The 144,179-nt window shown below is 36.9% G+C and overlaps 4 protein-coding genes, 2 long non-coding RNA genes, 1 other non-coding gene and 1 pseudogene across 25 annotated transcripts; 7 read left to right on the forward strand and 1 right to left on the reverse strand.

Annotated features, from left to right (window-relative positions):
• Nucleotides 1–46,128: 46,128 nt before the first annotated feature.
• LOC113311471 lies at nt 46,129–48,583 on the reverse strand (annotated as a pseudogene).
• A 2,288-nt stretch (nt 48,584–50,871) lies between these two features.
• On the forward strand, nt 50,872–58,136 carry LOC113309568. Of its 10 annotated transcripts, none has more exons than XR_003340668.1 (5): nt 50,872–53,360; nt 53,662–53,849; nt 54,213–56,448; nt 56,855–56,968; nt 57,524–58,136. XR_003340668.1 is itself a non-coding variant. In XM_026558010.1 (3 exons), the coding sequence occupies exon 2, from the start codon at nt 55,159–55,161 to the stop codon at nt 56,422–56,424; it is 1,266 nt and encodes a 421-aa protein (XP_026413795.1). In that variant the 5' UTR covers nt 50,872–53,849; nt 54,213–55,158; the 3' UTR covers nt 56,425–56,448; nt 57,524–58,136. The 10 variants fall into 10 exon arrangements, 1 of the variants encoding a protein (XP_026413795.1); XR_003340669.1 differs by having other exon boundaries at nt 53,716–53,849; XR_003340667.1 differs by having other exon boundaries at nt 50,872–52,506; nt 52,700–53,849.
• Nucleotides 58,137–59,322: 1,186 nt separating this feature from the next.
• LOC113308645 lies at nt 59,323–61,708 on the forward strand. The gene is made up of 2 exons (XM_026557108.1): nt 59,323–60,766; nt 61,343–61,708. Exon 1 carries the CDS (start codon nt 59,485–59,487, stop codon nt 60,733–60,735), a length of 1,251 nt encoding a protein of 416 aa, XP_026412893.1. The 5' UTR covers nt 59,323–59,484; the 3' UTR covers nt 60,736–60,766; nt 61,343–61,708.
• Nucleotides 61,709–87,864: 26,156 nt separating this feature from the next.
• LOC113314193 lies at nt 87,865–90,443 on the forward strand. Its single transcript, XR_003342321.1, has 3 exons — nt 87,865–88,094; nt 88,740–88,840; nt 89,894–90,443. It is a non-coding gene; the product is annotated as an uncharacterized LOC113314193 (long non-coding RNA).
• A 66-nt stretch (nt 90,444–90,509) lies between these two features.
• TRNAR-UCG lies at nt 90,510–90,580 on the forward strand. Its single transcript has one exon. It is a non-coding gene; the product is annotated as a tRNA-Arg (tRNA).
• An 8,876-nt stretch (nt 90,581–99,456) lies between these two features.
• Nucleotides 99,457–102,866, forward strand: LOC113308575. Of its 6 annotated transcripts, none has more exons than XM_026557040.1 (3): nt 99,457–101,239; nt 101,328–101,486; nt 101,615–102,866. In XM_026557040.1, the coding sequence occupies exon 1, from the start codon at nt 99,566–99,568 to the stop codon at nt 100,787–100,789; it is 1,224 nt and encodes a 407-aa protein (XP_026412825.1). In that variant the 5' UTR covers nt 99,457–99,565; the 3' UTR covers nt 100,790–101,239; nt 101,328–101,486; nt 101,615–102,866. The 6 variants fall into 6 exon arrangements, with proteins under 6 accessions (XP_026412825.1, XP_026412824.1, XP_026412827.1 ...); XM_026557039.1 differs by having other exon boundaries at nt 99,457–100,822; XM_026557042.1 differs by having other exon boundaries at nt 99,457–100,822; nt 101,334–101,486.
• Nucleotides 102,867–103,516: 650 nt separating this feature from the next.
• Nucleotides 103,517–105,960, forward strand: LOC113309006. The gene is made up of 2 exons (XM_026557441.1): nt 103,517–104,973; nt 105,637–105,960. The coding sequence occupies exon 1, from the start codon at nt 103,690–103,692 to the stop codon at nt 104,935–104,937; it is 1,248 nt and encodes a 415-aa protein (XP_026413226.1). The 5' UTR covers nt 103,517–103,689; the 3' UTR covers nt 104,938–104,973; nt 105,637–105,960.
• Nucleotides 105,961–120,729: 14,769 nt separating this feature from the next.
• Nucleotides 120,730–124,370, forward strand: LOC113310583. Of its 5 annotated transcripts, none has more exons than XR_003341246.1 (6): nt 120,730–120,978; nt 121,413–121,664; nt 122,327–122,940; nt 123,028–123,196; nt 123,444–123,562; nt 123,656–124,370. It is a non-coding gene; the product is annotated as an uncharacterized LOC113310583 (long non-coding RNA). The 5 variants fall into 5 exon arrangements; XR_003341247.1 differs by having other exon boundaries at nt 122,327–122,872; XR_003341245.1 differs by having other exon boundaries at nt 122,327–122,476; nt 122,579–123,196.
• The last annotated feature ends 19,809 nt before the right edge of the window (nt 124,371–144,179 follow it).

The raw sequence follows: 144,179 nt of genomic DNA on the forward strand, positions 1-144,179 counted from the left end.
AATCTTCAACAAAATTGAAGAAAATAAACGAGAAAAACCCTAGATTCGGTGAAACCATTACAAAAATCAACTGAAACCATCACAAAATCAACTGAAAAACCAGATCTAACCAAAAAAATTGTGAAAACAAGAAGAAAAATATGTTGATACTCAATCAACAACAAAGAAGAAGAAGAAGAAGAAATTTGCTGGTATTCAACCAACAACAACGAAGAGAAAAGAGGTATTGCTTCTAATACAATGAAATACAAATCCAATATATGTAATGTTTTTACTTCTATTTTTTTCATTTCTTATACCAATTTCTTTATATGATCCTACAGTAGATATCAGTAGGTACTGCTAAAAACATTGATATGTACTGCTTAATCCTTCTACTGCATTTTGTTGTGATATGTATTGTATGTATGTTATGTATGATTCTACAGTACATATCAACATGTACTGCTAAATACCCTAGTTTAGATTTGATATGTACTGTTGAAAGAAATTTGTTCTCCAGTTAGTACATGTCAACATGTATTGATGGATAAATATGATAAATACATGTTATTTTTATGTTATATATCAATATGCACTGGGTAAACCCCTTTTATTGGTATGTACTAGTTAAACCCCTAGTACTTATTGACATGTACAGATGGAAATTTGTGTTTTCTGATGTATAAATACGAACAATACATATTGACAGTATCTTCTTTATGTACATAACATAGTGCATGATGTTCAGATAAAAGATGGAGATAATGTAGTGCAAGATATTCCATTATAGCCAAATCAGCCTGTGGGTATCAAAACACTGTCTCATTTCCTATCAATATGTACTATGGAAAACCCTTACATGCCAATATGTACTGTAAAAAACCAATTTCACTTTATGCTTGAATAAGAATCAGTACATATTGACATGTGCAAATGGAAAATTGTGTTTTCTGATGTTTGAATACCAACATTACATATTGACAATATCTTCATTATGTAGATAATGTAGTGCATGATGTTCAAGTGAAAGATGGAGATAATGTAGTACAGGATGTTCCATTATAGCCGAATCATCCGGTGGGTATCAAAACACTGTCTCATTTCCTATCAATATGTAATATGGAAAACCTAGTACATGCCAATATGTACTGTAAAAACCAATTGAGTATAAAACCCATATTTATGTTTGAATATGACAAACTGAGTTTAAAGTTTGAGTATAAAATCTGTATGAATCAAAAATTGAGTTTAAAGTCAAGCCAACGAGGGATGAAGTCTGGTAACAGTAACTTGCTTGTAGGTTTGAGAAACTACAGTTCTCCTTATTCATTTAATATAATATTTACAAACTTTTTTCTTAGGTATAATGTTGCGGCATTTCTCCATAGGATTTTTGAGACATAGCTCACTTATTATTTTTCTGATATACATTTTTGTTCTTTTGAAGTGAAAGACGGGTTCTATCTCTCCAACATTTTCGGTCCTTGCTATTTCAGGAAGTTCGAGTGCGGTTCGCAGGATCACTCCAGATGAGTATGAGTTGCTTAATGTAAGGAAGCATGTAAAGCATAGCTCTATCCTTTATTTAGCAGCAGAATGTGGTGCACTACTTCTTGGAGACTTGGTACTCTGTTTTCTGGAAAAGCAAGTCCAAGCTTTTTACATAGATGCCCATGTACTTAATGCACAGAGATGGAGACACGATGTTCGTGGATGTTGTTGTAGATTTCTTGTGCATTATGATCATGACCAGTTTGTAATGGTTTATGATCAATATTCTTCTCAACGAAAAATGTCGACTTATGTACTGACTATTTACCTAGTAGACATAGATATGTATTGTAGACATAGATATGTACTGGAGCATTTTGTTTTGCTGGAAAAAGTTGCAAGTAATACAATTAGTATAAAACCTTAAATATAGGCAGTACATATTTGCATGTGCTATAAAACCTTGCAGAACTTAAACTCATAACTTATTTTATTACAAAAGGGTCTGCAGAAAAAAATTATTGTGCTTCGGTTCTTCTTATAGTACTGCTACATACTAATTGTATGAACTTAATATAAAAATACTCTACTGGCGGTACATATCTTCATGTAGTATAAAATCTGGCTAATAACATAACTTAGCCAATTTTAGTATTGATATGTGTCGGGTGGTGACCCAGGTATAGACACTTCAAATCGATGATATAATCCTCCGCATTTTCTCATCCTTGATGCCTGCAAGAAACCGGGATAAGGAGTCCTTTGCCCGTATAATCATGCAGTAAATATTGATATGTACTGGGTGAAACCCTAGTACATGTCGATATGTACCGAGTATATAAGACTCTTCAAGTTGATTTCTACAGTCTCTTTCTCTCATCCTTGATGCCTGCAAGTCCTCTAACCTCAATGACTTTTCTGCTGCATTGCCATTGGCCATAGCTGCAACTATTATTTCTTATTTGAATTTGAGCTTTTTCTCAGACCCCGTACTTAAAACCTGGTATACATAAGAAAATTTTGTAAGAAACATATATAACTTAGCGAAATTTAGTACATATTGAGCAAGAACCGAGTACATATCGATACGTACTAAGCGAAAACGCAGTACATATCAATATATACCGAGTAAAAACAAAGTACATATGTATATATACTGAGTATTATACTCTTCAGTTTTATGAGTATCATACTCACAAAATTTAGTATCATACTCACAAAATTTAGTATGATACTCAGTATATGACATAACAAAGTACATATGTATATATACTGAGTATCATACCCTTCAGTTTAAATGCGCGCATTTGTCAGTCTTAGAGAAACTTTTGAATCTTTTAGAGGGAGAGAGTACTACCTTGGGCCTTGGCTTCCATTCCTGATTTTCCTTTCTCTTCTACAGCTGTATTATCCTATAGATGATCTCAATATAAGTTTCAAAATAAACAGAAGTTTCAAAATCAAAATAGAAAATCGGAACCCGATAAATTTCTGCGGAGATCAAACACAGTGTGTATGCACATGTAGTGAAGATAACAAGTACTGAAAACCTAGTATATACTGATACGTACTATGTGAATACCTAGTACATATTGATATGTACTGTGTGAAAACCTAGTAGATGTCATAGTACCAATACAAATGTACTGCAAAAAAATTAGAATTGAAAATTTACAAACCCCAATACATATGTGTTCCAAACAAGAATTGTTATTAGAATGCTTCAGGAGATGTTTCTATCACATGCCCACTATGCCGGCAGCAACAATAAAAACTATTTATTCTCATTTTTATTAAAAATTATATAATGTTCATTAATTGTCCCACAACACGATACATCATTCTTCACCTGAAAATGGTGGTAAAGGTATTTCTGCTCTTATAAACACATACTATAAGGGTTTATCCAATACATATTTATAAGTATTGCATCAATATGTACTTAATGAAAACCTAGTACATACTAGTAAAAACCTAGTACTTATCAGAAATACTAGTAGTACATATTGATATGTAATAGTGAAAAGCTAGTACATATTCATATGTAAGGAGTGAAAACCTAGTACATACATATACGGTTGGAAACTTAGCAGATATCACACATTTGATAACGAAGAAACCCAATTACTACTAATATCCCTTATACATTTGATTTTTCGCAGTACATATCAATATAAAGTAATTGGGCCAGAGAAATCTTAATCAAACAAAAAACCTGCTTGCTGACACAGTGAAACTAAAGAATGGGAATCAGACCTGATATGGCTGGAGTTAAGATCCCATTTCTAATAACATGATACAAAAGGAGACGTGCCCAAGTCTCCGTAGACCACTCCAAGACTCTGAAATGCTAGTTTCCATACCACTAGTAATGAAAATTTCTTCACAAACATAAAAATAACAACACATCAACACTCAATCCAAGTACCTAACTCCCAATTCTCAATCTACAACTAGTCTGCATTTTAATCTATTGATCAAAATACAAGGACACTGTAATACCAACTCCGGATCAATCAAAATTTGGTTTAGTTAGACAAGTAACTGGATTTAAAGTGTCCATAAATGATCAATTAGAAATATACAGAGGTTAATAAAGAACAACAATAAGAAAATAAGGGGATGGGTGGGGGTACAAATGAGATCTTTATTTCTGTACATGTTCTTGAGATTTCCAGTTTATTCTTTCATTCGGGTTACCCTAAAACATTAAATCCTAATATTATCTATCTACTAATTAATCTAAAGTCTAAAACCTATCCTAATTATTATTCTACAAGATATGCATGAAAAACACCGAAAAATCAAAAGCTACCCCAACTCAGTACACAAAGAAGAATCAAAGTTAAAACTAGTGAACCCTAAAACTCCACTGAAAGATTAAATATATTCAAATTTCAAAATAAAAACCTAAAAATGAAATTATCTAATCAGTCTTATAAGCAAGTATTATATCCTCACCAACATATTTACATTCATCTCCGATTATGAATTTCATTTGTTAACTAAGAATGAAACTAAAAAATATTAATAAATTAATTAAAACCAAAAATAGATAAAATTAATTAAAAAAAAATTGAAAACCAAACTAACCGAAACAGAAAGTACAGTAACCATCAATTTAATGATGCATAGACAAGCTTCGTCTTCCAACATTAAACATCGAAATCCAGATGAATAGGAGGAATAAAATTTTTAGAAAAGCCCAAAAATGATGCATCTATATCTTTTTTCTTGTTTTCTTTGACTGATTCATTATCGAATCTTCTTTATCTTCACTATCACTTTCTTCTTCTCTTCTTTCCTCCATTACAAAGATTCACTCGAGAGAAAAAAAATAAAATTCTCCGCCAAAACTTAGATCTAGAAGTAGAAACTGGGAAAATGGAATTTTGGGCATTTTGGGAATTTCGAAAATACACCTTCGATGATCTGCACGTGCTCTGGACTTGGGAATAAATTTTCTGGTCCAAAAACATGTTTTTGGACCAGCGAATAATTTTTCTCTGGAGATGTACTACACAGTAACCGGTTCTCCTAATATTGGATTAACCAGTAATTCCTAGTATCCCAACGGGTAGGTTACGGGCGGATCGTTCCATTACCCGCTATAGCTGGATCCGTTGATGGATAAAAATTGAAAATTAACCGACCTTAATCTTTAGGTTAACATGATAAATCAGATATAAGATCGTCAAACTACAAAAGTGACAAGAACCATTTGGCCGAGTTAATTTTCTTGATCATGTTGATTCCGTATCAATATTGGGTGTCTGTAGACAAAAACTACAATCAGAGAATAACGAAGGTTGTAGTTGTAAGAAATTTTACAACTACACTCCACTATAACTGATTTAATCTCTAGGTGATCATCGTGAATTCTTGTTTTATTAATTAAAAATTAGGAATGTTTACAAGAATGATTCAAGTATTACAACAATTCTACTTGAAACCTAAGCTCACTTTCTTTCTCTTCTTATTTCTTTTCCAAGACTTGTCCAGAATCTGCTCAGATACAATGACTCTCTCCTTTATATAGGATTTTACATAGTGGATGACAGCTAAGAATCCCATTATTTTTGGGATCACTATGTCATATATTCGCTCGTATACAATCGCTCATCTTCGCATAGCATACTTCTTCGCATGATTCTTCACACTTTATTCGTGACTTTGCTGACATCATCTGGTGCGTCATCTCAACTTTGTTGTGTGCGACGCCCTTCGCTCAGGTTGTATTCTTCACTTCGCGTAATTATTAATGTGTGCGATATTTAACTCCTACATTTGCCTCTTCTCATGTTGCTTATTCTTCAGAATGAGCGATATGAGAAATTCTCCTCTTGAAAATCGCACATGCCTATCTTTTTCCATTATAATTTGTCGACAGTTATCCGGGTTTCAAGTTCCTCTCTACACGTGTCGATTTTCTTCCCTTTTACCGGCTTGAACCGTCTTCAACCGGTTACTTCTTTTCATCTATTTAAGGGTCTTTTCACAATAATCTCTTCCTTGTTCATCATTTATCTTCTCTCTCTTCATCTTTTATTACCCATTTCCGCTGATGTCATTGATTTCTTCTGCTATTGTTCTTCCACCATGAACTCTGAATCAAAGTTTGTTTCCTTTATTCATGATGACTATTGATTTTAACCATTCTTAATTTTTTTTGTTTTTTGTGATCTAATTCCCATACTTTCGCAGGAAAAACTCTTCCATTAGCGCTCTTCGAATCATGCAAAAACCCAAGTCTTCTTCAAGTGAAAATAAGGAATCGCAGAAGAAGAAACCGATCATTGATAATGAATCTCAAAATAAGGAATCTCACAAGAGGAAGGCTTCGCATAATAAAGAAGTAAGGAATACCCACTTATCTTAAAACAATATTGTTTCCTCTATTACTTATCTACTTTATTTTCGCAGGCTTCCGACGCTGAGATGGTTGATAGTAAGAAGCAGAAAGTTAAAAAGTCTCGCAAACCCATACCACTCTCTTAAAATCTTTCTATTCTAGATTTAGCGCTACAGATGTGTTGTTCCTGTATCCACAGTTCAACCTTCGGATACTAGTCCTCCTATCGCTCCGATAATAAGTCAAACTCTTGAAAAAGGTGTTTCTGTCACCCATATATCTCCCCAGGTTTCTGAGAAGAATGTTCCTGCTACTCCTTCACCAACAAATCCTCTTATGGATGAGAATGCCTATGTTACTTATGACGAACTTAAAGAGTCTCATGTGAATAAGGAGTTTTCTCTTAGCCAAGTAATAAAAATCACTCCTCCTGTTGCCTCTGCGACTTCGTCGCATGCAAATCAAGTTTTTTCTTCACCCATTAACTCTAGCCCTCAACCGGACTTTTCTCAAAAGAAATCCCCCATTCCAACAGATTTTACCACTTCTTCTTCTGTTTCCTTACTAAATTCTTTTCCTTTGAATAAAAAAGCTTTGGATAGTGTAAAACTTGCTGCTCAAACTTTATCTGATGTCATCAAATCTGCCCAATCTTTAACTGATGATCCTTGCAAGCTTCGCTCCTGTTCTGCTTTAAGCAAGCTTCTATGTGAATTTCCCGTTGATAAAGCTTCAAGGGATGAGGTCCTTTCTCAAATTGACCCGAGTTTCCATGTTGCTCTAGATGTTCTGGTAATTATCCTTCACACCTTAACTTTATCTTCTTTAATAATACTTCCAAGTCATACTAACCTCATCTTTTCCCTTTTAGGATTCTCATCGTCATGTGATGCTTGCTGAAAAGCATTTTGAATCTAGCTGTTCTCAGTTGGAACTTTCGCAGAAAAATGTTTCTTTGGAGAAGGAAATACAAAGGCTGAGAGGAGAACTCCAAATTTCAAATTTTGAGGCTGAAAATCTTCGCAGTGAAAATCAAAAACTTAGAGATATTTTTTGTTATATTTGAGTCAATATTCCTTCGCATACGTTCATTTTTTGTAAATTTCTTTATGCATTTGTTAAGATTTAAACCGGAAGCGAACAAATGAGAGATACGATTTTCAATTCCTCACTGAAGATACTCAAGCGAATAACGTGAAGTTGCAGTCTCAACTAAACCAATTAGATAATTAATATTCATATTCGCTTGATCAGATTAACAATCTTTCTCATGAAAATAACCAACTCACTCAGAAAATTGAGTTTTTTAGTGATCAAGTATCTTATTTTTCTAAATTGTCATGCGATGCTGACTTGCTTCATCAAACTTTATCAGAAGAAAACCATACTCTTTATAGGGAGAAACTATCTTTTTCGAAGAAAGAAGCAATGTTTTCACATCAGTATTCAATTCTTCATGAAATAAATGAAAACCAAGCACGAACTCTTCGCGTACTGAAGGAACAGTACGAGACTTCGCTTAAAGATTTAAGCTCCCGAAATGAAAAATTAATTCAGAATAACATAAATCTTTCTGTGAAGAAAAATCAGCTTCAAGAAAAATACATTCACTTGAAGAATTCTTGCGATGTTCTTAAGAAAAAGAACAAATCTCTTTCTTCTGAAGAAAAGAAAATTGGATCTCGCTTCAGTGGTTCAGTTGGTGATGGATTTGATAAAGCTATGGAAAGTATGAAGGAAAATACCCTTGCCTTTTGTAAATTCTTCCAAGGTAGTCAGCTAGAGTTGACTGCTTTATTATGATTTCTTAGCATTTTTTCGCACAATATTAATTCTTTATTTCTATTTATGGTTATTTATTATTCTTTGTAGATTCTGAAAAATCGCACCAGTCTGTTGTTGGTCAATTGAATTCTGAATTATCCAAGTTTCGCAAAGAATATGCAAATCTGGAATTATCTCGTGGGAACCTTGAGCTCTCTCTCTCTCTGCGTCTCGAAGCAGAGCACGAAGAAGATTTGCATTTCAGAAGAATTTCCTAGAGATAAATGCTAGAAATCTCGAAAGAGTAGCTATTCTCAAAGGCCACTCTAGTGCCCAATCTGTTATTGATGGAATTCTCTTAAGCAACTCTCTTCCAGCAGTAAAACTCCCTGTATGCAATGTGAGTGCGGATGAAGAATATCCTAAGCCAGATAGTGATTTGACTTTTTAAGCGATGATGAAAAAGAACAAGATGATGAAGAAATTTAGCAAGAAGAGCTTGGAAAATCTGCTAATGAAGCCGGTACTGAGATTGAAAATCTTGGATCCAGTGCTAAAGTCTGAAATGTATTCTGAATAAGATGCTACTGTTAAGCATTCTTGATTTCCTTTCTTTATTTCAACATATTTTGAGCCTTCGCATATTTGTTTGTTGCAAGGAAGATAATACATTGTTGTTTTAATTCCCATACTTGCCTCTTATTATGTTCCTTGTAAGAAACAATCGTGCGAATTTATCAGTGGTTTGTTTAATTTACTTAAGAGGTCTTATTTTTCCTTCCTATGTAAAGGTCTTATCTTGCCTCATTTTTGTGCGACGAAATCGCAGGAAGTCTTTGTATTTTAGTACATCGACCCATTAATCTCGTCTTATCTTTTTCGCTTGTATTATTTCCTCTTCAGGTTTGTCGCATAAATATCACAAGTCTTAATACTCTCATGAGTAAAAGCCTTATGATATTTACGTCTTTTGACACAATTCAGCTCCCTAATGAAGGGTGTCGTCCTTATCTTCCGCTCTGATTGCCCCTTCAAGGAAGCTTACCTCTATCGGGTTAAGATTATGACTCTTCCCATACGGCTTTTCAACAATCAGTTGATTTAGCAATCTCGCATACACGACCTATAGCGTTTATGGCAGCAAGATCGCACCCTAAGTGGGGTATCTTCGGACCGAGTGCATCATAGTCAGGACTTGTCAAGAGTGGCAAGGTACGCTCCAGACATCCCGGGCACTCTTGACTCAACCGTGTACCTCGGCGCCCTGATCGAGTTTCTGCAGTCCTTGGGAGAGCCTTTTTCACGTTAGGCTCTCAATCTAAGATTACTATCTTAGACTGAAAATTTAAGGTATCTCTCGCAGATGGGCATTATCGTTTAATTCTCACCCCAAATCTCCACAACTCAAGTTCCGGGGTATGTGTAGCATTCCCTTGAGTCATGCCTTTTAGGTCTTTCCGATTATGATGTGCGATAGGTCTTACTATATTGCCTCTTACATATGAGCGAACTAGGGTGCACGTCACATTCGGATTCCTAGCCAATCTGATAATAAATATCATTTTCTAGTAGCCTTTATGAAGGTCTTACTTTTGTTTTATAGAATTTATTAATTTCCAAACGAAATATTCGCATTACAATTATTCGAAATATTAACTTTTTATCTATGCGAATTGATTCGCAAATGACTATGGATGATACTTTTTCAAGAATTGCCTATTCCAAGGGCGATCTAATTTACGACCTATATTTCGTCCTTCAAGATCCATTAATTCATAGGCTCCCTCTCCAACTATTCTTTTTATTATATAAGGTCCATCCCAGCTTTTCTCCAATTTTCCATCTTTTCCTTTTTGATATACTGGAATTTCGCGTAGCACTAATTCGCCTGGTTGGAATTCTCTTATTTTGACCCGCTTGTTATATTCTCGAGCTAGTCTTTTTTGATAATTTTCCATGTGATGCAAAGCGACTTCTCTTACTTCCTCCAAATCATCCAACTTTGTTATAATCAATTCCATACTTAAATTCTTTTCCCAAGCTTCTCTCTTTGTGGTAGGGATGATCACTTCTGTTGGTAGCACTGCCTCTACTCCATATATCAGACAGAAGGGCGACATTCCGGTTGCTTATATTCTTGTAGTTCTGTAATCCCATACTACATTATGTACTTGTTCGCACCATCCTTTGTTGTGCCCTTCTAACTTTTTCTTAAGGTTGTTTGCGATTGTTTTGTTTGTAGCTTCTACTTGTCCATTACTCTGAGGATAGAAAGGAGTATATTTGCCACTTTGAATTTTGAACGCATTGAGCATCATTGTTATATTCTCGCCTTCAAACTGCTTCCCATTATCAGACACCAATTGTGCAGGAATGCCAAATCGGCATATAATATTTTCAAAAATGAATGTGAATATGTCTTTATCGCGTATATATTGAACTGCTTTTACTTCTGCCCATTTAGTGAAATAATCTGTTGCGACAATTAGGAATCTTTTTTGTCCCGTTCCTGGTATAAATGGTCCAACAATATCTATTCCCCATTTTCCGAAGGGCCACACATTTGTTGATGTATTAAGCATAGCCCCAAGTGCATGTATCTTCTTTCCATGACGTTGACATTCTTCGCATCTCCTGGAAACTTGTTTTGCATCTTCATGCATATATGGACAGTAATAGCCCTGTATTTTTGCTCTGTATCTGAGTGATGTTCCTCCACTATGGTTGCCAGCATCGCCATAGTGTAATGCCTTTAGAATTTCGATTCCTTCCTTTCGCGTAAGCCATCTGAGCGAAGGTCCAAGGAATGACCTTCTATAAAGAACACCATCCCTTAATTCATAATTTGTCGCACGACTTTTTAATTTGTGTGCTTTTAACCTTTTCTTCGGTAATTCCCCTTTCTCTAAATAAGAGTGTAATTAGTTCTCCAATATTTCTCGTCGCTCACATTTTCTTCTTATGTATCGTGTATTATCATCACATCTGTTTGCACTTCTTCACCCTTTTCTATAGATGGCAATAATAGTGTTTGTATTTTTATATCCCTTGCAACCGGATCTACTAACATTGATGGTATGAACGCCAATGCATCTGCGTGTCTATTATCTTTTCTCCTTATATGTCTCCAACTTATTTTTGGAATTTTCATTGGTAAATCCATAACCAATCTCCTATACTTTTGCAAAACTGATTCATTAGTACTATATGTGCCTTCTATCTGACGAATTACTAGATGAGAATCACTAGTTATTCGCGCATCCTCAATCTTCATTTCAATTGCTAATTTTAGTGCGTGAACGACTGCTTCATATTCAGTTTCATTATTTGTGGATGCGAAGTCCAATCTGAATGAGTAAGCCATTCTCGCTCCTGTTGGTGTGAAATGAATACAATACCAATCCATTTCCTTCTCCATTGGAGGATCCATCCACTAAAATCTCCCATCTGTTTGGATTTCGCTCAGTCAATAAATCATTAGGATTTCCATGTTCTTCATCCACCTCCATCATTTCTTCTACATATTCATCTTCTTCTATTGAAAATTCTGCAAGAAACTCTGCGATAACTTGAGTTTTTGGTGAAGATAAAATTTCATAACCAATCTCATAGTAACCAATCTCATAGTTTCCTAATTGTGCATTCCACCTCTCTATTCTTTCTGACCTCTTCGAATTCTTCATTGCATTTTCAATTGGTACTCTTGTTAATACTTTAATTTTGTGAGCTTAAAAATAGATGTGAAGCTTGAATGATGCATATACCAGTGCGAGAATCAGCTTTTCGATTTTTGAATAATTTTTTTTCTGCGGAGGTATATGTTTTGCTTATGTAATATATCGGTTTTTCTACACCTTCCTCTGATCGTAACAGTACTGCACTTAATGCATGAGATGTTGATGCTAGATACAATAACAGTTCTTCTCCCTGCTTCTGCTTTTGCATAATGGATAAGTTTACCAAATAATCTTTTATGCTTTGTCGCACTCCATTTTCCATTCAAATTTGGTTCCCTTCTTTAATATATTGAAAAAGTGTTTGCATTTGTCCGAAGATCTTGCAATGAATCTTCCCAATGATGCTATCAATCCATTTAACTTTTGAACATCTTTGAATGCCGCAGGTGGTGGCATATCTCTAATCGCCTGTACCTTCTCTAGATCAACTTGTATTCCCTCCTTGAATATAATATAGCCTAATAATTTTCCTGATGATACACCAATTATACATTTTTCTGGGTTTACTTTAATATTGAATGTTCGCATCTGTTCAAATATTACTCGCAAATCATCTACATGATCTTTCGCCTCTTTGGTTTTAATTAGCATATCATCTACATAGACTTCCAATGTTTTATGTATCCATTTTTCGAATACTTTATGCACCATTCTTTGATAAGTCGCACCGGCATTCTTCAACTCAAATGGCATTTTCGTGTAACAATATAAACCTCCTGGTGTGAAGAAAGCGGTGCGTTCTTGATCTTCTTCTGCCAAAGGAATTTGATTATAGCCTTTATACCCATCTAACATTGTGACTCTATCATTCCCTGATGCGGATTCCACCATTTGAGGTATATCGGGTAAAGGGAAGCTGTCTTAAGGGAACGCTTTGTTTAAATCTGTAAAATCTATGCAAATCCTAATTCCTTTGTTCTTTTTAGGTACCACCACCATATTTACTATCCATTCTGGATATTTTTCCTCCTTTATAATTCCTGCATCTAACATCTTTTGTAGTTCTGCTTCCATTTTAGGATGATAATCAGTTTCAATTTTCCTTATTCTTTGCTTGAACGGCTTTACATTATTCTTGATGTCTAATTTATGACATGCGACAGACGGATCTATTCCAGGCATTTCTTTCATACTCCATGCGAAAATATCATTATATTCTCACAGAATGCTTATTGTTTTTTCCTCTTCTTCTTTATCCATTTTAGTTCCAATTCTTAATATTTTTGGTTCCTCTTTAGTTCCTATATTTATATTTTTTGTTGGTTCTGCTGCGGTAAAATTCGCTTTTGGTTCTCCTATAGGTGTTGTTCCTTAATTTCTTTACTTCGTCCACCTTCCTCCGCTGGTTCTTCGCCTGGTATTCCTTTTCCTTCTTTCGCTCTTATCATGTATATTCGAAACTCTTCCTCTTTCCTTTGTTCTTTGGATTTTCTCCATCGATCCTTTCGTTTTTTGGCTCGTCCTTCATAATTTCGCACATCTATTTGATTACAAGTATTCACAGCCTTAATGTATCCTTTGATTTCACCTATATCGCTTGGAATTGGAAACCTGATGCATTGATGTAACGTTGACGTTGCCGCCTTTAATCCATGCACCCATGGTCTTCCCAACAACATGTTGTATGGTGACTCAATGTCAATCACACATAGTGTTATCTTTGTTTCAACCTCTCCCAGTAATATTCGCGTCACAATTTCTCCCTTTGGCTTTGTAACTGCTCTATTGAATCCATGAACATTATAGGCTGCAGGTGTCATTTCTGCATCTTTATATATCATTGCTTTGAATGTGCGATAAAATAATATATCAACTGCACTTCCTGTATCTATCAATGTCTTATCATTCGCCCATCCTTCAAATGTCCTCTGGTTTGCAATAATGTTTTCTCGCTCGACTGTGACCGTAATTACCAATGGATCTGCTCGCTGTAAGTTTTCCTCTGAAATTTCATCTGTCGCAAAGGAAATCTTCACCTTTTCCCAATCTTGTAATGTTAATTCTTTCTCTACCTTTTCCACCTTCTTGCCTTCGTAATTTTTTTTATGAATTCTCCCGGTTATCGTCGCTTGAAAATCTGCCTCAGAAATTGATACTTTAGTTATGCTACTACACTGTATATCTCTGCCTCTTTCTTGAATTAGTTTGACTCTTGTTGTCTTCATGGATCCCTTATGAATTTCAGATCTATTAACAGGAATTAACATCCAAAGCTGTTTTCTAGCGCCAAAAATGTAGTTGTAAGAAATCTGACAACTACACTCCACTATAACTGATTTAATCTCTAGGTTATCATCATGAATTCTTGTTTTATTAATAAAAGATTCAGAATGTTTACAAGAATGATTTAAGTATCACAACTTTGTTGTGTGCGACGCCCTTCGCTCAGGTTGTATTCTTCACTTCGCGTAATTATTAACGTGTGCGATATTTAACTCCTACAAAGGTTGACATCCGTTCTTACCTATCATAGAAACGAAAGCATTCATCAAGCTTCCTACAAATTGCTACATACCCGGTCCTTCCGAAGCCAGTAGTTAATTAAAAAAGAGCCGACGATGATCTAAGCAAAACATAAATTGATGCAAGTTACTTTGCAATATTAAGTTGGAACTAGCATAAAGACAAAGAAAATGATCATTAACCTGGTTAATATGAGAAGCCACACAAGGAAGAACTAACAACGCTGATTCACCCTGTAGGAGTTAAATATCGCACATATTAGTAATCAAGCGAAGTAAAGAATATAACTTACGCGAACAACATCGCACACAAAAAATTTGAGATTACGCACCAGATGATGTCAGCAAAGTCACGAGTAAAGTGTGAAGAACTGTGCGAGGAGGTACGCTATGGGAATATGAGCGATTGTATATGAGCGAATGTGTCGCATAGTGATCCCGAAAATAATGGGTTTCTTAGCTGTCATCCACTATGTAAAATTCTATATAAAGGGGAGAGGTCATTGTTTCTAGGAGAATTCTAAGGTAAGTCTTGATCAAGAAATAAAGAGAGAGAGAGAGAGAACGTAAATGTAGGTTTCAAGCAGAATTGTTGTAATACTTGAATCTATTTTGTAAACATTCCCAATCTTCAATTAATAAAACAAGAATTCATAATGATCACCTAGAGATTGAATCGGTTATAGTGGAGTGTAGTTGTAAGATTTTTTACAACTACATTTTTGGCGCTAGAAAACAGCTCTGGATGATAATTCCTGATAGTATATCATAGATTTTAAGGAAAAAAGTGAGATCTAAAAATTTAGAAATGGTAAGGATCGAGTCTATTTTTGAACAAATAATGGCAACTAGAAGAAGTAACAAACTTGTTGAACGAAGACGAATTACAAATCTTGAGTAACAAGAGGAAAGAATGGAAGAACATCAAAGAACAAAAATTCCAATTGGATCACAGCGAGAACAAGGACAGAATAATGATATAGATTATGATAGAGTGAATGTCCATACTGCGATGACGAATTCCAAAGAGGAAGGACAGAGAATTGGGAACGAAGAACCAGTTACATCGAGTGAAGGAAATATGACGATTGCAGAGTTTAGGAAAAGATTACTAATTTAAAGAAAGAGAGAAGAAGAAGGGCGTGCGAATCTAATCCGTCAAAATGATGATTTACGAGAAGAGAATCTTAGACTACAAGAAAAAAGGTCGAGTGATACACGTTCAAAGTCAATATCAAGTAGAAGTTCCTCCAGACAAAGTCAATCTAATCGATGAAATGATATGCGAAGGAAGCATATGGAAGTCATTGGAGAAAACTTGCAAGAAAATGAAAATTTGGAAGATCAAAGGGAAAGGAGACGTATAGTTGACTTAGCAACTAATCGGTATGAACATCCTCGGGAACTTCTTCATCGTGCACATATTAATTTTGAAAGGGAAGAAGAAGATCCAAGGCAAGGACAAATGATATTACATGACAGAGAAGTATGAAGAGAAGAATGTGAGAGCGAACGAGAGACTGCACGTACAAGAGATAGACAGAGAAGAAGGGAAGAATTAGAAGAGAGAGAATTACAAAGCGGATTGCGTCATATTGATAATAGGGTAAGGGGACGCAAGCGTCATCGCATAGATGATATAGATCAAGGTCGAGCTATACCACAAGAAAGATAAATATCAAGACATCGATATGATCACACATGCAATAAAGAAAGACATGATAGAGTACAAATTGAAGCAAATAATGGAAGGCGTAGGAGAAGAAGAGAAGCAATCATGAGAATAGATTGAGACAAGCAAGATTAAAAAGACCCATGCGAGAGGATTTAGATCAATCATTAAGCGAAGAAATTCTTAAGGAGATGGCAGAATTAAGAGAAATGATGACTACAAAACAAAATGATGGAAGAAGACAATTAGAGGAAGCAATGGAGGAAGCTCCATTTACAAAATAAACTCAAAGAGCACCGATACCAACCAAGTGCAGTTTACCGACATTTACAAGTATATTTGATGGAAGTGCATGTGCGATACAACATGTGAAAGCTTATGCAAGATCTTTATTGCAGTGGGAAAATTATGATGCAGTAATGTGCAAGTATTTTGCTGCAAGTTTAGCAGGGGAAGCTTTGAAGTGGTTTTAAGGAGTACATGTAGAATCCATTGGTTCGTTTCATCACTTACAAAATTTCTTTTTGGGGCAATACATAAGTAATAATGTATCAAGACTAGGGATTGAGACTGCATTTGGACTTCGCAGAAGAACAAATGAAAGTTTGCGTCATCTAACGACATGTTGGAGAACAATGTGTAGTGAAATAGGAAGACGGGTGGATGAGAGACATCTTATTCTCGCATTCATTAATGCTCTCTTTGCAACAGACCTATTATATACCCAAATCTTCAGAGTAAAGGATACAATCACAATGTCGGAACTGCTCGAATTTCAAGAAGAATACATAGCACTTGAGGAAAAGCAAAGAGATATGGAATCTTACCCAGTTGCAATATCTGATTCGAAAGGTGGAAATACAAGTTTACTTCCGAGGCTCACAAATGTTGTTGCGAGTACATCGCAGGGTAATCAAGGAAGGAATAATGCGGACATGGAACAAAAATTAGTGGCTATGGGTAGTGCAGATCAAGCAGAGTTTGATAAAGAGTACAGAGACAAACAACTTCAAAATCGTGGAGGTACTGACACATTTCAACCAGGAAGTTCTGCTGGACAGCAAACATATTATAACAAGAAAGCTGGAAGAATAGTGTGGGAACAGATAAATTTGCCGAAGTTGAACACTACAGTGGATAAAGTATGGGAAGTTGCTCTCCTAATGGATGATATTCCAGAACCACATAATGTAGGCGAAGAGCCACAACCAGGAAGGAGGAGTAAAGAATTTTGTGTTTATCATAGATTCCATGGTCACACAACACGCAAATGTAGAAATGTGAGGAAGATTATATTGCGAATGATTGAGCAAGGAAAGTTGGACCATTTTTTACTAAAACAGCCAAGGAATTTACCACCATTACCACCTCCACCTCAAGGAAATACATATGCAAAGGAGAAGGACAGAAATACATTTGTTATTGAAGTGGGTGCGAAAGAAAAGAATTTATATTGTAACTCGATCATACACTCGTTCAAAAACATAGAAGATTTTCATGATAATGTCTTAAGTCGAGCATATGTAAGAGATGCTGAAGGAAGGGAAATTCTTAACCTGGCAAAAATATCACCCTTGAAAGAATGGCAAAAGCAGAAAATCTCGTTCATTGCATATGAAACACCAGGAGGAGGAGAATCACATGAATGTCCATTAGTGGTGCGATTAGGAATTAATCCGAAGCCATTGGAAGAAGATGAGGAAGAAAATGAGAAAAATACTTGGGCGATGAATAGAATACTTATAGATACTGGAAGTTCTGTAGATATTCTGTTTTATCATACATATAAAACCATGGGTGGAAGAGATGATGAGTTAGTCACTTCAACATACAAAATTTATGGATTTAATGGTTCTGCAAATAAACCAAAGGGAAAAATGACTATGCGAATTTTTTTACAAAATTTACCAACAGATATCACATTCTGGGTAGTGGATGTCGAATCGCCTTAGAATGCTCTCATTGGAAGACCTTGGCTGCATAGTATATTAGCTGTTGCATCAACATTTCATCAATACATTAAGTTTCCTTTACCTCAGGGTGTTGGCATTATAAGAAGAGATACAATTGAAAGTAAAAATTGCCAAGAAATTGATATTGACAAATGCGAAGAAAGAGAATTCAAACGACGGAATTGGAAAACATATGCAGTGGATAGTCAAAGAGTAGAGAGACTAATGGTTGATGTGGTGTATGAAGTTTGGAACAAGTATGTGAAGTGTTGCAATAGATTCTTCTGCGAATAAAGAATGCTAATCAAGATTAACAAAATTGCTATGGGAAGAAAAAGCGTAGAAGCAAGATATCCAAAATTGAAGGGTACAATGACTTTCGTACATAGCCAATTGAATGGTTACGCGAATGAATATTCTGGAAAACATATGCGAACTTAAGAAGATTCAAGAAATGCAGAAGACAAATGATTTTATGCACTAAAATAGTGGATCTGATTTTCTTTGTGCAGGATGATTCGATAAAAGCATTTATGTACTAAGGAGTAACATAGGCATTCTCATCTGTAAGATGGATTGTTGAAAATTTCAATTTCTAATAAGAAAACAAAAAGATAAATCTTTATAATAAGACCTTTATAAAAGGCTACAGAAAATGATATTTATTATCAGATCGGCTAGGAATCCGAATGTGGCGTGCACCCTAGTTCGCTCATATGCAAGAGGCAATATAGTAAGACCTATCGCACGTCATAATCGGAAATACCTATAAGGCATGACTCAAGGGAAGGCTACACCGACCCCGGAACATGAGTTGTGGAGATTTGGGGTGAGAATTAAACGATAATGCCCATCCGGGAGAGATACCTTAAAATTTCAGTCTAAGAAATCTTAGATTGAGAGCCTAAGGTGAGAAAGGATCTCCCAAAGAGTGCAGAAACTCGATCTGCAGGGCGCCGAGGTACACGGTTGTGTCAATAGTGCCCGAGACGTCTGGAGCGTACCTTGCCACTCTTGACAAGTCCTGACTATGATGCACTCGGTCCGAAGATACCCCACTTAGGGTGCGATCTTGCTGCCATAAACCCTATAGGTAGTGTGTGCGAGATTGCGAAATCAACTGGTTGTTGAAAAAACGGATGGGAAGATCCATAATCTTAACCCGATAGAGGTAAGCTTCCTTGAAGGGGAAATCATAGGGAAAGATAAGGACGGCACCCTCCATTAGGGAGCTGAATTGTGTCAAAAGACGTAAATATCATAAGGCTTTTACTCATGGGAGTATTAAGACTTGTGATATTTATGCGACAAACCTGAAGAGGAAATAATACAAGCGAAAAAGATAAGACGAGATCAATGGGTCGATGTACTAAAATACAAAGACTTCCTGCGATTTCGTCGCACATAAACATAGGCAACATAAGACCTTTACATAAGAAGGAAAAAATAAGACCTCATAGATAATACAAGAAAATAAATTATTCATAATGTTTAAAATATGCTCGCACCAAGATAAGTTCATGATAAAGGATAGCAATCATATTTGGTCTATCAAGATCTGCCAAATAACAAGAGGCAAGAATGGGAATGCAAAAGAAGTGTCATTTGCCCCATTTTGATAGTCTTATATGCATATGAAGAAGTCATAAATATGAAGCGAAGAAAAGAAGAATCATATTAAAAAGATAACTGAATTTACAAGAATTATCACAACAAGAAGAAGCAATCAATTTCATTTCACTCAGTCTCCGAATCACTAATTTCTTCTTCAGAATCTTCTTCTCCGTCAGTAACTTGGATATCAGGAATGGGTACATTTTCAGGAATCGCTGGAAAGTTGTATTTCGACAAAGGAATACCATTCTCAAGACAAACTCTTTTAACAAAAGCCTCACGAGAACGATTAGCATCGTTACTATTGTTTTGGACTAAATTAAACCAATTTTCCATCAATTGCTGATACTTTGAGTTACGAGCAGATGATTCTTCTTCTTTAGCGGCCAAACGAGTTTCTAGCTCTGCAACTCTCTTTTGATATTCATTCTCTTTCTCTGCGAAGCATCAACAAAAGAGTTAAGATAACAAACAATTATTCCTAAAGAATATGAATGAAGATCAAAGAACAACAAATGACCTTCATAATTGGAAATAATGTCTGCGACCAGTGTAGAATGTTCAGTGTGAAGGATAACATTTACACCTAGATTATTTCTAGCATCTTTCAGAACTCTAGAAGCCCAGTTATACTCAGCTTCACTTTCTATAAGGAGTTGAGATCGAATTAAATTTCTTTCCTCAATAAGAATGTCCCTCTCACGATAACCTAAATCACGTTCTATCATAACCTCAATAAGGCGGATTCTTGAAATTTTTCTAGTGTTTTCTCACCCTTAAGAGTGATCTCATCTTTTTCAATAATAAGTTTGTTCTTCTTAGCCTCCAATACTTGAATTGCTTCTTTCTCCTCATAAAAACGTCGTTTAAAATTATTGGCAGTGGATAATGCACTTTTATGGCGTTCTCTAAGAGTAGTATATTTTAATCTTAACTCTTCTAAGCTGAGGTTTTCAAATCCACGAGTAGGATAATTATTTAAAGAGGATTTGAGATGCTCTAAAAGAATTCCAGCATCGGGAAGATTAGCCGCTTCATCTGAAAGGTCATACAACTCTGCGAAGATAATTAAGTAAGAAGTGCGAACGATCGCATAAAAGAAAAGGGGTACGAAAATATAAGTTGCATACCAATGAGTTCCTTGTTTCTTTCTCGAGTTCGGAGAACTAATTGAGAATTAGTTAAATTCTCATTTCTAAGTTTCGTATTCTCGCCTGTAAGACTCGCATTCGCATCCGAAAGAATAGATTTCTCATGTTTCAGTGTGGTATTCTCATCTTGCAACTTGCGAAGCTTTTTTTCATTGTCTAAGGAAATCGCATAAGATATGCGAGCACTCTGTGAAATGTAAAAGAAGCATTATAAGAAAAAGAAGAAATAATAAGGAAAATATAAAAGACAAATGTTGCAGAATATTACCAAGCCATTCATCGCAAATTGAAAATCTGGGTTTATCGCAGAGGCAGCTCCACGAAGAGATCGATCTCCCCAATCTGAAGCAGTACAGATCCTTGAGATCATCTTGAAGGCACGATCCGTTTCATCATCCTCGAGAACAACAAAAGCATCTCCAGAAAAAAGATCAGATAACTTCTTCCGATACGAATCGATTGATACCTCTTCTTCAGAAACAAAAGTATCTCGATCTGAAGATTCCGAACTTGAGGAAGAATCATATCTCGCACGCTTCTTAGAGACATCATTTTTTAATGAAGTTTTCTTGGGTCCAGATTTTGACGTGGGTTTCTTAGGAGTGCTCTTGCCTAGAGTTTTGCCTAAAGTTTTGTCATTCACCTACGCAAATAATCAAGATAAGAAACAGAGGCAACAATATTGTTAAAATTAGAAAATGTGTTTCTTACTTCCTTATTCTGCGAAGCTGATACCTTGCGCGAAATATTGACCTTTTTGGCATCCTGCATAAAAAAATAATAATAATAAGAGAAGGAAAGTTACGAGAATTTACAACTTGGATCAAGAGGATCACATACCGCTACTTTCTTTTCCTCGTTTGCGAGTAATTTAAATTCCCAAGGTTGGTAAAGAGGGAAATCTTCGGGTAGAGGATTGTCAGAACCATCCGCAGGTTTACCAGATACAAAAGACCCTTCTAAGATGACAGGGCAATTGAGCCAACTAGAATCATTGGATCTGCGAGCAGCGCGATTAGAATTTGAATTCCAATCAACATCTCGCATAATTTTCTCATCTTCAGCGATACCATCCACTCTCCTTATGCGAATAGCCCATTTAGTCACGTTACTTTTCATAACAGTGACGTAGTAGTTCTTAAAGAAATTTTCGAGAGTATACTCATCAGGATCTATAATTTTATCACGATGACCTTCTTTTCGCACTTCATCAGGATAAGAATTTCCAAGACCAGCTGCGCGACGAGCATACTCTAATGGTATCCTAATAACATCACCACTCAATTGAAATATTCCTCGTGCGAATCTTTCGTCGACAAGAATTCTATAGAAGAGAGGAATCTCAGGGTTATATAATGGAATTGGTAAAATTGAAGTTGACCTAATGCAATGATGATTTTTTGATTATTCCATTGATCAGATTTGATTAGATCAAGGTTAAGTTTAGATGCGAAGTTATATGAAGGAGGAAGAGAGAGTTCGTAACCCCTCTGGCTGAAGTCAGTTTTTAATATGTTAAATTCAATCTCCATCTTTTTACCAGCAGGATTCATTGAATGGGAATGAAGAGTATAAAATTGCAGAGAAGGTGAAGAAGAATGAAAGAAATAAAAGGGAGAAAGGTAGAAGAGAACATATAGGAAAAAGCGACCCATTTTTCAAGATTTATTCTCATTAATGAGAAGAAATGAACGGATAAAAACGTACAGTTAAAAAGGACGTACGTGTCGAAAGATGAGTGGTTAAAAGGACACACGTACATGAGGAGAGCTTAAGATAGGAAAAATTGTTGGCAAAGTAAAATGAAAAAAGATAAGCATGTGCGAATTACAAGAGGAGAATTTCTCGTATCGCTCACTCTGAAGAATAAGCAATATGAGAAGAGGCAAATGTAGGAGTTAAATATCGCACACGTTAGTAATCAAGCGAAGTAAAGAATATAACTTACGCGAAAAACATCGCACACAACAAAGTTGAGATGACGCACCAGATGATGTCAGCAAAGTCACGAGTAAAGTGTGAAGAGATGTGCGAGGAGGTACGCTATGCGAATATGAGCGATTGTATATGAGCGAACGTGTCGCATAGTGATCCCGAAAATAATGGTTTCTTTGTTGTCATCCACTATGTAAAATTCTATATAAAGGGGAGAGGTCATTGTTTCTACGAGAATTCTAAGGTAATTCTTGATCAAGAAATAGAGAGAGAGAGAGAAAGTAAATCTTGGTTTCAAGTAGAATTGTTGTAATACTTGAATCTATTTTGTAAATATTCCCAATCTTCAATTAATAAAACAAGAATTCATAATGATTACCTAGAGATTGAATCAGTTATAGTGGAGTGTAGTTGTAAGATTTCTTACAACTACACACCCAAAACACCAGGGAGCTGTTCTACAACTGCTACCATGACCAGCAGGGTTTTATACAGAAAGATAGAGATACTACTTCAATACTCATGACTTATGAGACAGTATATCTCTTATGAGATGAGAACCAGAATGAAAACTACAGGCATGATGCAGGAACAGCAGGACAAACAAAATCGCTGATCTTCTATAACAAAAACAAAGAAACGAAATCGCCAATCTGCCACCCAACACATTTTCCATCAAGTACACCCAATTAGATACACCTGAATATTTAGTATACATGAATTGACATAGATGGCAATTTAAACTCCTTGTGATGCCCATTCTAGTTTCAGTCAACATTACTATTTTGTGCTCAGAGAAAAGGAATGCCCTTTCTGACCTAACTAGCTTACATGCTATTATATTTAAAATTTCCTCCCTTTTAACAGGAAAGAATCATGAAACTGTTTTGGTGGATAAACCATAATGATCTTCGGATAAACTTAGTAGTATTTTCAGTAATTGATCAAAACAAGAAACTGATTTTCATTACACACTAAAAGCAAGACAGACCTGTATTTATACAAGACCTGACTAAGACAAGAGATGTTAGAACAGGACAGGCTGTAGACAACTCACACTCAGCCAATGAGAGACATTTATCACACAAGCAGACACACGTGAGAACACTGTAAAACTCTCAGTACTATTAGCTCCTCTCAAGCTGGAGGTTGCTACTAGAGATTACCTTCAGCTTTTCTCTGAGTGTAGAAAACCTTGGTCCTGCCAGTCCCTTGGTGAGAATATCAACAATTTGATCCCAAGTTGAAATGTATGTGACCTGAATATTTTTGTCCTGGACAAGTTCTCTGACAAAATGATAATCAATGGCCAGGTGTTTCATTTTACTATGAAATACTGGATTAGATGACAGAGAAACCGCACTTTGATTGTCACAAGAAATCAATGGTGGAGCAGGAAGCAAGAGATGAAGATCTTTGAGTAGCTGACAAACCCAAACAATTTCAGCTGTGGTATTGGCTAGAGACCTGTATTCTGATTCAGTGGAACTTCTTGAAACACCACCTTGTCTTTTGCTAGACCATGAAATTGGATTGGGACCAAAAAATATACAAAAGCCTCCTGTAGATCTTCTTGTATCAATTGATCCTGCCCAGTCAGCATCACTAAAGCCATGTAGTGTAAGAAGACCTTTGGAAAACAGCATACCATAATCTAGGGTGCCTTTGATGTATCTTAGAATTCTCTTGGATGCAATAAAGTGTTGATCAGTGGGAGCTTGCATATAAAGACATACCTGATTCACAGCAAAACCAATTTCAGGCCTTGTCCAAGTAAGATATTGTAGAGCACCCACTAATGATCTGTATTCACTTGGGTTTGCTAATGGAGTACCAGCTGAAGCAGTGAGTGAAGTAGAGAGGGAGACTAGTGTACCACAGGGTTTAGCACCAGTCATATTGAATTTCTCCAATAAGTCCAAGGCATACTTAGATTGATTAAGAAAAAGGTTGTCTGAATTTCTTTTCACCTGAAGATCAAGAAAATAATGAAGAGAGCCCAAGTCTTTGATGGGAAAGTATTTCTTAAGGTGATTGATAAACTGAGAAATATACTCAGTTGAATTCCCAGTGATAATAATGTCATCTACATAGACCAGAATAACTGTAATCCTTGAGCCAAACTTTTGAACAAATAAGGAAGCATCTGCTAAGGAGGGTTTGAAGTCATGGGTGATAAGAATTTGTAGCAATTTATCATACCAAGCTCTGGGAGCTTTCTTCAGGCCATATATTGATTTATGAAGTTTACATACATAATGAGGCTTGGTTTGATCAACAAAGCCTGGAGGTTGTTGCATATAGACATCTTCAGCTAAATCCCCATGTAAGGCATTACTAACATCTAATTGTTTCATTTCCCAGTTGAAGTGAACTGCCAATGAAATGATTAGTCTAATAGTTGTTGGTTTGGCTACAGGACTAAAGGTTTCTGTGTAGTCATCTCCTTCTTGTTGATGAAACCCTTTTGCCACCAGTCTAGATTTACATTTATCTAAAGAACCATCAGCCTTATATTTGATTCTAAACACCCACTTACAGCCTACAACATTATAAGATGGATCTGGTGCAACAAGTGTATATGTGCCTGCATCCTTAAGAGCTGTATGTTCTTCTTCCATAGAATGTTTCCATTGAGGTATTCTAATTGCCTTAGAATAAAAAGTAGGTGTGGGTGGTGGAATAGCAGAAGTAAGATTGGCTGATAGAAAATACTTTGTATTAAATATTTTGGGTTCAAAAATACCTATTTTACCCCTTGTTACCATGGAGTGCGAATTAGCCAGTGAAGGAATACCATAAGCTGAAGTATGTTCAGAAATTGTTGTAGTGGAAGCATCAGATGACTTAACAATTTTTTAATGATCAGTAGATAAAGTATCAATAAGCTGGCGAGGTTGATGTTGCAGGTGTTGGTGCAGAAATCTTGACAGATGGAGCTGTAGAAGCAATATCAGTTGGTGCTGAAGAATTTGCAATGCCAGGAAGTAATGTATCTGAATATCTCAATGGGAAGAAAGTCTCATTAAATACTACATGTCTGGAGATATATACTTTCCCTGTTTTAATATCTAAACATATGTATCCTTTGTGCATAGAACTGTAACCAATAAAAACACAGTGTACACTCCTTGGTTGGAGTTTATGTGTAGTGTAAGGCCTTATCCATGGAAAGCATGATGAACCAAAGGATCTGAAGAAGGAATAATCTGGTTTCTGACCAAACAACTTTTCAAAAGGAGATAGGTAATCCAAACTTCTAACAGGAAGTCTATTAATAACATAATTGGCTGTATGAAAAGAATCAACCCAAAAATTTTCTGAGATTCAGCCAGTCCATTTTGTTCTTGAGTATGAGGGCAAGAAACTTCATGAATAATTCCATGTATACTAAGAAATTCTTGTAGTGCATTATTTAAGAATTCCCCTCCTCCATTAGTTCTGATTTTAACAATTGAAGTATGCAGTAACTTTTCAGTCATAGATTTGAAATGTAGAAAAATATCTTTGAATTCAGATTTTTCGGACAAAGGAAATATCCAACAAAATCTTGAATAGTCATCTATGAGATTGACATAATATCTGAAACCACTTGAAGAGATTATAGGACTAGGACCCCATAAGTCCATATGCACTAGTTCTAGTGGAGATTGAGCCCTATGTGAAGACAAAGTAAAAGGAAATTTATGACTTTTCCCTAGATGACAGTCATTACAAAATAGTGGTGTTTTGACTAAACTAGACAGTTGCATATCTCTGCACACTTTTTGAAGTACTTGAAAAGATGGATGAGCCAACCTGAAGTTGAATTATTGTTGCTAAAGAAAGCTTTATTCTTAGTAGACTTGGCAAAATTTACTGGATATAATCCTCCTTTATGTGGTCCTTGTAAAATGATCCTCCCAGTTGAGTAATCCTTAACAACAAAACTAATAGAATCAAAAGTGATAGAACAGTTGTTATCACTAGTGAATTTATGCACTGATAATAAGTTTTGAGATGATTTTGGAACAAGAAGCACATTGTTTAGATTAAAAGAATGAGAGGAAGCTGTTTTAGACATATGACCAATATGAGTAATTGGCATACCTTCTCCATTAGCAGCTTGAATCTCATCTGCTCCTTCAAAAGATGTTGCTTCAGGTAATTCAGATTCATCATTAGTGATATGGCTATTTGCTCCAGAGTCAGCATACCAAGGATTTTCACCCATGATATTGGCAGTAGCAAGCATGGAACTGAGATTGTGAGGAGTATAGTTGTTCTGATAGGCAAAATTCAATCTGTGTCTGCATTCCAAAGCAAGATGACCAGTTTTGTTGCAGATATGACAAATCTTGTCAGTTATTGGTGGAGGAGCAGAAGAAGAAGGAGCTGAACCATAGTGAGGTCTTGGACTGAAATGAGGTGATGGTGTTGATGAAGAAGCAGATCTGAAATTGAGAATAACCTCTTGGATAAAAAGGTGGAGGTGGTCTGATGTATCCAGAGTAAGGAACTGCAGATCTTGAAGAGTAATGATAACCTCTACCACTACCTCTATAGTTTTGAACAAAAGGTCTTGTAGCAACAAAATCCTTTGAATTAGCCTCAATAAGTAAGTTCTTTTGCTTATTTGTGACAACTATTTCTTCAGTAAGAAGCAGATTATGAAGTTCCTTTGATGAGATTGGTGGATTGCGAATATGAATATATGTACAAAAAGAACTATAATCTTGGCCTGACCCATTGAGTATAGTAACTACCAATTCATCATCATGAATTTGTGAACCAGCAGCAAACAATTCATCTGTTATCTTCTTGATTTCACTTAGGAAGGTAGAAACAGTACCTGATCCAAGTTTTGTGGATTGAAGTTTGAAACGAAGCTGAATTGAATGTGTAGAAGAGCTTCTTGGATACCTGGAATCAATATTGTCCCATAAATCTTTTGAATAATCAGCTCCAACAACATATGGAATTACAGATTCAGAGATAGACATCTGAATCCAGAGTACAAGAGTAGTATCATCATCATGCCAAGCTGTATAACCAGGATTGACACCATTATTAAGCAGATAAGGTGGACTTGGTAAAAATCCATCAAGAAAACCATTGACTCTGTATCGACGCAGAAGTGGTAGAAGAAGTGATTTCCAGGTGAGGAAGTTGTCATCCTTGAGTTTGTAAATGAGAATTTGTGAGATTTGATTAAGAGGAACTTGAGAAATTCTTGATTCATATGCTGCCATTGAAAGAAAAAACAAGAAAATTGTGTATAAAAGTGATGAAAGTAGATTGAAAGATTGAATTGAAGTAAGATGGTTGATTAAAATTTTGATTGAATTGAAGAAATTAGATCTAAAAATTGGTTGAAAGGTTGAATGCAATTAATGGCGATTGCGGAAGCTGTATTCATCTGATACCATAATAGTATTTTCAGTAATTGATCAAAACAAGAAACTGATTTTCATTACACACTAAAAGCAAGACAGACCTGTATTTATACAATACCTGACTAAGACAAGAGATGTTAGAACAGGACAGGCTGTAGACAACTCACACTCAGCCAATGAGAGACATTTCTCACACAAGCAGACACACGTGAGAACACTGTAAAACTCTCAGTACTATTAAAACTAAGAGGAGATAGAATCACCAATTTCTTCTAGAACATATAAGATGTATTAAGGTGTAGAGAGTTCCCGCCATTAGTAGAGAGAGATCTCCGGAGAGAAAAAAATGTTTTTTTTTCTGATTTTTTTTTTGTGTTTATCCGGTCCGGTAAGGCCAACCAAATCCTTCTCATACGTCTAACGATTCCATCTTTACATGTTTAACCGATTTGATTTAGCCAAGGCCGCTAGTATCACTTATTTTTCGAGCCAAGTGAGTTAGGATAATTAGGGATAGGAATTAAGATGGATTGGAAATAGGGAAACACAAAATTGGTTAAAAAGACCAAAATCAACAATTCCTGGGTGAAAAGGACATTTAAATTTTGATACTGTTTAAATGGACAAAAATGTAAAAATATCCAGGATGTAAACAGTTTCATCCTACCCATTTTCAAATACTTTTTCTTATTTTTAATTTACATTAGGATGCATCCAGTTTCATCCTTGCTATATTTTAAGTTTAAGTCATGATGAATCCAGTTTCATCCTTGCTATTTTTTTGGTGTCCATTTCACCCATAATAATTTTTACTCGTCCATTTGAACCATGTTTTAAAAATATTTGGACAAATGACCCATTTTCCAGAAGGGAAAGTGGGATAAACAATAAGGAAAACTATTAAAAAAGCTATAATAATTCTTTTTTAGAAACGGAAGCGGTATTTATTTAGCCTCAATAAATTATTTATTGAGCCTCAACATTAAAAGACTAACATATAAAATTAAAAACATTCTCATTTTTGGTGGGACGTATGCACGGGGTACATATGGACTAACATGTAAAATTTCATGTCCTAAATGCCATCTCTTGACTTCTTATTTACGCCCAATAATAAAAAACCATTCTACAACTAAACAAAAAAAATAAAAACCTAAGCAGTAAATCACATTTCCATCTCATCACCACCGACCATAACCTATTATGCTCCATCTCCGTATTTTATTACCACTGATCAGTACCTATCATGTTCCATCTCCATATTACATCATCACCTTCACTGAATATAACAAAATACTCCCTTTAATTGACCTATTTTACAACTAAATTTAGTTATAAAATAGGTCAACTAATAGTGGGACGGAGGTAGTAGAAAGTTTGATGTACATGTAGGCTAGAGATTGGAAATGGTGTTTAAGGGGGAGTTAGGCCAACGTGTTACTTGAAATCAGTTGGAGCATATATTTGCGTTAGTAATTTACACAGTACTAATTGGATCATCCACTACTAGCTCGATCATCTCATCTGTTTCTATGTTTTATGTTAACTTCAAGTAAAACCTACTTTATACCATTAACTATGTGATTTGATTAACATGTCTCATAGTAAATAAAGAGTAGTTCAAGTGCAATTGATAATGTAATTAGGGTTGAGATGTCTTTTTCCAAGATTTTGAATAATCGATTTTTAGATCTTCAAAAATAAAATACAATCGGTGAGCTACAATAATTAATTGGAATCTAACCTAGGGTTTTTAACTTCATAGATTTTGGTTTTGTTTAATGAAAAAAGAAGGAAGAACCAGGAGGAAGACAAATAGAAGTGGTAATAGTCATAGTGAGAATCAACTTGACTTTTGTGGGTGGTACATAGGAAAAAATAGAATTGAAATCTAAATTAGTTTTAAAAATTGTGAAGGGGATGGGAAATAGGAGAAATGGAGAAGGGAAATAGGGAAAACTTTTTTAATTTGGCTTAAAAAACTATACACCAAATTGAAAAAGTTATAGTAACTTTATATTTAGAAACATGTTTTATTAGCATCAAAGATTTATAAGAAAAAAAAAACGAAAAAGAAAATAAAAGGTAAACAAAACCTGACAACTCAACCAACAAAATATAATAAATTAATCATCATCTGAACCTGAATTAAGATCTAGATGGGATTTCAAGGAGAGTTATAAAATGAGGCCTCAGAGCATCCTCAATCATGAGGTGGAGTAATAAATAGCAAATACCAAATTAAAAACCAAAAAAGGATGGTTTGCCTCGTGGTCAACCACAACAGCAGAAAAGCAAAATTTGATCAAGCAAACGTATAATAAGTGTTTGATGTCGAGCAGAAGTATAATCCACGTTTGAAACTTGGACTTATATATAGATAACTCCTGGTTATGACGGATGTATAGTACGAGCCTGGTGTGAAACGGAAATTAAAACATTGTTTGATGTCAGATGGAGATTAAAAGTTCGCCACGCAGAGAAACACATGTATATTACCACTGTTTCTATGCACAAAATATTTGTTTGAAATTAAGCTCTAATCAGCCCATACTAATTTTTATATTAACAAATTAAGAAAAAATTTCAGGCAGAGATTATACTCACATTGTGTGGCATACATTTTGTATATGTTCGTCTAGTTCAGGCGTCCTTTATAACTTCGCTCCCCATCAAGCGGTTGCTTATATCTATGTTTGTCATGAGACGTTAATTATACTACCAGCTGTTATGAGACGCACACAATACCGACACCCTAGCAAATATAGTTTTGGACAAAATTTTGGAATAAATTTGGTCTCAAATCCTAAAAGATTCGACTAAGTTTGGTTATGCTCCACATCCTAAAAAATTTTGGAATAAATTTGGTCTCAAATCCTAAAAGATTCGACTAAGTTTGGTTATGCTCCACATCCTAAAAAATTTTGGAATAAATTTGGTCTCAAATCCTAAAAGATTCGACTAAGTTTGGTTATGCTCCACATCCTAAAAAATTTTGGAATAAATTTGGTCTCAAATCCTAAAAAATTTGACATACTTTGAATCAGACTGCACATTTACTTTAGATTTCCGATTCTCAAAATCCTATTCCAGACATCTAATAATGAAAAGGAATTTTGTTTTATAGTTCGGTGTCATTCCAACTCTACAAAACCACCACTCTTATTCCTTCCTAAAAATTCATCACCCGTTTTTCAAAGATCACCTCTCGAAGCTTCATCACATTGAAGAGAACCAATTCATGCATACTTGGATAGAAAAAGAAAATTTGACTTACTTAAAATGCGTCAATCTTAGAATATCACCGAAAGGCAGAGGACAAAAGAGAAAATACCTACATGCCGGCTTCAAATCCTTAATAATGATTAGTAGTTTTAACATTTTCACTAAAAACTATAAAGAACTTATTAGTCATGCTTATACTCGTTATATAGATCTTTCCATACCATTCATAATGTTCAAACATTTAGAAATATCAGTCTATTAGTTTGGGACATATGTAAATACAAAGTTTAACACAAAAAAATAGTTATGAGAAAAGAAAAAAACTAAAAGTGATCATCTCTCGTAATTTCCTTAAAAATTATGCAATACCAAAAAGCTTACCTTTTGCGAGACGGAGGAAATATTATATATACAAGTCATGCATTATAGCTAGTATAACATTTAAAGTACTTGTTTTTAGTTTTTGTTGGTTTGAAGTTTTAACATGCAAAATATTCGTTCTCGTTGTGATTCACGATCTCGGTCTTTGGCCGAGACGAATCCTTTAATATCAGAGAGGGACGAGAATGGTCGAGGTTTTTAGTCGACCAAACCCCCACGAGACATGTTAATGAGTGTAGTGGTACCATGAAAATTTCTAAAGAAGAATTGAAACTATAACTCTAAATGACTTTTTATTGTTAAGTCATAGGAAATTGTAAATCATTTTAGTCTAAAATCTCTATTGACTTCATCAACTCCTTAGCAAGAGGTATAAAATTTTGGAAAAACCATTGAGTATTCACTGATGTCTTACTAAAACAAACCAGTCAAGGAGTCCCGATCTTGGCAGAGACAAGACCGAGATAATCCATAATACAAGGGTACGTAGGTAAGAAAAACAACTAAATTTTTTTTATCCCATAATTGTGCAAATATCAAAAATCTAACTGTTTGTGGGACGTAATGTATGTGATTAAAGTGATTCACCAAGTATATGTGAGTTATTAAGCCAAGCTCACCCCCTTGTTCTTAGCTTCCCGCAAAGTAGAATCTGAAGAATGAGTTTAAACATGATCAACCAGAAAATTGGTTTTCAACACCGAATTTTCTTAATATTTAACTTATCGGTTGCAAATGTTTAAGTGTTAGTTTTGTAATTACACTGCATTTAAACCTTTTACGTGCTATTGTAAATTATTAAAAATAGGGATCATAAATTCTTGCTACATGCAACATTAATTAACTGGATACAATAAATTGAGTTCGCTAATCTTTTGAACTTTTAAGCTTTTATTATTTCAACGTGATCTGTAATTTAATTTAATTGTGAATGTGATAGACGCATTTATGTGTCTAATTTGTCCCAATTGTATATATAGTTAGTACTCGATTTTGTACTTATTTGGTTATTTTATGTCTTTGTAGGTGTTTTTGGAGAAATAAGCTTTTGCGGCGAAATTGGCTCAAAATGTGGCATTTGAACCTCCGTAAATAACGTACCAGAAGCACCCCAGAAGTATGCCAGAGACACCCCAGAAATACCCCGGAGGAACCCCGAAAAAGTGTTGAAAACATCCCAGAAAAATTACTAAAGGCACCCAAGGGACAAGTGTTATGCGGACCCCATCACACTGGATAAGGGGTAACCTAATTACTAGGGGAGGTCACCTTTACCTTTTGAATTTTGAAATTGGCGGGAAAAGAGAAACATCTCTGGAAGATTTGTTGTGCGTGATTTGGAGGAGTTTGAGGTCGACTAAACCTCTGATTTTCATAGGATAGACTCCTTATGGGTCTAGGAATCTAACATCGGTGTTGGAAACGATTAACTTGGGCTCAATCGACGGGTTTTTACCTCAAAAGCAAAATATGGAAAGTCACGTGTATGACTTGTTTTAGGAAATTCTAGAGAGACTAAATAGCTATAAACCTTCCCAAAGATTCATATATATCTAAGGAAGAGTTTATAATCAAAAGGAAAGCTCAGAAACGCGTACAAACTCTAAAACACGAAATTGCCGCAACTTTGCCGTGAAGAGAAAGGAAGAGATTTTGGAAGATTCTGGAGAGGTTTAATCGGTCTTTTTGATATAAATATATTGGTTGGGTCATATAGAAGAGGTGTCGAAAGTTTGGGAACCTTAGGAGAGCCATAGAAGAAGAAATCAAAGTTTGATCAAAATATTTTTCTGCTGATGCTGCTGCTGAAGAACACGAGGAACACCCTCACTGACAGTCGTTCTTCAACAGTGACAACGACAAGCGGCTGACGGTCTTAAAACAACAACATAGCAACATGGTAGGCTTCTAAAAGGTCCTACAAATTATAACCGCAAGTGCACGGTCGTCGGTTGTAGCTCGTGCAAGTACGGGTCGATCCACAGAGATCGGGTGTGTTTCGGAAATGTGTTTTAGCTAATTGGGTTCCTGAATTTGCTTTGGGCTTAGAAGCCCTTTGGAAGTGTTGGGCTTAATGTACTATTGGGTTTGTTCTCAATAAAAGGAACTGAGCTTGGGCTCAGTTGGTCTTTGAAATGCAAATGGGCTTAGGCCTTAAACTTAGGCTTTTGATTTTAGAAACTGGGCTTGGTTACTGAGGACTGGGCCTTAGGCTTCACTGAAGTGAATTGGGCTCAGTTGAAGCAGCAGTCTTTGGCTAGGCCTTTGGGGAGGAAATGGACTAGGCTTGGCAGCAGAAGAAGTGGCAGCAGCAACAGCCTGGCAGCAACCTTGGCAGCAACAACAGCAGCAGCAACCTTGGCAGCAACCTTGGCAGCAACAACAGCAGCAGCAACCTTGGCAGCAACCTTGGCAGCAACCTTGGCAGCAACCTTGGCAGCAACCTTGGCAGAGGCACACAGCAGCAGGAGCAAGAGAGTTGCAGGGCAGGAGGAGAAGCAAATAACATAAGGCAGCAGTGCAATGCAGCAAGGCAAGTGCACAACAGCAGTGACAGAATGCACAAGGAATGGCAAGAAAACAGCAAACACAAGCAATACAGGGTAAAAACAATGAACAAAGCAAATGAAAAATAACCAGTGAACAAAACACAAAGGCAAAATAAAATGACACAAAGGCAGTTAGCCTAAGGCAGGGGAAGATGGTTAAACATGGAGCTAAACTAAGGCAGTACCTACTCAAGTCAATGTTCTTGTTTCATTACAGGGAGGATCATAAAGGATGGTTTCTTGGCTAATCTTTACTCACTTGCCCCTAGCATCAGCTGTCTTCTTACAGCACAGCTGATCACAGGCTAGTTGTTCAAGAAGCTATCTATCACCCTAAGTCAATTAAACACAGCCCTTCAAATGGACTGATTTCTTAGCTACCATCATTCTTTCACCCCTAGAATCAGTTGTCTTCTTACAGCACAACTGATCACAGATGCATTCATTCAAGTAAATATTATCAGTCCTATGGCATTTAAGCACTACAAGAACAATTAACATGATCTTAACTAACAATGAACACATACAAACATCTAACACATTACAGGATACATACAATTAACAGGCATTAACAATTAACATAACAGAAGACAAGCAACATGAATTAAACACAACATGAACTGAAAACAATAAGTGAACTGACAGGAGACTAACATGAACTTGAAACTGAAACTAACAGTGAACATTTAACAGGACTTGAAAGTCCTGGATGTGGGCTAATCCCAACATGCCTTATACATCACCCCAAAGTCTCTATTTATACCCAATTCCCTCGATTTAGGGTTTTACACAATTCCCTCAAAAATTCCCAAAACAGTTGAAATTAGGGTTTGGTATTCTCACCTAATTCGCTGAAATCAATCCCAATTAACTTCGACCCATGCCTCCTTATCGTCTTCTCTTGCTTCCCATACCTTCAATTTCTCTTTCTAGCTCGAGCTATTGTACCAATTTCTTTCCTAGGGTTTTCTGAGAAAGAAAAGAAAAGAAATTGGTAGGATAGATGGCTAGAAGATGAGGGGAATGATTATAGTGGAGTTGGTGGTGGTGTTTAGGTGGCTATGGAGTAGGTGGTGGCGATGGCAGTGGCAGGGTGATGGTGGTGGTTCTGCAATTGCAGGAGGTGGCTCTGCAGAGGGGTACGGTGGAGAAGAATGGGTTCGATGATTTGGGAGAAGGGTCCGTTTGGTTGGGGTGTAGGTGCTCGGTCGCTAGGGTGTTAGGCGGGCGTATCGGGTTTGATGTTCTGCGACGCTGAGTCACTGGATGCGAAGCTGGTAGGTAGATCGGACGGTGATGTGAAGTGAAGCTTGTAGCGACCGTCAGATTGTTTTGATACAACGAAATCAACGATGCCAGATGGAGTTAGGTGTTGTAGTGTTAGGCGGAGATATCAAACTTTGATGCACAGCAAGGGAGCGACCGTTGGATTCAACTACCATCTAATCTGAAGGCTTGGAATTTCAGCGCTGTGGTGCTCGGCAGAGACATCAGATTTTGATGCTCAGCAAGGAGCGACCGTCGGATGCTTCTGAGAAATGATCTGATGGCTGAGAACGGAGGCGCTTTTGTGTGTAGAAAATGAGGTTGTGCGCACCATTCTTCGCGGCTTCCTTGCGTAATTTCTCCCGGCTTTTCACTACTTTTCTGCTCTTTTCGCTCCGCGACTCATCCGAACTTTATTTACTACCTAAAAATGCAAAATTAAGTAAGAAAAATATTTATTCTTGAAAACAATGAAAATACAGAATATGGGATAAAATGTAGAATTAATGCATAAAAGATGAGTTAAAATGCCAACAAAAAGGGATAAAAATATACAATATTTGGCACTCATCACAACACTTTTAATTTATCGTTCTTCTGTGACCCTTTCTGGCAGTCGTAAACTCACTGCTTTAGCACTATTTCATCTTTTAATCAACTTTTGGGCTATAAACATGTATTTTGAGCAATTGATTAATATGAGGAGCTAAACCCAAACACTGGGATGACAGAGTAAGCCCAATTTCACGCATGTGGTAATTCTAATAATTATTTTATGACTATTTGCATTGATTTTTAATCGATTTATGATTTTTATTGAATGGGTGTGATTTTGTGTGATGGTGTATGTTTGGTCTATGTATTTTTGATACATCATGATTTTGATTTACAATCATTGCTTTTCAAACATCTACTTTTTGGCAAAGAATAAGAGTCCATATTTTTAATATTTGATCTATAATTAATTGGAATTATTATTTGAATCACATGAATGGAATTTGGTGGAATCCTGAGTCTCAGTCTCTCTCGACATTGTGACAAACCTTTTGTATATATATTTTCTATTTTTATTTTAAGTCTAGAACCCAATCTTATCAAGTCCGAATTAAACGAACTTTACTACCACTTTCAAAACTACATCAATTTTTGGCGCCGCCGACGCGGACTTGTATTTAGATTTGTTTTAGGTTTCTTTTTATTTTTATTATTTTTTTTATTTTTTACGCGTTTTGGTATTTTTCGATTCTTTTCAGATTTGGGGCGAAGCTACAAGGGAAGAAAAAGTGTTATAAAAGGAAAGCATCGCCAAAGAAGGAAAGAAAAGAGGAATCCGAAAGGAGTGAAGAAGAAGATTTGTATATAGTTATTTTGTTTTATTTTTAGAAACTGTAAATAGGGTGTTATTTTTTGTAATTTTTCTTTTTCCTTTTTGGACATTTTTATTTTTGGAATTTTTGGACATTCTTGGACATTATTTTTAAACCCTAAGGAAGGGTCAAAATTAAATATCAATTGTTTGCAGGGAATGACGACAGTTACGATACTGTCTCGGCCCCTCGGGTTCGTAAACTGACATCGGAGTCGGTGGCCTGAGTCGACTTCAACGGTTCATCACCCATCTGGTACGGGAGGTAAGACTCTATCCACCCACGAATCCCCTGTCAGTGGGTTTTATTTTGTGTGACAACTCACACCCCTGCAATAGAATGTCGAACTGGTATTAGAATATCCAATACAACGAATATCAGACTGAGTTTCAAAATGGACGTTACTTTGACCATAGTGTGAATAGTAATTGGGAACATCAGCCTTTTGAAGGTTATGGTCCATACCATGGTGAGCCAAATTACTATTCATACACCCACCGGTCATACGAGCAAACTTTCTCTCTACTAGAGTCTGCACGAAAGTTAGATGAGTCGACACAAAAGTTACTTGAGTCGTCACGTAGTTCACCTGAGATGAATAACTTATTTATGGACGAAAGCAATGCAATGTGTGAACCTTATTTCCTAGATATAATCAGGAAGTCTTGTGAGTCGACTCAAAAAATGTTGTTAGAGGCCAAGGAAAGAACTGCTCAAAATAGTCTTAATTTCCAATATAGTATTTCCAATAATACCTTTGAAAATGAGGATAGTTATTTGCATAATCAAGATGACAAGGATAGGATTGGTAACACTACTTTAGATGAGGTTCAATCATTTTCATGCTATTATGATGATTATGACGAGGATAGTGTTGATGAAGAATTTGAAATATGTAGGCATAGTGATCAGGAATTTGTTACTCCAAATGAACTTTATGATAATAGTGTTATTTCTGGTTCATATCCCAATAATTTTAATGATTATTCACCTATTCAAAAGGACGAGGATTTGATTAGACATACCACTTATTTAGATGATGTAGTATTTCCTTTTGATTACGAAGTCGATAATGGTTTAGAGGAACGAGTTTATTCTGAGAATATCGTTTTAGAGTCTAGCGATTTAGAAACAATGGTCTTAGACGAAAAAAATGAACTCGTACAACTATTAAATATGGGTGAGGATGTGTCACTTGAGTATAACCTAGAAGAAGCAATTGACTATTTTCAGGATTCCAACGATCTAAAAATTAAGGAAATTGTAGCTAGTCTATCTAGAGATACCCAAAACTCTAAGTTTGGGGGTGATTATCATTCTCCATGTGCCTCAACCATTTTACAAGATTATCTTCACACACGTTTTCCTGAACCTAGTGATGTCCATAAGGAAGTTCAGTTGTTAGAAACTCATCCTCTGGTTGATGAGGTTAGACCAGGCTATGATACCAAGATCGACTTTATTTTCCCACCAAATATTTTTCAACCAATTGTCGGAACGTATAAATTTCAGATGTGTCAATTATTTAGTTTTGAAACTAAACCTAATTGCTTTAAGAGATTAGGGTTGATACATTTGCTTAAGATTGACCACCAGTTTCATCGTGGTCGATTGTGTGAGTCAAAACTGATTGATTTTAAGGATCCTCAATTATTCAGGTTATTATTATGTGCTTCTAAGTTTTTACTTGAGTTTTTCCAGACTCTAATACCTGAACCGGATCTTAGATTTGAGGAATTCAACCCATGAAAATATTTTATTTGGACCCAGTTATAGAACCTGAACCTGAACCTGAACCACAACTAGATGTAGTTGTCTTAAACAAGAAACTAGACAAGGGTGTGTTTATTTGATTTTCTTGGCATGTTGCAGATTCCTTTTACTCGTGATAGCTCTTTTTGGTTTCGATGACCCACAATTATTCCGGCTATTAATATATGATTCTATGAGGTGACTAAATCTTCCAATGTCTGGCTGAGGACTTTAACCTTAGCACTTCTTGGGAGGTAACCCAATCTCATGCAACACGGTAATATCTTTACTTAACTCTTTTGCTTCAAATGATAACAGTTTCTCCTTGTTCGTGCTTTTAATTTTATCTTAAGAACATTGAGGACAATGTTAGATTTAAGTTTGGGGGTATGGGAGAAACTTTTTAGTTGCAATAAATAAACTCCAGAGCCTAGAAATTTATGCATATTTAGGATGGCACTAACCAATCTAAGTGGATGGAAGCATTTTGGTTGTAGGAGTTGAGGAACCAATCTGAATAGATGGAAACATCTAAAGAGTCTATTAATAAAAGCACAGAGCTCCGGTGTTATAAATAACATGATAGTTTCACCATATTTCGTTGAGTCCTTTTCACTTCTATTTTTATTTTTTTCATTTTAAACTATGTTTCTCTAAGTGGTTAGGTGGGGCACACGATTCAAGTTGTTATCACTGCTAGGGTGAATTAGAGTGATTGAGTTACTATATAAAAAAAAAAGTTGAGACCGGACCAATTAGACCAATCGGAATAAATATTAACACTTGGATAGCAATATGTGTGTGTTCTCCCTGTCTACGTCGCCTAAAAAAGCGTGGAATGCAGGACCCGTGGGAACTATCGTGTAATATGCTGACAAGAAGCATGCGCTTGGATCCAAAAGATCTATTCATGCCGTTAAAAAAAAAATTGAGAAAAAAGGTTATTATTCTATGTAGTCAACCACTGGTTCCATTGTATATGCCAGTTTGTTGATCTAGATTTAGGTTATCGGCCGCTGGTTCCCTTGTATATGCCAGCAGTGTTGATATTAGTCAGACCGGTATCTCAGTCCATTAGGATAGGTTCATTTTAGCAGTGGCCTTCAGACAGATATGTGAAACATCGATCATTTGGTCAACATCAACACCATCTATGTTTTTATATATCCATCTATTAATCTTTCCATGTGATTAGTTTGACTCCGAATATGATGTCCATAGTGCAACTATCTGAGTAGAGCTTTGTCACTTATATATGAATTTTAGTATGCTTGAGTGCAAACTCGTGTACATCAATTGGAATTTCGCATCAGGGTACTTCCTCTTGTAGTCAATAAGTATTCCAACCAAGGAGATTCTTTAGTTCCTTCCAAGGTTCGTTGTAGATATCTAAGGTCTGGAGTATTAAGGTTTTGTGGGTATATCTCTAGTAAGCCCTCCCGAGACTATAACTCGTCCATTAGGGACACCTAGGGGTTTAAAGGCTTATTGCATAAGCTAAATGCAATCGACGATGCCTGCGACAGTGAGTTAGGATTTTACTTTGTACTTTTGATTTGCTCGGGACTAGCAAATAATAAGTTTGGGGGTATTTGATAGACGCATTTATGTGTCTAATTTGTCCCAATTGTATATATTGTTAGTGCTCGATTTTGTACTTATTTGGTTATTTTATGTCTTTGTAGGTGTTTTTGGAGAAATAAGCTTTTGCGGAGAAATTGGCTCAAAATGTGGCATTTGAACCTCCGTAGATAACGTACCAGAAGCACCCCAGAAGTATGCCTGAGACACCCCAGAAATACCCCGGAGGAACCCCGAAAAAGTGTTGAAAACATCCCAGAAAAATTACTAAAGGCACCCAAGGGACAAGTGTTATGCGGACCCCATCACCCTGGATAAGGGGTAACCTAATTACTAGGGGGAGGTCACCTTCACCTTTTGAATTTTGAAATTGGCGGGAAAAGAGAAACATCTCTGGAAGATTTGTTGTGCGTGATTTGAAGGAGTTTGAGGTCGACTAAACCTCTGATTTTCATAGGATAGACTCCTTATGGGTCTAGGAATCTAACAAGGGTGTTGGAAACGATTAACTTGGGCTCAATCGACGGGTTTTTACCTCAAAAGCAAAATATGGAAAGTCACGTGTATGACTTGTTTTAGGAAATTCTAGAGAGACTAAAGAGCTATAAACCTTCCCAAAGATTCATATATATCTAAGGAAGAGTTTAGAATCAAAAGGAAAGCTCAGAAACGCGTAGAAACTCTAAAACACGAAATTGCCGCAACTTTGCCGTGAAGAGAAAGGAAGAGATTTTGGAAGATTCTGGAGAGATTTAATAGGTCTTTTTGATATAAATAGATTGGTTGGGTCATATAGAAGAGGTGTCGAAAGTTTGGGAACCTTAGGAGAGCCATAGAAGAAGAAATCAGAGTTTGATCAAAATATTTTTCTGCTGATGCTGCTGCTGAAGAACACGAGGAACACCCTCACTGACAGTCGTTCTTCAACAGTGACAACGACAAGCGGCTGACGGTCTTAAAACAACAACATAGCAACACTTTTAATTTATCGTTCTTCTGTGACCCTTTCTGACAGTCTTAAACTCACTACTTTAGCACTATTTCATCTTTTAATCAACTTTTGGGCTATAAACATGTATTTTGAGAAATTGATTAATATGAGGAGCTAAACCCAAACACTAGGATGACGGAGGAAGCCCTATTTCACGCATGTGGAAATTCTGATAATTCTTTTATGACTATTTGTATTGATTTTTAATCGATTTATGATTTTTATTGAATGAGTGTGATTGCGTTTGATGGTGTATGCTTGGTCTATGTATTTTTGATACATCATGCTTTTGATTTACAATTATTATTTGAATCACATGAATGGAATTTGGTGGAATCCCGAGTCTCAGTCTCTCTCGACATTGTGACAAACCTTTTGTATATATATTTTCTATTTTTATTTTAAGTTTAGAACCCAATCTTATCAAGTCCGAGTTGAACGAACTTTACTACCACATTCAAAACTACATCAGAATGTTCAGTACTTTTTTATGATTATAGTGAAGATTTGTATTTCTTTCTATTTACAATGAAACATTAAGTTGGTGAACATTGATATCTAGTACATTAAGATTTGTATTTCTTTGTATAACATAGTAGTTGGTAAGCCTTTGCATCTATATAATATTGAGTGTAAACTCTTTCTAATTTTAAGATATGAACTTTATTATCATTTCATCTCAATAGTTAGGATTTTAGTCAGACAATTCTCATAGATTTTTCGCCTTCCTTGTTTTCTACCAACAATCATGAATATATGCATGATTTTATACCATGTATATGTTTACATAAATTTTAAATTCAGGAAAAAGATTAGTGTTTATCGATTTATTGCAACATTCATAGAGATTAGGAAGATCAAACTGGGTGGCAATAAATCAAAATCTGACCTTGAGGTCGTATGTTTGATCCCAATTTCCTCTCATTAATATTTATCATCTAGACCATTGAAGTCTACATGTTTAGAAAAAAAAAATAGCACCCTTCAAAGGTTTATTTTATATACATCGGTAATTTGGTCAGTCGTGGCGAAAACGTAGTTTTATGATACTTTTTATTCTTCTCCAAGATCCTGCTGCAAAAATAAATGATTGCGTTCTAACAATAAATATTAATTTGGATGTGAATGATCTAGTATTTTCACCATTCTCTATATCTTTTGAGCCAGGTGTTGTAAGACTATCACGAAATAAAAGAAAGAACATGGTTATGAGAAGTTTTTTGTCAACAAGATCTATTCTTTCTTCCCAAGGAATTTATCAGAATGGCTTGTCGATGTAATTAGGTGGGATAAATATATAATATAAGATAACAATTAATTTTAGGAGTGCTAACCCTGCTTCCGCCTACATGGTTTCAACCATCAACAAGAGACCACCCACTTCAGCATATCCTCAAAACATAAAAGGATGTTTCCTTGAGATAGAACTATTTCCACCTTTTGAAAACTTGTCACTCTTGCTTTGCATGCCATCAAGGCAGATTACATCTTTTCATCTGCCTTGATTACAATATATATCTTAAGAAAATCAATCCTTAGTTACTCATCCTCCAATTGTTTTATAATTTGTATATCAACTCTAGTCGAAGAAAATAAAACCCTTACTAGCAAATGATGGAAACAAATTCAGAGTAAGAGTGAGTGAGGATCCTCTAAAATAGGAAGAAATAATACCGACTGGTCTGAGTTCCTAATGACTTTCCCTCTCAAAAGTAAATAATATATATTATTTCAAATAACAATGATTTCCTAAAGTTATGAAACGAAAAAAAGTTCAAGACATAAAAAGTGTACAGTTCAATGGAGGTTGTTAATATCTTGGATAATTGTCATGAAGTTTCACAACAAGGTTTTTTGGCACACACTTAATATATTGGATGTAACTTCATGTAATCTTTATTCAGCTGATAGACACGAACTTATAAAATAACTGTTTTATTTTCATAGAAAATCTTAAATTAGTTATTTAATTTTTATAAATTTGTCTATGATCGATGAAAACACGAACCACCAATTTGATACCTGCAATGTAAAAAATTGTTATATTAGGGCCTATTCCTATGCACATAGCATTTCAATTTGTTTGCTTCTTTTGCACCCACTATGGGTATGGAAAAGTGGCAAACATAAGTGGCTAAGTGACAAATGTACCACTTACCATACACAATGGAGTCTACAACGAACGATAGGGACTCTATGGCCCGATGGTCATAAGAGTGCTTGAAGGTCAGAGAAGCGTCAGCGGTAGTCATTCCATCTCTCGCTACTCTGAACGTCTCTTAGTTGATTTTCATCCAACGGTCAGGAATTCCCACCCCTATAAATTCTCAACTTCAAATTTATTTCAACTCACACTAGAATTTCTAAATCACTCTAGAATTTCTCAAACTCACACATCTTCCATTATTTTCATCACTCTTCCAGTTTGTTAAAGAGCGTGGCTGAAAATATTAACATGGTTGAGTTCATAGAAACCAACATGTTTTCGAAAACCAAAGAGTTTTTAATAGAGCCAATATGAAAAATCAAATAAGAAGACGAAGTCCAAAATTTACTATTACATAAGATGAATGTGTTTGCAAAATTTATGTTTCCTTTTACCAAGGCTCTCTTAATTGCAGATGCTTTCCAACCCCAAATATTCCGGGAAATAATATTTGAGAACTTTCAAGAAGAAACGATGAACCTCAACAATCATGATGTGCATGGGTTGAGTCATCGCTTCACTGTAATCCATAATAAAATTATTAACTGTGTTGCTTTAGTTCAGCAAGCGGGTCGAAACATGAATGATGGTGAAATTAACCATGATGGACCTTGAACAAAGGTGTTGGAAGGAGTGTCGTCAAATCAATGGAAAAAACTTCCAATTTGGAAGTTGTTTTTATTTTTTTTAGTGAGTTTCCCAAATAGTATTCAATATTTGTGTTTTAGTTTCTTAATTGTCTATTTGAGCCTAAGTATTTTTTTTTTAAGGAAACAAACTTTTATTTAATTTAAGTAGTAATATTTGTCTTACTTTTATTAGATAAAATTAAAATATAACTTTAATTAAAATGTAAGATTGAAATAAGAATAAAATATAAGCTTAATTTTCAACAATATGAGTCAAATTTTCAAATTCGTTATACTTCGAATTAATCATTAATAGTCACAAGTTGAGTGCACGTGCTGTTTTAGGATATGTTCATGTTAAAATCAACATCCATTTTTTATGAGATGAACGTTATATATAAATATTATCAGAGCAAAGTATATAAATTATCGTTACAATTTGTTTATATTTGTTTACGGAAGAAATAAAATATTTTAAACTCAAAATTTGATCCTCTTATTTATGCTACTCAAAATTTGATCCTCTTATTTATGCTCTCTGCATAGAGAATTTGAAGAGCTTTCTGGTCGTATAAAACTTGCGAGAATCCATCATACAGTTTAAAAGATATGAAGTTTTGAAGTTTACATCATAATTATTATAAAAATGGCATATTTGTAAGTACCAAAAAAGATAAGACTCATGTGGAATTATGATTGCATCCCTGAACTTAATCGTATTTACACAAAAATCCTCCCTTTAAAATGAAATCCCACTGTTGAAAACCAAACACAGAAATCCAAGGGCCTCAATTTAATGTTCACACGGAATAGTTTTATTTGGGACCTATGAGATCTGATGGTCGAATTCTGATGCTTGAAAATCTAATGGTTGAATTGTCACCCGCATTTCAGATTGCTTGCGCTCATTAAGGGGGTGTGAGATTTTGTAAGACATGATATTAGACAATAGTGATTAAAAATATAAACATTAAAAATGAAAATCTTGGGGGAATGTTCTTCATCTTGTTTATCTTCTCCACTTCACAAAAATTCAAATTAATGCGCTCATCAAAGGAGTTTTCTTTGTTTATCTTCTTCTTCTTTGGCTTCAAATTTGTTTTGCCTTGATTTTCCTTATCCTGAACTCTTTTTTTCTTTTTAATCATTGTAGGTTTGAGTTGGTTAATATCTAAAACTTGAAGAATTCCTTGCTCTTTACTTATTTCTTTATAACTATCACATATCTTCTTAACAATACCTTCAAGTATTATTCCAGAAAAAACAAGTTACGTTGCCGAATCAAGTTCGGTTTGAAATTCTACCATTTGAGAAATTTTGAAAAGAAAAATTAATTGAAAAAGAGAGAAATAGAGAAAAACCTTTAATGTAAATTATTATTTTAAAAATTACCTATTTATAGATGACAAAGAACTTGTGGTTGGCGCTAGACTTTCCACCGAGCGGTATTATCAGAACCGCCAACGATAAAAACTATTTCTAACAATATTATTAATATTGTTAATATTGTTCACTAGAATAACTGTCGCTCAGTTTTTTTCCAATAGCGGCACAACCGGTTTGACGCCACCTAATATGGAAAATATAATAAATTGACCTGGTGCATAGGAATAGGCTTTAGGTCTCTGTCTGTGTCCTTTGTCTTTCGTCATCCACTAAATGGAATGATCTTGCAAATTCTTATGGTTATTGGACTTCTAATTTAGCGTGGATTTTTAGGTTCTTGCAGATGGACCAGATTTAGTTGCACAACATTCAAAGTATGCTATCTTTTTCGTGATTTATGACCAACTTAATTTAACGGTGAGTCCTGCTATCAAGACTGAGTACACATCAAAGCCGTTAGATTTTATATCCATGTATGTGTATCTCGATAATAATAGAGCTGGCAGCTTAAAAATACGTACTCTGACAATTGGTATTTGACAGCTTCTTTTGCATTTTCCAGTACAATTTTTGGGTTATTGTATCATTATGGTTGTTCCAAAAACCGCACCTAGTTTCATTCTCGAGGAATGGTGTGCACATATAGATCTCTATAATAGTGTTTGCACCTATAGACCTCTGTATTCGTGTGTGCACATCTGGAAATTCGAGGAGTCTAGTGGAGACGGTAGTGCGGTATATGCAAAAGCAACAACTGAATACGTAAAAGCAAAAATATGTTCGAACTCGTAAGACGATAAACTGGCTATCATTGTACAACAGGCGAGAAACCAAGTAGCATTGTGCTCTCTGTCGTTGCCATCGTGTAAACAATAATTATGACAGGCTTGAAATGGTATAATGTAAAGTTATGAACTACTTCTGAATTTGATACAAGATGATACCCATGTTCCACAAAACCTCCAGAAAGAAATGAAAGGTAAAAAATACAATTTATGCTAATTTCAAGAGGTCCTGACTATATAGAACTTAATGTGATGAGAAGCCATCAAAGTCGAAAGCACATGATGCAGCATCATTGCTCCCTTAGTGGTAGGACATGTACTTCGCAGTGGCACTAAACTTCTTGTATCCCTTAATTACCTTTTTGTTGGAAAATATATGCGCTTTCGGTTTCTCGGAAATCATGATCATGCAACAAACACAATAATAATAAGAAGAGAGTTAGAAAGACTTATCGAATTGGTTGATCGAGACGAGGTAATCCTCTTTCCTTAAAGACAATTCATCCCCGCATATGATGCTCACGGTTCTACGGATGGTGCTCACGGTTCTACGGAGACGAGGTAATCCTCTTTCCTATAAGGTACAACGATCACGCCTTATAATAAGTAGCACTACATTACTATTAGGCCAGCGAATGTTAACGATTACTGTGCTCTTAAATGACTCTGACTCTTGATATAAATTCTGCGTCTCAAAAACTTGTGAAAAACCCATGTATAATCAAAACAGGAGGTGGGTATTTATAGAGTCAATAGTGACTCTACAAGGTGTCTCTTCATCCATAGGTGACTCTCCATAACACTTGTGCATTAAGTGTCTTATGGTGAAGAGACATGACCCAAAACAAACCTCTTGGACTTTAACATTTGAAATCAATTTTCACTCATATAAAATAAATGTAATAAAAAATTCCAACACTTTTCCACGACATCTTGGAAATATTTCTCACTAATTTGTCTTTCCCCTTGCCCTAATTACATACATTCCTGCCTCGGTACATAAAATCCTTATATCCGCTCTTGGTTGTGCAAAATCAAAAAAAAATAAAATAAGTGATCCGCAAACAGATATCTACAAATGGAGTAGCATTATGTTGTAAACGCATTGCCCTAAACCAACAAACAAACCCATCTTAAACTATTAGCAAGCTGATTATCTATCTTAAATTGAAATTCTAATTCAGTGGTAATTGCAACTGCAATAATTTTTGCCAACCCAATGTGAATAAATACTTTAACCACTAGGTCTCATCTGTTTATATTCACAATGTTTGCTTATTTACTAAAAAATCTGGATTTGAAACAAGGCAATGGTAAGGTTCATATTCTTCTCAGTGACGTTGTTTAGGATGTAAAGTGAGAACATTTCTGTAATTCATAATGCAAAAACGAACCGCGAATAACATATATTTGTTTCGGAAAGCAAACACCTAAAAAAAAACTAGTAAAAAGAAATAAAAGAAATTCCAATAACTCTTACTGGTAGAATTTGGGGTAAGCCGAGCTAGGAGCTCAAACCTAATACTACTTTGAACATTCATGCTTCTAGTGTGGATCTTAAAAATCTGGGTCCTGCTTTCCAGATCAGGTAACCCAAATTTAACGTTACGGTCCAATCGTCCAGGAGCAATAAAACGGGGTCCAAAGTGTCAGGCAAAACCAAAATATAGGAAGACATGATGTAGTGAAACAATATGAACAAGAATAAGAAGCATTTTACATACATAGAAAATTTAGAAACTGAACAACAAAAACAAATTAAACCAAAAGGCAACTGAATTATTACATAATCAAAAACATCAGAGAAAGATTTCAAACCTGTTAGTTTCCATGAGTACTTTAATGTTTCCTCATGGATCGAATCCATCAATATGGTTTATGAGTTCAAGCATTGCACGTTGAACTTCGTCATCTCCGCCAACACTATCATCAAAGCGTGCACCCCCAATGGCATTAGCAAGTAGTGTTTTTCCAGTACCAGGTGGACCATAGCAGAGAATACCCTTCGGAGAGGATCAATCCCAAATTTCACAAATTTTTATGGGTGAAGCACTAGTAGCTCGACAACCTAACGACGAAACCACAGACAGGATGAGCACCTCATGGTAATTATCTAGTGCCGAAAAACTGCTTGTAAGTACATGATTTTCAACGAGATAATGAAAGAGGTTAAAAGCACCTCTCGCTTCCTTTCAATCTGATCTTTGCATCCACCAACATTCTTGTAAATAACATATGATTTTTTTCTACGGTCATCATTGTAACAGTTGGGTCAATCCTTACTGGTAAGGCCATATTAATCTTATGTTTAACTTGGTCAACCCTGAAATAATAGGGAGTGGAAAAAGCGAGTGCTCAGGAAATGGGAATAATAGCTTCCACACACACATACAAACAGAATAAAAATACTTACCCAACGCGCATTCCTTTTTCAGTGTCAGTTGGTGCGTATTTTTCATCTAGTCCAACAACATATTGCAGAAAAAAAATGTTCGAAAATCAAGTTTCTTACCGATAAAAAAAAGCACACATAACTAATCATCGTATAAAAATACAACAATACCTTTGCAACTTGCTTTACGTCATTTATTGTGCATCTTCCTTATTCGGGTTAAGAATATCTCTGTACACCTTGCAACTTATATATTCAAAAACAAACTAGAAATTGACGACGACTTGATTTTAAAACCCACTACGATTTAGAACTACTCTATACAGAGACCTGCAGTAAAAATTCTAATCACAGGGCCGAGGGGGCACAAATTAAGGAACCAAGATGACCACAACAAAAAGACGACGCACGGAACAAGAAACAAAAGTGTATAAACGGGAATTATCTAGGGTTTATCTTCCCTACTGTCACACGCGCAAATGCACCTCAAATTTTCTGTGCAAATGTAACCCGACAACACAACGGTTTAGTGAATCAACTTCACCCACAAGTACTCAGCCTTGCATACTTGCATTAAAGCATGCATTTTTCTTGACTCTTAAGAAATTATGCTACAAAAGTCTTTTCTTATTTCTCTCCAACTCTTTATGCCCTCGTAAGCATAAGAGGTTTGCCATGCACTTAAATAATTCTCATACAAATCAGCAACGTATTGAACACAAAGATATACCGCAACAAACCCATTTTATTGGACTAAAGGAAGATTACAAAACTTGGCCATCACATGGACCAAAAAAGGACATCACCCTCTTGGTGATGCCTTATTATCTCAAAATATGAGACTAACTCTACCAACTCTCTCCTACTGATTTCTAATGTCTCTAGCACTATTTATACAATAGTTACAAAGCAAAAAACCGTGCACAACACTTGTACACGCATGGAACAGCCAGCCATGTGTCCCATATGGTAGTTCCTCTAACCGTCAATCTGCTTTTCAACTGCCACCTTTTTTGTTGTCAAGCCAAATGAAGCCACATATGTTCTTGGTGGTTAAAATATGTCAAACTCAGTTGTAAAACCTCTTTATAACTATCTCAACCAACTCATTTTCTCTAGCATACATGTGATGCACACATACTCATAACTGACAACTGGAACTCATATCCGACAATCATTGCGTTGCACTGTTGGGACCGGTCATACCTACCCACTAAACCCTCAAATAAAAATCCACAATGATCTTGAATTCGTATTAGTTTTTTACATATAATATTGGATTCATTTTAATGGGTTAAGTTAAACATACCATAAGTGATTTTTCTTGTTCGCTGGTTAACATTGCTTCATCAACTTTAAGATCCCACTGGCTTGGTGGAGCCAAACCAGTATCAGACTCCTTAAATACCACGTAATTTGTTAAATCTTCGGAGCCAAGTTCTTCAATTCTTTCTCAGTTGTAGATACAATCGAAATATACGGTCCCAAAACCTACAACCAAAAAACCAAAAAAAACGACATTACGATGCGATTAAAAAGCTGAATTTCAGAGGGAAATAGATGATGATGATCTATACATAAGTTTTGAGAAAAGTTATATCATATGCGTCTAATGGAGGATGGGTTTTCTTGTTGTTGTTAGCGGTATTATAATCGCTGTCAGCCATGGTTGTTTTCTTTTTATGCAACAAAGTTTTCGTTGGAGTGAATTTTTTATGTCAGGTATCTGTGGTCTGGTCTGTTTATGTAAGGATTTTTCTACATCCCCTTATCAATCTGACCTGCTTATTCAATATGAATGAGTATCACTAGATTTGCTCAAGAATGAGTATTACTAGATTTGCTCAAATTAGGTGCTGGAGTGAGAATACCCACTCATTCATCAATAATCACTCATACTCATTAAATCGAATGAGTGGGTAAAAGTGGATACTAAGCGGCTGAAAATCAGCCGTTTAGAAAAAAAAACACATTGAGCGGCTGAAAATTCGCCTCTCAAACCTAATTTTATTAATTTAAAACTCTTAGGTGCGGGACTAACAATTAGGTTTTATTATTAAAGAAAAAAAACTACGAGGAGGCATATGTTAAACCGCTTGGAGGGAATTTTTCTCTTCAAACGGATAAATATCAGCCACTTAGTCTATTTTTTAAGATTTCCACGGTCACAAAACACTCTTTCATTCGGTCTCTCACTCAATTTGGTAGTAAATGATGGTTAAAAACACTCATTCCATATCCCTTGCTAGGCAGGCTGCACAAACCCGCCCGCACCCGTCGTATTAGCACGACCCGCTTAAATTTACCCGCAACCATACCCGGCTCGCTCAAATTTAGGTTTTTTGACACTTCCCCTCTAAATCTCAGTCCCGCAGACTCTCTTCTCTTTTTCTTCTTCTTTTTCGTTTTCGGACGAAAGGCAAAATGTATCGATCTTTGTGGTGTAAATTGGGAGTTAATCTGAAGAGAACGGCTGCCATCATCAATGGAGTATCTTCTTCTTCGTCATCAACAGCTAAGTATTTTCTATTCAGAATACAAGATCCAAATGTTGTAATTTCAAAATCTAGGGTTACTTCCATCTTTTATTCCTTCTCTACTACTACCACTAGTGATGGTAATCTTACTTCCGATTCTTCCTCATTTGTGGTTTCCTATCTTATAAATTCATGTGGATTGTCTGAAAATCAAGCTATTACTGCTTCTGAAAAACTCAATTTCATGACCACTTCTAATCCCGATTCAGTCTTAACTTTACTTAGAACTTACGGATTTACTGAATCCCACGTTTCTAAACTAATCCCTAAATACCCAGCCATCCTCTCATACAAACCAGATAAGACCCTTAAACCAAAATTAGATTTTTTCAAATCCATAGGGCTTTGTGGACTTGATCTTGCCAACTTAATATCAGATGACCCAAAGATCCTCATGCAGAGCTTTAATAAAGGAATTATCCCTTCCTTTGATATCATTAAGAGCATTGTTCACTCTGACCAAAACGTCATTAAAATGATTACACGAAATTATTGGATTCTCAGTCAAACCCATGTTAAAAGGTTGATGCTCAACCTAGAGCTTTTGAGAAATGAAGGTGTATCTGAATCTAAAATATCAAAGTATTTAATCCGCCAACCAAGAGCATTTGCGCAAGATACCAATAGATTTAAAGAGATTGTAGAGAAGGTTAAAGAACTGGGTTTTGATCATTCACAAGCCACATTTCTCAGAGCTATACAAACATTGACATCATTGAGTGAAGTCAACTGGAAAAAAAAAGAGGATGTTTACAAGAGATGGGGTTGGTCTGAGGATCAAATTCAAGCAGCATTTAGGAAAAATCCTTATTGTATGACGGTCTCTGAAAAAAAGATTATGGCGGTTATGAATTTTCTTGTGAACGAAATGGGTTATAATTCATTAAGTATTTCCAGAACCCCAATAGTTTTTGGCTATAGCCTGAAGGACAGGATTATCCCAAGGTGTTCAGTCATCAGGATTTTAGTCTCCAAGGGTCTGATTCAGGAAAAAAATTGTATTAATTCACTTTCAACCATGGTAGACAAGTCTTTTCTGGAGAAATTTGTCAAGAAGTACGAGGAAGAAGTTCCTGAAATAATGAAGGTGTTCCTATCCCAGCTTAAATACCAAGACTTACTTCAGAGGTGAAGGGGATCTGATGAGATGAATGTGTGGGTACAGGTACGTAGATTATTTGAATTCACATGTTTCAGTGTACACAGTGTGACAAAGTAGTTGTTTTATTCTTTATTATCACTATGTTAATCTACAAGACTGCAACTACTGTATGGGATGTATGAATTTTGGTTTCACCACCGAAATTGTATGTTTTGAACATGATATGCATGTTTAGTTGTTTGGTAAGGAAGTTTATCTTCTAATGTGGACTGGGATGAAGTTGCGTTGGCAAGATTCAAGTTGGTTGCTTGTCGTATTAGTTCTCTGTCACAGGCCAAAGAGATGTTCTGCTATTTTCCAGAGCAGGAAGGTGAAAATCTATGCTTTAAAGTTAGTTTAATCCTATGAGCTATTATTGTTAAATCAAGATCTTGGAACATTCTTCGTTTGTCCTTCTTGAGATTATAAACTGATTTGGTCAATTTTGCTGTCACATACTCTTCAAATGATTTACATAGTTGAAGCTTGAACTTTTAGTTTAATCCGTTCCATCCTTGAAACAGGCGGTCAGGATACTCGGGAAATCCAACTCTTACTCTTGTTTCTTTTCTTCATCCTGCTTTGGGTCTGTTCATATGCTTATGTCTCATGCTCTATTCTGTCATCCGGCTCTCTGTTGGTACATGCTTGGGTTTGTGCAAGTTTTCTTCCACATGTGAAATGTGGCTGTCATGGTTTCAGCATTTCACCATGTCATACATCATCTAATTTATTACCAAATCTGTTTCTTGTGTGATTCATACATTTTAGTTTTACCCTACAAGCTCTTGATCCGTACTATGCACAAGGAATAATTTGGATTCTATACAGGTCATGCATCATCTGATCTATAAGCAAATATGTTGCTTGTTTGATGCATAGTGTTCAGTTTGACATTGCAAGCTCTTGGGTCTTGGCCAATGCTACACAAGAATGGGATTTCACTTCTCAGAGTAGATTTGTAGGCTTAGGGACTTGGTTATCACATTTCGGTTATCACAATCCTTGGGCATTCCTTTCCGGTTGATTCGTGGTCGACAGTCACCATATTTTCATTTGTTTTGTTTTTGTGATTGATAGAAGTAGTGTTCAAAAGACATGATTTAGTGACAGGATGTGAGTGACATGGGTTGACCATTATACAAGAAATTGTTGAAGTTGACTGTGAGAACTTCACGTCTCATGGTATGTCTGCTACCACACTTTCTCTACAAAGGAATGCACGTTATTTAGTTCTTATTGTGGATATTTTGGCTTAACCTATCAGTGCTGTCTGTCTCGTGAAAATAGAATTAAGAAAGAGTATTCTTGAATTACGATTTTATGTGCTGTAGGTTAATTATTTCGTTTCGATGATAATTGAAGCTCTGATTTCCTTTTTCTTTTCTCGTTTTTGCTTTCCCGAGAACTCTAGTCTATGAGATAATGCAAGATCCATAACTGTTTCATGTTTTTGTAACAATTTTCTTGGGACTTCCTTCCAAAGCCTAAGCCAAGCTCAAAAGGAGCAGCAAGATTCTAAAACCAAGTGCTATGTCAGGTCTCAGCATTCGAACATTATATCTGACGGTGGGATGGACCCATTACTTCCAGTGGAGGAGAACCCTCTCAATAGCCCAAAATCCGCAAGAAGTTATGGTGACAAACATTTAGAGATCATCAACTTCCGACATGGTATGCTAACTTTGCACCTTCTCGCCACCGTCATGTTTGTCTCATCACTTGTTGGTTGGCTACAGATATGCATTCTCATCTGCAATGTGGGTTAAACTTTTTCCTGTAAATTCTCAACAGCTAAGTTATCCCCCGGCCCCCACCCACCCCCTTAAATATTCTAGTCTAGGACCTACCCTAGGTAACAACGCCTGATTACTGGTGTTTAAAATTCAAAACGTAATTTACAGGTTAATTGTTGTAAACGCCTATGGTCATTATGTTCCCAATATGCCTTAAAACCTTAATAATGAAATGTAACCTAAGTGAATTCTGCATTCTAAACCAAGTTTCTCATACATGGATCTGTTTTAATTCTTGCAGAGAATTGGGCTTGGTCAGAATCTACCATGGTCTCTATATTCGGGTGTTTGTATATGTGTCATTTTCCAGGTCTAAGTAACCCTCGGCTTTGATTCCCTCTCATTAGTCATTTCCTGTACCTCATTTTCGAGGCATGGAAGTCGGTTTGAGCTTGGTCTATCTGCTCGGTGGATATTGTTCTTTCTCTGCTATTGCTTTAACTCCATACAGAGATCCTTCACTCCAAGTCCATGACTATAGTTGAAATCATGTTTACTGCTTTTGAGAGTAATAGAGAAAAGGAGCAGAGAAATGGGAGAGGTTCATTTAACCTACAGCAGGAAACATTCTGACAGACATTAACAAACTCCTTATCAGAAGCTATACACATACCGGAAACTTTGATGGGTACCAGCTCTGTTGCACATTTTTCTATGTATTTTCTGATATACTGGTAATTGGCAGTATTTTGGGTGAGAGATCTTTTTCAACCGAGAGACAAGGGGTTCTGACGACGATTAAGCTAATTGTTACTTTTGTTTGTACGGTTGTTATTGCACAATTTGTTGATTTTACTGGACAGAGAGTACTTGTAATCATCTCCAGTATAAAAGGTTTTGATTCTGAGCTCTTTTGTACTTTAATCCAGGCATTGAAACTGTACAAGCTTCTCCAGAGATCTTTTCAAACTTTGCATCTCAATTACTTCAAACTTTGCATCTCAATTATTTGAAACTTCACTAAAAGCAGCCCCTGCTGCACTGAACCGCGTGACACAGCCCCGGCCGTGCAACCGCAACCCCATCCCTTGTAACATCTGTTTTTTCTTTCCATAGTGCCGAAAAAACGGACTAAATACGAAACGGCCCCTTGATTTTCAGAAGCTGTAAATTCTAGGGTTTTCACTTTTCATACTTAATTCGGTCTGGCCTCTCTTAGTTCTTCTTTTTCCCGGTGAAAGGGCGAAATGTTTCGATCTCTGTTTTACAAATTGGGTGTAACTCTGAAAAGGAAGCTCATCAATGGAGAATCATCTTCTTCTTCATCATTTGCATCAACAGCTAAGTATTATCTTTTTACATCACCAAATCAAAATGTTCTAATTAAGAATCCTAGGGTTACTTCCACTTTGTCTTCCTTCTCTACTGCCGCTTCTAGTAATAGTAATATTACTTCTGCTTCTGATTATTCGTTTGTAGTTTCTTATCTGATAAATTCATGTGGATTATCACGAACCGAAGCTATTACTGCTTCTAGAAAACTCAATTTCAAAACCAGAAAGACTCCTGATACAGTCTTAGTTTTTCTGAAAGCATATGGATTCACTGAACTTCACATTTCTAAACTAATCAATAAGTATCCATCCATCCTCTTGTCCAATCCTAATGAAACCCTTGAACCCACACTAGATTTCTTCAAATCAAAAGGGCTTTCTGAAATTGACCTTGCCAATTTCATCTCAAGTTTCCCAGGAATACTGAAGAGAGACTTAAATCAAAAGATAATTCCTTCATTTGATACACTTAAGAGTGTTGTTCAGTCGGATGAAAACGTTGTTAAAATGATTAAACGAGATGCTTTGATTATCAGTGCAGATCGAGTTAAAAAAGTGATGGTCAATGTAGAGCTTTTCAGAAATGAAGGTGTCCCTGAAGCTATTATTTCTGAGTATCTAATTTTACATCCAACATCATTTACGGCCGATAGATTTGTTGAGATCTTAAGAAAGGTTAAAGGAATGGGTTTTGGTCATTTAAAGGAATGGGTTTTGTTAGAGAGGACATTTCTTAAAGCTGTTCATATGCTGACAATAATGAGCGAAGCCAGTTGGAGAAACAAAATGGATGTTTACAAGAGATGTGGGGGTTGGACTGAGGATCAAATGCAATCAGCGTTAAGGAAGGATCCTGGTTGTATGAAGGCCTCTGAGAAGAAGATTATGGCGGTTATGGATTTTCTTGTGAATGAGATGAGTTATGATTCATCTATTGTTGCTGAAAACCCAGTAGTTTTTTGCTGTAGCCTGGAGGATAAGATTATCCCAAGGTGTTCTGTTATCAGGGTTTTAGTCTCCAGGGGTTTCATTAAAGAAAACATTTCTTTAGGTACACTTGCTACCTTGGTAGATGAGTCTTTTATGGAGAAATTTGTGAACAAATATGAGCAAGAGGTTCCTGGACTAATGAAGGTATTCGAAGGGAAGTTGAATTACCAAAAGCTATTGCAGAAGTGAAGGAATTGCTAATATTGGGTAGCGGTATGTAGATTATTTGAATTCACTTTAATTCTTGCATATCTTTAACTTTTTACTCTATGCTTGATTTGGTTTTTGGAAATGAAAATTTTGCCTCCTCTTACGTACAAATAATGAAAATTATATTTCATAGAGTAGTAATTTTATCTTTTATACTTTTGTGATGGCTATAAGTTATCTAGAACTACTGTATCGGATGCCTGATTTTTGGTTGTGAACCGAAAGATGTATCTTTTCGGGAGGATGTTGGTTTGCTGTTTTGTTTGGAAATTTATACTGTTGTATAGAGTGCAATCATGTAATCAGAATCAAAAGTAGCTGCTTGTATGAGCATTTGTGAGTTATTCGTCAGAAAGCACATTAGGCTTCTGTCTGCACATTAAGATTCTAAAACCAAGTGCAATGTCAGGTCCCAGCATTCAAACATTAAATCTAATAGTGGACTGGACCCATTTCTTCCAGTGGAGGGGAACCCTCTCAATCTACGGTGACACATGATTAGAGATCATCAACTTCTGACATGGTATGCTAATTTTGCACCTTCTCGCTGCCTTCATGTTTGTCCCATCACTTGTTGCTTTTGGCTACAGATATGCATCCTTGTCTGCGGTGTGAATTCACTTTAGTTCACTCTATGTGTGTAGATTATTTGAATTCACCTTAATTCTTGCATATTTTTAATGCTTTACTCTATGCTTACTTTGTAATTTCGGAAATGAAAATTTTGCATCTTCATATGTAAAAATAAAGGCGAAAAATATATTACATGGAGCAGTAATTTTATCTTTTCTACTCTACTCTTGTCATGCCTATAAGTTTATCTAGAAGTACTGTATTGGACGACTGGTTTTTGGTTATGAAACGAAGGATGCATCTTCTCGACAGGATGTGTAGTTTGCTGTTTTATTAAGAAATTTATACTGTTATGTACACTGCAATCATGTTTGTAGTTTTCATGCCCGATATAAACCTTATTAATGAAATGCACACCTCATTTTTGCATAACCTAAGTGCCTTCTGCATCTTGCTACATTAGGAATCAAGTTTCTCATACATGGATTTGTTTTAATTCTTGCAGAGAATCGGGCTTTTGGTCAGAATCCACCTTGGTTTTGGGATTCGGGTGTTTGTATATGCATCCTTTTCCACGGTCTAATTAACCCCTGGATTTGACTCCCTCTCATTTCCCGTACCTGGTTTTCGAGGCAGGGAAGTTGGTTTAAGCTTCCTCTATCTGCTCGGCAGATATTGTTCTTTTCTCTCTGCTCTTGCCTTAACTCCATAGAGATTCTTTTACTCGTCTATACTTGGAATCATATCAACTGCTTCTGAGAATAATAGAGAGAAATAGCAGAGAAAAGGGAGAGGTTCATATAACCTCCAGCAGGGAACATTTTGACAGACATTAGCAAACTCTTTACAGAAGCTGTACATTTTTTTCTTTCAGGTTATGTATTTTAAAATATAGTGATAATTGGCATCATGATTTAGCAATTTTTTGAGAGATCTCATAAACCAAGCGACGAGATTGAAGTAGAAAGAGACGAGGGCTTCTGACAATGATTAAGCTAATTGTTTCTGTCAGGGTTTGTGTATGTTACTTTTGTTTATTTCGTTATTATTGCCCAACTCGTCGAACCAGCCACTGCGCAGATTATTCGTAATCATCTTCAATATAGATGTTTGCTTCGGAGCTCTTTTGTACCTAAAATCTTGGCATTGAAATTCATGGTAAACATTCAATCAACATAACTGGCAAAATTAACATCATGTTTGTATTTCTCTCAGTCTGACTTAGGGCTGCACATGGGCGGGTATGGGCGGGTATAAGCTAAAACCAACCTCGCACCCACAGACTGCGGGTTTTTTTTTTCATAACCAACCCCGCACCCACAAACAGCGGGCGGGTTTTGTTACCCGCCCGCTACGGGTTGGGCGGGTATGGGTTTAAACGGGTTTAAACCCGCTTTATATTCAAGTATTTAGAGTAACTTCTATTCTCCTTGATTAAGTGAGAAAAAAAACAAAACCCCCAAAATATTCATACGTAGGAAGTTCACAGATGAAGATTAAGTGTTGAATTTGTTGATTTTTCGATTGTTGTCGATTTCTGATGAAGATTCGAAGTTGTTGTTGTCGATTTCTGGTGAAGATTTCTGGTAATTGTCGTTCGTAGGTGAAGAAGAAGAACTGAGGAGGAAGAAGAGGAGAGGTCGAACAGAAAGAAGAGTGTAGAAAGTGAACGAGGGTTATCAGTTATCCTATCTACTAGTATTAGGGTTTCATAATGGACGACTAGGATTAGTTTTATCTAATGGTATATAATCTGCGGGTTTTTTGGGTGGGTATGGGCGGGTATTAGCTTAAACCAACCTCGCACCCATAAACAGCGGGTTTTTTTTTTCATAACCAACCCCGCACCCACAACGGGCGGGTATGGATTAAAAACCCACGGATTTAGCGGGTACGGGTGGGTTTGGGTATCGTGGGCGGATCTTGTGCAGCCCTAGTCTGACTAGTCCGAATCTGACTGAAACTACCTGACTTATCCAGATCGGATTCAATATGATTGTGTTTTGGACTCAAAAGTATGTGAGTCACAGCTTAATCCCCGAGCCAAGGGTATTTTGTTTATCGACTCAAACGGGTCATGTAGTTTGGAATTGGATCTGATTCAGGTAGGGATTTAAATCCGACTCAAACTAAACGATCTGTCATCTGACTCGTGCGATTTAAATCTGACTCAAACTAAACGGTCCGACATCTGACCCGTGCTAAGTCAGATTCAGCAGTAGAATCAGCAAAACTCAAACATATTGAAGCTTGATTAAAGACTCAGGTTGCCTCGAGGACTCTGGACCAGGCCAATAAAAGTCTGTATCCCGTTGATAAAACGGACCAAATATGAAAAGCCCGCTTGATTCGTAAATGGGGAAGTTCTAGGTTTTACAAGATTTTAGGTTTCATACTTCCCTCTGAAGCTTAATCTCGCACTCTTTTTCTTCTTCTTCTTCTTCATTGTTTCAGTTGAAAGGAGAAATGTTTCGATCTCTGTTTTACAAATTGGGTGGAACTCTGAGAAAGCAGCTCATCAATGGAGAATCTTCTTCTTCATCATTTGCACCAACAGCTAAGTATTATCTTTTTACATCACAAAATAAAAATGTTCTAATTAAAAATTCTAGGGTTAATTCTATTTACTCCTCCTTCTCTACTGCTACTGCTGCTGCTACTGCTGATGGTAATGTTACTTCATCTTCTTCTTCGAATTCATTTGTGGTTTCTTATTTGATTAAGTCGTGTGGATTATCTGAAAATCAAGCAATTCCTGCTTCTAAAAAACTCAAATTCAAAACCACAACCAAACCAGATTCAGTCTTAAAATTGCTGACAGCATATGGATTTACTGAACCCCACATTTCCAAGCTAATCAATAGGGATCCATCCATCCTCTTGTCCAATCCTAATGAAACCCTTAAACCCAAACTAGATTTCTTCAAATCAAAAGGGCTTTCTGAAATTGACCTTGCCGACTTCATCTCAAGTTCCCCAGCAATACTGAAGCGAGCCTTAAGTAAAGAAATTATTCCTTCATTTGATGCACTTAAGAGCATTGTTCAGTCTGATGAAAACGTCAATCAAATGATTAAACGAGATGCGTGGATTATCAGTGCGGACCGAGTTAAAAGAGTGATGGTAAATGTAGATCTTTTGAGAAATGAAGGTGTTCCTGAAGCCAATATTATTAAGTATATAATCCTACATCCAAAAGTATTTACGGCGAATAGATTTGTAGAAAACCTAGAAAAGGTTAAAGAAATGGGTTTTAATCATTTGGAAATCAAATTTTTTAAAGCTGTGTATATGCTGACACAAATGAGTGAAGCTAGTTGGAGAAACAAAGTGGAAGTTTTCGAGAAATGTGGGGGTTGGTCTGAGGATCAAATTCAATCAGCATTCAGGAAGGATCCTAAGTGTTTTAAGGCCTCTGAGAACAAGATTATGGCGGTTGTGAATTTCCTTGTGCATGAAATGGATTATGATTCATCAATAGTTGTTGAGAACCCAATAGTTTTTTGTTGTAGTTTGCAGGACAAGATTATCCCAAGGTGTTCTGTTATCAAGGTTTTGGTCTCCAGGGGTTTGATTAAAGAAAACATTTCTCTAACTACACTTTGTGAAGATGAGTCTTTCTTGGAGAAATTTGTGAATAAATATGAGCAACAAGTTCCTGGACTAATGAAGGTATTTGAACGTCAATTGAATTACCAAGAGCTGCTACAGAACTGAAGGAATTGCTGAGATGAATATGTCGGTGGCGGTATGTAGATTATCTTGCGTATCTTTAATGTTGTTGTCTATGCTTGTTTTGTTAATTTGGAGATGACATGGAGTAATATCTTTTATACTTTTATCATGGTTATAAGTTTTTCTAGAACTACTGCATCAGTTGCCTGACTTTTTGTTGTGAACCGAAGGATAATCTTTTCAGTGGGATGTGTGGTTTGTTGTGTTATTAGGAAATTTATACTTTTATATAGACTCCAATCAGGATAATCCAAAGAATCAAAAGTAGTTGCTTATATGAGCACTTGTGGGTTCTTCGTCAGAAAGCTCATAGGCTTCTGCTAACTAAGTTAGTCTGTGTGAGGAACTTTTGGACGGCATTCAGTGTACGTTGGCAAGCTAAGATAAACCAATGAGTGCAGTGGGTTGCTTGTCATTTGAGTTCTTCCGTTCGTCATATGAGCTTATATGTCTTTTCTCATGTAGGTTGGGACTCAATTTGTTTTACTTGATGACATTAATGGCCTCTTTCCCCTTTGCCTTCTGACTCCCTTCGTTGAATGTCAAATCTTGAGAGGATAAATACTTAAAGAGAGATGTTCGTGTGCAGGTGGTCGTTTCTCAGATTAAAGACTAATGGAGGATGCGAGATTTAGATTGGTCTGTTTTTGGATCTGGCAGATGCCAAGAAGATGACATGGACTCGAGGTTATGTGGCTGCCTTGTGAGACCCAATATCTTTTATAAAGAGGTTTCAAATTCACAACAACGAACACTGTTGGGTGTTTCAAAACCAGTAATGTATGTCTGAAATTACTTTATATCTGAAAAAACAAGATCCAATTTTCTGGGATTAGAAAGAAATATGCAACCCCTGTACAGTTATTTTTCTGCAAGTTATTAAAATGCCTGTTAGGTCTATACTGCAACTATTATTTGAATACTATTATAAAGAATGTCGATTACATTTTTACCAGACTGGTGAGAACTGTAGCTGGAAATTACATGCACAGGTCTTGAGGAAAGGTTCTAAAACCCTTGATTTGGTGCCACTGAGTCCTAACTTATACAAGACACCTTTGAAATCGAATTCGGTGAATGGTGTGATCTCTTTGTTTTCATGACCTTTGCCTACACGAGAAACCAACAAGTCCATGGTGTCTCAAATCTTAGACATTTCCACAGCATTTTGTTCAGTAGTTTCACAAACTGGTAAAACCAAGTTGATGTACAGGAGTCCAAGCTTCTCATTAAAAACTAAGGTTGACTAGTTATTTCAAGAGTATGTTTTTTTGTTGCATCTCAAGTACTTAGGCCCCTTCCTATGGGTGTGGCAAACATGAATGTTTGCCATTTAAGCACCCACTATGGAGGAACATGCGGCCGAAAATCAAAGAGTTGCACTTCGAGCTAGTGTGCAAGATGAATTAAGAAGAGCAAATAGTTGGAGAGTTGCACAACAACTCAATTTTAGCACGTTCGAAGATAAATGCATCGGCAGGAATTATGTTTTCTACACCAATCATCCAATCGTTGATAGCGCATTACGGCTAATTCCGTTTTGGGAACGCGTTTTAATGAAATTTGAAGAAGAAACAACGAACCTCTACAATCGGAATTCATTGGTGTTGGGTTCTCGGTTCTCCATAATTTCCAAGAATGTTAACAAGTATATTGATAAGGGAAGAGGCTCGAAACATAAGAAGTGGTGACACCCTGCTGGAGATTGATCAAAGATGTCCTGCAAAGTGGTTGCGTGACAACAGAGAGAAGTTCCGATATGCAAGTTGCTATGAAATCTTAAAAGTGTTGCCCCAATTTAATCTAGCTTATCAATTCTAAGTTCTTAATTATAACTTATGTAGAAAACTTTAAATGAAGATTATTATTTATTAAACAAAAGTGCAATTACATTAACGATTTAAACAAACCACGAAAAACAACTAACAAAAACTCACAAACTCTCAAAAACAACTGTAGTACAATGGTAAAGTCATTGGGTGATGATACCAGTGACCTGAGTTCGAAACTCGTTAGCATCAAATTCTTTACCACCAAATACATAATCCCCTAAGCCTGTTGGATCTTGTGAAAACTCATTATTTGGACTCTGAGATGGTGGTTGAGTAGCATCAGGTGAGTCATAATCTTGAAATGGCACCGAAGGCATTGCAGGTGCTTGAAATCGGTGAAATAATGAACTTGTTGGGGTATAAATCACGGACTGCCTAAATGCATCCAAATTGACATGTGTGCACCAGGAGTAAGTACAAGACCTTGAGGAATGTAACCAAGAGGAGATTGGAAATCCGTTTCCAAGTTTGCTGCTGTTGGTGGTATCTGAGTCTGTTCCACCGTAGTCTCTTCCATCGGAGTGTCATGACGACTTCTACCACTTGCACGACTTCCACTTGCACGGCCTCTTGTATTGCTGTCATCGGGAATTTGAGAACTTGACCCTAACGGAGTGTTAGGCAATTCATAACTCAATTCATCCCTCAAAGCCTGCATCTGACTCAAGTGAAAATTGCGGAATTGATTGGTAAAATGCGCAAACTTGTTCAACTCGGTCTGATACTCTTCTCAAGGATGCTTGAACAGGCTCTGGGAGTAACTCATAAATTTCACTTAGCTCAGACCACCCACCACTTAATTTAGGTAACAAAACTCGCTCGGGATGGTTAGATAAATGCGTAGATGTTGCACCAGATCCAACTAATTTCCTGACATTAGAGAACTCGTACTCTTTATCCTGAACCCATACGATATCACTATCTGCAACAGATTTTCCTTTTTCCTTCCTGTTTCTTTTCCTTTGTCTTTCTTTCTTAGAACTCAATTTTTAAAAATCGCTGTGCTTTGCTCTCTAGAGAAGGGAAGAAAGAATTTTAGTTTTGTGAATGGAAAATGATGGGAATAGGGTATTTATAGGTGGTAGAGCACCGACCGTGAAGACGTGAACGGTCGAGATTACACCTGGCGGTCGCTAAGAAACCTCCAGCGGTGCAGTCTACACCTGGCGGTCGCTAAGAAACCTCCAGCGGTGGAGTCTCGACCGGTAGGTGGAAACTCGATGGGTTATTCATTTTCCACAGTGGCGCGTGAAGTTTGCCAGGCCAGCTGGCATGGCAAATAGGTGGGTTAGCCATTTGCCATAGGAACCGGCCTTATAACTTCACCTGATCGCATCAAGGTCTCTGCTTAGGATTGCAATTTCCACATGTAGAGACATATACAAAGACCCACGACATATCCAAAGAAGTTTGGGTTTCTACGAAAAGGGCCTCTTGATTTGCAGATGCTGGAAATTCTAGGGTTTTACAAGATTTTTAGGTATTCATACTTCCCTCTGAAACTCAGTCTCGCAGGAGTAACTCTGAAAAGCGGTATGTTTCGATCATTGTGTAAAGTAGGAGCAACTCTGAAAAGGCAGATCATCCGTACAGAACCTTCATCATCATCATCAGCAGCTAAGTATTTTCTCTTTACAACACAAATTCAAAATGTTGTACTAGAAATTCTAGGGTTACTTCTAGTTTCTCTTCATTCTCTACCGCTGCTGCTATTCATGGTAATCTTTCTTCTTCTTCTTCGAATTCATTGTGGTTTCTTATTTGATTAAGTCGTGTGGATTGTCACAAAATGAAGCAATCACTGCTTCGGAAAAACTCAGTTTCAAAAACACTTCTAATCCCGATTCAGTCTTGGTTTGTCTAAGAGCATATGGATTCACCGAACTTCACATTTCCAAACTCATCAATAAGCATCCATCCTTACTCCAGTCCAATCCTAATGAAACCCTTAAACCGAAATTTGATTTCTTCAAATCAAAAGGGCTTTCTGAAATTGACCTTGCCAACTTCATCTCAAGTTTCCCACGAATGCTGGCACGAAGCTTAAATAGAGAAATCATTCCTTCCTTTGATAGACTTAGGAGTATTGTCCAGTCTGACGAAAACGTAGTTAAAATGATTAAACGAAATGCTTGGATTATCAGTGCTGATCGAGTTGATAGAGTGATGGTCAATGTAGAGCTTTTGAGAAACGAAGGTGTTCCTGAAACTAATATTACCAACCATCTAAGCATGCGCCCAAAAGCATATACGTCCAACAGATTTGTAGAGATCCTAGAAAAGGTTAAAGAAATGGGTTTTAATCATTTAGAGACCACATTTCTGGAAGCTGTGCATATGTTGACAATGGTGAGCGAAGCCACCTGGAGGAAAAAAATGGATGTTTACAAGCGGAGATGTGGTTGGTCTGAGGAACAAATTCGATCAGCAATCAGGAAGAATCCTAGATGTATGAAGGCGGCTGAGAGTAAGATTATCGAGGTTATGAATTTCCTTGTGAATGAAATGGATTATGATTCATCGATTGTTGCTGAAAACCCAGTAGTTTTTTGCTGTAGCTTGCAAGATAGGATTATCCCAAGGTTTTCTGTTATCAAGGTTTTAGTCTCAAGGGGTTTGATTATAGAAAACATTTCTCTAAGTACACTTGCTACCTTGCCAGATGAGTCTTTTTTGGAGAAATTTGTAAAAGAATATGAGCAGGAAGTTCCTGGACTAATGAAGGTATTCGAACGTCAGTTGAATTACCAAGACCTTCTACAGAACTGAAAGGAAATGCTGAGATTAGTATGTCCGTGGCGGTTTGTAGATTACTTGATTTCACTTTACTTCTTGCGTATCTTTAATGTTTTTCTCTATGATTGCTTCGTTAATTTGGAGATGACATATAAGGTGAAAAATATATTTCATGGAGTAATATCTTTTATACTTTTATCATGGTTATAAGTTTATCTAGAACCAATGCATCGGTTGCCTGATTTTTATTAGGAAATTTATACTGTTATGCAATCATGTTAATCCAATGATTGAAAAGGAGTTGCTTGTATGAGCACTTATGAGTTCTTCGTCAGAAAGCTCAAAGGCTTCTGTCATCTAAGTTAGTCGGTGCTGAGGATCTCTTTGTACGGCATTCAAGGTATGTTGGAAAAATTAAAGATAAATCAACGAGTGCAGTGGGTTGCTTGTCATATGAGTTCTTCCGTTCGTCATATGGGAGCTTTAGTAATGGCAAAGAGTGGGTAGGAGAAACTACTGTCTGGAGTTATATGTCTTTTCTCTGGTATGCTGGAACTCAATTTACTTACTTTTTACTTGATGACATTAATAGGATCTGTTCTCTTTTCCTTCCGACTCCGTTCGTTGAAATCCTGAGAGGATATATACTTAAAAGAGGGATTTTCATATCCAGGTGGCCGTTTCTTGAGATTAAAGACTGTAGCTAGAAATTACGTACTCAATGGTCTTGAGGAGAGGTTCCTAGAAGGCTAGAACCTTTAATTTAGTGCCACCAAGTCCTAACTTACACATTCCAGTCAGGTTTATAAATGAGAATACAGTACCGATGAACAGTTCAACACTTTAGCTGGACAGTGGTGTCTCTGGACGACCTAGTTGCTAGTTGTTCTTTTTTCTCTTTAGTATACTAGGTTGTTTATGTAATATCAACTGTTTATAACTCCCCCTTTTTGATTTTTAATTTTGAAACTTGCATATTCGCAAAAAATCATCATACGACTTATCCAAATAGTTTTAACATAAGAGTAGTTCCATTTCCCTTGGTTCATTATGATGTTTGGGGACTAATAGATTAGATATTATGTTGTTTCCTTACTTAGCTTTATTCTTGTGATACTCTCATTAAACTGTAGTGTTCTTGTTTACTGTGAGATACTCTTGATGTGATATAATAATGAATAGAAAGGGAAAACCTTTCATGGGAGTTTAACCATTATCCAAGATGGTATCAGCCTAACTCGATCCATCAATCCCTCTTCTTCTCCTACACAAAATCAAATGGTCGGTGAAAAGAAATCGTTGCATCCAGCCTTTGTTGTCACAAACATCAAAACCCTCATTCCCATTGTCCTGGACATCAAACAGGATGAATATTCTTCATGGTTTTTTCTTTTCGAACTCCATCTCCAAGCTCACACATCTGGTTTTTCTTATTGGCGGTTCAACAACCCCAACAGATCTTGATGCCGCTACCGTGAAACAGCTAGACGCTATCTTCCGCCAATGGATGTTCTCTACCATGGCCAAAGACTTGATGCTCACTGTTTCTCAAATCAGGCAAAACTGCTAAAGAAATCTGGGGTCACCTTAAGAAGTTATTTCAAGACAACAAAGGAAGTCGCGCAACAACACTTGAAAGTAAGTTTGTTAACCTTAAATTCACTGAATGTAATGGTGTTGATGATTACTGTGATAAACTTAAGTCATTCTCCGATTGATTAAGTGATCTCGATTTCCCGATGAATGACAAGCGATTGGTTATTCAACTTGTCAATGGCCTTCTGGAGAAATACAACACTGTTGCCTCTTTCGTTCAACAGTCTATGCCTAGTTTTGATTCTGCTATATCTCAACTAAGAACGGAAGAAATAAGGCGTTCTCAGCAAACCCTAGCTTCTACACCAATGGCACTGGCTGCTGCCGCTGCCTCCCCTATGCATCACAAGAACCAGCGGCAAAACCGCACCAACAGCAACAGACGTGTCCCTCGTCCACCCTCCAACGACAATGATTCGACCCTTGGTCCAGCGGCCCAACCACCTCTTTTATGCCAACTCCCAGCATGCATCACACAGCGGCCCAACCACCTCCAGGCTATGCACGTCAACCCATCTACCAGCCTCTCTGGTCACCATACTGGCATGTACCTCCCTGCAAGTACCTTTTTTTCTTTAAACTCCCATGAGAGGTTTTTCCTTTCCATTCGTTATTATATCACATCAAGAGTATCTCACAGTAAATGAGAATACTACAGTTTACTGAGAGTATCACAAGAATAAAGCTAATTAAGGAAACAACATAATATCTAATCTATTAAGGAAACAACATAATATCTAATCTATTAAGCTAAGTAAGGAAACCAATTTTAAATGAGTGGAGAGGCCCTACAGACCCTTCTTGGAAACCCCGTCGACCACAACCACACTAACAGCGCTCGCAACGCGCACGATCACCTGGATTGGGTCGTGGCCAAGCTTACTTCACTCCAACCACTGAAGTTCTCCAACCCGATGATATTGCAGAGGCATATAGCTCCATGAGTCTTCATCCTCCTGACGATGATTTCTACATGGACATCGGTGCTACTTCACACCTCACTGCAAATTCAGGTACACTACATAACGTTTTCAACTCTAGCAATGTTCGTTTTATTCTAGTTTCCAATGGAAATAGTATTCCAGTTACGACTAGTGGTACCAAGTTCATACATCTTCCTTCTCGTCTTCTTCAGCTCAAAGATAACCTTGTTGTCCCTGACATTATCAAAAACTTAGTGTCTTTCCGCAAGTTTACTACTGATAATCATGTGTCTGTTGAGTTTGACCCACCTGGTTTCTCTGTGAAGGATATGATTTCGAAGAAGACTATTCTACAATGTGACAGTTATGGAGAGATCTATCATATCACCAATTCCATCGTATCTACTCCTACTCCGCCCCTGCCTCAACTATCTCTCTTGCTGTTTGTTCGCCAGATGTTTGGCATAACCGGCTTGGTCACCCTGACAAAGCTATATTAGATGTCTTACGCACCAAAAGTTTTATTTCGTGTAATAAAAATTCATGTTCTCAACTGTGTCATTCTTGTCAAGTTAGTAAACATGTTAGATTACCATTTTTTGAGTCCCATTCCAATACTTTTGCCCCCTTTGATATTATTCATAGTGACTTATGGACCTGTCCATCACATGTTGAAACAGGTTTCCGATATTACCTCATTTTATTGGACGATTTCACTAATTATCTATGGGTTTATCCTTTAAAAGTTTTCAATGTGACTTAGGTCGTTAATTTGATAACTCTTCTTTTTATAATTTTGCTCATACAAATGACTTTGTTTTCCATTTCTCTTGCCCACAAACCTCCTCCCAGAATGGCAAGGATGAGCGTATGATTCGTCGAGTCAACGACATTACTCGTACTCTTATGTCTCACGCCTCAATTCCCTCCAAATATTGGGCTGACTCTTTTAACATGGCCGTTTATCTTCATAATATTCTTCCCACCAAAATTTTTACATTTTCACTCTCCTGTTTTTGATCTCTATAGTCGCCAGCCTACATATGATCATCTTCGAATTTTTGGCTGTCTTTACTATCCTAACCTTTCCTCCACTGTACCTCAAAAACTTGCTCCTTGTTCTACTAAATGTTTCTTTCTTGTTTTTCCTATCAATCATCGTGGCTATCATTGTCTCGATCTCACTACTCATAAAATCATCATCTCTCGTCATGTAACCTTCGACGAAACAGTTTTCCCATTCGCAACCTCTACTCCCACCGGTCCTACAGATTCAGAACCCTCTCCCCCTCTTATCCATGATAAGCAGCTACATTTTGCACCCATATTTATATTAGCTAGGACTCGATATCTTGGCTAACAACACTATTTTAGTGTTTTGGTTGAAAGTACTAGCAAACCCGATCACTATTAAAATTTGTGGCTGAAGAGAAGAAAAATGGCGTTTGTGCCGTTGCCGAATGTGAAAACTACAGGGAGACCCATTCTCCCAGACTTTTCTACTATGAAACCCACGCTCAGAAAAACACAGGCGCGCACCCATTTTCTGGAAGAAAATTATTCTCAAACCCATAATTTTTGAAAATTATGTTTCGGTCTTTTTTTTTTCTTCTTCTTCTTCTCAGATTCGTATCTCCCTACAGCTTTCTTTCCTATCTATCGACGGAGTCCAAAATCTCGATTGAGATTAGAAATTGCAGCAACCAAGTTGGGTCCGTTTGTCAACTGGATTGGGTGTATTCAAGGGTTCGTTTGTGATTTGAATCATCTACAGTTGAGGTAATGTTTGAGAGGAAGAAGTTAGGGTCTGATCTGTTGATGTAATTGATTATGAATGAAGTTTTAGAAGATCAGATAAGGAATTTGGTGAAGTTGCAAAACTAAAATCAATAAAGAAAAGGGGATCTGGGACTGATTGATTAAATGGGTTTTGGTGGTTGTGTTCGAAGAATCGGGAGCTCGAGATGATGTAGAACTTTGGGTTGTATTTTAACTCAAGAGAGCCAGGAAAGAAGAATTTCTTACATCCCCTCTTTTCTCTGTCCAAGAGATGTTGTTGCTGTGGTTGATTGTGACAGTAAATGATGATGAATGAGTCTAGTTTATAATTCCTTGAAGAAGTGGAGTTATTGGGCTGTGTTGAATGTGAAATTGCAGGAATTGGAGAGCTGAAGGAGATGGTTTCTCAACATACAACAACACCATCAGGTAGCGTATATCAACTGTTCGACAGAAAAGCTGAACCACCATCTTATTACCACCTAGTTCGCAGCTGTTACAATGGTTGCTGCTATGGGCATTGTTGATTATCTGGGTCGTGTAAGAAGAGGAGAAGAAACAAATGCTGCTGCAGATGTTTGTGTGGGTGTTGTGTGCTGTTGTCGTGGGTTTGAAACCAGCAAGATATCGAAGGATACATGTTGTCTATGGTGAGGGTTTGGTACAGTTCTGGCAGCGAGAAAAGAAGGAAGAAAAGGGTGCAGAGTGATTCGCAAATTTGGTTAGTGCTGTGAAAGATTTGGTCAAGGCTAAACAACAAGAACATAACCAGCTGCAGCTGCTTGACCGCACCGTTTCCTTGCTAGTTTGATGTGTGTTTGTGGGATGAGTACAAGGGTTGTTTGCAGCGGATGTGGCGTTAATTAGAAGCCAGTAGGGTGAGCTAACTTGGGTACCAATTTGTTTCAGCTTCGGATAGAGTTTGGGTCCTTGAAAATAGCTAAGAAAGAGTGTAGCTTCCGTCAGTTTTATGAGATGAATGGATACAGATTGGTGGTGTTTAGTGTTTGTATCGAACTAGGATTGTTGGAGGCGGTTTATGGTGCGACATTACAGGGTTTAACACATCAGGTTTTGAAAGAAGATGCATTATCAACGACAGCTTGGTTTGCTGCTAGGATTTGACTTGAATCAATGATGTTTTATTCTACGTCTGAAACAATGGATATGAGGGTGTGCTTGTTGTCCGAGATTGAAGAGTCTGATTTTTTTCGAGATATAGATGGGAAGCTGTGAAGTTGGTGGCTAGTTATGCATGACGCGTTGTTATGACTGCATAACATGTCAAGATTAGATTTGGTTTTTATTCTGTTGGGTGTTGTTTTAAGTTGTTATGCGACTACGAAAATGGATGCATAACCTGTTATGCATCTACAAAATTTGTTGCATAACTTGTTATGCAGTCCAGAAAACGGTTGCATAGCACGTTATGCATCAAATTTTTCGTCACTATTGAAACCAACAAAAACAAAGACTGCACAACTTGTCATGCATCTACAATAATATCTGCATAACATGTTATGCAGTCGTGAAAATTGATGCATAACCTGTTATGCATCCGAAAATATGGCTGCATAATGCATTAGGCATCGAGAAATTTGTTGCACAATCTTTTATGCATCGAGAAAATAGATGCATAACCTGTTATGCATCCGAAAATATGTTTGCATAATGCATTATGCATCAATTTTTTTATGTACGCACTAAAATCAACCAAAACAACGGCTACATAACTTGTTATAGATGCATAACTTTGTTATGCAGATGCATAATTTGTCATGCAGTCGAGAAAATGGTTAATAATTCGTTATGCGTCTGCAAAATGTGTTATGCATCTTTTTTGGTGGCTGCATAATGGTTATGTAGTCAGTTTTCGAAATTTTGTCTAAAATGATGATCACCTTCAATTTTTTCGTGAAAAACAAAAATTTAATATTGTTGTTTGTACTCGTTACGTAGCTCTCTTAAAAAGATTTCCAACAATATAAAATTTGTAAAATTCCAAGACGCGGATTTTTAGATATGTTATATCCAAGTTGCGTTGCCAATTATACCCGTCATGCGGATGCATAATCCGTCATGCGGATGCATGCATACATTTTTAATAATTTCATATAATTATGGGTGTCACGGTACCTAAAATTAATTGTGGACCCGAGAATGAGAATATTTTTTTTTTGGGTCTTCCCTTAATTTCCCTTGCCGCATATATCTGCACCAAAGTCAGAGTTCAGCTGATGCGCTTGTGGGCTGTCTAGTTATAATGTTTCCGCACAACTCAACCATTTTACTGACAGAGATGCATGTTGGCTGAGACGATATGGTGTTCGAGTGATGTTAGCAACAGATGTAGTTCAAGCTATTTCTCGAAGTCAGAAGCATCAGGTGCAAAGAGGAAGAAGCCGAGAAGATGGATTTCATCTGCTGTTACCAAAAGAAGAGCTAGGTGGTCTCGAGTTGGGCGTTTCGGCATCGATTGAAATTGGCGTTAATGGGAGTTCTAGAGAGGGTGAATGCATGGCCAGCAGATCAACCAACTTGGGTATGCAACGAGGTTCAAGAATATTCATCAAATCTGAGATTCGTGTTAGTTGGCTGAACTGTTTGCAATCAGTTGGAGAAGGATTATAGAAGTTCAGGTGATTGAAAGTTAGTGTTGTAGCCGGTAAAGGGAAGTTGCAGTCAGTTGTGGCTGAACTATTATTGCAGGCAGTGGTGAAGAGAAACCGAGACGGAGAGAATGAAGACGTTGTTTAACTACAACAATGTGTTACTTGCGGTTGTTGTTATCTCTCCACAGTTGGAGTTCGAGCTCTTCCCGCAAATTCATAAGCATTAGGTCTTGAGGAAACATCAATGGGATCTGATATAAGAAGAGCCTCATATAACCATCTTAAGGCTGCCTCTGGATGCACTGAAACTGGGCTGCTGTTGCTCGCAGAATTGCTGAAAGAAGAAATAGGAAGGAAGGTGTTGCCGCTGCCTGAAATAAGAAGAACTGATGGGAATGGAAAGATCTGTTGCTTCTGGTTAACAAGAAGGTGCGCACAAGGTCAGCAACTAAGTTGCGTCTACAATGGGTGCTGGTTTGCCGTGGATTTGATGGTTGTACGATAGGGATTAAGGTGCAGTTATGGGTATAAGTCAGGGTTCTCAGATTGTTAAGTGCTCAAGAAAATCAGTTGGCTGCAGTAATGAATCGCAATGATGGAGTTATGTTCTCAAACTGGTGGTGGTTGTTGGTTTGGTCCGAACTGAGGTAGTATCTCGGGAAAGACTGGCAGTACTGGGTTTGGTTCGACAGCAACAAACAATTGATTTGGGGTTTTATCTGAGTTCTTGAGATCATGAAGATTATAATGGTTCAGCTGATTAAGAAGAAGCAACAACAGTGAAGAGCTCGAGAAGGAGAAGAAAGGCAGTGAATGATGATGATGTTCACTGCAACAACAATGAAAAATGGAGGTGCAATGGTGATTTCTATGTGGGGCTGTGTATTCAATCGGTGGAGGAAAGTTCTAAAAGAATGGTTGTAGGCAGTGTAAGAGTCGATTGTGCTCGATGAGCGATTGCGGGCAGCGTTAGTGTACAACAGCAATGAACAATGAGAAAGAGGAACTGGTTGTGTTCGGTGCCAGTACTATTGCTTCCACAAGCCACTGATTTGTTGTGGCTGATGGTGATGAAGGGTAGATGGAAGAAGGACAGAAAAAGAAGGAGTGCTGGTGATTCTCGGCGCTGGAAGTCAGTTAGAAAGCTTTGGATGAAATCGGTAGTTGTTGCAGTCAGTGGAGATGAACTTTTACTATAAGGAAGTGCTAGCTGTCGTCGTGTGATGAGGGTAGTACTGAAGATTGGATGCAATCGGAGGTGATGGCGTCGGTAATGGTACGCAGTCGGTGACTAGTTGGATTTTGATGCTATGGTTAGTCGAGTTTTAAGTGGAGCCAGGATTTGGAAATGTTTGGGTTGGACTGGGCCTAACTATTGTGCTAGGTTTATACTTTTGCGCAACGGCATCTAGTGAAGATATATGAACAGAGACTGAAAAAGAAAAAGAGGGGGGCCATCGGCCAGAGAGCCGGAAAAAAAGACACAAAGGAAGAGGCGGACGGAGGCGACGACGACTGCAGCTACAGATCCTTGAAGAAGACAAGGGTTTTGTTTTCACTTCCATTTTCGATTTGCGAGTGATTCATTTTAATATTTTTTTATGGCTTTTAAGAAAGCCATGTATTGCTAGAATTTTCGTAATTAGGGTTTATGTTGAAATCACATGGAGTTTTAGGCTATTTTGAATTGAATAAAATTGAGCAAAGATTATTATGATTTGATTAGATTAATTCTTGATATTATTTATTGATTAGTCGAAATACGAGTTGTTGCTTCGCCGGTTTTGTATACAATAACCTTTGTGCGTAATTGTTGGGTTCATAATTTATTTTTGTCTCGTTATTTGATAATTCCATGCTTGGGTTAATATCTTTGATGGGTTATGCTTAGAAGAGCCATATAATAGTTGTGAATCAATATTTTAGTTCCGTATAATTTTCTCGCTGATGCAATTTGATGGTTCATGCTTGGATTTAGTCTTTTGATGTGCCATGCTTAGGGTATACCAGTGATATTTGCGACTCTAATACATATAATAGGTGATGTCGATAGAGCGAACGATAAATAAATATTCATGAATTATGTTTCATTTCAGTAATTGAATAGAAATAGCGGTGGATACTATAAACCCTGGTTATCTATTCTTCCATTGAATTCATTTTGTTACTTTAGTTTATTTTTCTGTTATTGTTCTTTCAAAAATCCAAAAACATCTTTATTTGTTAGTCCATTAGAGATATTGATTACGGTATTTCCACCGCTCCTCGTGGAAACGACCCGTACTTGCCTCTGTCTACATTGTAGACACCGTGCGTTTGCGATTTTATATGTAGGCAATCCCGAAAACCTATCAATCCACCACTCTTTTGCTGATAAACTTGCATACCCGTCAGCAGCTCCCTCATCCCCTTCATCTGTTGTCCTCAGTTCCCCTATTCCTTATACTCCACCCCACATGCGCAGACCTACAATTCCCCCCACTTCTGCCGCTACCACCTCTACTAGTCCGGCTCCTACTAATTTGACTGAACAGCCTACAGTCTCCTTTATGTATGCCTCCCCCGGTCCGATCTCCAATTCCTACTCCTATACATACTCCCACTGTTACGGCTCAACCTGTCACTCCTCCTTCTCATCCGTTCACTCGGGCCTCCCGAGGCATTTTTTTCCCCAATCATAAACTCAATCTTCATGTCCAATCAAAATATAAGATCTCTCAGTTGCCTCGCTCCCACCTATATGCTTTTAGGGACCCTAACTGGAATGCAGCCAAGCTAGATGAATACACTGCCATGTTGAAAACTAATACTTAGGAACTAGTTTCACGGCCACGAGATGCATGTTATTCGTTCCATGTGGCTTTTTCGCCACAAATTTCATGCCGACGGTTCCTTACAGCGTCACAAGGCACGCCTAGTTGCAAATGGTAAATCCGAACAAGTTGGAGTTGATTGTTTTGAAATGTTTAGTCCGGTTGTCAAACCAGCGACTATCCGTACTGTGCTTACTATTGCTGCTTCACGTTCTTGGCCTACACATCAGCTAGATGTCAAGAATGTCTTTTTCCACGGGGATTTGACTGAGACAGTTTATATGCATCAGCCTCCGGGTTTTGTTAATCCATAACACCCTGATTATGTATGTAGACTTCGTCGTTCGCTTTATGGTCTAAAGCAGGCACCTCGTGCATGGTTTCAGCGATTTTCCAAGTTTATTACCAATTGTGGTTTTCGGGTTAGTGTATGTGATCCCTCTCTCTTCGTCTACTAATCCAGATCCTAGATGGCGTACTTACTTTTATATGTTGATGACATCATTTTAACAGCAAATACTGATCATCTTCTTGGAAAATTTATTACATTGATGAAACGAGAGTTTTCCATGACTGATCTTGGCCCGCTGCATCATTTTTTGGATATTTTTGTTAACCGCTCATCTTAAGGCCTCTACTTGTCTCAGTCAGTTTACGCGCATGACATCATTGCACGTGCATCCATGCCAAATTGTAATCTTGTGGCTACACCAGTTGATACCAATTCGAAACTCAGTGCAGCATCTGGTCCTGTAACCGAGGATCCTACTTTATACCGAAGCCTGGTTGGGGCTCTTCAGTATCTCACCTTCACTAGACCGGATATTTCTTATGTAGTTCAACAGGTATGTTTGTTTATGCATGATCCTAGGGAGCCTAACATGCAGGAACTTAAGCGGATCCTTCGTTATCTTCAGGGTACTCTTAATCATGGCTTGTTCATGTCTGCTACTACACTCACTGGATTAACTGCCTATTCTGACGCTGATTGGGCGGGGTGTCCGGATTCACGTCGATCTACTTCCGGCTACTGCATCTTTTTAGGTGACAACCTAGTTTCCTGGTCTTCTAAGCGTCAGGAAACTGTCTCTCACTCAAGTGCTGAAGCTGAATATCGGGGAGTGGCCAAGGCAGTTGCAGAGACTACTTGGCTTCGCAACTTACTTCTTGAGCTTCATCTACCTCTACGCCGTTCCACTATTGTATATTGTGATAACGTCAGTGCAGTCTATATGTCTGGTGATCCTATTCAACATCAACGCACCAAACATGTGGAGATTGATATACATTTTGTTCGTGATCGCGTTCGTATTGGTGATATTCATGTACTGCACATCCCCTCGGAAAATCAATATGCTGATACTTTTACCAAGGGCCTTCCACGACAACTATTTACTCGTTTCCATGCTAGTCTGAGCGTCTTCTCTTCTCCTGCTCCGACTAAGGGGGTATAATAGATTAGATATTATGTTGTTTCCTTACTTAGATTTATTCTTATGATACTCTCATTAAACTGTAGTACTCTCATTTACTGTGAGATACTCTTGATGTGATATAACAACGAATGGAAAGGGAAAACCTTTCATGGGAGTTTAACCATTATCCAAGAGGGACCTTTTCGAATTACTAGTAATTCGGGATTTCATTAGTTTGTTTTGTTTGTCGATGATTGTCGATTACATTTCTACCCATGACTAGTGAGAACTGTAGCTGGAAACTACGTACATGATGGTCTTGAGAAGAGGTTTTAAAACCCTTAATTTGGTGCCACTATTCCGAGCATGGGCCGGTATGAAAAGGTTTTCGCCTCAATCCAATTCATTATGAATTTCAAGTTTGGCATCCGCATCTAATCTAGTATCCAACGAATTTGTATCCACTGGATGCACCGATGGACAGATTAGATGCAGATAATCCAAGTGATTTGTTTTACAAATAAAGTTTATAATGGAGAAATAAAGCTAGGTTACAGGTTTATGGATGGTTTTAGATATATGACTACATTATTTAATGGTTTAAAGTTGGATTTAAGTGTAATGATTCGAAGTTACTCGAAATTTGAAGAGGAAGAAAACCCGACCCTTTGAAGTAGGAATTTTTTGGTGTATTTTGGGATCAAGTATGTCCACCTATACTTATACTGGTCTTGTATCTTGTAAGCTCATCAGAGTATGGCATGAAAGGAATACTTAATTTGGCGAAAAAACAAACATATTGACTCCATATTTGTACCGAGAAGTGAGAAGTTTGATAAAAGATGTACGGATGGGCCTGGATGTCCAGTAGAATTTCAAAGTTGCACCCGGACCCAATTCGTAATCCGTTGGATTTTAAAAATCACATCCTCACCCAACTCATTAACGAGTGGCATGGGCTCTTACCCCCAAAATCTCACCCCTACCACTGAGTCCGAACTTATACAAAACAACGTGGAAATCGAATTCGGGTCTACACTATTTTATTGTATGGTTTACAACTTATAAGTGGTAAAATAATACCTAACCATCATAGGGGCTAGTTCAGTGACCAAGAGGCCGACTCTTATAATTGAGGTTGGTGAATCGAGTACCCATTCTAGAACAAACTTTGGAGATCCCATAAAAATTATATCAGAAGAAAAGAGGCAAAAAAGAAAAAAAAACGAAAAGTAATTAGTGTATACAATTCAACACTTTAGCTGGACAGTCGCGGGGCATGACTCAATAACCCGACTTCACTAGGTTTCTAGAACAAAAACATATACTAGTAAATAGATTGTATTAGGCGAGGCGAGGTGCAAGGTGTCACACCTTCAAAATGCCTTTGCAAATTTCTTCGAAAGTGTAACTCGGCAGTACAAATGGTTCTGTGCATAGCTTCACCTAATTGCACTTCAGCCTTATAAGTTTGTACCAATACAAACAGCCAACACTTCAGGTCAATCAGCGGAAGTCTTTACAGCCTTCTTTCACTTCTCTAAACTCATCAAATGCACCCCATAATACATTCAATCTTTTCCATACTTAGATAACAACAATCATCCAGCCAACAACACTTAGAACATGACACAATCACTTCTTTTTATTGCACCAAAGTGAAGATATACAAAACTTGCCCACTTGGAGACTTACACAGACTTGTTCCTCCTTGAACCAAGCCTTAGTCTTACAAAAACTCTCCTACTCACTCATATATGCAAACCTAACTCTCACATATGTTCTCTATGCAAGCCTGACGAATTTTCCCCTCCTTAAGACTATTTATACAACAGATTTACTTGTCCAAACCGTGCATAACCGTTACACACGCATGGGACAGCCATATGTCCCATAGAGCAGTTATGTAACCGCCAACAACTGTGCCAACTGGCCAGTTCTCCTTTAACTCATGCCAATCGTCCAACATCTGTTCTCTAGCAGTTAGAACTCTTCTCCCACGCTTATAAACTTATTTATAACCGCTCATCTTCATCACGCATCGTTGGCATGCTTGTGAAGCTCGTCACTGACTTGCAACTGTCACTTGAGCCGTATTGCGCCACTTGTTTTGGCATAATGGATTCTGTGTTGCGCCAACGTACAACCCTATTGTCCCTGCATGATTATCATTCTAAACTCATGCACTGACAATTCTTAAGCTTCAAACATCGGGTCCAGCTCCTTAAGCTTACTCTAGTTACTCATGCGCCATTTATGCTTCACTACTCCAATTAGCTTGACAAAAAAAATGCAACTCTTGCATTGCCAACTTGTTTGCACTGTTCAGACTTTGGACCTGCCTTGAACTAATGTATAGACTAACTCTTAGTCTATTCCACTCTTCTTGCATCATCCTTGAGTTTGGGCCAACTCAATTCCATGGATATGCATCAATGCCAATATCGCATGTTGCGTCTGTCACTTTGGCCATGTCTTGATTTTCCTCAATGAAGCTTTATTGTGTCGTCAAATAAGCTTCATTACTTAGACAAATGTATTTACAATGTAGTGTTGCACTTGCACTACATTGGCCCTGTGGGTTTATGCCATTCTCGACACTTGCCAACCTATACAGTAATCCCGCTATTATGGCTTGTGTTGCACTATTATAGCTTGCGTTGCGCTATTATAGCTTCACATTGCACCATTACGGCAAGACTCTGACTTGGCCTGCAACTTTGTAACGCGTAATCATTGTGCGTCACTTGCAGTACTGTAATAGACCTCCCCCACCTAATCCGTTCAACGCCCTCGTTGAACGCAACCAAGTATACCTGATATACTTGTTCTTCGGACTTGTACACTTCTGAGCCACTCTCAGAATTCAGCAATTTGTTTGGCCTACATTCTTTCCAAAACTCTTATGCCTAGTACCAAATGCCATCACTTAGCTTACTGCTTTTCCATTGATCTCATATACTTGAGCCACTTCTCGGTGTCGTGCACTACGCTTACGCTGCTACTCAAATCATGCATCAATATCCAAATGCAAACTTGAAATTATTCTTTAGCCAACTCCCTTTATCTTGCATTTCTTCTTGAATCATTTACGCCTAAGTGTGCGCACATAATGATTCTTGTTAATATGATCACCATGATCATTTCCATCGCTTCCCAACTTTGCCTTTTGCATCTCACTCAACGTGACAAGGACTTATAAACGGTCCAGCCTTGTTTTCAATCAATTTTGTTAGGCTACTTCGTCGTTGAACTGTTGTTCTCCGCGATCCTCATTAAGCACGTCACAAAGTAATCGGGGTTCTCTTTGCATTAGACACCCGCATTCAATACTTCATGCCTCGCCAAACTCTGATTATGCAAAACATCATTCAAGAACTCATTTCTCTGAATGTGGCCACCAAGTATAATCTCTATACTTATTCCATCTTGCATATCCGTACTAAAATGGTGAGTTTTCTTTGCTTAACTTCCATGCAACAAAACTATTGAGTTGCACATACCATTTAAAATTGTGACTACCTATCTCTTGGACATATCATTAGCTAACCATTTAGCTTTCCATATGTTATGCCTTCAAAGCCAATATATCTCCAAATACTTCATTAAACTGCATTGCTACTTGCCTGGAAAGTGTGTGTGTCTTTCTCTAATGCCATGAGTTCTACCCAACTCATGCTTGTTGATAAAAAAGATCCCTAATTTGCTGCATTGCTTGCACTGTCGCCGCCCATCTGCTGTCGTTCCATTTTGCAATCTCCCAAACAGCAACATCACTTCTATATCAACTAGGACCCTTGTCCTATACTTTGCTTATTAGCTTTTAACTTTTTTTGTCATTGCATACGTTAGGCTTAGCATGCTACTTGCAGCATCTTCCCATGAACTAACTTTACATCGTAAATAAAGAGGCAAGACTTTATAAAACGGAAACACCCTCATTCATTACTGCTCTTACATAACAAGACCATGTACCATTACATGATTGATCCACTTGATCACTTTTGGAAAGCTAAAACTTCATTAACAAAGCAACTTGCTTACACCAAAGCAAAGTATGTGCAAACTTGAAGACTCAAATAAAAGTGTGTACAACCAAACTCTACACACAGAGTTTACAACAACTTTCAAACTAAGCTATGCCAAACAAGATCAGAAAATACCACATTTTGTGCACTAGGTGTTGCCAAAGGAGACAGCAACACACCTTCTTGTTTATATCTTAGTTTCTACTCTTGTCGAAGTGCGCAACAACTTCACTGCGTGGTTTCTTCCTTGAACCTACACTTAGGGCTTCACGAGCCTTGCTAGAATGACCCTCATAGTCATCCCCAACTGATGCATTGAGTTGCGCCTTGAGTGGACAGCTTCTTGCGAAATGCAAACCTTTGCGAATGAAACATCCCCTATACTTCCTGGCTGAAGGGAATAATTCATCTTCCTTTGGTTCATGCTTACGCTTACTGCCAACAGATATTTCCTTCCTTTTGGCATCACCTTCACAGCTTTGCACATCTTCAGTCGTTGTGAAACTAGTAAGTCCTCTTACCGCTTGAATAGCCATATGGATACTCTGGATTTTGCGCTTCTTAAGTTCCGCAATCACACTTGAACTTGCACCATCCAGAAATTGGAACATCTGATCTTCTTCACTCATGCCACGTACTTCTTGCACCAATGCAAGGAAGTTTTCAGCATAGGCCTACGTAAACTTTCCCTTACATCCCAAGCACCATTGCTTGGCCAGAACTAACATCATTCCATCGTTCATGTCATTCCATGACATAGGATTGGCATAACCAGAAGCTTCATCTTCTTGCAGCATAGTTCTCCACCAAACCTTTGCATCACCACCAAGGTAATTGCCCGTGAGAGTTACTTTTTGTTCTTCCCCAGTTCCATTAGCCTCAAAGTATGCCTCAAAGTCATACAAGAAATTCTCAATTTCTCTAGCATTTATGGAACTTGCATAAACTCTTGGCTCGGAGACTCGATTTGAGCTTTCTCCACGCACGTTTGCCCGGAAATCATGTCGTTACTGATTAACCCGCGAATGCCTGCCACTTCCTATGACATTTTCTTCGCATGGATTGTTAGTATGGTCTTTATGTCACTGAATTGCACCTTCAATTCAGTCACTTCAGCATTGGTTTCGCAATTCAACAAGGTTGCATCAGACACCTTGTCCTCGACTGCACCTACCCTTTCTTCAAATTCTTTAAACCAATCTGATGTTCTTCCTTCAAGTATGTCTAGTCTGCCTTTATCTTCAGAAATGAGAGGGATATCAATGCCATCTGCACTAAATCAATGGTTATATCACCATATTCCTCAAGCTGATCGAACGTACCCGGTAGTTCTTCGTCGATCATCATGCCATTAGAACTCATTTCTAATGCAAAAACTCTGAAAATAATGCGTCACTTACTTGCTCACAGGAAAATAGTTTTAGAGAGAAAGAATTGCTAGTGTATTATCCAACAAATACACTCGAACTGTGTACCGAACACAACTCTGATACCCGTACTGTCACACATTCAAAATGCCTTTGCAAATTTCTGTGAAAGTGTAACTCGGCAGTACAAATGGTTATGTGAATAGCGTCACCCAACTGCACTTCAGCCTTATAAGTTTGTACCAATACAAACATCTAACACTTCAGGTCAATCAGCGGAAGTCTTTACAGCCTTCTTTCACTTCTCTAAACTCATCAAATGCACCCCATAATACATTCAATCTTTACCATACATTGCTAACAATAATCAGCCAACCAAGAACACCTAGAACATGACACAATCACTGTTTTTTATTGCATCAAAGGGAAGAAACACAAGACTTTCCCACTTGGGGACTTACACAGACTTGTTCATCCTTGAACCAAGACTTAGTCTTACAAAAACTCTCATACTCACTCACATATGCAAACCTCACTCTCACATATGTTCTCTATGCAAGCCTGACAAATTTTACCCTCCTTAGTACTATTTATACAACATATTTACTTGCCCAAACCGTGCATAGCCATTACACACGCATGGGACAGCCATCTGTCCCATAGAGAAGTTCTGTAACCGCCAACAACTTTTCCAACTGGCCAGTTCTCCTTTAACTCATGACAATCGTCCAACACCTGTTCTCTAGCAGTTAGAACTCTTCTCCCACGCTTATAAACTTCTTTATAACCGCTCCTCTTCATCACTCATCGTTGGCATGCTTGTGAAGCTCGTAACTTACTTGCAACTGTCACTTGAGCCGTATTGTGCCACTTGTTTTGGCATAATGGATTATACCTTGCTCCAACGTCCATCCCTCTTGTCCATGCATGCTTATCATTCTAAACTCATGCACGTACAATTCTTAAGCTTCAAACATCGTAGCCAGCTCCTTAAGCTCACTCTAGTTACTCATGCGCCATTTATGCTTCACTACTCCAATTAGCTTGACAACAACAATGTAACTCTTGCATTGCCAACTTCTTTGCACTGTTCAGACTTTGGCCCCGCCTTGAACTAATGCATAGACTAACTCTTAGTCTATTCCACTCTTCTTGCATCATCTTTGAGTTTGGGCCAACTCAATTCCATGGATATGCATCAATGCCAACATTGCATGTTGCATCTGTCACTTTGGCCATGTCTGGCCTTTCCTCAATGAAGCTTCATTGTGTCGGCCAATAAGATTCAGTCCTTATCCAAATGTATTTACAATGTAGTGCTGCACTTGCACTACATTGGCCATGTGGGTTTATGCCATTCTCGACACTTGCCAATCTATACCGTATTACCGCTATTATGGCTTGTGTTGCACTATTATAGCTTGCGTTGCGCTATTATAGCTTCACATTGCACCATTACGGCGGGACTCTGACTTGGCCTGCAACTTTGTAACGCGTAATCATTGTGCGTCACTTACGGTACTGTAATACCAGGCAACTACGTGCCTAGAAAAAAAATTGCTCACACTTTGGCGCCTTAATTTGGGCTTTCAATTTTCACGCGTAATAGGGTTACTTCCACTTTCTCTTCCTTCTATATTATTTCTAGTAATGTTGAAAGATCTGATTCTTCATCATTTGTTGTTTCTTATCTGATTAATTCATGTGGGTTGTCTGAAAATGAAGCAATTACTGCTTTTATAAAACTCAATTTCAAAACCACTTCTAATCCTGATTCAGTCTTAGATTTCTTAAAATCAAAAGGAATGGATGAAATTGAGCTTACTGATTTCATCTCAAGCTCCCCACAATTGCTAACGCGAGACTTAAAGAACGAAATAATTCCTTGCTTTGATACACTTAGGAGCATTGTGGAGTCTGATGAAAATGTCATTAAAATGATTAAGCGAAATCATTGGATTATCAGTAGAGACCGAGTGAAAGATTGATGGTCAATGTAGAGCATTTGAGAAATGTAGGTGTCCCTGAAACCAATATTTATAACCATATAATCCTACACACAAAAGTGTACATGGATAAGAGATTTGAAGAGATTGTTGAGAGGGTTAGAGAAATGGGTTTTAATCATTTAGAGACCACATTTCTTAAAGTTGTTCAGATGCTGACAGTAATGAGCGAAACTAGTTTGAGAAATAAAATGGATGTTTACAAGAGATGTGGAGGTTGGTCTGAGGATCAAATTCAAGCAGCATTCAGGAAGTATCCTACATGTATGAAGACCTTTGTGTCGAAGATTATGGCGGTTTTGAACTTCCTTGGGAATGAAATGGGTTATAATTCATCAATTGTTGCTGAGAATCCAATAGTTTTTTGTTGTAGCTTGCCGGAGAAGATTATCCCAAGGTGTTCTGTTATCAGGGTTTTAGTATCCAGGGGTTTGATTAAAGAAAACATTTCTCTAGTTACACTTGCGATTTTGCTACTTGAACAGCTTCTTGACAGCTGATTGCCCGCGATGCTGATGTGGAAGAGAGAGGTAATGATCTTTTTATTTATTCCGTCACCAGAAAAATCAAAACAAAAAGTTTAATTTTATTTCCGTTGGATATAACCTACGGTTCAGATGAGTTCTGTTTCGATACTTCCAAAGACACCACTATCTTTGTCTCTAACTTTCTGTTGTTCTTATTTTCGAGCAGTCAGAGAAGAAAAGCAATGTTGAAAACCTAATTCTACATCTCAGGTAAAAATCATTAAATCTTCATTTCAATCTCTTCGAGTAATCATCTATTGATTTACTTCTAGTTTTATTATTTAGATTCAAATAGTGTATAGTTTCTGTTTACATTCATTTGAGAGATTTTAGATCTCACATAATTTCATAGTAGGTTTGTTTGATTACTTATATACAATTATTTTATTTTTATTAGTTTTGTTTATAGATCTATCGTTTTTGTGGTTTAATCATTTTGCTTAACATAATTAAATCATAGATTTCTGGTATTTTAACCCATTGCAGGTAGTTTGGAGTTTGCTACTGTCAATTTCACTATGATTCTCACTTCGGATATCAAATTATCTTTTTGGTTTGATATTACTCACATGTTCTTAATTAATTAGGTAGTATATCATCCTTAAATTCTTATCTGCCTGGTTATGGCTCAATGTTCTTGATATTTATTCGTTATTTAAAGCAAAGTTATTTATGCTTGTTTACTATCTTCTTCTTAGTTGGACACAATCATTTTGTTCGATTGAGTATTTCATCTATGGATATCTACATTGAATGATATTGCGTGTTATGTATACCTGATCAATTTTTTTTTGTAGGGCTTGCAACTTCCAGAAAACATGTAGGGTTAAAAGGCTCAATCCATGATGTCCAGTTCCGTCTTGGTGCCGCCTTTCGCAGGGTGACATGGAATTCCAGACATGTCAAGTTAGCCAACATCTATCTTTAGCAAACCTAAGTGCATCACCCGTTTTTGTACAAGCACCATGGCAGTACTATGGAGGAATCAATAATTTTGGAGCAGCATATGGATACCATCGCCTGCATGATCGAACTTTCGCTCCAACTGCATCGCAGACACCATCTAGCGAGGGGCTTATACAAAGGCGGAGTTAGATTCTATGTGGATGTCAATCTTGTGATATTTTCCTTTGGTTTTAGGTTCATTATGTGTAGGTTGTTTATTTGAGAGGAGAATTAGTATATTCCCTGCATTACAATGTTTTAAAATCAATTTCAGCGATGCATGTTACTTGAATGGAACAAATATAGGATCTGGTATTATTGCCACTATGTGTGTGGCTATTTTGAATCACTATTCCTGCATTATCAAGTCTGGCGAATGTAGTGCCACCGGTAACCACCCTACACACTGGATCATGCTTTAATGAAGAAATTTAATCCATGTACGTGGAGCATAAGTCTGGAACATTTAATTATAGTCTGCAACACCATTAAGTGGAGAGTAAGATAAAGATGTGCTTGAGCAATCTCAATGTTATTTGTCATAATTTATAAAGAAAGTTCATTTCATCAAAGAAAAAATACATTCAAAAGACTCATAAATTTACAGATTATATAAGTAGCTTTATTGAATTTTTAGGTTATATTTGCAAGTTAACAACAAAACAGGTGTAAAAAGCCAATCTTTGACATGTTACATTAGCTGACAGAGTTTTTGAGATCTTGGCTAACACCGCATCTGGAAAATACTTTTAGTTCCTTCCATAAGCATAGTGCCTTTGTAAACCAACACCTGGAAAAAAGCTGAAACCAAGACCAAACTGGCTGGCTACTTTCTGAGACATGGTCGGCATTGAGGCTTTTCATCCAACATGTTTTTTGAAAGTTACAAACCCTAAAAAAAATTGATTGGATATATACAACAGGGAATTTCCTTCGATGTAATTATTCACAGATTAATTACACCACCGCACAAAATGATCGTGCACATAAGAAGTAGTGAGAAAACAGGTGTAAATAGCTTACTATATATAATGAATAAAATTCAAGAACATTGACACAATACCAGGCAGCCTACAAGAATTTGTGAAGAAAAAAGGAGGCTTGTAAATGTTCAGATCAAAGGAAACATGATGACAGACTAGCAATTTAATGAATAATTTTAGTTTCTTCCAAAATGCTACTCATGAAAACTTTAATTACAGGTTATGGGAGCTCGAAAACAACTTGTTTAATACTATCATGTTGCTCTCACCAGCGTAGTACTTATACTTGTTAGTCACACCAAAGAAGGTTTTACTCGTGTTTTATTGTACATAAGGATATAAATTTTACAGAAGTTGATCGGGAACTTGACTGCGTGTAGTGTTCAAACGTTTCTATTGTTCTATTTTACGGCTGTAGAATCTCTACAAGTACAACTTTAACGTAGAAACATCACTTGCTAATGTTTTTAGTAGTGAATAATGATTGGTTTTCAAGATGTTACATAAGCTATATTACATAATGGTCAAACTGTATTTAGGAGTCGGTGTCACCAGACTTACCATCCATAAATTAGAAGCATTCAAAATTTTGTGATGTCATGGTGCCTTTAATCAACAATTTTTTAAAGAGAAGCTATGCTATCATGACTCACTAACTTTAAGTTTCCATAACACATATCTAAATCAAAATAGAACCAACGAGTTCAATGAATAAACAGAAATACAAAGAGGGTTATCAGTAGAGCATCAATTTCCCATCTGTTCTTACTAAAATCTCATAATCAACCGATTCAATACCTATAAACGATTTGACCTGTTAAAAACAAAACCCCTATTCCCAAATCAACAAACTTAAAGCCAAAACTGTAATTAAAACCATTATTAGGGTAAAATTTAAGGAATTTAACTCACTTGCAGCCACCAGCAGTAGTAAAGCAAATAATTTCTTCTCCACTTGGATGTGCAGAACCACTGACTATATTACCATCTTCACATTCATATATAACCTTCGATTCACAGATTCAACCACAAACAAACACTACACCAAATCTAGGTTTTCCTAACTAAATATTTTTTGGTAACTCAAATGATCCATTATAAATCTAGTAATTCATATAAAGGGTTAGCAAGTTAAGAAATAGTTACCATAATTAGGAATTATCTCATAAAAACAATATAACTATTGAAAGTGTGAGATCATTAGTTATACATCCCTAACACATTTTACATTAAATCACTATTAGTAATATTCCTACCCAAAATCCATGTATATCAAAATCCACCCATCTTTATAACTCTTTGTCATTTTTAGTAGTAACACAATTTTGCATAGCTAACACATTGATTTATTTTAAAATTTTGAAAATGTAAAATAAATTATAGGATTTTATAAATCTTTTTGTTTGGAACCAACTGAAAGTGCTACGACCCTAGAATAACCTTAACCCGGAACTAATCCATACCGTTGCCTTTGGGAACCAAAATTTGAGTTCCATATTTTACTTGACAGTACCAAACCAAATCGAATTTCATCCATACCTTAACAAAACCAGTTGAACATGAAGAGAAAACTCCTTCTGCACCATGGTTGGCTTCTTCCTCGGAAGAGAAAACTCAATCGAATTCTAGCCAAACTCCAATCAAAGAAAATCCGGTCTTCGTTGTTATGATTCTCTTTGTTTTATTCATACAATCAATTTCATTGGAACTTGATTATAACGATGAAGATGATTGATTTCAAGTGAATTTGTTTTCTTCGACTCATTCTTATCGTTTCTGGTATGATTCTCTTCTTATTCTTATTCGATTGCTCTTATTACAGTTTTTCAATTATGAACCTAGGGTTTAAACAATGAGGGACTTTCAAAATTGGGTTTAAATTGCGGTTTCTGATTGGGTCCGTCAGGATTTTTATAGGGGCTAATTTTCCCAATTTTATTAGCTTAATAGTCTCTCTTTTGCGTCTTTGATTTAAGCTGTATCCTAATCAAATGGGTAGTCATAGAAATCTTGAATTCAAGGACTTAGATTTGAAACTTGGGTTTTGAAATAGACAAAAACTACAGTAGCCCTTTCAAATGGAGTTAAGTCGTAATATTCATAGATGTATGTTGTTTGATTTGTAAGCAATTTATATGGAAAATGTACCATGTAAATCATGTCTTTCTATGAATACTATGTAACTTTGAATCTATTTGTAAATGAATTAGGACATATTTTGTGCAAAAAACCACTTTATTCTTCTCTAATCTCTCTATGTCCCATTAGATGGCTTGACCTGGTAATTTGTGTGGAAACCAAAGTGACTTTTACAGTTCAAAATCTCGATGGAAGCTATAACTGGGGTCGTTCTGGATTCTTGGTTATTATTGGTACATTTTTTCTTTGCTAATATGTACGAAAATGTCTTTCTCTCTGGTGCAGGTACTTTTAAATATTAAAGAACACTACACCAATTCTCCTCTGTCAGCCACTAGAGCTGCTTAATGGGGGCTTTAAGTGCTTGAGCAGACCAAGCTTTAAAGGTATTTCTTTCATATGTTAAGTCGATCAGTAACCACAGTTTAGCAAAATTCAAAATCAAAGTGATGCGAACCATTGAGGCTTCGGCTCATTTGTGTTCTCAAACAAGTTTTTGTGAGAAACTTTTAAATGTGAAAAAGAAAAACGCAGGCCATTTATGTTTAGTGATTGAGACCTTGTGTTGACTACCTGTTAAAAGTTTGACCGTCTTCAAGTGTATATCCAAATCGTGGAACAAACTATTTTCTCATGTCTGTCTTCCTAGACTTTCTTCAAATGTTTGTGTTCTTAGAATATACAGGGGAAGAACTCGTAGACTTTCTGATGAACGGTGTTTTTCTTGTACACGGAACTGTATGTGTTACTGTGTAGCCTATTATTACGCCTTGCACTATGCTTAGCTGTTGATTTTGTTCAAGTGCTGGATTTATATGTTCAAACTTTTAAAACCATCATTAGAAATTCAATTCTCGTTTCTATATAATTCTATATCTAAATATGCCATTAGCCATTGTAGACTTTATTGCTTTCTTTCACACCAGATGAGAAGCTAACATGGTGAATTTTAATTTTAATTCACATAGAGACAAAAAAAAAAACAAAAAGAAAAAAGAAAACAGTGGTCGGTAAACTTATTTCCTGACTTGAATTTTTTTGAGATGGGGAGAGGGATGATTAATCACTAACCAATTACAGCCGATGTAAACGATTGATCATCATTTATGACAGTTGTTGGGATTGCCTTTAATGAAGTAATGCTTGTGTCGGACATAAATGATGTAAGGTTTAATGTGTACCACGCATCACATCAAGCATTTGTTCTTATTCTGTAGCTAATTATGTCCAATTTATTTTGCCTGTGGATCCTGTTCCTGTTCCATCGAGTTCTTATCTTACATGTGCTTAATTATAGGTCAACATCAGTATGATGTAGCAACACAATTCCAGAGATCGTAAAGTGAACCAATTATATGCTAAAAGTTTTTTTAACCGTTTATTATAGATTCCTTCTTTCTCTTAGTTTTTATCTAATGTAAGGCTTCTTCTTTTTTTAGCATAGCTAGTCAAAGAGAAAAAAAAAAATCCAGTTTTGTGGCTGTGTTATGAGACTATGTGCAGTAAGATTGATGTCTTCTGTGATGCAAAGAAGGTCATTGATGCTCTTCAAAGTAGGGAGGTACCTCTGGCTTTAGCTTGGTGTACAGAGAATAAATCCAAGTTGAAGAAATCCAAGGTGCAACATTATTTCTCTAAGTTTTTGTTTGTCTTGTGATAATTATCTCGGTGAAAAGGTCATCATCTTTATAAAATGCACACTTTAGTTTAACATTCTCTAGCGATTTTTAGAAAGTTTAAACATGCAAGTGTACTGCTATTTGTCTACCTACATACATTCTTCAAGAATTAATTTCACTGTTCCGACCTTTGTGCTGAATACTGTCCAAAGGATAAAAATTCTAAAACTTGCTGCTGAATGTTATGTTTCAGTTTTTTTTCTCACAATTTTCCTATTTCTCTTCTGACTCACTATGTGCCATGAGTGACTAAACTGCGTGTTCGATTGACTTTTTTGTTCTTGGTTGTCTGTCTGAGTGATTAAATGTGTTTGCAGTTGACAAGTTCGGAAGATAATCATATAATTCTTTAAACTATACGTGTTTGAATATGAATGAATCTGTGGTGCAATGGTAGCACGTCTGACTTCGATGCAGAAAATGCGTGTTCGATTCACGTCAGGTTCACTCATTTGCAACTTTCATCAATGTTTTCTTTGTAGTGCAAATTATATAAATGTGTGAAATTGTACGTGCAATTTATATGGAATGGTAACGTGTTTCAGAAATGCAAATTATCTATAACTATACCTTGTCATCCGGCACCTGCTATTTGGTTTAGAAATTGATTATAGTGACTAGAAATTTACGACTTTGTGCACTTACTCTTATTTTCTCAACCTCGTTTTGCGAATGGATTCACAATTATAAATTAGAGCGACCTTGTTATCGGAAACCTACTATTTGGTTTATATGGTTTATAAATCAATTATAGTGACCAGAAATTTATCGATTTTGTGCACTTACTTCTATTTTCTCAATCTCGTTTTACGGATGGATTCACAATTATAAATTAGATCGACCTTTTTTTTTCTTTTTTTTTGATCAGACAGCTGGGGTTAAGGGGACCCCACCCCAAGATCGACCGTGTTATCCGAAACCTACTATGGTTTAAAAATTGATTATAGTGTAATAAAATCGTATTCGTGTCTCAAAAATCAATTTATGACTCGAAATTCGATTTTGTGCAGTTATTTCCATTTCCTCAATCTCGTTTTAAAAATGGATTTCCGAATATAAATTAGATTGGCCTTGTTATCTGAAACCTACTATTTGGGTTAGACAAGTGCATCTCATTCAGATAATGTCTTGAAGACACAAATTTGTGTTGTTGTCAAACGAAATATCCGGAGTTTATAACAAAATCAGATCCATTTCTCAAAATTGATTAGTGACTCGAAATCTTTCGATTTTGTGTGGACCAAAATATGCCTTGACCGATCTCTGATTAACAAAATTTGATTCTTGTCTCAAAAATCGATTAATGATTCGAAATTACTGATTTTGTTTACTAACGTCTATTTCCTCAATACCGTTTTTATTATAGACTCCTGTTGAGAAATTAAATCGACTTTGTTATCCAAAACCTAATATTTAGTCTAGACATGTGCAACTCAATTTTATAATATCCTCGTGACGACTTGAGTTAGTTGTTATCCAATTGAATATTCCATAGTATGCAACACAATCAGATTTGCGCCTTAAAATGGATTAGTGACCCAAAATCTAACGATTTACGTATTTACGTCTGTCAAAATAGAGTTTTCATTATTTAGACTTCATATTGGAATTATAATTAACCATGGTGATCCTAAAATTACTTCTTGATCCAGGTACGTATAACTTAATCCAATAATATCCTTTCGATATTTGCAAAATCCAAAATACATTCATGGATAAGTGTTCGACCTTTGTCAGAATCTTGTTCTTAAAAAATTCATTATCTAAAACTCGTGCTTTATTTTTGACCATGATAATTATCGAAGTTATAAGTTAGAATTACAATAGTTGGACGAATGTTCAATTCCTAAAGTCGGAGTCTTTTGTATAAGTTAATTTTCGGAATTCAATTTTTTTTATTTACCAGGATAATCCACATTTTTTCACAAATCCATTTTGTTAATTCAAATTCATCCTCGTATATGTTATTTGGATTTTTGTCTGGGACAAACGCTGATACTCATTTCTATTATTTTTATCGTTATACCGAATTTGAATTCCCAATCGACACTGAGCTTCATATTTATTGATTTCGATGTTTTATCATGCTAAGTTTGAAGTCAGAACCCTCCCGGAGCTTCGTAGTTCATAGTTTGTTTGTCGTTATACCACATTTGAAGTTCGAATCGACACTAAGCTTCATATTTATCGATTTCGATGAGGTATCATGCTAAGTTTGAACTCAGAACTCTCTCGGAACTTCGTGATTCATAGTTTGTATGTCGTTATACCGAATTTGAAGTTCGAATCGACACTGAGCTTCATATTTATCGATTTCGATGATGTATCATGCTAAGTTTGAAGTCTGAACACTCCCAGAGCTTCGTGGTTCATAGTTTGTTTGCCGTTATACCACATTTGAAGTTTGAATCGACACTGAGCTTCATATTTATCGATTTCAATGATGTATCATGCTAAGGTTGAAGTCGAAACTCTCTTGAAGCTTCTTGGTTCATAGTTTGTTTGTCGTTATACCGCATTTGAAGTGCGAATCGACACCGAGCTTCATATTTATCGATTTCGATGATGTTTCCAACTAAGTTTGAAGTCAGACTACGTGGTTCATAGTTTGTTTGTCTTTATACTGAATTTGAATTCGAATCGACAGTGAGCTTCGTATTTATCGATTTTGATGATGTAACATGCTAAGTTTGAAGTCAGAACCCCCAGATCTTCAGATTTATCGATTTCGATGATATATCATAGAGTAAAGCTACTTCATGACATGTATGACTAATCGAAATTACTTCATGACCTATGTGGCTAGTCGAAATTCCAACCAGAAGCACAAAGAGAAAGCACAAAATCAAAAAGAGAAAGCACAAAGAAAACACACTTTCCATGATCCGTATGACAGTCTTAAATCATATCTTTACCGTCCAAAATATCCGTAATCCGAATGACCACCCTTTATCAAATCTCCACCGTCCAAAACTTTTTATATAAAAGAAGAAAGTAAATTTCTCTCACTTGCTTCCCTTTTTTTCGTTTCCTCTCTAATCTTCCGCCGAAGAAAACCTCAAAAACATTCCCCCTTCTTCTTCCACTTACAGGTCGTCCATGGCTTAACTGAAATCAGTAGCCGCTTTGTTTTGTTTTGTTTTAATAACCCTAAATTTAGAATCTAAAATTTCTAAACATGAAGGAGATGCAAACCCTAGAATATCTTTTTTTCCTTAGGGCTTCCACAAACTCCAGTTCCGCAGCCATGGTAAGTCCCTCCGATCCATATCGTCACTCCATTATTATTTCAAGCTTGTTTTGATCTTGTAATCGTTGTTCTTTCTCATGTTTGATGATTCCAGATTTTTATTTTGATTTTACTGGAACGAGATTTTTTTCATTTTCTTATGTTTTGATTAGATTCATTCAAAACCCAGACTGGATTCGGGCTTTGAGTTGGATTCAGTAAAAGGGTTTAGCTCAATTTTGAGTTTTATGTTACAGTTTTGTTCAATCTTTATGTATTTTCAATTTGTTGAATCTGGATCTTCGATTGAAGATTTAACTGGAGGATGAAGTTTGATTCAATTATAAAACTGATTGTAGATCGTTTTGTTTGTTTGAACCTATTTTTAATTTCTTATCCGAATTTTTGAAGCTGAAATCTGATTTTTGAATTGACATTGTCGAGAAAATCTTTGGGGTTTTGGAATTTCAAATTGAATTTATCATCATACATCCAATCTTTGGGGTTTTGGAGTTTCACCGGATTATTTTGCCAAATATCAGTCTAACTTTCAATTGTAAGTTTTCAGAGTTAGTTTTCTTCTTTGATTATCCCTCTTATATCGGATTTATTTAACTTCTTTGGTCACGACTATTTCAATTTCTCATTAACTCGTTGTTCGATTTTCATAATTACAGGTTTGAAGAGGATATTTGGACTGATATAGCAAAACATGTAGACGAAAATGTATATTGATGCTTAGATCCTCTCGTCGTTGGTTTCGTCGTGTAATTTTGTAAGAAGATAGTGTATAGAAATGCGCTTGTTTATGTGATCTTTAAGTTCCTCCGTTTCGCCAACAATTCTCCTCTAAATGGATCCAATTCTGCATTTGGTAAATTTGACTCGATCCCTTGTGTGTATGTAAGTTAATCGAAAAGTTAGTTTCTACTGAACTTTGTTGTTCTGGTTTTGTATATTTTATATGGGAGTCATTCTTATATTTTTAGGGGAAAGTCTCTGTAGCCTTGAGGTGGAAATTGGAAGTGCTGACGGCCATGATGATGGAGGATAAAGACAAGGATCTACAGATAGATTGCATGTGGGTGATCTTCAGCCAGCACGCCAAGAAGAGCAAATCCATCAACACATCCCATGCCACCCAGTAGCAGGGATGCTTCACTTCAGAGCATTAGTGAAGTTTCTGAAAATCCTAATCAATGAGCAGATCTTCATATAAAATGCTTCACGCCAAGAAGAGCAAATCTATGGAACCTATGGAACTCTAGTCAAGTGTATTCCAGTGAAACATATGGTTGCAGGTCTTCATATGATACTTTCTTGCTTGTTTCAAAGTTCATTTTTCATTTTATATTTTGTTTCTTCACTAACACAAAAATTGTTTGATTTTTGCAGGCAATTAAGGATACACAGCTGATAAGTGTAGTTGGTCTGGTTCATTTTCACATTCAGAGAGTGGCGGTGCAGGGTCTTAATCAGGGGAAGATTCTGTTTTGTTGTGTTACTCCTCTCTCATATCGGAAAAAGCAAGCCTTATACACAAGTGTTGCAACTGCAGTCATGTAAGCAAGCACGAATACAACGAATAATGCAGCAAGGAATGACCATATGGACGAGACTCTCCTGCAAAAGCATACTGAACTTGTGACTAATGTGAGCTTTCAATTACAAGTTCTTTCTTCGTTTAAATTTTATTGCACATAACATATTAACCAACTAGGATAGTCTATTAGGTAGCTGCGATCATATCTCAAATAATAACACATGATGATTTTCGGAACATCCTCATATCTCATATGATAACCAACTAAGTCTATGGCCTAAGTACCACACATTGTTCATGCCCATGTATGGACTACATTTTCTTCTATTTTGTCTACGTTGTTAAATTATTTATTGACTCAACTTGTTAGTTTTGAAGTTGTTTAATTCTGGGGTTCGACTGTTCAAGAACTCCAAAAATTAGTTTGTCCTCTCATTGTTGTATATTATTGTTCTTCAGGTTTGTTGTTCCCCTCTGATGTCCAATTTTTAGACAGAAGATATTGAATATATGAAATTCTTTTTGATTTTTTGTGTAGATTGCTAGGATAAAGCGGTATGGGGACAGGTTTTTTTGTAGACGAGGTATGCTACTTGCTCTTGCAATTTAATTTAAGCAAGGATATTCTTTGTACTTTGATGTCGAGTTATGTTTACGAAGTACTGATATTAAGTTGGTTTGTTTTTTGTATGCCAGAAAAACATGAGTCCAAGCCAAAGTTGGTGGTGAACCTGTAGATGAGACTGCATTATCCGAGTGTATTGTCCGGTGTCATGCTTGTATTTGGGGAATGTTCCAGAGTACTATGATATTATCTTGAATAAGATATTGGTATGTAATCTACACATTTGTTTTTCAATTCTGGTTATTTGGTTTATATCAGAGCCAGCGTAACCCCAAGGCATATTGCAAACCTTTTATATTAAATGATTCATGGTACTGTTCAATACCACTGTGTTTTGGGTGTCCTATCTATGAAGAAATAACATGGATTATGTTCAGATCACTTTGACACTGTTAATGGAGCACATTTCCATTATTGCGATGCAAACTAGTTTTATTTGGTTTATTTACAAATTTTTGCTCACTCTTGTCCTCTGGGAAATCATTTGGTTGTCGGTATCTCTGTTGCATTTGTGGTTGTAGAAGCATGAGACTAGTCATCTAGAATTTATCTGATGAGGTTTTGCTCAATATCTCATGTGCAAATTAAACAGATGTTCTGCTTTTTGTTACAGGTTGTGCTGCAAGTTACGAGAAGCAGCAACAAAACCAGCATCATGCCAACAATTATTCAATCCCAGATGTTGCGAGTCCTAATCAAAGCACAGATCCAAGTCTTGTAGGGGTCACACATACTGTTTTTATTTCGAGGATCAGACTGTATTTATGATGTTCCGCGTAGCTTCTTTGATGTAGACTCTGTACTCTTCTTTGATGGAAACCCTGTGCTCCTTGTGTATGATTATGATTACATAATATATATATATATATAATATATATAATATTTTTCTTGTATTCAATCTTTTTTTGTTGACTTCACTTGTTGATGGATACAACAATGTTTATGGATTTAGAAAATTTATGGGTTTAGAAAAACCTTCAGCTAACCTGAAAGGTTGCCGGAAACTCACGGATCCCGGTTTCAGGTGACAGGAAACTCGCAGTTCCCGGTTTCAGGTTACCGGAATCAGGTCACCTGAAAATATCATTTTTCAATTACTAAAACCTAACAAATTCTTCAACAGAATATAGTGTTACAAAAGTATGAAACAAAATGACACAGTCTGATGTTTACTGGCCATCGTAATAGTTATTGAAATAGTTGGCAAAGATTATAACATAATGTCTCCATTACAAAGTAAATATAAAGTGTAAAATGTAAATAGTTAGTATACTTATTGTAATGCAAATGAAGTGTTAGCCTATTTCATTTTCCTAACAGACTAAAAGAGTTGGGTATAATCCTAACACATTATATAACTGCATATGGCTAACCATTTTTCTTAGTTAGGGAAATTAGCTTCTATTTTTCCCTAACACTTTCCTTCTATTACAAAAACTTGAATTTGGTGAAATCAGATCTTTAAGCTAAACTAAAAAAATAAAATAACTGTAGATAAAGTATGTGAAATCTCTCAATTGATTGTAAACAGAATTGATAAGTAAATTCGATCTAAAGCATAAAATTAGAAGTAAATCGCTGGATCAATACTTGAAGAGATTAAAATAAAGATTCATGAGGTTTGACGATTCTTACCTCAGAGATGGAATTAGGTTTTCAACTTTGCTTTTCTCCTCTCGCTGCTCGAAAAACTACAAAGCTATGGGAGAGAACCGAAAGTTTGAGACAAAAAAATGGGAGTGATTCTAAACTTTAATTTTTAATTCCATCTAGACCGTCGGTTATAATCAACATCAGTTAATATTTTCTAATTTACTGATTTTTTATTAATTTTTCTTTTTTCAAAAATATTTAACTCTCTCTGCCACGTCAGCTTTGCTGTCAAGTGGCTGTCACCCTGTTGTTCAAGTAGCAAAATCGGTTACACTTGCTACCTTGGTAGATGAATCTTTTTTGGACAAATTTGTGAAAAAATATGAGCACGAAGTTCCTGGACTAATGAAGGTATTCGAACGTCAGTTTAATTTCCAAAAGTTGCTACAAAACTGAAGGAATTGCTGAGATGAATATGTGGGTAGCGGTATGTAGATTGTTTAAGTTCACTTTACTCCTTGCCCGTCTTTAATGTTTTACTCTATGGTTGCTTTGTAATACCGGAAATGAAATTTTGCATCCTCTTATAAACAAATAAGGTGAAAATATATTTCCTAGAGCAGTAACTTTATCTTTCGTACTCTTATCATGGCTATAAGTTTATCTAGAACTACTATATTGGACGCCTGATTTCTAGTTATGAAATGAAGGATATGTAGTTTGTTGTTTTATTAGATCGTAAATTATCTGAATTCACTTTACTCATAGCGTCACTCCAAAACACAAGGCTTCTAGGGATGACCATTTCTGAAAAACCGTCCCTAGAAAGTAGTAGTTGGGACAGCCACATTGTAGCCGTCCCAAATGACGTGTATTTGGGACGGTAAGCACAAATCATCCCTATTGCTCCATTACCTTTTTGGGACGGATTTTTGGGACGGTAAACAAAATCGTATTTGGGACGGTAAGCAAAATTGTCCCTAATACCTTTTCGTGACGGATTTTTGCCTCTTGGGACGGTTTTCTGACCGTCCCAAGAGCCCTTCTGTTTTGTAGTGCGTGTCTTTAATGTTTTACTCTATGGTATCTTTGTTATTTCGGAAATGAAAATTTTGCATCCTCTTATGTACAAATAAGGTGAAAAATATATTTCCTGGAGCAGTAACTTTATATTTATTAGTACTCTTACCATGCCTATGAGTTTATCTAGAACTACTGTATTGGACGACTGATTTTTGGTTATGAAACGAAGGATATCTAGTTTGTTGTTTTATTAAGAGATTTATACTGATATTTAGACTGCAATCATGTTAATTCAAAGAAACAAATTGCGCTGGTTATATGAGCACTTATCAGTTCTTCTTCAGAAAGCACATAAGCTTTCTGTCAACAGAATTACTCAAGATGAACCAAAGAATGCAGTGGGTTGCTTGTGGTATGAGTTCTTTGTCATGGGAGAAAACCTTTCAAGATTGTATTTAAGATTACTGTATTGAGTTAACTTATATCTCTTTTCTCTTGTATGCTTGAACTCGATTTTTTTTCTTTTTGCTTGACGGCTTTAATATTCTCTGGTGTCTTTGTCTCCTAACTCCATTGCTGAATGTCGAGTATTCAGAGGATAAATGCTTGAGGGATGGTTCGTGTGCAGGTGGTCTTTTCTTGAGATTAAAGACTAACGGAGGATATAACTGTTTTTGGAATCGGAAAGCAATATGCAACCCCTGTAGAGTCACATTTCTGTAAGGTATTAAAACGCCTGTAAGGTTACCCTGCAACTATTAGCTTATTGATCTTATCAATTTTGAACACTTGTATGAAGAATGTCGCTTACAATGGTTGGTGAGGACTGCAGCTGTTAATTACATATGTTTGAAATCGCATTTCAGGTATAAACTATTTCAATGTCTGGTTTACCAGTGAGAAAACAGTATTAGGAAGTAGGAAAAAAGACCACAGCGCAGTTCAATACTTGGTGTACTGTGTTCATTAAGCGAATTTCCGGAACATTAACTTTAACCCTTCTTCATAGAGCTAGCAAGTATGAAAATTGTGGAAAAGGGTTTTGCATTATTATCAAAATTTCATATTCGAATCAAGTTGCATAACACTACCTCCGTTCCAAAATAAAAAAAAAAGAAAAAAAAAATAAAATAAAATAAATGATATGTTCACTTTTTCAATCTGGCCTGGTAAATGGGCTCAGCTCAGAAACAATCGGAGCTACTCAACTGCCCCACCCGGCCCCACCACACAGCTGCCCCGTTTCTAAACCAAGATGCGAATATTTTCAATTTGGCCTATCTACGCATCTCTATGACGCTGCTAAGATAGTTAGGGTTTAAGTATAATATTCTTCTTCTTCAAAATTTCTCACCTCACACCAAAATCCAGTTTTACAGATTCCCTTTCTTCTTCTTCTTCTGGTGGTTTTGGGGTGCGATGTTTCGATCATTGTTGTGTAAATCAAGGGGAACCCTGAAAAGGGCAGCTGCCATCATCCATGGAGAATCTTCTTCTTCAACATTAGCAGCTCCAACAGCTAAGTATTTTTTCAGAATTCAAAATCAAAATTCTAGGGTTACTTCCACTTTCTCTTCCTTCTCTACTACTGCTAGTAATTACAGTAATCTTACTTCTTGTTCTGATTCATCATTTGTAGTTTCTTATCTGATTAATTCATGTGGATTATCACAAACTGAAGCAATTACTGCTTCAGAAAAACTCAGTTTCAGAAATACATTGAATCCCGATTCAGTTTTAGCTTTACTTAAAAGATACGGATTCACTGAAATTCACATTTCTAAAGTAATCAGTAAGGTTCCATCAATCCTCCAGTCCAATCCTACTAACATCCTTAAACCTAAATTAGATTTCTTCAAATCAAAAGGAATTGACGAATTTGAGCTTGCCGATTTCATCTCAAGCTTCCCACAATTACTGACACTAGACTTAAGGAAAGAAATAATTCCTTGCTTTGATACACTTAGGAGCATTGTGCAATCTGATGAAAATGTTGTTAAGATGATTAGACGAAATCCTTGGATTATCAGTAGAGACCGAGTTGAAGTAGTGAGGGTCAATGTAGAGATATTGAGAAATGAAGGTGTCCCTGAAACTCACATTTCTAACCATCTAATTCTACACCCAAAAGCATATACGGCCAATAGATTCGAAGAGATTGTAGACAGGGTTAGAGACATGGGTTTCCATCATTCAGAAACCACATTTCTTGTAGCTGTGCATATGTTGAGGATAACGAGTGAAGCCAGCTTGAGAAACAAAATGGATATTTTCAAGAGGTATGGGGGTTGGTCTGAGGATCAAATTCTGTCAGCATTCAGGAAGAGTCCTACATGTATGAAGACCTCCGGGGAGAAGATTATGGAAGTTTTGGGTTTCCTTGTGATTGAAATGGGTTATGATTCATCAATTGTTGCCGAAAACCCAGTGATTTTTACTTGCAACTTGGAGGAGAAGATTATCCCAAGGTGTTCTGTTATCAGGGTTTTAATCTCAAGGGGTTTGATTGAAGAAAATATTTCTCTAAGTACACTTGCTACCTTGTCAGATGAGTCTTTTTTGAAGAAATTTGTGAAAAAATACGAGGAAGAAGTTCCGGGACTAATGAAGGTATTCACAGGTCAGTTGAATACCAAAAGCTGATATAGAGCTGAAGTTGTTGAGGTGAATATACAGGTTAGCTGTATGTAGATTATTTGAATTCACTTTATTGGTTCCTGCCTATTTTTAATGTTTTACAGTATGCTTGATATGTTATTTCGGAAATGAAAATTTTGCCTGTTATATTCGAATAAGGTGAAAAATATATGTCATGAGTAGTGATTTTAATTTATATCTTTTATCATGTTTATAAGTTTGTCCCTACTGTATCGGCTATCTGATTATTGGTTGTTGAATGGAAGGATATAGCTTTTCGGCAGGATATATGTGGTCTGTTGTTCTATTGGGAAATCTATATACTGTTATTTAGACTGCAGTCATATTTATCCAAAGAATCAAAAGTAGTTGCTTAAATGAGCACTTGAGAGTTCTTTGTCAGAAAGCACATAGGTTTCTCTCGACAGAGTTAGTCAATTATTGATCCGTTTTTAGGTATAGGACGAGAAGCAGTCTCCTAGTAATTCTAGAAGTAGTGTTTCCTAATCCTAGAAAGAGAACTTAGGAGTCTTAATGTTTACAGTTGCAGAAGAACAACTACAGGGTGCGAACAAGAAGCTTAATAGCAAGGGATTCAACTGGCGACTAACCATGTGAAGTACATCCTATACAGGATTGCAGAGGAGGATGGTGTGAAAGCTACTCGGCTCGCCATAGTCACATTACTCACATATAATGCAAGGTGCAGTTCTTCATCTCAGTTTCACTTCTATGTTAACCATTTAAAAAAGCAACTAGACAGTAGACATTAACTTAGGTGCGACGAAGGCTCATTGTTGACTGATTTTTTTTTGTTTGTTGATACACCAGTGTGTGCCACAATAATCAGTACACCACTGGGATTGAGTACACCTTTAGATAATGATGCATGGTTAGGCGAGGGGAAGGCTAATGGTGTCACATGAGTCGCTACTTCGCCCGTAAATGAGGGGCCCGTAGAGGGGGGGCAGTATTCCTTACACAGTTTACGTACACCCGCAGATCGGATGATGGTTCCACCTCCTACACCATATGATCCACATAGAGGATACCCCCTGCATCCACTAGGGATGACTGTACCAGCTCCTCTACCACCACCCGGTGGTTATGCACCTGTCCAGGTGATACTATAATCTAATTATCACCTCCATCAATCAAGGGGGGCTTCTTATTTATATTACTGTTTATGTTTTCAAACCACATATCAATTAGATTTTCAGAACCTGTGTTTCTCTTTTGCTAAACTCTAATTTCCAGTAGCATTAAAGCTCCATTAGGAAGTGGTTGTATCAATTGTTTGCTCTCGCTTGCACCGAGAAGTTTATGTTTTCTTACCTCTAAATAGAATCTGGAACTTGTCATTTACTTTTGATGCCTAAGTTGTGCTAGTTTTCGTTGTTCAAAAACTGGACACGGATTTGCAGTGCAAGGTGCAGTTCCTAATCTCAGCTACACTTTCGAATAAAACAATTAGACACTGATTTAGGTGCGACAAGAAACTTTTTTTAGCACCCCACCCCACCCCATTTTAAAATCCTGGTTCCACCACTCGCCTGCAGGATTCTTTGGGCCTTGATTTCTTAAATCACCATATGCATGTTTTTTTAGGTTATTTCGCTTTGAGTTTGTATATTACTCCTTATGTTGCTTAAAACTGATACTTTCAGAGTGGGCAGGAGAAAACCTGTGCAGATTGTATTTACAACTAGTTTATTATTATAGTATGTCTTTTCTTTTGTATGCTGGAACTCATTTTTGTTGCTTGATGACTTTGATAACCTGTGTTTTCTTTGCCTTCCGACTCCCACCGTTGAGCACTGATTCTTGAGAAGAAAATACATATTGTATTGAGGGGTGGCTGTTTCACAATATCAAAGGCTAATGGAGGATGCTAGATTTGGTCTGTTTTTGGATCAGGTAGATGCCAGATACTCAGGAGATGACACGGACTTGAGGATTTGTTGCTGCATTGTTAGTCACAATATCTAGTATTAAGAGGTTTCAAATCTACAATAACAACATACCTGATCTGCACTGTAGGGTGTTTCAAAATGAGTAATGTTTGTTTGTGAAATTACTTTTATACCTGAAAAAGGAGATGCAACTTTGTCCAAATAGGAAAGAATTACAGTCACATTTTTGCAAGCTACTAAAACATCTGTAAGGTTTTACTGCAACTGTGCTCATTTCTTCCATCTATTTTCAAGTACTAGTAATTTGTTGCCACCGAGTCCAATGGGTTATTCACAAGTGAGTATTACTAAACAGTACTATGTTCAGAGACTAGAGAACAAGAGTCCGTTGGAGTTATTACATGGCTGCTAATAAGTGTGTACCGGTTTATTAGGGAGGATACTGATTTTTATATAAGACAAAGTCATTTCTAGTTTGTCCTATATGGAAATTGGTACTCTTCCTGGTAAACTGGTACAACCCATTAGCAATGTTGTAGTTATTATGTTGTAAAAAAATCGGAGCTACCCACACAACCAAGGACGCAAGGACATTTATAAGGTATTCGTACCAGACTACCAGAAGTAAAAGTCCAAAAAGTCCGAAGAAAAAAAAAATGTTTGGATAGTAAAAACATCCTAGCGCATCCAAAGTAAAAAAATGTTTGGATAGTAAAAACATCCTAGCGCATCCAAATCCAAACAGGCTTTGCCATTTTGTTTTAAACGTCGTCTCAAATTTCATTGCCAAGGCCCAAGCAGCTTCTAACTTTTTTTAGGCTACGGAGAGGGCATCCAAACACCCTCTTAAGGTGAAAATATCTTTAAGATTTGTTTCTAGGGTTTATCGATTTCTGTTTTTGATTAGGGTTTATCAAAATCTCGTTTACCGCTCACCAGAACTCACTCTCACAGACTCCCCCTTTCTTCTACTGCTGGTGGTTTTGGGGTGCAATGTATCGATCCTTGTTGAGCAGAATCAATGGAGTAACTCTGAGAAGGGCGACAACCATCATCAATGGAGAATCTTCTTCTTCATCATTATTAGCGCCTCCAGCTAAGTATTTTTCCAGAATACAAAATCAAAATGTTTCTGTAATTTCAAATTCTAGGGTTGTTACTTCCACTTTCTCATCCTTCTCAACCACTACTAGTACTGATTCTGATTCTGAATTCGTGGTTTCTTATCTGATTAATTCATGTGGATTATCCGAAACTGAAGCTCTTGCTGCTTCTGAAAAACTCAATTTCAAAACAAAAACCAAACCAGATTCAGTCTTAAAATTGCTGAAATCACATGGATTTACTGAATCCCAGGTTTCTAAAGTTATCAGTAAGGTTCCATCCATCCTCCAGTCCAATAATCCTAAAGTAACCCTTGAAACCAAACTAGATTTCTACAAATCAAAAGGAATTTCTGAAATTGAGCTTCCCAATTTCATCTTAAGTTTCCCAGGATTACTCACGCTAAGCTTAAATAAACAAATAATTCCTTGCATTGATGCACTTAAGAGCCTTGTTCAGTCTGATGAAAACCTCCTTAAAATGATTAAACGGAATCCTTGGATTATCAATGCAGACCAAGTTAAAATAGTGATGGTCAATGTAGAGTTTTTGAGAAATGAAGGTGTGCCGGAAACTAATATGTTTTTGTATCTAATCAAGGGACCAAGAACATTTAATGCCGAGGGGGATAAATTTAAAGAGATTGTAAAGAAGGTTAAAGAAATGGGTTTCGATCCTTCACAAGTTGAGTTTCTTATGGCTCTGCATGTGTTTAGACTGATGACGGAATCCAGTTTGAGGAAGAAAATGGATGTTTACAAGAGATTGGGGGGTTGGTCCGAGGATCAAGTTCAATCAGCATTCAGGAAGAGTCCTACAATTATGAAGACCTCTGAGACAAGGATTATGGAGGTTTCGAATTTCCTTGTGAATGAGATGGGTTATGATTCATCAATTGTTGCTGAAAACCCAGTAATTTTTACTTGCAGCTTGCATAGGATTTTCCCAAGGTGTTCTGTTATCAGGGTTTTAGTCTCCAGGGGTTTGATTAAAGAAAACGTTTCTCTAAGTACACTTGCTACCTTGCCAGATGAGTCTTTTTTGGAGCAATTTGTGGAGGAATATGAACAAGAAGTCCCTGGACTAATGAAGGTATTCGGAGGTCAATTGAATTACCAGGAGCTACTACAGAACTGAAGGAGTTGAAGGAGTTGTTGAGATGAACATGTAGAGGTATGTAGATTATTCGAGTTCACTTCAGTTCCTGCCTATCTTTCATGTTTTACTCTATGCTTGTTTTTTATATCGGAAATGAGAATTGTGCCTCCTCTTTTAAGAAATGTCGATTACATTTCTATCATGACTACTGAGAATTGTAGCTAGGAATTACGTATATGGTCTTGAGGAGAGCTTCTAACAACATTAATTTGGTGCTACTGAGTCAAGACACTGTTGAAATCGCATTCGGGTATAAACTATTTCATTTTGTCTGGTTTACAATTGAGAACAAACTCTATGCATGAAGGTCAAAAATCAGTCATTATCTGTATTTTTGTTTTAGGCTGTGGCATCCATAGAACACGAGCTTCCACCAAAACACTTGATTCTATTAAAAGGCTTTAAAATAAGTCCTTTACCCTTTCTCATCTTAAGATAGTAGAGGCAACAATGATTTGCATCCTGTGCAGCGAGTCAAAATGAAGTGTAGAAGTGTATGTTATCCTCTTTCACAATAATTTCAAAATGTTGTAGTCTCTGTGTTGCCATAACTTGGGATGGAATACAACCTCTTTATAGATAATCTTGGGAAAATGTACTGATATGATTCCTTATATGCACCATTGATGTGTTCTTTTTCTTTCTTTTTGGCTGATCCTGATTTCATTGATCTTGCAGAAGACTGTGAACATTAAAGGTGTGGTTGGTCCCTCACAGTTTCAGTGTACATATTATAATAGCAAATTCTACCTTGTTGAGGCTCATATGGTCTCTCGTTCGCTCTCTTTTCTTAGCACCAACACCTGAAACTAATTTTTGTTCCTTCTCTACTAGTTATTTTGAAATTCATATGAATGCTTTAGTTTTGCAATCTCACTGTTGTTAGTTTGAAATGAAAGTACGGGTCTTATTTTTTTACTTTGAAAGTTGTGGTCTTGCTTTACTGTATTCATCTGGTCACAAGCTTAATGCTCCATAAAAAATTCTCTACAGCTTTGTTAACCTGTCCTAAAGTTGCGTTTTTAACTTCATGCTCACTAGTCACCACCATCCAACCTTATTATAGATATGTTCATAAACGAAGCAGGCATCTTAAGGGGTTTAGTTGAATACTTCTCAATTATGCTGGTTTCGAATTTTTTGAGGAATATATAGATTTTTATGAATTGTTTGAAAAGCAATGACACTCTCATGTATATGCAGCTTATAAACTGTGGGATACCCAGATTCAGGGTCCCGACTACTTCTAAATTCGTTACAGTAGTAGGAAACCATTTATCATTACAGCTTGATGTGACATGGGACTGTACGATTTTTTCTTTAAATCTTTTAGGCAGTATTTGTTAAGGATGTATAATGAACACAGCTGTCTAAACTTGAAATTTTGTTGATTCTGAACATTATCCAATTTGAAGATCCTCACAATCCCATCGGCACAGATGTATGATGAACACGGCTGTCTAGCTATTTGGGTTCAAAAGTTCCGTGTGAACTGCATTTTTGGACTAGTCAAAAACCGCAAGACACAAATAGACCTCAATAAAAAGTATCCCTGCAAATCCTTGACCGATGGGCCCATTTTTTATTTGTGTGCGGTTTTTGTGGCTTGTCCAAAGAAGGCTGTTTTTAGGCATACCAAAAATTTTCAACGCATACAAAATAGTTTTCCCATCCTAGGTGACCTTATAAGGGGTGTCTATTGGGTAGTTCAATTACCTATATACCCTTGAACCTAAAATCAAAAAATAAACTATCCTAAACATCTCTTCTTCTTCCTCCAGCCAAACCACCTTCCTTTTCTCTCAGAATTTTTTTTTCATCACCGTAATTAATTATCGATTCCTGAAAATTCGATCATCGGTTAAATTGAACTGTATAATGGATCGTACAAAGAAAAAAGCAAACGTCAGGTGTTCTAAATCCTCTTCCAATCCATGAATTAAAAGAAAAAAGAATCAATTGAAGATGAAGGTGTAAAAACTATAATTGAACCAGAAATTGAATTGGAAATTCAACCATTTGAAGCTCCAAATAGTGAAATGAGGATACAAAGGTATTCCCTGCAAACCCAATCTTTTATTTGTTTTTTTTCATGGATTGAATGGGTTAAATTGCTAAAAACTTAGGGTTTTTGACGGTTACAGTAGCGGGTTCGGCTGATAATTGAGTCGAGTTTTGAGCCGAACTGTTCTTGAAATTTTACCCTGAAAGTGTCTATGAATAGTTCGGCTTAACCGTAAATGTCAATTTTTAGATGAACCCCAAAATGTGTATTAAATACGTCCCAGAACAGTGTCAGGTTCGGCTAATACCTTGCAAACCTTCCCGGCCGAACCTGAGAAGTGAAATTTACCCAGGTGGTTGTCAGGTTCGGCTGACTTGATTATATCACTTTCAAGTCGAACCTCTCTCTGTAAACACTTCGAAAATATTGATTTGCAGGCTCTAGGTTCGGCTAGCTCGTGTTGTTGAGTTATCTGCCGAACCTTCTCTTTGCACACTCAAGTTTTTCGATCTTGTTTTGGCCATAACCTTTCGTCCGATGTCGGAATGACCTCATTCTTTTTGCGTTGTGTTTTTCTTTTCATTCTCTTGAAGTTGAAGATAATATCTCATTGATTTTAATGAGTTTAATATGGACCTTGGTATTCTCCATCATTAGACTTCACTTTCTTAACACTTTTACTAATTTCCACTTTTTTTGTTTGGTTCATCCTATGAAAAGGCTTCTTTCTTTTTTTTTTGTGAGTTAATTAAGCAAAAAAAGTCTAACTTAGGGAGTTAGAAACCCGTACACCATGATGAGTAGAGTTATCTAATGCTGGGCTTGGCAAAGCCGCCTTAGCATTTGATATGTCTACTTCTACAGCTGTTCTAATACATTCTGGAGCTTCTTTTCTCCAATTACAAGTTGAGCTAAAGCTCCTAGCTTCTTTGGCCATTAAGTCCGCTACATTGTTAGATGATCTTGGAACAAAATAAAAACCTAAAAAATTATTACACGATTTTAGAGTATGGATAACTTGGTCTAAGACTGATATGTTTTGCCATTCTGATGAAGATTCAATGCCATTAAGGTAATCAAAAAGGTTTTTGCAGTCTCCTTCAATTGAGAAATTTGTCAATCCATTCTCTGCTGCCCATTTAGCTCCCTGCAACAGACCTAGAGCTTCCGCTTCTTCAGGGGTAGAGGCTGTGAAAGCTCCTGCTATGCCTTGTTCGATGGTTCCTGCATCGCTTCAAAGAATTAAAAAAAAACCTGCTGGTAGATTAGATGAAATCCAAGCATCATCAATATTTAGTTTTAGTTGAGATTTCGAAGGAGGCTTCCAATTGGGTGTTAGAGATTTCCCATTATTGACTTGGTTTAGTAAAGGGTGATCTTTGTACCAGAATTCTAAGTATCTGTGTATTTCAGTTCCTAATTGAATACTTGTTTGATGTTTTCCTTCAAAGACTAAATTGTATCTCTCTTTCCATATGAACCATGCTTTTGTTAAAGCAATTTCCACAGGTATGATGGTGTTAGGGTTGTTTATCCAATCCTTACAGATGTCTAAGAAAGAAATAGAATTAGGAATCTGAAGGTTAACCGGGTATGGATCAGCTGCCCAAACCTCCTTAGCATAAGGTCACAAGAAAAGAGTGTGTTCTATAGTTTCTACAATGTGACAATTGAGGGGACAGTTTGGATGGACATCATCCATGAATCTAGCTAACTTCAGGTTTGTAGACAGTGCATTCTGTAAGCATTTCCATGCAAAGATTTTGATTCTCTCTGAGACATTCAATTTCCATAATGAATTCCAAAAATAATCATTTTGTCCTAGGTTGTAATGATTCATAGTTTTTTCCGTTAGTTTATTGTACATAGATTTAACTGTGAATTTCCCTGTTTTTGTAAGCAGCCATCTTAGAGTGTCTGGTTTTCCTCTAGCTATTCTAATCTTGTTAATTTTATTTGCAATATTTACTGGAAACATTTCAGTCAGCAGATTATAGTTCCACTTCATAGTGAAGGGATCAAATAGATCCTTCACAAGAGTTAAGTGAGAGTTAGTATTAGTTTTATAGTTTCTAAGGTGCTCTTCTAGATCAGGGATCCATTTGTCATCCCAGATGTTGGTGCTATTTCCATCTCCTATTTCCCAAATACTATTATATTATATTAAGATGATACCTTTACTAATACATTTCCAAATCCACTAACTTGTAGTTGGGATTTTAGTTTTAAAGGCAGAGGTCTTTCTAAAGTATCTAGGTTTTAGCTGTGATACCCAAAGCGCAGAAGGCTCAGTTAGAAGTCTCCATGCAGGTTTGGCTATCATGGCTAGATTGAATTTTTGTGCATTTCTAAAACCCAATACTCCTTTACTTCTTGGTTTACAAAGACAAGAGTAGGATATTGGGTAGTATCCTTTATATTTAGATTCTTTGCCCCACCAAAAGTCTCTTTGGAGGGCATTAATCTTTTTAGTAGTTTCTTTTGGTAAAATGAAGCAACTCATTTGATAACTAGCTACACTAGCTAGAGTAGCTTTATTAAGGACCATTTTACTTGCTTGAGACAGAGTTTTGCTAATCCATCTTTGGGTTTTTTGCTCCATCTTCTCCATAATAGAGTCGAAGAGCTGAATTTTTTCTCTACTAATGAATAGAGGAGTACCTAGTTAGGTATCTTTAGGATCTATTTTCTTAATCTTAAGTATTTTACATATCATTCTTTGATGTTTTGGTTGAACTTTCTTACTAAAGAAAACTCCAGATTTTTCAAAGTTAATCATTTGACCAGAGGCTGTACTGAAAGTTTCTATAAGTTTAAGTATATTGTGACATTCTTTCAGATCAGCTCTGATAAAAAAAAGGCAATCATCTGCAAAAAACAGATGGGAAATAGGACAATTTTTGGAGTAATTTTTACTCCATGAATAGAGGCTTCCTCCTCCCCTTTAAGAAGAAGCCTATAGAAGATTTCCATACAAAAAATGAAAAGATAAAGAGATAGAGGGTCTCATTGCCTTAATCCCCTAGTGGGTTTAAAGAATTTTCCAGGGATTCCATTCAACAAAACAGCTATGGAAGAAGTGGAAATACATTGTTGTATTAGGTTACATAATTTAGAATCAAAACGAAAGGCTTCCATAGCTTTGATAAGAAAATCCCAATCAACTCTGTCAAAAGCCTTGGACAAGTCAATTTTGATTCCCATTCCAGCATGCTTCACTTTCTTCTTTTTGAAAGAATGGATAATCTCTTGTGCAATGATAATGTTATCAGATATTTGCCTTTGTGAGAGGAAAGCAGCTTGGAATGGAGAAATGAAAGAATTAAGAAGTGGTTTTATTCTATTGGCTAGAATTTTTGTTATAATATTGTAGATTGTATTACAAAACCCTATTGGCCTGAAACCACAGGGTCCTTAGGGTGCCTACCTTTAGGGATTAGGAAAAGGAAGGTTTTGTTTAACTCTGGATGCGTACATCCAGATGAGAAGAACTACTGAACAGAAGAAATGACCTGATCTCCCACTGTTTCCCAGTTGAGTTTAAAAAAACTAGCTGGGAAACCATCTGGCCCTGGGGATTTGTTTGGTTTAAGTGATTTGATCACTGACCAAATCTCTTCCCTAGTAGGAACAGAATTAAGAAAATCATTGTCAGGAGGGGAAATATAAGGAACAATAGTATCAAAGATAGCAGGATTAGGGTTTGGAAGAGAATCAGGGGAAGAAAACAGTTTAGTAAAGTAATCAGTTAAAGTATCATGGATTTCAGGTCTCTTAAATGTGATTTCATTGTTACTCTTTCTAATGCATTCTATGTTGTTCCACTTTCTTATTTTCAAAGTTTTAGTATGAAAGAATTTGGTGTTTTTCTCTCCTAATTGAACTAAATTATCTCTAGATTGTTGTTTAGCTATTGCCTCCTGTGTCGCATACAACTGTTCTAGTTGACCTAATTTCTCTTTAATTTTCTCCTCCTTTTTATAAATATGGGAAGAGGAGTTTAAATTATCAATTTGGGCTAGAATATTCTTTATCTGTTTAGAAGGTAACCCGAAAATATTTTTTTTCCAGTAATCTAGCATAGATTGAAGTGATTTAAGGTTCTGAATCAATAATTCAGAAGGAGAATCACTACCAGATTGGTTCCAAGTTTTTTGTATTGTCTGCACACATGATGGTTCTTTTTGCCAAGTATCATAGTACTTGAAGGTATGAACAATTTTAGAGAATTTGGTACCCAAATTCAAAGAAATAGGACATTGATCTGATCCTGCTGCCACTAGATGAGATAGTTCATAGTTAGGAAATTGAGAGTTCCATTCTATGTTGGCTACAACTCTATCTAACCTTTCTTGGATATTCTCTTCTCCTTCTCTATGGTTATTCCAAGTAAATTCATATCCTTTGAAACCTATGTCCATTAGACCTACATTTCTTAATATATTTTGATAGTACTTGCTGTCAGCTTTATTGTAAGGAAACCCTCCACATTTATCCTCTTGACTAAATATCATATTAAGATCTCCTAATAAGACCCATGTCATAGAGTTCATTTCTACTTGGGATGAAACGTCTGAAATGAAATCCCAAGCTATTTTTCTATTAGTGGGATAAGGACTACCATAGAAGCATGTAAGAAGCCATTTTTTAATTTCATAATTGGTTTGCACAAGTATATTTATCATATTAGTATATTCTATTGTATTATCTCAAAAAAATTCCATTTACCCAAGCTAAAGCAAGATCTCCTGCTAGACCTATTGGGTTAATAATATGAGTGTTTGGGTATTCTTTTAAGATACCTTTAACCACATGATGTTTAGATTTAGTTTCAGATAAAAATAGGATTTCTGGTCTATCTCTAGTTATTAACTGGTTTAGATGATTTTGTGTGAAGGAATTACTACATCCTTGCACATTCCAGGCTATTATTTTCATACTTGATTTTGGATTCTTAATTTGAAGTAGTAAAATCAAATGCAGAACAGAAGCAATCCTTGTAAAGATGGATTATCAGCTAGATGCAGGTATCTCAGTAAAACAATTAACAGGCAATAAATGAAAATTGGGAAAATAACGAAGTTTTGAGAAATCTAGGGATTTAGGTGATTAGTGTTACCTGCAATTCGACGCCTTTCGCAAATGGGGAGTCCAAATTGAAGGGCACAGGTAGATAGTCATCCTCCACTGGTTTCATCTCCTTTAAATTGGAGCCATATTGATTGATTTGCAGCAGCTTTTCCGAACCCGAGGCTAAGATGTTTAAACCCTCAGATGGAGACGAAGAAAGGAATTCCGGGACGGCTATATTAAAGGCCGATTTAGGAGGAGATTTAGGGGATGCAGTGGATGAATGCAATATGACATGATTTGAACTAGACTGGGAAACTAACAAAAGAGGAGAATCAAACTTCACAGAGATTGGAGAAGGCAAGTTATCATGAGCATCTTCAAATGATGCAGACGAAAATGAGAGTCTTCTATTAACTAATTTGGTTCCCCAACCGATTGAAGAACCGACTCACCAGATGGAACCAATGGCATAATCGGTTCCAGGTCCATCCCATTCTCAATTGGTTTCATAGGGTTAATGATACGATGAGTTTCCGAGTTGACCGATTCAAAGATAGATCCATCAAGAGGAATGAAGTTTTCAGGGAAATTAAGGGGAAAAGTGTGCTTTCCTAGGATAAAATTAGCTGCTAGAGGCATATCCTCATCATAGGTTACCGGTCCTAGAATTACATAAGATTGATTAAAATCTTGAGAAGAAGAAGCTAAGTCTCCTCTTGCAGGGTATTCTTCTCGAAACAACTCATGCAAGGTCTCTCTATTCCCAGGGATGTCGAAAAATTTCTCCACAGATTCCATGTTGCCATGCGCGTCTGCATTATCTTTAGGATTCCATATTTGAATTGGCATATTGTCTAGCCAATAGATATCATCTCCTGGAGAGGGAGAATGCATGGTGATATCATAAATATCTTAAAGGGGTCTGTTTTGGATAATAGCACATTGACTTTGCTTGTGACCAAATCGAGCGCAATGAACACAAAACTTAGAAGGTAGGTTATGGTATGTGAAAATCAGTTCTCTCACTGGGTGCTGGTCTATCTTAACTAATAACTTTTGGACTCTAGGTTCACTATCAAATTGACTAGTACCATTGCAATTCTGACTTACCACTCCTAATTTGCTTGCTATCAAGCCTAACCTTTCCCCAATACGATGTTCTCTACCACATTTGGAGATGCTAGCCCAAAGGGGAATCTCTTTAACAACATCAGTAGTGATCTGCATTCCTTGAGTGGCCGAAGTTGCTGACATGTCATTTCCATAAGGGTACCAAGGACCGTTTAAGGCAATCCACTTTAGGTCTTCAACCGATCGAAAGGTGATAATGAAAAGGTTAGGATCTGTTTCTCTGATTTGAAAGCAAATATTATTTCCCCAAAAGTGACGAAGTACATTTCTAATATCTTCTACGGCATTTTTGTTGAAAAAATTCTAGCTAAGATATTGTTCTCTTTAATGCCATAGTCCCTCATTAAAGCTGGAGTTAATGGGAGTAATTGGCATAACGCTGAGCTACTGACAAACCACTGAGATGCTTATATAAGTTGTAGCTACTCATGATGAGAAAGCAAGAAAGGCATCAGAGAAACTCAACTCGAATTTAAGACGAAAGAAGAAGAGTGAAGGGAAGATTCAGCAAAACAAACATGGATAGAGGAGATGAAGGAAGTGCAAAGAAGATATATAGAAATAAACCCAAAGAAGAATAAAATTTAATATATATTCCGAAGAATAAAATTTAATGTATATTCCTACAACAAATTTTCGGGAGAATAACCTTAAAAACCAAACAAATCTTAAGAAATTTAAAATCAGCCAATGGATAATCGACAGCCAAATTTGGGGAAAGTAAAAGGTAACGTTAAGGGAAAATTTGGCGCTCCCACTTGTGGCACAAGTGGATCTTGAGTTATGCATCGGAATCACTAACCGTTCAGAAAATAATCTCAGTTTTATAATCTTCATTTTATGCATGTAAAAGCTCGTCTTGAAATGTCGTTTTCTCCCACCGTTGCAATGTAGAAGCAGCTCCCATGACACCTTCCAAACACTGTCACTTCGGTATCCATAAGATATAAATTGCACTTCACAGTATTTGGCTAACGGATCTTCATGTTGATAAGAAACGGATAAAGCAAGATCTATTTCCCATGGCTTCTCATATGAAACTAACATGACACCATGGTGGGAAACACCCAACTCTATCCAATTCCAGACGAATGAAGTCGGGAAGTTATCTATTCCTTTAGCAGCAGTCAATTTAGAGTAAAGAGACTTCACTGTGAAGATCCCTGAATTATCAAACCACCGTCTAGTGTCTAACAATTCATCAAGAGGAGGAGAGATACCGATTACCTCTAACATAGTTGCCAGTTGATCCGCTTCTTCATCATTGAGTAAACGTTTAAAATCAAATTTCCAGTTCACGTTTTCAGTAATCATATCTGCAAGTCTTGAACCCTTGTTTCTTACCAGCTTGTAGAGAGTACGAAAGGAGTGAGAAAGGATGACAATTCCTCTCCAACAATCAAACCAAAATGAAATCTGATTACCCGAGTGAATATTTATAACTGAATTAGAACTTACCAGGGAGCTGGTATCTGCAATGTTTCTCCAACAGGAAATACCATAAGTATCTTCTACTTTACCTGGATCCCAATAAGACTAACTATCACCATGCTTATCTGTAATAATCCGACGCCAAAGATGTGATTTCTCAGACCCAAATCTCCAACACCATTTAGCCAGTAAACATTGATTCATAATAGAAAGATTTAAGACTCCCAGACCACCCTGTCTTTAGCCAGTAAACATTATTCCCCATAATGTCTTTCCAAAACCTTTCCACTTTCAGCACAAAACCGTTTGGCCCATTAACCATTGTAGTATTGGCCCGTGGGTGGCAGCCAATATTTTTCCATCAGGTGAAATTTCGAGATGATCGTAGTGCAAAGTGGCTCCCTTTGATTCATGAAATGGAATTGGGATTGGGAACACCTTTACTATCTTCGGATCTTAAAAAATCATGCCGAACATTAATGTTTCATATTCTTATATATGTGACCATCCTCTGATGCTGTTATGTATAATGGGCTTTCGTGCATACCCATTTCATTTCAGGAACAATATTGGGTTGCTCGTGCTCTATGTGCTTATAAGCTTATGGCATTTAAATTTCCTTCACCAGACATGTATAACTTAGAGCCATCACTCACTCTCCGTCACACACAAAAAAAAAAAAAAAAAAAAAAAAAAAAAGAATCAGAATTGGCAAACGGCAACAACCACGGTCCACGGATGAAGCTTCATCGTGTAATTTGGTTTTTACATCCGGGAGAAATCTGGAACCCTGATTTTGGACATACCTAAATCTTTCTAGGCATACAAAACAATAGTCCCATCTTGGGTGACCTTATAAGGGGTACCCTATGGGTAGTTCAATTACCTGTATATCCTTAATATAAAAATCTAAAATCAGTTTTCTAAAAAATCAAAATCAGTTTCCCTTAACATCTCTTCTTCTTCCTCCTCCTCTAGCCGAACTCTTCCCCCTCGAAAAAAAAAAAATTCATCATCGTGATTAATTGTCGATTCGTAAAAATTTGATCGTCGATTAAACTCAACCACATAATGACTCGTACAAAGAAAAGTAGGGAGTAGGCAAACCAAATCGTCTTCTAATCCATCAATTGAAGAAGAAGAACCAATTGACGATGAAGGTGTAGAAACTGAAAAATCAACCACCAATTGAACCAAAAATTGAACCAACTGCAACTCCAACTCCAGAAATGAGGATAAGAAAGTAAGTTTTACAAACCCAATCTCCTATTTGTTGTTTTCATCGATTAAATGACGGTTACAGTGTTGGGTTCGGCTCAAAATTGAGTTGCGTTTTTAGCCGAACTGTTCTTCACAAAAGCTTCCTGCAAGTGTATATGAACAGTTCGACATGAAATTTCATGAAATTTCAAGCCGAACCTAGTCACAGATAGAGATGCATAGGGGTTCGGCGTATTCGATAATCATGATATGTGCCGAACCTAGCACATTTACGAGGTTCGGCTATTACGATATTCTCAATATTTGCCGAATCAATAACAATATTTTAAACCAAAAAATAAAAAATTGATGTTCGGCTCATACAATTTTCGAAATATAAGCCGAACCAGTAATTATTTTTTTTCCGGGCTATTCAGGATGTTGTTCGGCTTACTGTGAAACTTTCATATAAGTCGAACTAGTGTCTAGCAAAAGGGTTGGAATTGAAAATTATAGGTTCGGCGCATGCAGTAAACAGATTCAGTGAGCCGAACCATTCATCAATTGGTAGATTCGGCTCATAGATGTGAGCCGAACCTCAACTTGTTTCGCCGAACCATGATCCAAAAATCATCTAAACAACCTTTATAATTCTGAAAATTATCTTAATCACTAAACAAAATATTTAATCACTAATCAATATTACTAACACTAATATGTAAAGGTCAGATTTTCCATTAAAAAAAATTGGGTTAGGGGGTAATCTGATTTTGCTATTTCACAACCTTTTTTATCTTTATGCAGTATGCCTAGTAAGATTTCAGTATGCCCAAAATCAGGGTTCGAAATCTGAGCTAGTCATGAAACCCACACAAGCAACAGGCCCACATCGGCCCATACCACAAACGGATGCGAATTAGAGGGTGGAAATATCAGAATTCTAGGGTTTATAAAATTTCACATTTCAGAATTTCTCTACTTCCCACTGACTCTCTTTCGTCTTCTTCTTTTCCGGTGAAAGGCGAAATGTTCAGATCACTGTTGTGTAAGGTAGGAATTAATCTAAGAAGGACGACAACCATCGTGAATGGAGAATCTTCATCTTCATCAAAATTATTAGCAGCACCAGCTAAGTATTTTCTCTTCAAAATACAGAATCAAAATGTTAGGGTTATTTCTACATTCTCTTCCTTGTCTACTATTTGTAATGTTAGATCTTCTGATTCCTCATCATTTGTGGTTTCTTATCTGATTAATTCATGTGGATTATCCGAAAATGAAGCTATTACTGCTTCTAGAGAACTCAATTTCAAAACCACTTCTAATCCCGATTCAGTCTTGAAATTGCTGAAAGCATATGGATTTACTGAATCCCACATTTCTAAATTAATCATGAAACATCCACCCTTCCTCTCGTCTAATCCTCGTGAAACCCAAATTAGACTTTTTCATATCCAAAGGGCTTTATGAAATTGACCTTGCCGATTTCATCTCAAATGACCCAACAATCCTGACGCGTAGTCTCGATAAAGTCATAACCCGATCGTTTGATATTCTTAAGAGCATTGTTCAGCCAACCTAGAGCTTTTGAGAAATCAAGGTGTCCCACAAGCTAATATTTCTAAGTTACTAATCCACAAACCAAGAACACATATGGAAAATACCAATAGGCTTAAAGAGATTGTAGAAAAGGTTAAAAGATATGGGTTTTAATCATTTACAAACCGCATTTCTTAAAGGTATATATGTACTGGCTTCACTTAGTAAAGCCAGTTGGAGAAAAAAAATGGATGTTTATAAAAGATGGGGTTTGTCTGAAGATCAGATTCAATCAGCATTTAGGAAACATCCTTATTGTATGATGATATCTGAGAAGAAGATTATGGCGGTTATGGATTTCCTTGTAAACGAAATGGGTTATGATTTATTAAGTATTTCTAAAACCCCAGTAGTTTTTACCTATAGCTTGAAGGACAGGATTATACCAAGGTGTTCTATCAGCAGGATTTTAGTCTCAAGGGGGTTACTTAGAGAAAACATTGGTCTAAGTGCACTTTCATCATTGGTAGATGAGTCTTTTTGTGAGAAATTTGTGAACAAATATGAGCAACAAGTTCCTGGACTAATGAAGGTATTCCAAGGTCAGTTGAATCACCAAGAGCTACTGCAGAAATGAAGGAGTTGTTGAGATGAATATGGGGGTAGCGGTATGTAGATTCTGTGAATTCACTTTACTTCTTGCGTATCTTTAATGTCTATGCTTGCTTTTTTATTTCTGAAATGAAATCGTGCCACCACTTATGTACATACAAGGTGAAAATTATGTCATGGAGTGGTACTTTACTTTTATCTTTTATATTTTTTATCATCTTGATAAGTTTATGCAGAACTACTGTGTGGGATGTCTGAATTTTAGTGGTGAAGTGAAGGATATATCCTTTGGGTAGGATACGCCGTGTTTGTAGTTAACTTGTTTATTAGGAAATGTATACTGTTGTGTAGACTTTATTCATGATAATCTGAAGGATTAAAAGTAGTTGCTTATACGAACCTTATGAAATCTTCCGCAGAAAGATCTTAGGGTTCTGTAAATAGACTGTCGTGTTGCCAGTGTTGGGCATTAAATCTGAAGAGTCATACCAAAAGTATTAAGGTAAAAATCCGTGACACTGCTGCTAAGTTAAATGATGATAGTGTAGATGCTAGACTGATTCTAAGTTACTTTTGAGATGAAAATTGTGCCTCTTGTGTACAAATAAGGTAAAAATATATATCACCGTGTTGTAGTTTTTATCTTTTATACTTTTATCATGACGATAAGTTCATTTAGAAGTATGGGATGTCTAAATTTTGGTTGCGATCTGAAATATAACTTTTCGGCAGGATGTGTGTGATTTGTTGTTGTATGAGGAAATTTATACTGTTATGTACACTGCAATCATTTTCACTCGAAGAATCAAAAGTAGTTGCTTTTATGAGTCTACTAACAGATTTAGTCAATGATGAAGAGAATCAAGATAAACCAAAGAACGAAGTGGGTTTCTTGTCATATGAGTTCTACATAATAAGAGCTAAGTAACGGCAAAGAGAGGTTCTGCTGTTTTCCAGAGTGGGTAGGAGAAAACTTATCCAGATTGTGTATTGAGTTATATGTCTTTTCTCTTGTATGCTGGAGCTCATTGTTTTTGCTTTTGGTTTTGCTTGCCGACTTCAGTAGCCTCTGATCTCTCTGCCTTCCGATTCCTATTATCGACTTTCATGTCTTGAGAGGAAAATACATATAGAGGACTGGTTGTGTGTGCAGGTGGTCGTTTCTTAAGATTAAAAACTAGTGCAGGTGGTCCATTTTTGGATCAGGCAGATGCCAGATGTCAAGGAGATGACAAGTACTCGAGGTTGTGTTTTTTCTTTGTTAGTTCAAGTATGAAGAGGTTTCGAATTTCTAACAAAAAGATGCCTGGAATGCTTGAATTATGGGTGTTCCAAAATGAGTAATGTTCGTTCATGGTCATGGAAATACATTTTAGCTTGGAGTAGCCACTAACTACATTGCTGAGTTCATGGGTAGCATCTGCGGGTGGGAATGGGCTCTGACAAACCATAAGTTCAAGGTATTCCTCCAATCTGACTCAAAAGCTTGCATCTTGTGGGCAAGATGGCAAAGGGTGTGTGATGGGATGCATTTCTATTCTTTTTAAACATGTTTATCGTGGAGTCTGCTGACCATTTCCAGATAGGGGAGAGAATTGTGTTGGGCGGACCTAGTCTCCTCCTCCTCTTCTTCTTCTATTACTTTGGTCACTCAATAATTCTATTTCTTTTAAATACAATCATCTATTAATTTAACCTTAATCAATGATTAATCACATTAACTAATCATCGTACAAAAATAATTAGGAGGATAATTTTGGAATTGAGATAAGGAGGGACCTAGATTTACTTCTAATGTCTTACCCAAAATAAAACAATGGTCCCCAAAAAAAGACTGGTCCCCAAAAAACCGTTCTTAATGCCTACTAGTGTTCTAGTTCTTGGGTTTGATATTTTTATGGGCTGTAACTTTTGTTTTAGTTCTTGGGTTTAAAGCATATGTAAGGTTGAACTGGGATTATTTGATCCCACGGATTTCAATAATAGTATAAAGAATGTCAAAATGTTGCTAGAAATTTACCTCTCTAAATTCGCATTTGTGGTTCCATTGTATGGTATACAGAGTGAGAAAACATTACTACAAGCTAAGAAAACATATTGTGTTCGTATACAGAAACATGCAATATTTTTTTGTTTGTGCGGCTTGATATAACAGCCACCAGAGTGAACCTACGGGTAGCATGGTTGACCAAATCCAATTTATCTTGCAGTTCAGCGGTTTCGGAATGACATAATCATTCATCAGTAACAGTGGGGTAGGCCATTTATATCAACCGGTAGACTTGAGTGTGATGTCTTTTCTCATGGGTGTCGTGTGCTCGAACAAAACCCAACCAGGTTGTGTATGGGAAGCCTTTATTCAATCAAAATGATATGTTCGTTGGGGCGTAAGTTCCGAGAGAAATCCCGTAAAACACAGTCGGAGTAAGCCTCACAATAAGTAAAAGACACCGCCTATAATTCTTTGTGGTGAGCCCTCCGTGCGCAATTTTTCAGGGATACGCGGCAGTCAGCCTAGGCCCTAGAATTACTGTTACTCAATTTCTCCTTCTTTAAAATGCTAAGTCATATGAGCTCCCACGTGGTACGGTAAGTGTGACACCTCCCTGAAATTAAATTAGATAAAAGCTTTGAGGAAGAGCAATCCTGGTGACGACAAGTGGCAGGCTATTGGCCGAGATATTAAAACATGAATTACACTATGTTTACACCCTGTATTTAACTGGCCGTTTATAACACCGTGAGCAATAACGTGGGTATACAACACTTATGGAAGCATTTCCAACTAACTAATAACTTACACTTGGTTTACACCAAAAACTTAACTGTACGTTATTAACGCCAGTTAGGTAGACAATACATTCGTTACTGTTGCTAAACCTAAATGAGAAATCTACCGCCATATAATCAGAGAAACCCCTGCCATACTTAACTGTTCCTCCTGTCTTCCTCTTCAACAGCTAACCCTAGCTGCCGCTCCAACGCCATATACTCAGAGACTTTTTCTGAGTTTTTAAGCCTTCGATCAGGTAACTCTTTTTCAATTCCAATACATCGAGTTCTAATACTTTTTCCTTCTTCAGGTTAAAATTTGTATATCAACTCTGATTTATGAAAAGATATTGATCAACCCAATTTTTGGAAGTAGAATTGAAGATTGCAAATCATAAGTTCGAATGTTTACTTTTCGGAATTAGAACTTCCGAATATTCAGTTTTCGTATTTCGGTAGTAATCCATTGATTTAGGGAAGAAATACTAGCTATCTTATAGTGCACATAACATGTTTGATTAGAGTGTCCACTACAATCTGTTATACTCGCTATATCCATTGATTTAAAAGGGTTTGTTTACTAAATCTCATTTTAGAATTTTGTATTTTTGACTGTAGTCCAGTTAGGTAGACAATGCATGAAACATATCGATCTAACCTGGTTCATTGTTTTTCTTTTTTCATTTATCAGCCAGACTTAGCAGCTCCATGTGTTGGCATATTGCCCTCATTTTTCAGGTGTGGCTGCATACATGAAATTTATCAGATACTGAAGTTTCCTTGCAGTGCTGAGTCGAGGCAAAATTTTCTCAAATAACAGTATAACTCCATGAAAGTATGAAACTGAATTGCTTTCTTTGAAACTCATTCTAGCTGAACAAAGTAACAATGCGAGAAGGATGCATGAGCACCAATTAGAGTAAACATATGGAGCAACTGTAAGGTACAGAACAAGAATTATGAGAAAAATTCAGATACTATCTTTTATTAATGTCCACAACTTTGATTAGTGTGATCTTTATTTTTCTAGAAAGAGAAATTTCATGTTGACTTCTATTTCATTTTATCAGCAAGTAATACAGATAAACCTTAGGAATCACATATGTAGCCAATTATAGTATGAAAAGAGCAGTGCAGCATCAAGAGTTTACATTTTACTACATGCATCAAAGTAAGTCGAGTAGGCTAGAGGTTTCATCCGAACTTCCAAAAGTTGAGTCAGAAAACTTCTTAAACTTCTATAGTCCTAATCATTATTGTTTCTAAGAAGATACATATTTCGTGGATTGGATTGAATGAAACCATAATGCTTTCTACTTCGTCTGATGATTTGTCCATCTCTCTTGAACACCATCATGTATATTCTTTCTTTTTGTGCAGTAGTTGCATATTATGGAAAGATTTTGAAACTAGGCAAGTTCAAGAATTCCTTTTATTGCAAAGTTCATATTAGCAATACCTATGGAAGTCATGGATTATGTAATAACATTTTCATGAGGCTATTTAAACTTACCTTCTCTTTCTAGAATTACTACTGATGGCCAAACAGTTAACAATTGACTGTTTGTTTGTCACAACTACGGATAACATTATTGGTGGCTGCAGGAAAACAATAATCAAAACAGGCACAAGTAGAGATCATATAGCGGTGGTGACTGAAGTCAGAACGTCTTTTGCTTAGACTAGGCATGGACAATGTGGATTGAGTTCAACAAACAATGGAAGCTTATCCTCATGTCATCCTTGACAACTTCAGTAGAACAAAATTCATCCTAATCTAATTTTTTTTGGATTTTGTAGCATTTATTATCAATGTATAGAAAAGAAGTGAAAATCACGTGTTGTTCTTTTTTGCAGCTCTGCTGATCTCTTAAAACCAGAAGTAGAACTTAAAGGAAAGGAGTGTGCAGTCGTTCGCCAGAGGCAATTGTGTCTGCACAAATTACCCTGAGATATCCTAGATGATATACTCAGCCATGGAATGTCAGAACTGAGCTATGGACTTTTGAAATAAGCATGTTACTAGGTAGAAAAGATGAATCTTTCTGGTATTCTTAAGGTTGAAACTGCACAAGATGCTCCTAAGTTTGGTGGTGGTTATGCTGATTGTGGAGATTGTGGACCTGGTGCAACAAAGAGAACCTGATAATAGTATTTCGTTGATTCCATATCCTCTCAATATCTCTCACTACCGTCATTTTTGTAATATTCTTATGGTTGTACGTGATATATTTGGTTATATGGGTCTGTTAATATCTAGGAATTATGAATCATTTTGCTAAAACATGTTTTTCAATTATCTATAGGTTTAACTGATGCAGTCACAGGCATCCGCTACAATTACATGATAACATAGGTACTGTCATAGTAGCTGTCTCAGAGTCTCATTCGTAGGCAGGTGATTACAGAAAATCTTCCTCAGGCATGTTTGAAAAAAATTGGATTTTATTCTAATGGAAACTTGATATGAGCCAGGTACACGACATTTTCTTTGTAGTGTTGATATATGGTAACCATGAGTGATTTTCGGAATCCAATAAATCTCTGGGTTAGAAGTTTATTGATAATCACTTTCTGTGGCTCTTATTTATAAAACTTTTTGTTTCATCACTTCTTTAATTTAAAAATTTTATCATTTCCTTAAGAGGGATCAGCTGCCACCATTGACATTTTTTAGTGTAAAATCAAGTTGTGTTCTTATATTTTTGCTCTATTACTGCAGTTAAATTATAGGTTTCTTTTAGATGGCAATGGGTTCAGAAGAAGATGAAATACGATCTTCACAATATTGGTGGTGCTCTACGCAGTATAAGAGGAAGGAACATCTGTTAACTGAAGCGGGTTAGTGTTTATACGTCTACTATACGTTTCTTTTTAAAATGATGATATTAGATGCATAAATACTAACCCAATATCATTTAAAAACAACTGCAGATTCTACATATTTCCCAGTTTTGATTGTTGGTTTGACATTACTTCCTGGGCACTTGGGTTTTGTATGGAAGCACATTCAGTTCACTTGATTAATACATGCATGATAGATGCACATGCTATCTGTACAGCTCATATCATCAAGAGTGGTGTATTTATGGAAGATTCACCCAAATAGTTGATGTGGATGAAGATCTAATACAGCGAGATCCAACGATGTTGTTGCCTATGAAGCCAATAATTGGCAAGAACAAGGCTTTGCAGTATATTCAGTTGGACCTCTGGTATCCTAGATCTTACACATGAACATTTTTGCAAGAGAATTCAGGTCAGCTCAAGCCTAAGGTGGGCATACGAACGTGAATACTTAAAGAATATGATCATTATAGTGTCAAACATCGTGTTGTGAATACAAATATGACTACAGCGTTGTATCACTAACTCGATGTTGTGGATGGAGATGGAAGAGGATCTATTGGTTTTGCTGCTGCTGAAGGAAGAGTTGATGTTTGTAGATGCTTGAAGAGTTGGATCTTTGTTTATGATGACGTTGTCTTTAACTCCTCGTGGAGCCAGAAATTGCATCAACTTCATAACAGTTGGTTTTTGCATTCGATGAGCTACAAAATTATATAAATGAGTAATCCAATACTATGATTTACCGACAGTAACACTGCACAGAATAAGAAAACAAATTGAAGAGTGTATGATTTTGCTATTTTAGTGGTGTTTTTTTTTGATCCCTTTATACAGGTGATTTGACGGCTCTTATAGTTGATTCTTTCCAACTGTCTTATCATAAAAAGTCAAATCGTATTATAGTAAAATTTATGAAGGAGTTAACCAAGTCCAAGCTGCATAACTTAAATCCGTACAGCCATGCAAGCTCAGAGCAAACGGAAATCGAAACAACAAAAAATAGACAACTGATGATCCGTCCATCTATAAATAAAAATGAAAAAAGAAAGATATATATGAGATTAAAAATTTAAAATTACTAATAACAAATGCAAGCGATGACAGATGATGAACATTTTCATAGTATTAATTTTTTTTTATTGTGCATCATCTATGTGCAGTGAGATAGGTGACGAGGCGAGGCGAAGTCAAGCCATATCAATTCAAAAATCCGATGTGACGGGGAAGTGAAGCTAGGCCACACCAATTCAAAATCCTAAATGATTCGTTTAAAACGATGTGGTAGAAAGCAAGATGCGGCTTACCAAATCAAAAATCCTAACCATGTATCGGGACCGGACGGGACGAAGCCGAACCACATTAAATCAAAAATGTATTGGAACGGGGCGAGGCGAGGCAAAGCCACGTCAAATCATAAATCCTAAGCATTCATTGGGACCGGGCAAGGCGAAGCCGAGCCACGCTAAATCAAAAATATTAATCGATGGGGCGGGGAGAAGCCCCGCGACACCAAATAAAAATGCACGGTGGGACGAGGCGAAGCCACATCACACCAAACCTGTTGAGGATAATAGTCCCACACTGTTAATGTCCTCTTAATAAACTTAAAATATAATATGGAAGGGCCACTCCACTCATTGCCAATTGATTTTGAGTTGGGCTTGCAGATTTTAATTTGGTATCATAGCTAGGCCCGTGTTTGAGTAGGTCCAACGGTCACCACATAACGTAAGTCCACGTGTTAGACCCAACGAGGCTACACGTGAGGGGGAGTGTTGAGGATAATAGTCCCACATTGTTAATGTCCTCCTAATAAACTTAAAATATAATATGGAAGGGCCACTCCACTCATTGCCAATTGGTTTTGAGTTGGATGCCGGACTTTAATTAAACCAAAAATATGATTAAAAATAAAAGAAAATGATGGTAGATAGTTTTGTTACGCATCGGGCGCAAAATCTAGTTGATATTTATCCTTAGTAATCGCTTTCTGAAATTTCTTTAGCCTAGATTCTGTAACGCATTTCTTATGGATACCATGAGGTGTGGGTTCGAATCCCGTTAACTCCTTCTATTCCCATATCTACATGGGCCAAGGCAGCACAAAAAAATAATACTTATAGCTTGTTTGAGTGCACATCTAGAAACAGTCGACTCAGTGAAATTTTTCTCCGTTTTCCATTCTTTATTCTATCTCTAAATTCTAGCTGCTTGTTGTTATGATATGATTGTCCTCAAAATCTCCTTCCTCGTCTTAATTAATCTTTTTAGTTGATCTTTTTCGTTTTTGGTTCAAGTTTTTTAGCTTTTGTTTTCTCTTTATACGAGTTCTTCGGTTTATACTGATCTCATTGTTTTGCAGATCTCATGGTCTAATTCTTTCAAGGCCTCTTTATTCATCGTCGTCATGGGAAACATTCAGTATTGGATCTTTTATATCCAATATAATCCTTCTTACAACATTATTGTTGCAATCACAATACGTGTTATGGTCATCGTCTGAAGTAGTATTGCAAGCCATCAAAGTCAAGGTGGATTTAAACAATGTCTCAGTATATCCCTCTTTATCATGTATATGATTTAGATGATACTTTCTTCTCATTCTGGTGCAACTTGGATGATCCGAGCCGATTCATGATTTTGAAGAATTTGAATTTCAAAAATTCAAACTTTCCCCCTATGAAACTGCGTAATTTTGGGATGACCATTTTGTTGCCGAAAAGCATGGTCAAGTGTTATTGTTTTCAATACCGTTGATTTTTGTCAATTATCCGCAAAAATCTTGTTACCTTTTTTACAAGATAAAATTTATTCTCCTTTAACGAGAATCAGTTAAGGCCTTGTTTGGTAAATTTATGATTATCAATTTATGATTGATTATGATTTTGATATAATCATTTTTAAAATAAATTTTCGCGAACATTTTTTTCCCAATAATTGATTATCTTATAATGATGATCACAAAAGGGAGAGGAAAGGACAATGATCTAGATCTTTTTTTTAGTCCTATGTTGTTTTTTTGTCTCTCTTGATAGTTTAGAGAAAATAAGAAGAAAAAATTGAATTTGAGTTTGTTAGAAAAAAATAATTGATTATAATAAATTTTCAAAACAATTTTTTTCGATTTACGGAAATAATGGATTTTTTCAATTATGATTAAAATAATCAATTATTATAATGGTTAACAAACACATATATAATCCATTAGAATCTGCATAATGGTTACCAAACAACCCCTAAGGAAATCCTTTCTCCATTTATAAGTTATCCCAAAAACTTGAGCCTCTCACACAATATTCAATTCCTTTTCTATAGTTCAGTTTCTGCAGTCATGGCTTCTTCTTCAACCCTCAAATCACTGCTATCACTTCAAAGATGCAATACACAAAAATAAGGGATACCTGGCAGGCCTCGAAAGGGGTATAAAAATTAAGCGCAATGAAAACGGGGGCCTACAGTAATACCGCAAGTGCACGGTCGTCGGTTGTAACTCGTGCAAGTACGGGTCGATCCACAGAGATCGGGTGTGTTTGGAGTGTTTAGCTAATTGGGTTCCTAAATTGCTATTGGGCTATGAAGCCTTTTGGCTTAAATTGGGCTTTTGAGTACTAATGGGTTTGTTCACAATAAAATGAACTGAGCTTGGGATCAGTTGGTATTTGAAGTGTAAATGGGCTTTGGCCTTAAACTTAAGCTTTTGATTAAGCCCACAGTTGATTGGATTGGGCTTTTAACCTTAACCTAAACTGGGCTTTGAGCCTTAATGAAATGGGCCTCAGTGAACTAAACCTTGGGCTTTTGTATCTTTGGAATTGCACTGGGCCTTTGGATTCAGTTGGCTTTGGAAGGCAGCAGCAGTAGCAAGACAGCTGCAAGGGAAGAACTGGCAGCACCAGGTAGCAGTACTGCAACAACAGCAGCAGCAGCTTGGCAGTGCTGCACAGCAGCAGCAGTTTGCAAGGCAGGGGAAGAGAGCAATGCAGCAAAGGAGCTGCAGCAGACAACAGCAACAGCAGAAGTGGAGCAAACAATGCAAAGCAGCAGTGCAGTGCAGTGAAAGAAAACAGCAACAGCAGCTGCAGGGCAGTGAAAGCAAAGATGGCAGTGAAGCAAAGATAATGCAATAAAGAAGATGGCTAACAAAATAAACAAAAGGAAACACAAACAGGGCAACACATGGCAAAAGCAAAGAGCAAAACAAGATGAACCAAGGCCTAAGGCCAAGGGCAGGGATGTGGTGAAGCTAACAGAGCAAGGCTAAGCTAAGGCAAGATTACAGGAGGTATACTAAAAGAATGGGAAGAGAATTAGCTTGCTCATTGTCACTAGTGAGCACTAATTTCTCCCAATGCTCAATCAACAGTGCAACCTAAGCATACACAAGGAATGGCAAGAAAATCAGCTTGCTATGAGCACTGATTTCTTCCATTGCACAATCACATCAATGCTTCACAGATATCTAGCCTAGCATTCCATCAATTGTGACAACAAATTAAACACAACATTACACAAACATTACATGGCAGTGAGCAACAACAGTGAACTAACATGACAAGTTAACAATGAACATAAAACAAAGTTTCTCCCAATGCAGCAAACATGACAAGGAACAATAACAAACATCAACAGGAGCCTCAAGCATTAACAGGACACAAGTAACAGGCATTAACAATTTTTACAACATAACAGGAGCATCCTAAGCATAACAGGAGACAAACAATTTTGAACATAAACATAACATGAACATAAGCATAACAGGACACAAGTAACATGAGCATGAAACTGAACTGAGCTGAAACTGAAAATTAACATTTTAACAGAACTTGAAAGTTCTGGATGCAGGCTAATCCAAACATAGTTTTTACAACAATCCCACAATACCTATTTATACCCACAGACAGTTAGGGTTCTACCCATTTTCACCCAAAATAACAGTAGCTAGGGTTTGTGATTACTCACCCAATTTGACACAACCACTCCATTTTGATGTCGACCCATTACTCTATTTGTCCTTCTCTACCTCTCCATGCCTTCAATTGCGTCAATTTCTAGCTATCAACCTAGTTCCTCGAGTTCACATGCCATCAGTGAGAGGCGTGAAATGGATGAACTAACTTGACAGTTAGGAGAGATGGTGGCGTCTGTGATGTCGGGGAAGTGGGTGGTTTGGCAGTGGAAATGGGGGTGAAGTGAAGGCTGGTACGGTGGAGGCAGGAGATGGTGTTTGGTGGTGGCAGGACATGGTGTCTCTGCAGAGGGAGGTGATGGAGGAGAGGCTCGACTGTTTGGGAGAAGGGGGTGTCTGGTTAGCTGGTATAGGTTCGGTTGCTAGGGTGTTAGGCGGATTCACCGAGTCTTGATGTTCTGTGACTCTGAGCTGCGAGATGCGAAGATGGTAGGTAGATCGGACGGTGATGTGAAGTGAAGCTTGTAGCGACCGTCAGATTTTTTGATACAACGAAGTTAACGGCTCTAGATGGGGTTCGGTGTTGTAGTGTAAGGCGGAGATATCAAACGTTGATGAACAGCAAGGGAGCGACCGTTGGATTCAACTACCATCTAATCTGAAGGCTTGGAATTTCAGCGCTGTGGTGCTTGGCAGAGACTTCAGATTTTGATGATCTATGAAGGAGCGACCATCGGATGCTTCTGGGAACTGATCTGACGGCTGAGAACGGAGGCGCTTTTGTGTGTAGAAAATGAGGTTGTGCGCACCATTCTTCGCGGCTTCCTTGCGTAATTTCTCCCGGCTTTTCACTACTTTTCTGCTCTTTTCGCTCCGCGACTCATCCGAACTTTATTTATTACCAAAAAATGCAAAATTAATTAATAAAAATATTTATTCTTGAAAACAATGAAAATACAGAATATGGGATAAAATGTAGAATTAATGCACAAGAGATGAGTTAAAATGCCAACAAAAAGGGATAAATATATACAATATTTGGCACTCATCAAATACCCCCAAACCTGAATTTTACTTGTCCTCAAGTAAAACAAAACTAAGGAAATCCTAACTATACCACTGTCGCTGGTCTCTCGAATGCATTTAGCGTATGCACTAAGCCTTTTAAACCACTAAGTATCCCTAGTGGACGAGTTGAAGTCTCGTGAAGGTTTGCTTAGAACGTACCTACAAAGTTCTAGGTCAAAATATAAGCTCATATTCCATCAAATGTGACATGTGCAAAACAGTTAAGCTCACAGCAAAATGGAGATGTCAATCTAGCTATCGAAGGCACAATCCTAGCACTGATAACAAAAAAAGACATGTGATAAGAGTGTAAAGTGTATCTACACATGTGTAAAGAAAGATCTGAAGTTATGACTACTAATCACCAAGAGATAGTTTCTCAGGCTAAGAACTGAGGTCGAAATCTAGCTAGCTGTCCGGACTTTACGAGAATTGTGAATGAGTTGGAGGTATTTCACAATTACTCGCGTTGTACATCAATGGCATACACCCTCCTTGCTTATTACAATAAAACACAAAAGATGACTCTTTACATGACTCTTATTTACATTGACTACTCTCTTTTATTTTTGGAACAAGAGAGAATGGAATTGATAAATACTTGATTTTTTTTTATTTATTTTTTTTTGAATAAGGAAACACTTTTGATACATATACAAAAGGAAACAAAAGATTACATGACACTTTGCAAGAGGTATCCCTTTTTGATGCACCCAGTTAAATTCGATGGTTGTCTTTCTTAATGTAACCTCCACCTTCTATCCCAACCAACCAAAGAACAAGCTAGTCAAGTTTCGTTCAGTATTCTAAAGTGATTGGCAATCGTGACTTCCTATCAAACACCTTGAAGATCGAGGCTATACATGTATTGGTAGATCGTGCGCGTGCAAGTTTCTTATCACTATGTGAATTGTGCTAGAATCAGGGTGCCTAAATATCTAGACTAAGACTCCTAATAATTACATATTTGCACAAGAGTCAACATTTCAAGGTAAATGAGCTCGATTTTTATGTTTTGTTTTTTCAATTTTTAATTTTTTTTATTTTGATTTTTCAATTTTTTTGGAATTTTTCAATTTTTTCAAAAAGATGGAGTTTTGTTTTCAATTATGGCATATTATCGTGGTATCTACTCTATACCCCCAAACCTAAACTAAACATTGTCCTCAATGTTTCAAAATATGGAAAGAATTAAAATGCAACATATGGAAAGGGACATGCTGAGTAGAGGAAAAGGAGAGAGAATACCCGATTTCGGCGAAAGCAGAATTAAAACTCCGTTATTCAAGGCAAAAATCCAACATATTTCAGCCGAGATCATATTGGATTAGCAAAATATATACAAAAGGAACAAAAGGGTTTTTAAGAAATTTTATCTACTGGATTATATACAAAAAAAATCACCATACACCAAAAGTCTAAAGAGTTGAGGATCAACCCAAAAGAAAAAGTGTAGAGACATGGAAAGTTTCAAAACACTAAAATTGGACTTAAATGGGAGAAAAATAAAACTTTTTTTTTTTTTTTTTTTTTTTAGAAAAAGAAAATAAAATTTGGTTTTTGAATGGGAGCAAGCCCACTGTTTGTCCTCTAATGGAATGGAAGGCTGCGGCTCACGAAACACTAAGTTTTAACTTTGAAAGTTGAATTTGGCCCAGTTGGTTAAGGCCCGACGTTTGTTTTAAAACTTTGGTTTCGAGGTCCACTCTTGAGTGGAAACAAGCCCACATTCGGTTATAAGCTCAGCTGGGTTTAAACCCAGAGTCCAAAATACAAGTCCAATGAAAGAATTTAAACAAGCCCACAAATTAAACAACAAGCCCAAAAATAAATTATTACAAACCCAAAATAGAAAAATAAAAAGCCCAAAAAATTGGGTTAATTATTACAAGCCCACAATTAAAGAAATTTGGAAGCCCACAGGTTGGGTTCTCTCAATGGAATGGGTTTAGGCTTACCTTTTTAGCACAACCCAGCTGCTCTGATATTGTTGCAAAAACCCAGTTGGGTTTTGGTTCTTTTCCTTGGTGGCGTCCCAGCAGAGGAAAAACAGGTTCAGAACAGCAGGTCCAACAGCAAATGAAGTGAAGCAGATGCAGATGCAAATGCTATGCAGTGAAATGCAAAAATAGCTAATAAAACAACAAGAAAAACACAGCACCAGTCCCCGGCAGCGGCGCCAAAAACTTGGTAGGCCTCAAAGATATTATATTTAAATGCAAAATGGTCCCCGGCAGCGGCGCCAAAAACTTGGTAGGCCCGGGAAAGCGTGAAAATTCTTTAACAGAACAAAGTTCTGGACACTGGCTATTCCAGCATACTCTCTCACACACACCCACAGTCCCAATTTATACCCACAGACCCCATTTCCCCAAAATACAAAATTAGGGTTCTTCACCCAAATCCCAAAATCAAACAACACAGAAATTAGGTATTTGATTCTACCTAATTTGATAGTACAATTTGAACCCATGTTTCTCTCTATTCGTCTCCAGGCTTTCCCTAACAGAAATTAGGGTTTTCTATAAAAATCCCCAAAAACCTAATTTGGACAGTTGAAATTAGGGTTTCGAATTTTACTCACCAAACATGTGATTTGACACTTCAATCGTCGACCCATTATTTTCCTTGTTCACCTGCTCCATCCCATGCTTCAATTGCATCTTTCCAACTCGTCCTATTTTATTGATTTCTTCCCTAGGTTTTTAGAGAGAAATTAGGGAAGAAAACTATATAATAGAAGGCTAGAACAAGGGGGTAATGATGGAGAAAGATAGGGGTGATGATGGTGGAGGTGTGGTGGTGGCAGTGGAGTTGAAGAAGGTGGTGGCGTACATGGTGGTTGCAGAGCTCTCTGCACATGGTCTGTGAAGGAGAAGGTGAAATCGATGTTTTGGGAGAAGGGTGCGTTTGGGTAGCTGGTATAGGGTTTGGTGCTCCAGTGTGTGGCGGCTTCATCAAGTTTTGATGTTTTGTGACTCTGAGCTGCGGGATGCGAAGATGGTTGGTAGATGTAACGGTGAGATAAGAGATGAATCGATGCAACCGTTGGATTTTGAAACACAACGAAGTCAACGGTGTTAGATGATGTTAGGTACTGTAGTGTTAAGCGGAAGTATCGAGATTTGATGCGCAGGCAAAGAAGCGACCGTAGGATCTAAATGTGATCTAATCTGAAGGCTTGGAATTTAAGCGCTGTGGTGTTTGGCAGAGACTTCAGATTTTGATGCTCTATGAATGAGCGACCGTAGGATGATGAGTTGGATCCAATCTAACGGTTGAGAATAAAGGCGGGTATGGATATAGAAAATGGGTTTGGGTAAGGGTTTTGGGCCTTGGGTATGCCAAGCCCATATCTTCTTTAAGAACAATTCTTCCTTCTTGAGCCCATTCCTAGCTTTTTGGTCTTGTGCGCACCATTCTTTGCGGCTTCCTTGCGTAATTTCTTCCGGCTTTTCACTACTCTTCAACTCTTTTCCGCTCCGCAAGTTATCTAGACTTTATTTATTACCTAAAAATGCAAAATTAAGTAAGAAAAATATTTATTCTTGAAAACAATGAAAATACAGAATATGGGATAGAATGTAGAATTAATGCACAAAAGATGAGTTAAATGCCAACAAAAAGGGATAGATATATACAATATTTGGCACTCATCAAATACCCCCAAACCTGAATTTTACTTGTCCTCAAGTAAAACAAAACTAAGGAAATCCTAACTATACCACTGTCGTTGGTCTCTCGAATGCATTTAGCGTATGCACTAAGCCTTTTAAACCACTAAGTGTCCCTAGTGGACGAGTTGAAGTCTCGTGAAGGTTTGCTTAGAACGTACCTACAAAGTTCTAGGTCAAAATATAAGCTCAGATTCCATCAAATGTGACCTGTGCAAAACAGTTTAAGCTCACAACAAAATGGAGATGTCAATCTAGCTATCAAAGGCACAATCCTAGCACTGATAACAAAAAAAGACATGTGATAAGAGTGTAAAGTGTATCTACACATGTGTAAAGAAAGATCTGAAGTTATGACTACTAATAACCAAGAGATAGTTTCTCAGGCTAAGAACTGAGGTCGAAATCTAGCTAGCTGTCCGGACTTTACGAGAATTGTGAATGAGTTGGAGGTATTTCACAATTACTCGCGTTGTACATCAATGGCATACACCCTCCTTGCTTATTACAAAAACAACAAAATGACTCTTTACATGACTCTTATTTACATTGACTATTCTCTTTTTATTTTTGGAACAAGAGATGATGGAATTGATAAATACTTGATTTTTTTTTTTTTTTTTTTTTTTTTTTTTTTTTTTTTTTTTTTTTTTTTTTTTTTTTTTTTTTTTTTTTTTTTTTTTTTTTTTTTTTTTTTTTTTTTTTTTTTTTTTTTTTTTTTTTTTTTTTTTTTTGGAAGAAGGAAACACTTTTGATATAATTACAAAAGGAAACAAAAGATTACATGACACTTTGCAAGAGGTAGCCCTTTTTGATGCACCCAGTTAAATTCGATGGTTGTCTTTCTTAATGTAACCTCCACCTTCTATCCCAACCAACCAAAGAACAAGCTAGTCAAGTTTCGTTCAGTATTCTAAAGTGATTGGCAATCGTGACTTCCTATCAAACACCTTGAAGATTGAGGCCATACATGTATTGGTAGATCGTGCGCGTGCAAATTTCTTATCACTATGTGAATTGTGCTAGAATCAGGGTGCCTAAATATCTAGACTAGGACTCCTAATAATTACATATTTGCACAAGAGTCAACATTTAAAGGTAAATGAGCTCCATTTTTATGATTTTTCATTTTTTAATTTTTTTTTGATTTTTTTTTTCATTTTTTTTTCAAAAAGAAGGAGTTCTTGTTTTCAATTATGGCATATTATCATGGTATCTACTCTATACCCCAAACCTAAACTAAACATTGCCCTCAATGTTTCAAAATATGGAAAGAATTAAAATGCAACATATGGAAAGGGTCATGCTGAGTAGAGTAAAAGGAGAGAGAATACCCGATTTCGGCGAAAGCAGAATTAAAACTCCGTTATTCAAGGCAAAAATCCAACATATTTCAGCCGAGATCATATTGGATTAGCAAAATATATACAAAAGGAACAAAAGGGTTTTAAGAAATTTTATATCTACTGGATTATATACAAAAAATTCACCATACACTATTAATCTAAAGAGTTGAGGATCAACCCAAAAGACGAAGTGTAGACATTTCAACAGCTTCACACAATAATAATATGATAGAAACGCAAGTGAAACTGTGAAACAAAATGAGCTACCCCCAAACCTGGATTTTACAGAAGATATAGTTTTGAAAACAAAATCGCGCAGTTTTGGGGGTTCATCATGTACAAGGTCTAGCTCAAAGTGAACTGTGCTAGGGACGGGCAAACATGCAATTTCCAACTGTGGTTCCTCAAAGATATTATACTTAGAAGCAAAATAGTCCAAAAGGACTTGGGAAGCATACAGTTCCAATCCTAGATTAGGAATTTTCAGAAAAATTGGTTTTACAATATTGGTACAAACCAAATCTAGGTTGGGTGGAAGGCCAACAGATTGTGACTCATGTAGGAGAATAGGTGCGTCATTATTAATCAAATCAAAATCTCCTAAATCATCTACACATGTCACATCATGCTCACAATCATCAATCAGTTTAGCAAGTTCACACTCAGAATCATCAACATCATCAACAAATTTATTCTCATGCATCGGCAAATCAGGAGAAATATCACAATGTGACCTAGGTAGAGAATCAGACACATCAAATATATTTTCATGCATATTAGTGTCTACAGAAGATTCAACTATTCTTATGTCATGCTCATCTTCACAGAATAATTGTACGAATCCCATGTCAATATCAAAATCATATGAATTACAATGAGTATTAGAAAAAACAACATTCATGAAGGTCGAGGGCGAGAAGCCATATGTTTTTGAACCAACAGGTTCCACAATATTTTCATGTTCTTCTAACATATCATCATAATCATCATAATCATCATCATGGTAGCATGCATATTGGTCCTCATTAACAGTGGTGGTGTCATTAGTCGATTCATGTTCCTCTAAATTAGGTTCATATTCAACATTATTTACATGAATGGGACTAGACACTTCATTAGGGACAACATACATTTCCTCATGAATTTCCTCCTTTTGTAGGTGAAGCAAAATCTGATCTAAATGTGCATGAATTCGTGATGTAGATCTATCATAGTCTTGCTTACAGAGTCTTAAAGCTTCTGTGGTGGAGTCTAAATTCATGGGAGTACAAAATTCTTCATGTTCAAATTGTGGTGAATGGTACATGTGTGCATGGTCATTAGGGTTTACAAAATATTGATCGCAACCCTCAAAGGATTGATTATGGTCCCAATGACTACCATTCTCACAATTTATGGGCATTTCATACATTGGATTTTCTCTAGATTGCCTAAAATTATGCAAAATATGACAATGCTCAACAGGGTGGTCTAAACTACCACATGCGGGACATGCATAGATTTCAGGTTGCCTAAGAAAATTAGATGTGACAGATTCCTCATGTGATTGCATTTCTAAAGCTGTGATTCGAGCTTCTATTTGATCCATAAGTGATGATTGGGTGAGTGAGGCACTAGCAAAACGTTCATTTTCACGTTGCGATGAATGATGCATGTATGAATAGTCATTAGGGTTCATGTATTGCGGCTCGGGACTTTGAAAATGTCCATAATAATTCCTATGACTATTGACATCATGGTCCGTGGAAGGTTCATAACGTGAAGTTTGTCCATAAGCAAGTTCTCTAAGAGTTTTATTTCCATCCCCAGGAGCAGACCAAAATCCAGACATGATTGGCTCAAAAGCTAAGTAACTATGTTACAAAGCCCAAAATTTGGTTTTTTAAAGGGTTTGGATTTTTGGGAAAAATTTGGTTTTGGTGGGAGACATTTGAAAATTTGGTTTAAAAATGGGAGCAAAAGAAAATTTTGGTTTTTTTTTTTTTTTTTTTGAAAAAGAAAATAAAATTTGGTTTTTGAATGGGAGCAAGCCCACTGTTGGTCCTCTAATGGAATGGAAGGCTGCGGCTCACGAAACACTAAGTTTTAACTTTGAAAGTTGAATTTGGCCCAGTTGGTTAAGGCCCGACGTTTGTTTTAAAACTTTGGTTTCGAGGTCTACTCTTGAGTGGAAGCAAGCCCACATTCGGTTATAAGCTCAGCTGGGTTTAAACCCAGAGTCCAAAATACAAGTCCAATGGAAGAATTTAAACAAGCCCACACAAAATAAATACAAGCCCACAAATTAAACAAACAAGCCCAAAAATAATTAATTACAAACCCAAAATAGAGAAATAAAAAGCCCAAAAAATTGGGTTAATTATTACAAGCCCACAATTAAAGAAATTTGGAAGCCCACAGGTTGGGTTCTCTCAATGGAATGGGTTTAGGCTTACCTTTTTAGCACAGCCCAGCTGCTCTGATATTGTTGCAAAAACCCAGTTGGGTTTTGGTTCTTTTCCTTGGTGGCGTCCCAGCAGAGGAAAAACTGGTTCAGAACAGCAGGTCCAACAGCAAATGAAGTGAAGCAGATGCAGATGCAAATGCTATGCAATGAAATACAAAATAGCTAATAAAACAACAAGAAAAACACAGCACCAATCCCCGCCAACGGCGCCAAAAACTTGGCAGGCCTCGAAAGGGGTATAAAAATTAAGCGCAATGAAAACGGGGGCCTACAGTAATACCGCAAGTGCACGGTCGTCGGTTGTAACTCGTGCAAGTACGGGTCGATCCACAGAGATCGGGTGTGTTTGGAGTGTTTAGCTAATTGGGTTCCTAAATTGCTATTGGGCTATGAAGCCTTTTGGCTTAAATTGGGCTTTTGAGTACTAATGGGTTTGTTCACAATAAAATGAACCGAGCTTGGGCTCAGTTGGTATTTGAAGTGTAAATGGGCTTTGGCCTTAAACTTAAGCTTTTGATTAAGCCCACAGTTGATTGGATTGGGCTTTTAACCTTAACCTAAACTGGGCTTTGAGCCTTAATGAAATGGGCCTCAGTGAACTAAACCTTGGGCTTTTGTATCTTTGGAATTGCACTGGGCCTTTGGATTCAGTTGGCTTTGGAAGGCAGCAGCAGTAGCAAGACAGCTGCAAGGGAAGAACTGGCAGCACCAGGTAGCAGTACTGCAACAACAGCAGCAGCAGCTTGGCAGTGCTGCACAACAGCAGCAGTTTGCAAGGCAGGGGAAGAGAGCAATGCAGCAAAGGAGCTGCAGCAGAAAACAGCAACAGCAGAAGTGGAGCAAACAATGCAAAGCAGCAGTGCAGTGCAGTGAAAGAAAACAGCAACAGCAGCTGCAGGGCAGTGAAAGCAAAGAAGGCAGTGAAGCAAAGATAATGCAATAAAGAAGATGGCTAACAAAATAAACAAAAGGAAACACAAACAGGGCAACACATGGAAAAAGCAAAGAGCAAAACAAGATGAACCAAGGCCTAAGGCCAAGGGCAGGGATGTGGTGAAGCTAACAGAGCAAGGCTAAGCTAAGGCAAGATTACAGGAGGTATACTAAAAGAATGGGAAGAGAATTAGCTTGCTCATTGTCACTAGTGAGCACTAATTTCTCCCAATGCTCAATCAACAGTGCAACCTAAGCATACACAAGGAATGGCAAGAAAATCAGCTTGCTATGAGCACTGATTTCTTCCATTGCACAATCACATCAATGCTTCACAGATATCTAGCCTAGCATTCCATCAATTGTGACAACAAATTAAACACAACATTACACAAACATTACATGGCAGTGAGCAACAACAGTGAACTAACATGACAAGTTAACAATGAACATAAAACAAAGTTTCTCCCAATGCAGCAAACATGACAAGGAACAATAACAAACATCAACAGGAGCCTCAAGCATTAACAGGACACAAGTAACAGGCATTAACAATTTTTACAACATAACAGGAGCATCCTAAGCATAACAGGAGACAAACAATTTTGAACATAAACATAACATGAACATAAGCATAACAGGACACAAGTAACATGAGCATGAAACTGAACTGAGCTGAAACTGAAAATTAACATTTTAACAGAACTTGAAAGTTCTGGATGCAGGCTAATCCAAACATAGTTTTTACAACAATCCCACAATACCTATTTATACCCACAGACAGTTAGGGTTCTACCCATTTTCACCCAAAATAACAGTAGCTAGGGTTTGTGATTACTCACCCAATTTGACACAACCACTCCATTTTGATGTCGACCCATTACTCTATTTGTCCTTCTCTACCTCTCCATGCCTTCAATTGCGTCAATTTCTAGCTATCAACCTAGTTCCTCGAGTTCACATGCCATCAGTGAGAGGCGTGAAATGGATGAACTAACTTGACAGTTAGGAGAGATGGTGGCGTCTGTGATGTCGGGGAAGTGGGTGGTTTGGCAGTGGAAATGGGGGTGAAGTGAAGGCTGGTACGGTGGAGGCAGGAGATGGTGTTTGGTGGTGGCAGGACATGGTGTCTCTGCAGAGGGAGGTGATGGAGGAGAGGCTCGACTGTTTGGGAGAAGGGGGTGTCTGGTTAGCTGGTATAGGTTCGGTTGCTAGGGTGTTAGGCGGATTCACCGAGTCTTGATGTTCTGTGACTCTGAGCTGCGAGATGCGAAGATGGTAGGTAGATCGGACGGTGATGTGAAGTGAAGCTTGTAGCGACCGTCAGATTTTTTGATACAACGAAGTTAACGGCTCTAGATGGGGTTCGGTGTTGTAGTGTAAGGCGGAGATATCAAACGTTGATGAACAGCAAGGGAGCGACCGTTGGATTCAACTACCATCTAATCTGAAGGCTTGGAATTTCAGCGCTGTGGTGCTTGGCAGAGACTTCAGATTTTGATGATCTATGAAGGAGCGACCATCGGATGCTTCTGGGAACTGATCTGACGGCTGAGAACGGAGGCGCTTTTGTGTGTAGAAAATGAGGTTGTGCGCACCATTCTTCGCGGCTTCCTTGCGTAATTTCTCCCGGCTTTTCACTACTTTTCTGCTCTTTTCGCTCCGCGACTCATCCGAACTTTATTTATTACCAAAAAATGCAAAATTAATTAATAAAAATATTTATTCTTGAAAACAATGAAAATACAGAATATGGGATAAAATGTAGAATTAATGCACAAGAGATGAGTTAAAATGCCAACAAAAAGGGATAAATATATACAATATTTGGCACTCATCAAATACCCCCAAACCTGAATTTTACTTGTCCTCAAGTAAAACAAAACTAAGGAAATCCTAACTATACCACTGTCGCTGGTCTCTCGAATGCATTTAGCGTATGCACTAAGCCTTTTAAACCACTAAGTATCCCTAGTGGACGAGTTGAAGTCTCGTGAAGGTTTGCTTAGAACGTACCTACAAAGTTCTAGGTCAAAATATAAGCTCATATTCCATCAAATGTGACATGTGCAAAACAGTTAAGCTCACAGCAAAATGGAGATGTCAATCTAGCTATCGAAGGCACAATCCTAGCACTGATAACAAAAAAAGACATGTGATAAGAGTGTAAAGTGTATCTACACATGTGTAAAGAAAGATCTGAAGTTATGACTACTAATCACCAAGAGATAGTTTCTCAGGCTAAGAACTGAGGTCGAAATCTAGCTAGCTGTCCGGACTTTACGAGAATTGTGAATGAGTTGGAGGTATTTCACAATTACTCGCGTTGTACATCAATGGCATACACCCTCCTTGCTTATTACAATAAAACAACAAAATGACTCTTTACATGACTCTTATTTACATTGACTTTTCTCTTTTTATTTTTGGAACAAGAGATGATGGAATTGATAAATACTTGATTTTTTTTTCTTTTTTTTTTTTCATTGAGAAGGAAACACTTTTGATACATATACAAAAGGAAACAAAAGATTACATGACACTTTGCAAGAGGTAGCCCTTTTTGATGCACCCAGTTAAATTCGATGGTTGTCTTTCTTAATGTAACCTCCACCTTCTATCCCAACCAACCAAAGAACAAGCTAGTCAAGTTTCGTTCAGTATTCTAAAGTGATTGGCAATCGTAACTTCCTATCAAACACCTTGAAGATCGAGGCCATACATGTATTGGTAGATCGTGCGCGTGCAAATTTCTTATCACTATGTGAATTGTGCTAGAATCAGGGTGCCTAAATATCTAGACTAAGACTCCTAATAAAAATACATATTTGCACAAGAGTCAACATTTCAAGGTAAATGAGCTCCATTTTTTATGATTTTTAATTTTTTAATTTTTTTTGAATTTTGATTTTTCAATTTTTTTGGAATTTTTCAATTTTTTCAAAAAGAAGAAGGAGTTCGTTTTCAATTATGGCAAATTATCATGGTATCTACTCTATACCCCCAAACCTAAACTAAACATTGTCCTCAATGTTTCAAAATATGGAAAGAATTAAAATGCAACATATGGAAAGGGACATGCTGAGTAGAGTAAAAGGAGAGAGAATACCCGATTTCGGCGAAAGCAGAATTAAAACTCCGTTATTCAGGGCAAAAATCCAACATATTTCAGCCGAGATCATATTGGATTAGCAAAATATATACAAAAGGAAATTTAACTAACACATTATCTACAAGAAGATTTGTTTTTTTTTTTTTTTTTTTTGAAAAAGAAAATAAAATCTGGTTTTTGAATGGGAGCAAGCCCACTGTGCAAGCCTTTTGTGTTTGCTTTGGCTCCGCTTGGTTGAAAACTTTTGGTGGAACTGAGTCCAAAATCTCGGCCTAGAATTTGGGTACTCGGCCCACTAACGAGTTCAACTAGCGTGGTCGGTTACAAGCTCAGCTGGGTTTAAAAACCCAGAATACAAAATACAAGTCCAAATTAAACAAGCTCACAAAAATTAAATACAAGCCCACAAATTAAACAAACAAGCCCACAAATAAATTATTACAAACCCAACAGAAAATAAGAGAAGCCCAAAAATTGGCTTTAATATTACATGCCCACAATTAAAAAATTGGAAGCCCACAATTCGGGTTCTCTTAAATGGGTTACCTTTTAAGCACAGCCCAGCTGCTCTGATATTGTTGCAAAAACCCAGTTGGGTTTTGGTTCTTTTCCTTGGTGGCGTCCCAGCAGAGGAAAAACTGGTTCAGAACAGCAGGTCCAACAGCAAATGAAGTGAAGCAGATGCAGATGCAAATGCTATGCAATGAAATACAAAATAGCTAATAAAACAACAAGAAAAACACAACACCAATCCCCGGCAGCGGCGCCAAAAACTTGGTGTGAAAATGGGGAGCACACAAAACACTTGCAAGTATACAAGGCCAAGGTTTGTAATAAAATGATGAGTAGGGGTTTGTCCAAAGGGAGAGGAGCATACAAGAAGTCTTCCTAGGCTAACAATGGTGACAATGCACTATGGCAGTGAGCAAAGCAAGGTAAATCAGCAAAGAACCAACTAAGAAAAGAAAAACAGATAAGAACCAAGGCTAGGAAGCCAAGGGCAGAGTGAGGATTGTGCACTGACTTCAGTGCACAGAAGCTACAAAGTGCAAGAAAATAAGAGGCAAGAAAATTAACTGAGTTGAAAGCACACAGGACTGAAAATGCAAATTACTGAGAAGGGATTGGTGGTTAAGCCAAGGCTTAGGATCCACCTTGTGTCCTAATCAAATGACATGTTTCTAGGTTGTGTTTGTTCCTAAGCATACATCTAGAAATGGAAGAATATCAAATTGCTCACTAGTCTGCCCCTAGCATTGGCTGTCTTTTGACAGTACAGCCAATCACAGGCTCTATGAGCATTGGTATCTCCCATTTGCTCAATCAAAACATAGCAACAGGAGAACTATCCTAGCTTCTAGTCACATGACAGTGCACAAGGCTTCAGCTGAGCCTTGGCCTGATGCTGTTTAGCTCATGCTAAACATGATATAGCAACATACATACATTAACACAGATGATTCATACACAACCAGCAACATTTGAGATAACTAAAAATATATGCAATTTTCAACTTGTTAACTGATAAGCACTGAAATTGAAATTCATAAAAATTTGTAACAAATTCTCTACTGGCTAGTCCAGAGAGATACACAGTGTCCCCTACACACTTCACATAACATCAATTTATACCCATTACACATCATTGGGTTTTCCCCCAATTTTCCCCCAAAATCAGTAGAACTAGGGTTTGGTGAAATTGATTTACCTACTGTTGATGAGATACTCGCTCCATCTCGTCGACCCACTCTTCTCCTGCTTCTTCTCGTTCCTCCCATGCTCCAATTGATGCTTTAATCATCACTTATATCCCCAATTTCTCACCTAGGGTTTCAGTGAGCAGAGAGATGAGAAATTGGAGAAATTAGTGATGCTAAAGAGATGGTACGTGATGGTGATGATGGGCTTAGGTAGAGTAGAGTTGGGGAGAAAATAGTGGAGTGATTTGGGGTGAGGTGGTGGTGATGGAGACGGACATGGTGGTGGTACGGAGTATGGTGGTTCTGCAGAGGGGGGTGATGGAGGAGATGGGTTCGATGGAGAAAGGGGAAGGGTGCGTTTGTTTGAGGTCTAGGGTGTTCGGCACTTGGGTGTGAGGCGAGTGTATCGAGTTTGATGATCTGCGACGCTGAGCCGTGGGATAGGGAGATGAAAGATCAATCGGACGGTGAGATGAAGTGAAGCTTGTAGCGACCGCTGGATTATATAATACAACAAAATCAACGACGCCAGATGGAGTTAGGTGTTGTAGTGTTAGGCGGAGATATCAAACTTCGATGCACAGCAAGGGAGCGACCGTCGGATGCTTCTGAGAACTGATCTGACGGCTGAAGACGCAAGCGGGTATGGATTTGGGTTTTAGGCTTTTGGGTATAGAATATGGGTTTGGGAAATGAGTTTGGGCTTGGAAAACCTTGAGCCCACTTCTTCTTTAAGAACAACTTTCTTCTTCTTGAGCCCATTTCCAGCTTTTTGGACGTGCGCTCCATTCTTTGCGGCTTCCTTGCGTAATTTCTCCCGGCTTTTCACTACTTTTCTGCTCTATTTCGCTCCGCGACTCATCCGAACTTTATTTATTACCTAAAAATGCAAAATTAATTAATAAAAATATTTATTCTTGAAAACAATGAAAATACAGAATATGGGATAAAATGTAGAATTAATGCACAAAAGATGAGTTAAAATGCCAACAAAAAGGGATACATATATACAATATTTGGCACTCATCAAATACCCCCAAACCTGAATTTTACTTGTCCTCAAGTAAAACAAAACTAAGGAAATCCTAACTATACCACTGTCGCTGGTCTCTCGAATGCATTTAGCGTATGCACTAAGCCTTTTAAACCACTAAGTGTCCCTAGTGGACGAGTTGAAGTCTCGTGAAGGTTTGCTTAGAACGTACCTACAAAGTTCTAGGTCAAAATATAAGCTCAGATTCCATCAAATGTGACATGTGCAAAACAGTTAAGCTCACAACAAAATGGAGATGTCAGTCTAGCTATCGAAGGCACAATCCTAGCACTGATAACAAATAAGGACATGTGATAAGAGTGTAAAGTGTATCTACACATGTGTAAAGAAAGATCTGAAGTCATGACTACTAATCACCAAGAGATAGTT

Source organism: Papaver somniferum, chromosome 9, assembly GCF_003573695.1.
Source record: "Papaver somniferum cultivar HN1 chromosome 9, ASM357369v1, whole genome shotgun sequence".
NCBI lineage: Eukaryota > Viridiplantae > Streptophyta > Magnoliopsida > Ranunculales > Papaveraceae > Papaver > Papaver somniferum.

What these genes read in the sequence shown, in the direction of transcription:
- LOC113309568 (XM_026558010.1), top strand. Translation starts at nt 55,159, where the DNA reads ATGTTTCGATCTCTGTTTTACAAATTGGGTGTAACTCTGAAAAGGAAG.
- LOC113308645 (XM_026557108.1), top strand. Translation starts at nt 59,485, where the DNA reads ATGTTTCGATCTCTGTTTTACAAATTGGGTGGAACTCTGAGAAAGCAG.
- LOC113308575 (XM_026557037.1), top strand. Translation starts at nt 99,566, where the DNA reads ATGTTTCGATCATTGTTGTGTAAATCAAGGGGAACCCTGAAAAGGGCA. An exon ending in ACTAATGAAGGTATTCACAG is followed by an intron (nt 100,767 to 101,327) that starts GTCAGTTGAATA and finishes TAATGTTTACAG; the next exon opens with TTGCAGAAGAACAACTACAG.
- LOC113309006 (XM_026557441.1), top strand. Translation starts at nt 103,690, where the DNA reads ATGTATCGATCCTTGTTGAGCAGAATCAATGGAGTAACTCTGAGAAGG.